The sequence below is a fragment of the Hyla sarda genome, chromosome 6 (genome assembly GCF_029499605.1).
Source record: "Hyla sarda isolate aHylSar1 chromosome 6, aHylSar1.hap1, whole genome shotgun sequence".
NCBI lineage: Eukaryota > Metazoa > Chordata > Amphibia > Anura > Hylidae > Hyla > Hyla sarda.
The window spans coordinates 20,486,615-20,630,793 of record NC_079194.1 but is presented as its reverse complement, the minus strand read 5'-3'; the positions used below and the strand labels follow the sequence as shown (position 1 = coordinate 20,630,793).

General features: G+C 45.0%; 2 protein-coding genes across 3 annotated transcripts in view; both read right to left on the bottom strand.

The window, feature by feature from the left end:
- Positions 1 to 56,588: 56,588 nt before the first annotated feature.
- On the bottom strand, positions 56,589 to 123,623 carry LOC130277412 (calcium-activated chloride channel regulator 1-like). The gene is made up of 15 exons (XM_056528083.1): positions 123,482 to 123,623; positions 109,335 to 109,531; positions 90,678 to 90,815; positions 85,891 to 86,041; positions 85,476 to 85,584; positions 82,431 to 82,599; positions 80,897 to 81,124; positions 70,147 to 70,371; positions 67,610 to 67,787; positions 66,849 to 66,955; positions 63,804 to 64,028; positions 63,446 to 63,716; positions 61,701 to 61,865; positions 60,695 to 60,931; positions 56,589 to 60,020 (listed from the first exon to the last, which is right to left on the bottom strand). The coding sequence occupies exons 1-15, from the start codon at positions 123,621 to 123,623 to the stop codon at positions 59,494 to 59,496; spliced, it is 3,069 nt and encodes a 1,022-aa protein (XP_056384058.1). The 3' UTR covers positions 56,589 to 59,493.
- Positions 123,624 to 135,529: 11,906 nt separating this feature from the next.
- KLHL20 (kelch like family member 20) overlaps positions 135,530 to 144,179 on the bottom strand; it is a 55,708-nt gene continuing 47,058 nt past the window's right edge. The window contains exons 9-11 of one of the 2 annotated variants that reach the window (XM_056523270.1): positions 141,598 to 141,806; positions 138,043 to 138,149; positions 135,530 to 136,939 (exon numbers count right to left, since the gene is read on the bottom strand). In XM_056523270.1, coding sequence (XP_056379245.1) covers positions 136,855 to 136,939; positions 138,043 to 138,149; positions 141,598 to 141,806 — 401 coding nt within the window. In that variant the 3' untranslated portion in view covers positions 135,530 to 136,854. The remainder of the gene's footprint in view (positions 136,940 to 138,042; positions 138,150 to 141,597; positions 141,807 to 144,179) is intronic. The other variant, XM_056523271.1, reaches the window with a different exon arrangement.

Genomic DNA, 144,179 nt, shown 5'->3' with positions numbered 1-144,179 from the left:
TCATAAGCTAGGGTTCATTAAGTCCCTGCCCCTTGTACACACCGCATGTCTCTACTAACAATTGGATGGTTTAGTGAGGTCCTCGGATCGGCCCCGGCGGGGTAGGAGAAGGCCCTGGCAGAGCGCCGAGAATTTAACAATCATTGTTGAAATTTGCATTAAGCATGTATTTAGCTACTGCTAAACTTCAAAAAATTATAGGCCCAAGGCCTGAGGCACCATGGAGGCAAGTAGTTCCTGAAAGACACAGAATGATTCTGGAGCAGTCATTCGCAGTACCCAAGAGGGTTTCATAACCCCTCACATTTAAAGATCAATGTTGACATTTGCATTAAGCATGTATTTAGCTACTGCTAAACTTCAAAAAAATTATAGGCCCAAGGCCTAAGGCACCAGGGAGGCAAGTAGTTCCTGAAAGACACAGAATGATTCTGGAGCAGGCATTCACAGTACCCAAGAGGGTTTCATAACCCCTTACATTTAAAGATCAATGTTGACATTTGCATTAAGCATGTATTTAGCTACTGCTAAACTTCAAAAAATTATAGGCCCAAGGCCAAAAGCATCAGTTTCCCCCAGATTAGGAGCATAGTTGTCCCCCAGATTAGGAGCATAGTTGTCCCCCAGATTAGGAGCATAGTTGTCCCCCAGATTAGGCAGCATAGATGTCCCCCAGATTAGGCAGCATAGATGTCCCCCAGATTAGGAGCATAGTTGTCCCCCAGATTAGGAGCATACTTGTCCCCCAGATTAGGCAGCATAGATGTCCCCCATATTAGGAGCATAGTTGTCCCCCAGATTAGGAGCATACTTGTCCCCCAGATTAGGCAGCATAGATGTCCCCCAGATTAGGCAGCATAGATGTCCCCCAGATTAGGAGCATACTTGTCCCCCAGATTAGGCAGCATGGATGTCCCCCAGATTAGGAGCATAGTTGTCCCCCATATTAGGAGAATAGTTGTCCCCCAGATTAGGAGCATAGTTGTCCCCCAGATTAGGCAGCATAGATGTCCCCCAGATTAGGCAGCATAGATGTCCCCCAGATTAGGAGCATACTTGTCCCCCAGATTAGGCAGCATGGATGTCCCCCAGATTAGGAGCATAGTTGTCCCCCATATTAGGAGAATAGTTGTCCCCCAGATTAGGAGCATAGTTGTCCCCCAGATTAGGCAGCATAGATGTACCCCAGATTAGGCAGCATAGATGTCCCCCAGATTAGGAGCATAGTTGTCCCCCAGATTAGGAGCATACTTGTCCCCCAGATTAGGCAGCATAGATGTCCCCCAGATTAGGAGCATAGTTGTCCCCCAGATTAGGAGCATACTTGTCCCCCAGATTAGGCAGCATAGATGTCCCCCAGATTAGGCAGCATAGATGTCCCCCAGATTAGGAGCATACTTGTCCCCCAGATTAGGCAGCATGGATGTCCCCCAGATTAGGAGCATAGTTGTCCCCCATATTAGGAGAATAGTTGTCCCCCAGATTAGGAGCATAGTTGTCCCCCAGATTAGGCAGCATAGATGTCCCCCAGATTAGGCAGCATAGATGTCCCCCAGATTAGGAGCATACTTGTCCCCCAGATTAGGCAGCATGGATGTCCCCCAGATTAGGAGCATAGTTGTCCCCCATATTAGGAGAATAGTTGTCCCCCAGATTAGGAGCATAGTTGTCCCCCAGATTAGGCAGCATAGATGTACCCCAGATTAGGCAGCATAGTTCAGAGCCAATCAAAGGGCCGTATATGGCAAGCGGGCCATACAATGCCCAGGTCTGCCCCAGAGGGTTTCATAACCAACCACAATTGAGAAATTTTTGTTGAAGGAGCATGGTCAATCTACTCCGAGCCATCTGGCATTGGTGGCTGGAAATCCTGGCTGATCCGTCCCTTATTCATCTTGACAAACGTCAGTCTCTCCATTTTTAGTGGACAGATGAGTTCGCCTTGGGGTGACTATGGCCCCGGCCGCACTAAACACCTGCTCTGATGGCACACTACTGGCCTGGCAGGACAGCTTTTCCAGGGCAAACTCTGCTAGTTGTGGCCATAAATCAAGTTTGGCTGCCCAGAGGTCCAGCGGATCTTCAATGGTTGTTGGCATCACCTGCTTGTTCAGGTACTGCTCCATGTCTACCTGCTGCTGATGAGTTGCTTCACTATGCGGGTGAAGAAAGCTACTCATCAGCGACTGTAGACTCAGGCTGCTGCTGATTGAGCTCATACTGCTACTCCCACCCCTACCCTCCCCAGCAGCCATGGCAGTGGAAGGTGAGCGCAGAGGGCCCCCCTAGTCAGACCTGCGAGTGGATGGACCATGTGGCCGATAGGCATCAGCCAACTGACTACATAGAATCTCTCTGTAGTAGGTCAGTTTGTCCTCCCTCTCAGTGGGTGTAAAAAAGGCCCCCATTTTGGGACGGTAGCAAGGTTCTAATAAGGTGGAGATCCATCCAGAAGTCATCCTGCTGACAAATTTTGACAATTCGGGGGTCACTACACAAGCAACTGAGCATGCATCATGCCATTTGTGACAGTGACTCGGAGGGACTACCTGCCTCCATCTCCACTGCATACTGCCACGGTGTGTCTGGGTCCTCTGTCTCAACTTCCTCATAACCCTCCAGCTCCTCTGGCTGCTCCTGCTCCTCATCTCCTGTCCGAAGACTAGAAACACCTGCCATCTCATCCAACCTAAACTGTGCTCCGCTCTGCCCCTCATCATCCTCCTCCCTCTAGTTCAGCCCCCACAGGGCTCATGTAGCCTTGAGATGTAGGTGCAACGTCTCCATTGCCGTTACCAGCCATGGTTTCAATCATTTGTTGTAGGAAATGTAGGAGTGGAATTACGTCGTTCATGGCGTAATCCAGGCGACTCACAAATAATGTGGCTTCCTCAAAGGGCCTCAGCAAATGGCAGGTGTCACGTATGAGCTGCCACTGGTTCACATTGAAGTTACACAGGGGAGTACTCCTATCTGTTTGGATCATCAAGAAATCGGTGATGGCTTTTCTTTGTTCGTATAGTCTGTCCAACATATGGAGGGTGGAATTCCAACGTGTGGCAACATCACAAATAAGACTATGTTGTGGGATACCATTCTGACGCTGCAGCTCAAGGAAGGTGTGCTTGGTGGTGTACGAGTGGCTGAAGTGCATGCACAGTTTCCTTGCCATTTTCAGGATGTTTTGCAAATGGGGTGAAGACTTGAGGAAGTGCTTGACAACCAGATTCAACACGTGTGCCATGCAGGGCGCATGTTTCACACTTACTTGTCGCAGCGCGGACACAATGTTCTTCCCGTTGTCGGTCACCATGGTTCCCATTTCCAGATTTCGTGGAGTAAGCCATACTCGGATTTCTTTACGAATGAACTTTAGCAGTTCCTCCCCTGTGTGACTCTGTTCGCCAAGGCAAAGCATGTGAAGAACAGCTTGACACCGCTGTGCCCTACACACATGGTACGATGAAGGGCCACCAAGATTTGGACGTGCAGTGGAGGCCGAGGACACAGTGGAGGATGAGGAGGTGGCGTCGCACACTGTAACAGGACCAACTGCCTGTGAGCGAGAGCGTGGAGGAGGAAGCGGCGTGACCTGTCCAAGTTGCTGTTGTGGCTGTGCAGGAACCACATTTACCCAGTGGGCCGTAAAACACAAGTATTGTCCCTGCCCGTAGTTACAGCTCCACACGTCGGCGCTGCCGTGCACTTTTGAACACACCGACAGGCTCAAGGACTGGCCCACCTTCTCTTGTACAAACTTATGCAGGGCTGATACTGCCTTCTTCGCAAAGAAATGACGGCTTGGGACTCTCCACCTCGGCTCGGCACAAGCCATCAATTCTCTGAAAGGTGCAGAGTACACCACTTGAAAAGGGAGGTACTGCAACACCAGCAACTTGGACAGGAGCACATTCAACTTCTGCGCCGTTGGATGAGTGGGCGCATACTGTTATCTCTTGGACATGGCTTCGCCGATGGAATGTTGGCGGAATGGCTGACTAAAAGCGGGAGAAGCAGGAGCGACAGAAGGAGGGTTTGACACACAGCTCCCTTCGGCTGAGGTGGTGGAGTCTTGGCTGGATGAAGGAGGGAGCGGATGGCCACTGGGTGATGCAGCAGGCTGGACCACTACATCGGAGCCATGGTTCTCCCAGGCCGCTTTATGGTGGCGAAGCATGTGTTGACGCAGGGCCGTGGTGCCGACATTGGGACCCTGGCCACGCTTAACCTTCTGCCGACAGATCTTGCATGTGGCTACGTGATCCTCCTCCGGATGCCTTATGAAAAACTTCCACACCGCCGAGTAGCTGATTTTCCCACCCACAGTCCGCACTAATTGACTGCTACTGGTGCCGTCTCCAGGAACCCCTGTTCCACTACCTCCTGGAAAGATAGGCTGCCGCGAAGCAGGTGGTCTCCCCCGGGCACGTTTGGCTCCTGAATTTCCACTCCTGCCACCACGCTGACTGCCAACCGTGCTACCGCCTTGCTGCCTCAAGGGCAACCTGCAACTCTCTTCTCCTAATGATGATGATGATGAAGCACCTTCTGCACCCGGCTCCCAATTGCGATCAGCTTCATCATCATCGACAGTTGTGTGCACGTCACTGATGTCCTCCTCAGGTTCCCCAACAGTGTCTGCTTCAGGACCCTGAACACTTGCAACTCCGTCTCCCACGTCACTCTCCGCATCACTACTTGGCCACCTAGCAGAGCAAGCGGCGCATGTCTCCTCCCCTTCTTGGCTGTCCAGTAGCTGCTGACTGTCCTCTATTAGATCGTCCTCAGTAAATAGTGGAGCTGAACCCACAGCATAATATAATTCTTTAGGAGAGGGAACAGCATAGGACAAAGGCAATGGGAGGACACGGACTGCTCCCGGGCCATGCCAACTGAGGGTTGTGTCTGAGGAACCCACCAACTGTTGACTGGGGGTGTCAGATGTCAAAAAACTCAATTGGGCTGAAAAATTAGGAGATAAGATGCTTCAGAAAGTTCAGGCAGCTTGGAGATCTGTATGAGGCAGCTGACAGCTATCTGCCCCTCTCTGCTGCAATGCTCAATAACGTGAATAGGAGGTTTAGCAATCAATGATCCTTCTCAGAGTAACAGCACAGCACTCTGCACTCCTTCCTTTCCCTAATGCTGATGTGACTAGCAGTTGCAGTGTAACGCTGTGGTATGAGCTATTCACACACGCAGTCCCGTCCTCTCCATCTGAGTGCATAGAAGAAATGAAGAGAGGCAAGATGGCCGCCGATTATATAGGGCCTGTGACATCACAGGGGTCAGTGAACACTGATAGGCTGCATTTCACATGTGGTTCAGGGTCAGCCCGCCTACCTTCATTCCCGCCGCTGTTTCCCGCCCTCCCATAATCCCCTGCCCCATGTACTCACATGTGGATCCGCCATCTTAGCTCTCCAATAGCCTGGAACGCTGTAAAATTTAGTTTAATGAAGCAATTTGCACGATCAAATCGCGGCGATATTTGCATTCGTTGCGAATCGAATTTTTCATGAAATTCGTAACGAATTTGGGTTCGTCAGCTTCAATTTGCTCATCTCTAGTAGAGTCCTCTAATTGTGCCAGGACATATGTTTGTGTTTCTTTCCTTCCTTTGCGTTTTCTCCCTCTTCCTCTTCTTGTTTTTTTCTTTCGGTTTTCTGTGGATGAGATGTTTTTCCTGAGTTTTTTGATGGTCGTGTTCTCACAGTTTGATCACTTCTTTCATACGAAGTGCTGGAATCGCCATCAGTAGTCCAGAAATCTGAGGTTTTCTTCTCTTTAGGTGCAGGGTGCTTCTTAGTAGTGTCCGCGAACTCATCCGGGAACCCGTACCTGAAGCATGCGAGATGCTATCTGCGTTTTGTGGATGACATCTTCATGCTCTGGGACAGGTCCCCAGACGAGTTTCAATCTTTTGTTTCGTTCTTAAATACGAATGATATGAACATGCGCTTTACATTAAAATGGAGTAAAGATGAAATAGAATTCCTTGATGTACAAGTAAAAATTTCAGAAGGTCAACTTAGCACATTAGGATACCGTAAACCCACAGCAACCAATACCATACTGCATTTCAACTGCTACCATCCCATTCATACAAGAACCGCAATACCATATGGCCAATTTCTGCACCTGAGGCAAATAAATAGTTCAGACATCACCTTTGATTCACAAGCTAATGCTTTAACACTACGCCTGCAAGATAGGGGTTATCCAATAGAAGGGCTGGAAAAAGCCCTAAATAAAGCCAGGGATACTGATCTTAAAAACACAAGAAGCCACTGAAAACATACTAGATATAAATCCAATGTAGAAACCGATGCTGGCCGCTTCTCCTTTTCATTTAAATTTAGTCCGTTAGCAGACGTTTTCAAAAAATCAATTCATTCACACTGGAGACTTTTAGAAAGAGATCCAACAATCGTCAACATTAGATTACAAAAACCTATGGTCACATTCAAATGTACCAAAAATCTGAAGGAGAGTGTTGGTGAGAAGTCGTTTCTCTGCAAACACCAACGAGCCTGAAAACTGGTTGAAAAAAATGCAAAGTAAAGGAAATCGCAAGTGTGGACACTGTAACTGGTGTGCACACTACCTAACAGGAAAATATGTGAACATAGGAGGTGTCACCAGAGAATTAAAAGAAACAATCTGCTGCAGGTCCAAATATGTAGTATGTGCGATTATTTGTGAGTGGAAAAGATTTTATATAGGGAGCACTATCAGGCCGATCAACATTAGGTTTCGTGAACATGTAAAATCAATCAGTACAGGTAAAGGATCCCCGCATTTGATAGATCACATTAAAAATTCACATAATGGCAATACTAAAAAACTAATGTTCATGGGTATCCAGAAGCTAGATCTAATAGAAGGATGTGACAACATTAAAAGACTACGTGAATTAGAAGCCAGATGAATTTTGCGCACGCAAGCGCAAGAAGAAGCAGGTCTTAATGATAGAATAGATGTGGGAGCCTTTCTATAACGTTGCGTAAAGAAGATTTTTTCAGGTGGAAGACAATAGTGTTTTTAAAATTGTATGTAATACACAATGGCCCTCATTTACTTAGAAAATCGGGTTGTAAGTCTATCTTGCTTTCTTACCCGACTGCTTTTTTCCCCTGGTATTTATTATTATGTCGCATCTTGTTTGTCGCACGTGCGTTTTGTTGGTTTTGGTTTCTAACTCCTCTGAGTTGTCGGGAAAAAATCCACAACAATTCAACAAATTTGGGTTGGAAACCTTTATAAATACGTGGGAAAGCTCAGAATTGTCGGGTTACGCCCCTTTTTCGGGTTTGGGAGAATCCACATCGGGTCCGTCGGGAAAAAATGTCGCATCGTGTCGCAGACTGGCGCACCATGTCTGCGACATGGCGCAGATAAAAGATGCGACAAAAAAAACCGACAAAAGAAGTCGGGTTTAGAATAGTAAATGAGGGCCATTGTGGTAATGTAATTGCATCTAAATGGCTGCACTGCACTTTATTACCGTTTCTACTTGTAAACTAATTTCCACTCATCTGTGTTTCCAGAAATGGTCCGTTGAAGTTCCTTTGGGAAGGAAACAGCTGTCACCAGCAATCTTACACACTGGCGTTCTGAACTCACTGTGGCATGATGCCGATGTCCTGTTTTTGCACGTGAGCGAAAGAAAGAAATAAAGAAGAATTTTTACAGCATAGGGTGAGTGCCTTTGATGTTTTCTACTATTGGATTGCATACACACCCTGCGGTTTCCTCAAATGAGCACCACCTAATTATTGCTGTCTCCGCCATTAGCCCCGTATAGACGACCATTTACACACAGCGAGTAGTGCCTGCACTGACTTCTTCTATTACAAAGATCTATATGTATGTGTGTATTATGTATGTGTACTGTATGTGTGTATTATGTATGTGTACTGTATGTGTGGAATATACCTGTATGTATGTGTGTATTATGTATGGGTACTGTATATGTGGAATATACCTATATGTATGTGTGTAATATGTATGTGTACTGTATGTGTGGAATATACCTGTATGTATGTGTGTATTATGTATCTGTACTGTATATGTGGAATATACCTATATGTATGTGTACTGTGTGTGTGTATTATGTAAGTGTACTGTATGTGTGGAATATACCTATATGTATGTGTGTATTATGTATGTGTACTGTATGTGTGGAATATACCTATATGTATGCGTGTATTATGTATGTGTACTGTATGTGTGAAATATACCTATATGTATGTGTAATGTATGGGGGGAATTTATCATTATGTGTCTATTGTAGACACAGTTCTACCCCTTTACACTTCTTGTCTACTGTACACTCTTGCTCAGAATTTACTAAGGCTGTACACTCCTTTGATTAATCTTGTGCAAATATAGAAACCCCCCCCCCCCTCGCTCTACCGTACACTCCTTCTCTACCTCATAGGAAAAGTGGACATAGGGATTTTGTTCTATTGCTTTGAGGTCGGATTCCATTGTGGTTTTTTGTCCATCAGCAAAAACGCCAGAAAAACTGTCACAGCTTTTTCCTGTGTTTTGTCAGTTTTTCTCAAGTTTTTTACTTGCGTTTTTGCTGGTGTGTGGAAACAAAAAAATGTACTAAACTTTCTGTTGTTTTTTTTCTTCAAAATTTACATACATGAATGCGGAGGACTATGTCAGATTTCGTGGATTGCGACAATGAACAGCGTTTTTTTTAAATGTCAATAAAAGGGTTAACAAGGGCTGAGGGGGAGTTTTTTTTTTAAATAAATTTTTTTTTTCAATGTGTTGTGTTTTTTATAGTGTTGAGCGGCATAGGCCATATTCGAATTTGCGATATTTTGCGAATATATGGACGAATATTCGTCATATATTTGCTAAATTTGCATATTCGTAATATTCACGTTTTATTTGCATATACAAAAATTAGCATAAACGAAAATTCACATATGCGAAAATTAGCGTATGTGAAAATTCGCACACCAGTCTCACACAGTAGTATTAGAGCCTTCTTTACAACACACAAGCTGGAAGCAGAGAGGGATGATCACTGTGATGTGTACTGTGAAAAAAAAAAAAAAAACATTCGTAATTACGAATATATAGTGCTATATTTGTGAATTCGTGAATATGCAATACCGCGAATAAAATTCGCATTGCGAATATTCGCGAGCAACACTAGTTTTTTATAATTGAATTTTCAGGCTTAGTAGTGGAAGGAGTCTTATAGACAGAATCCATTACTAAGCCAGGGCTTAGCGTTAGCCCCCAAAACAGCTAGGCCTAACCCCAATTATTACCCTGTACCCACCGCCACAGGGGTGCCAGGAAGAGCTGGTACCAACAGGCCCGGAGCATCAAAAATGTCACTCCTGGGCCTAGGCGGTAACAGGCTGGTGTTATTTAGGCTGGGCAGGGCCAGTAACAATGGTCCCGCCCACCCTGGTAATGTCAGGCTGTTGCTGCTTGGTTGGTATCTGGCTGATACTGAAAAAATGAAGGAACCACACACTTTTTATTTATTTATTTATTTATTTATAAAAAAAAAAAAACGCATAGGGTTCCCCCTATTTTCAGTATCATCCAGATACCAACCAAGCAGCAACAGCCTGATGTTACCTGGGTGGGCGAGGACCATTTTTACTGGCCCTCCCCAGCCTAAATAACGCCAGCCTGTTACCGCCTAGGCCCAGAAGCACCATTTTTGACGCTCCGGGCCTGTTGGTACCCGCTCTTCCCAGCACCCTTGTGGCGGTGGGTACTGGGGTAATAATTGGGGGTTAGCGCTAGCTGATTTTGGTGCTAATGCTAAGCCCTGGCCCAGTAATGGATTCCGTCTATAAGACTGGCTTCCACTACTAAGCCTGAAAATTCAATTATAAAAAAATACGACACATTAATAAAAAAAAAATTTATTTAAAAAAACACTCCCCCACAGCCCTCGTTAACCATTTTATTGAAATAAAAAAAACGCTGGTCATCATCGCAGTCCACCGAATCTGACGTAGTCCTCCGCATTCACGTATCTGAAATGAGAAGAAAAGATAAACAAGAAATATTGGTTAGTAAATTTTTTGTGCTCTCCCCTGGGAAGAGCGCACATAATGCAGTGTGTTCCTAAACAGGGAGCCTCCACTTGTTACTAAACTACAACTCCCATCATGGGGGGGGGCTGTAGTTAAGCAACAGCTGGAGTCTCCCTGTTTGGGAACACACTGCTCTGTTCCCATTATGCAAAACAGATAATGTGAACAGAGATCTGTCCCTCTGCCCTTGGACTACTACTCCTATCATGGGACAGGGTCTGTCCCATTATGGGAGTAGTTTTAGTACCGCAGTGCTGCTGAGGGATGGCACTTGCACATCCCCCGGCTGTGGGACTTTTAGGACTACTACTCCCATCATGGACAAACTCTGTCCATGATGGGAGTTGTAGTCAAGGGGCTGAGGTACAGATCGCACCGGGTCATTCTGCAGAGACCCGCTGTGATCCGCATGTAAGTTAACAAGTCGGGCGTCTACATCACGCTGCTCGCGGCTTCTATATACACTGACATAATTCATAATCACCGCCGTGAGAGGGGAGCTCTGATTGGTCAATAGGTATTCTCCAATCAGAGCTCCCATGTTCCAGCGGCGGGGATTATGAATTATGACAGTGTATATAGAAGCCGCGGGCAGCGCGATGTAGCTGCATATACCGCCTGGCTTGCGAACTTAAATGCGGATCACAGCAGATCATTCTTTGGAGATCCGCTGTGATCCGCATTTATTAATTATACAAAGTGGTGGTACATGTGTCTACATTGCGGCTTCTATATACAGCTGTCATAATTCATAATCGCCGCTGCCGGAACAAGGGAGCTCTGATTAGAGAACAACTATTGACCAATCAGAGTTCCCCTCTCCTGGCGGCGGGGATTATGAATTATGACAGCTGTATATAGAAGCCGCAATGTAGACACATGTACCGCCGCTTTGTATAGTTAATAAATGCGGATCGCAGCGGATCTCTAGAGAATGATCTGCTGCGATCCGCATTTATTAAGTGGTGCATGTGTCTACACTGCGGCTTCTATATACACTGTCATAATTCATAATCGCCGCCGCTGGAACACGGGAGCTCTGATTGGAGAATACCTATTGACCAATCAGAGCTTCCATCTCCCGGTGGCGGGGATTATGAATTATGACAGCTGTATATAGAAGCCGTGGGCAGCGCGATGTAGACGCATGTACCACCCGGCTTGTTAATTTACATGCGGATCGCAGCGGGTCTCTGCAGAATGACCCAGTGCGATCTGCACCTCAGCCCCTGGACTACAACTCCCATCATGGGCAGAGTCTGTCCCATGATCGGAGTAGCAGTCCTTACTGTCCCAAAATAGACACTTTGGTACGTGTCCTCCGAGGTGGTGTATTTTTGCGCAAGAAAAGTGCTTTTGCGCATTTTTTTTTGCGTAAAAAAAAAACCTGCAGTTAATAAATTAGATTCTACAGTAGAAAGTGCTCTATGGTAAACTCAACCGTAGACATGGCCATGAAAAAATCTATCAGATTTTGCGCAAAAAAAAATATGTGTACTGTATTTGTGTAATATGTATGTGTACTGTATGTATGGAATATACCTATATGTATGTGTGTACTATGTATGTGTACTGTATGTGTATAATATGTATGTGTACTGTATGTGTGTAATATACCTATATGTATGTGTGTAATATGTATGTGTACTGTATGTGTGTAATATACCTATATGTATGTGTACTGTATGTGTGTAATATACCTATATGTATGTGTGTAATATGAATGTGTGTAATATATATATGTGTGCTGTATGTATGGAATATACCTATATGTATGTGTGTATTATGTATGTGTACTGTATGTATGGAATATACCTATATGTATGTGCGCTGTATATATGGAATATACCTATATGTATGTGTGTATTATGTATGTGTACTGTATGTATGGAATATACCTATATGTGTGTGTGTAATATATATGTGTACTGTATGTATGGAATATACCTATATGTATGTGTACTGTATGTGTGTAATATGTATGTGTACTGTATGTGTGGAATATACCTATATGTATGTGCGCTGTATGTATGGAATATACCTATATGTTTGTGTGTATTATGTATGTGTACTGTATGTATGGAATATACCTATATGTATGTGTGTATTATGTATGTGTACTGTATGTATGGAATATACCTATATGTATGTGTACTGTATGTGTGTAATATACCTATATGTATGTGTGTATTATGTATGTGTACTGTATGTATGGAATATACCTATATATATGTGTGTATTATGTATGTGTACTGTATGTATGGAATATACCGTATATACTCGAGTATAAGCCGAGTTTTTCAGCACGATTTTTCGTGCTGAAAACACCCCCCTCGGCTTATACTCGAGTGAACTCCCCCACCCGCAGTGGTCTTCAACCTGCGGACTTCCAGAGGTTTCAAAACTACATCTCCCAGCAAGCCCGGGCAGCCATCGGCTGTCCGGGCTTGCTGGGAGTTGTAGTTTTGAAACCTCCGGAGGTCCGCAGGTTGAAGACCACTGCGGCCTTCAACATCATCCAGCCCCCTCTCACCCCCTTTAGTTCTGAGTACTCACCTCCGCTCGGCGCTGGTCCGGTCCTGCAGGGCTGTCCGGAGAGGAGGTGGTCATAGTGGTTCCGGGCTGCTATCTTCGTCAAGGCAACGCCTCTATTCCGGGCCGGAAGCGCGGAGAAGAGGCGCCCCCGGTGAAGATAGCAGCCCGGACCACCTCCTCACCGGACCACCTCCTCACCGGACCACCTCCTCTCCGGACAGCCCTGCAGGACCGGACCAGCGCCGAGCGGAGGTGAGTACTCAGAACTAAAGGGGGGGAGAGGGGGCTGGATGATGTTGAAGGCCGCAGTGGTCTTCAACCTGCGGACCTCCGGAGGTTTCAAAACTACAACTCCCAGCAAGCCCGGACAGCTGATGGCTGCCCGGGCTTGCTGGGAGTTGTAGTTTTGAAACCTCTGGAGGTCCGCAGGTTGAAGACCACTGAGGGCGAATGATGAGAAGAGGATGATGAAGGGGGGGGTGTGGGGATGATGAAGGGGGGTGGGGATGATGAAGGGGGGATGTGTGGGATGATAAGGGGATGATGAAGGGGGGATGTGTGGGATGATAAGGGGATGATGAAGGGGGGATGTGCGGGATGATAAGGGGATGATGAAGGGGATGATGAAGGGGGGATGATGACAAGGGGATGATGAAGGGGGGATGTGTGGGATGATAAGGGGATGATGAAGGGGGGATGTGTGGGATGATGACAAGGGGATGATGAAGGGGGGATGTGTGGGATGATGACAAGGGGATGATGATGAGGATGTTAATGACGGGTCTGGATGATGACAGGGGGGGATGAGGTATTTCCCACCCTAGGCTTATACTCGAGTCAATAACTTTTCCTGGGATTTTGGGTTGAAATTAGGGGTCTCGGCTTATACTCGGGTCGGCTTATACTCGAGTATATACGGTACCTATATGTATGTGTACTGTATGTATGGAATATACCTTTATGTATGTGTACTGTATGTGTGTAATATACCTATATGTATGTGTGTAATATGAATGTGTGTAATATATATATGTGTGCTGTATGTATGGAATATACCTATATGTATGTATATAATGTGTATATGTAGTGTACTATATGAGTGTGATGTACATCCTGTGTGTGTGCTATGTATGTGTATATGTGTGCATATGTATATGTAATGAGTAAAGTGAAGTTCTAATGACGTAGTCAATTTTCTTAAAAATTACTATAATGCAACACTTTTCAAATTGACTTGTATTTAAAAGAATCGGCACCTTAATCCCAGAATATGCCGCCTTTATTATGGGATGGAGCTTCCCACCTAGTCTCTATAGCAGCCATCTCACCCAAGAATCAGCGCCTTAGAATAGCATTACGCTGGGTATGGCACCGCAGACTACTGCAATGGGGACGTATCAGGAGGTTCAGTCTCATATAAATAGTGCTATGTGGCGCAGAGAACAGCGCCTTGGTGCACAGTTTAGGCAACGTATTTGAAATACACATCAACTTGAAAAACGACACAGTGCTGCGTGCACAGTGCTGCGTCATTTGTCACATTTTCATTAGAGGGATGGTTTAAAGGGTACCTAAAGTTTTAAGTTGAGGTCCCCACGATCACTAAAAGAAAGGGAGCACTCTGCCTATTCAGGCCTGTATGACCCTCATACAGGCCTGTATAAGGATAAATAAAAAAAGTTACTGGGGTCAGAATATGACAAAATCCCCCCCATCCCCCTCACACATGTGTATTCTGTGATGTTACGCACATATAGTTAATTATGCAAATTATCATGGCCGGTATTTTTTTTGCAAGAAAGGTGGCGACCCTAATTCCCTATAGATATAGACGCCCTCATTTACCAAAACGTGAAGTGTAGTTTTCTCTACAGGTTTTTGTTTTCGACAGGTATTTTTCCGTGGTATTTACTATTGTATCATGTATTTTAGTGATTTTCCCTACATTTTGCTCTCTTTACGCCTGCTCTGAGCTGTTGGGTTTTCCAGAGCTCAAATCCACCACATTTTATGTGGAAACATAAGTAAATTTGTAGGTTTCCGCAGGTTTTTTTAGGAAAGACACGCCCCTTTTCCCAGATGACCACACCCCTTTGTAGAGTTTTCTGAGTAAAGTGGAGAGTTAGTAGTTTTTTTTTAAATATTTTTGTTAAAAATTCTGGCGCAGGACACATGCGACACAACAAACCCTACAAAATCTACTCGAAAAAGCCTTAGTAAATGAGGCCCAGAACGTCCATACTGATTGTGAGTCCAAACACGGCTCACGCTGCTTTCCAACAGAGATCAGCGGTGATCAGCAGACATGAATGGGCTCAGCGGGGGAGAGTTATCAAAACCTGTCCAGGTGAAAAGTTGCTGAGTTGCCCATAGCAACCAATCAGATCACTGCTTTCATTTTTCACAGGCCTCTTTAAAAAATGAAAGAAGCCATCTTATTGGTTGCTATTGGCAACTCAACTTTTCCTCTGTATATGTTTTGATAAATCTCCCCATTTTACTTTCCAATTGAAATCAATAGGAAAAATCTGCAATAAATCCGCAGTGTGTCCAGCAGGAAGACTAACATGCTGTGGATTTAAAATTTACACAACAGGTGAATTTCCACATGATTTCATTTATTTTATTACCAGATGCAGTAGAGATGACGGAGGCACTCACCATTGGCGAGATTTATCAAAACCTGTCCAGGGGAAAAGTTGCTGAGTTGCCTATGGCAACCAATTAGATCCCTTCTTTAATTTTCTGAGACCTTTTCAAAAATGAAAGAAGCGATCTGATTGGTTGCTATGAACAACTCAATATATTTTCCTCTGGACAGGTTTTGATAAATCTCCCCCCATGTCAGTAAAATACTGTAATTTATTCCAAAAGGTAGCAAATATTCAGCAGGCGCAGACACGTGGGACGCCAACAGGAGGTGATAGCTATTTTGCGCTAGTATCGCTTCTTCAGACCCCTCCCCCCTCACCTGCGGGCAAGGATTAAATACTCCTACTTGCTTACATAGGTGAGGTGAGGCGTATACAATGTGAGTTAAAACAGTGCAACACAACACTTTACAACCAACACATAAAAAACAATAAACTATGTGTCCGAAATTGTAAGACTTGAGCTATAAAAATACACTAAGATCCAACCTATCATTTAATCCTAAATTGCCTTCTGCCCTTGTGCGGATTATCTATATAAATGACATCACCCGAGATTTTTCTCGTTGGAGAAGAGGAAGAGGATAACCTCGTTGTTTAACCCCTTAAGGACCAAGGGTTTTTCCACTTTCGTTTTTTTTCCTCCTCACCTTTTAAAAATCATAACCCTTTAAATTTTCACCTAAAAATCCATATGATGGCTTATTTTTTGCGCCTCCAATTCTACTTTGCATTCTCAATTTACGCAAAAGTCTACGGCGTAGCGGAAAAAAAATCATTGTGCGACGAAATTGAAGAAGAAACGCCATTTTGTAACTTTTGGGGGCTTCCGTTTCTACGCAGTACGGTAAAAATGACACCTTATCTTTATTCTGTAGGTCCATACCATTAAAATGATACCCTATTTATATAGGTTTGATTTTGTCGTACTTCTGTAAAAAATCATAACTACATGCAGAAAAATGTATATGTTTAAAATTGTCATCTTCTGACCTCTATAACTTTTTTATTCTTCTGTGTATGGGGCGGTATGAGGGCTCATTTTTGTGCCGTCATCTGAAGTTTTTAGCGGTACCATTTATGTATTGATCGGACTGTTTGATTGCTTTTTATTCATATTTTCATGATATAAAAAGTGACCAAAAAAACGCTATTTTGGACTTTGGAATTTTTTTGCGCGTACGCCATTGACCATGCGGTTTAAATAATGATATATTTTTATCGTTCGGACATTTACGCATGCGGCGATACCACATATGTTTGTTTTTTATGGGAAAGGGGGGGGTGATTTGGACTTTTAATAGGGAAAGGGTTAAATGACAATTATTAACTTTCTTATAACACTGCACACACTGATCTTATACACTGTTCACTGCAAAGCCATAGTTTTGCATTGATCAGTGTTATCGGCGGTTGATTGCTCAAGCCTGCATCTCAGGCTTGGTTCATTCAATCGCCGAAGGGACACGCCGGAGGAAGGTAAGAGGACCTCCGCTCGTGTCACAGCTGACCACTGTGGTGGTCCCGATCAGCCCCACTAAGCAGCCGGGCAGCTTTCACTTTCGTTTTAGACGCGGCGTTCAAGTTCAAGTTCAAAGTCTAAAGGGTTAATAGCACGCGGCACCGCGAACGCTGCCGCACGCTATTAGCCCCGAGTCCCGGCTTCAGATATATGTTGAGACCGACCCGATATGACGCGGGGTCACCGCGTGACCCAGCGTTATATCGCGGGAGCCGGCCAAGAACGTAAATATACTTCCTTGGTCGTTAAGGGGTTAAAGTTATGCATCATGTGGTCAAGGGTATGTGAAAGTTTGTCCTCCGCTTCTACGATGCGTCTCGCCCTGAGCATTTGAATCGGGTGATGTCACTTGACAGGTCCCAAGTACTTCACAAACAAAAAACTCGTGAATCCAATTTACGTATCCCCTTCGTACCAACCTTTTGCTCGGATTCCAGACGCATTGGTGGTGCTCTAAATAAACATTGGTACATTTTGAGTACATGTTATCTGGGTATTCAGGAGTTTAGGGAACGCCCTTTGTTATCATATCGCCGTCCTTCTAACTTAAAAGACAAGCTGGTTAAAGCAGACGTTTCTCTTAAAACACAGCCACAGGGGTACCTGTAGGTTAGGAGTAGAGGATCCTACCCCTGCCGACAGTGTATCAACTGTGACTATATGAAAAAGGGTCCGTCTTTTGTGCACCCTCAGTCCGGTAAGACCTACAAGATCAAACACTATTTAACATGCACATCAGATCATGTGATTTATGTCTTGATGTGCCCATGTGGTCTCCTCTATGTGGGGGAGACCACATGGGACTTCAAGACCCGGGTGAATCAGCACCGGTATAGCATCCGGAAATGCCGCGCTGATTTGCCAGTAGTAAAGCATTTTGTAGAAGCTCACCATCTAGAAAGAGATCTCAAATTTACCTTGTTGGACTCCATCCCCCCTCTGAAAAGAGGTGGAGCTCATGTAAATAAACTTAAAAGGAGGGAATTGAAATGGATACACGAACTTCAATCTTTGAAGCCCAACGGGCTCAATGTAGATTTTTCAGTTACGCACCAGATAAATAACGCTTAAAATGTGCTGGTATGTCTTGTTCTGTCATTTCCCCTTGTGTAGGATAGTACATTTAGATCCTTATGTTTGTATTAATATATATTTATTTTTGATTACACCCTTCTAGTGATTAAAATGTGGTGGTGACGGAGATGAGCAAACCCCTGACATCGGATGTTCTTGGAATAAATAGTGAATTTTTTCTATGTTTTTCATAGGGTCTATTTTGCTTATTATGTATTTTTTATACAGTATTTTCTTGTTTGTATACTGTGACAACTTGTGGTGAGCCAGCGAGCGCATGGACTATCTTTAGTATAGTGGATCATCTTTCTCCCCTTTTTTTCATTTTTTTTATTCTTCCATTTTTTAATTTTACTTTCCATTGTTTAGCACGTTCCATGGCCCTATTTGCTAATAAAATTGTTATAAACTCCTAGTACAGGATCTCTGTGTTATATATGCGATATGTGTGGGGCAGTCATCTTATTTATTTACACATATATTCCCATGGTCCCTCCTGATTTATCACGGTCACCAGCATCTTGCTGTTGGACCCTGACTCCGGTCGCCACCTGTGTCCTCCCTATCTGGCAGGATTCACGTTGGTTGGGTTACCCTGGACTAACCTAAATCTCCCCGGTATACTTATGTACAGTGGTCCCTCAACATACGATGGTAATTCGTTCCAAACGAGCCATCGTTTGTCGAATCCATCGTATGTTGAGGAATTCGTGCAATGTAAAGTATAGGAAGCTGTACTCACCTGTCCCTGCCGCTCGAGATGGTGACCCCGGGCCTCCGCTGGGCTCTCCGCTGTCTTCTCCGGTCCTCCGCTGTCTTCTCCGGTCCTCCGCTGTCTTCTCCGGTCCTCTGCTGTCTTCTCTGGTCCTCTGCTGTCTTCTCCGGTCCTCCGCTGTCTTCTCCGGTCCTCCGCTGTCTTCTCCGGTCCTCTGCTGTCTTCTCCGGTCCTCTGCTTTCTTCCGCAAGGCCTTACTGGGCCTGCGTAGCTACGTCATTACGCCGCTGCGTACGCCATTCCTATTAGATGACGTGCGCAGCAGCGTATTGACGTCATCGGAGTGGGCCGAGAAGACACCGGAAGACCAGCGCTGGACCCGTAGGGCACCCCAGAGCATTGTGGAGGGGTAAGTAATACTTACCGCACCACACGGGGAACATTAAGCTGCTATCCGGCAGCAGCTTAAGCATTTGGCGCTGCCAGATAGCACTTAATGCGATGGCCCCAACATAAAAAAGCATCGTCTGTCGATGCTGACATCGACATGCGATGGCCTCTGAGAGGCCATCGTATGTTGATTTCATCATATGTCGGGGCCATCGTAGGTCAGGGGGTCACTGTACTCTGTTTGATAGCAGAGATCCTAATACTCTTGATGTACCTGCATTCTGCCTGCTAGCAGAGGTCTTATATGTTCTGACCATTTTTAGATATATATGCTTGTATATATCCCCTACTTTGGCTATTTACTTTAGTAATTTTCCCTGACACCTAGCCATGTGCTCTAGCGTGGCCATGTGACCCCTTTGTTTGGCCATGTGACTATCTTTAGCCACTTATAACTTTGTTTCACTTTGCCCATCTCCAAGATGGCCGTGCAGCGCTCTCTCTCCTAATGCGCATGCGCTGGGATAAAGTTGCCGTGTGACCTTTGATGTAATACGCTCATCTATGTGTTCATTGGCTCCCGACTAGTAACACAGAAGCGCAGGTCTGGCGCGTACAGACCCGGCGCCCCATGCGGCGTTTGTTTGAACATGCCGGGGGTGAGTTCTATTTGCCGCCTCCCTATCTCTCACTTTGGACAAATACTATTGGTTATTTATAATTTCCTCCAATTGATATGGTTATGCCCCTATTTGGATCTTTTCATGTTTTTAATGTAATTGCACACTTAATATTATATGTATTTTTACATATGCACCTAGCACTTATTGGAGGCATATATTATGTCTCCCTTATGCACTTTACTGTTCATGATTATCTATGATATCTTTTGTTTATGTTTGTGTTCTATTTTACATATGCAAATTTGTATGTCACATGATCACTTGTATTTGAACCCCATTGGATCACTTGTACTTTGACTTGACAATGGTGGTGTGAGACCACAGAAATGTACCGTATTTTTCACCGTATAAGACGCACTTTTTCTTCCCCAAAACTGGGGGGGGAAAAATTTGGTGCGTCTTATACGGCGAATACACCCCTATCACGGCGGTCCCTGCGCCCATCAACGGCCGGGACCTGCGGTTAATACAGGACATCACCGATCGCGGTGATGCCCTGGATTAACCCTTCAGACACGGCGATCAAAGCTGACCGCCGCGTCTGAAGGTAAAGTGACACTAACCCGGCTGTTCAGTCGCGCTGTTCGGGACCGCCGCGATTTCACCGCGGCGGTCCCGAACAGCCCGACTGAATAGCCGGATTAGTGCTTACAGGACGCCGGGAGGGACCTTACCTGACTCCTCGGTGTCTTCTCCGTTCAGAGATCCCCTGTATGGCCGGCGCTCTCCTTCCTCATCATCACGTCATCGCGTACGTGCGTCGGCGTGCGTAACGACGTGATGACGGCGACGGAGAGCGAGGATAACCGGCCGGCAGCAGAGACGTTCCGGAGCGACGGGGACACTGCGACAGCGATGGAGCGACATCCAGGGCAGCGGTGACGGATCCGTAGCGGCGGGGACACGTGAGTACCACTATTGGGTTCAAAATCTTAAATTTTTTTGATTTTGCACCTAAAAATAGGGTGCGTCTTATACACCGGTGCGTCCTATAGGGCAAAAAATACGGTACTCCTTGTATCTATGGAATAAAGCTACAACATTTTTTACTGGATACCCTGGTGTGCTACAGTCAATTCCTTTTTTCGTCTATCTACCTTGTTGGACCCAGGACCGGGGCCCCTGTGACTGCTTGAACCCACTACTTCCTGTGCCACCTGGTGTGCTGCTCCCTCTTTATTTTCATACCTTTCTGTGTGTGTGTGTCAATATTTATTTTCATAATGTTAATAGATATTGATATAATTTCCTCATGCTCGTTTATGCTACTATTTATTGGTCTCAATTTTACCCTTTTAATCATGTCTGAGGAAGGGGTTACATCGACCCAGAAATGTGTTACATATATAAAATCAACACCTTCTTATTTATATCATTCAATACCTGGTCCATGCCAGCACTTGTATTTACCCTGTACCCCTATGCACCTCTGTGAAAAATAATTTGTTATATTTAAATTGCCTGCGTCTAAGTGAGCGCAGGGAGAGCAGCACTGTTTGAATACTACCACCATCATGATTTGGAGGTAAATGTGATATTCCAAAAACTCTATGGGGGAGATTCATCAAAACCAGTGTAGAGGAAGAGTTGTGCAGTTGCCCATAGCAACCAATCAGATTTCTTCTTTCATTTTTAGCAAGGCCTTTGAAAAATGAAAGAAGCGATCTGATTGGTTGCTATGGGCAACTGGGCAACTTTTACTCTGCACAGGTATTGATAAATATCACATTATGAGCGTTGTGCCTCTGGATCGCACAACACCCTCTGGTGAATTACATCCATGAAAAATCCTTTACTAGGCAGAATTTGGCCCAGGAGCTGATATCCAGGATACCAAGAAAAAAATTGCTGAAGTCTTGAAAAAGAAGGGTCAATACTGTAAATATTAGGTCTAGGATTGATTTGTCAATGAAATGTATAAAATGCTTAAAGGGGTACTCCGATGGAAAACTTCTTTTATTTTAAATGAACTGGTGCCAGGAAGTTAAACAGATTTGTAAATGACTTCTATTAAAAAAATCTTAATTCTTCCAGTACTTATTAGCGGCTGTATATTGTAAAGGAAGTGCTTTTCTTTTGGATTTCTCTTCTGTCACAACTACAGTGCTCTCTGCTGTCCATTTTAGGAACTGTCCAGCAGAAAAAATCCCCATAGCAAACATATGGTGCTCTGGACAGTTCCTAAAATGGACAGAGATGTCAGCAGAGAGCACTGTGGTCGTGACAGAAGAGAAATCCAAAAAGGAAAGCATTTCCTCTGTAGTATACAGCCCCTAAAATGTAGTGGGAGGATTAAGATTTTTTAATAGAAGCAATTCACAAATCTTTTTAACTCTCTGTCACCAGTTGATAAAAAAAAAAAAAAAGTTTTCTACAGGAGTACCTCTTTAACCCCTTAACGACGCAGGACTTAAATGTACGTCCTGGTGCAGTGTTACTTAACGCACAAGGACGTACATTTACGCCCTGTACATGACCGCGATTGCGTGAATATCTGCCATTAACCCCTCAGATGCCGTGATCAATACAGATCACGGCATCTGCAGAAGTGCGGTCAGAAAATGCATGATCGGATCGCCCGCAGCGATCGATCAATCCGATCATCTGTAATGGCGGACAGATGTCCCCTCACCTGCCTCCGTCCGTCTCCCGGCATCTCCTGCTCTGGTCTGAGATCGAGCAGACCAGAGCAGAAGATCACCGATAATACTGGTCAGTGCTATGCCCTATGCATAGCACTGAACAGTATTAGCAATCAAGTGATTGCTATAAATAATCCCCTATTGGGACTATTAACCTCTTAAGGACTGAGGGCGTATGGATATGCCCGTGGGAATTCCGGTCCCCGGCGCTCGCCGGGCGGGGACCGGACCGGGATGCCTGCTGATATCGTTCAGCAGGCATCCCGGCATATCACCCAGGGGGGTCCTGAGACCCCCCCCCTCATGTCTGTAATCGTGGCAAATCGCAGATCAATTCAGATCTGCGATTTGTCGCTATTCCGGGCTGATTGGGTCTCTGGTGACCCGATCGCCTGGAAAATGGGGATGATCGGAGCTGTCAGTGACAGCCCCGATCATCCTAAGGGATAGGAGCGAGGTTGCAGTGGTGACACCTCCTCCTATCCCCTGCCATTAGTCAGCAATGACTACTGACCAATGGCAGTTGAAGACGGGGGGTTACCAAGGAAACCCCCGTTCTGCCCACCACTGGATGTCGGGCAGAATGGGGGGGGGGAGAAGATGGTGGCCAGTACCTGGGGAGAAGATGCGGTGGGGACTGCCGATTATCGGTGGCATCAGCGGAGGAGGTAGGAAGGCGACGGCGCGGTGCATCAAGGAAGGTAGCAGTAAAGCGATCTTTACTGCTGCCTTCTAGTGTTTGCCAAACTGCAACTCCCAGCATGCCCAGACAGCCAAAGGCTGTCTGGGCATGCTGGGAGTTGTAGTTTTTCAACATCTGGAGGGTCACAGTTTGGAGACCACTGTATACAGTGGTGCCCAAACGGTAGCCCTCCAAATGTTGCAAAACTACAACTCCCAGCATGCCTAGACTCCCCAGGCATGCTGAGAGTTGTAGTTCTGTAACATCTGTCCCTTCAGATTTTGAAATTTTCATGAAAATTTAGAAAATTGCTGCTCTACTTTGAAGCCCTCTAATGTCTTCAAAAAGTAGAAATATGTCCATTTTATGATGCCAACATAAAGTAGACATATTGTATTTGTGAACCAATATAAAATGTATTTGGAATATCCATTTTCCTTACAAGCAGAGAGCTTCAAAGTTAGAAAAATTCAACATTTTCACAATTTTCATGACATTTTTGGATTTTTCACCAAGAAAGGATGCAAGCAAGGATGACAATTTATGACTAAAATAAAGTAGAATACGTCGCAAAAAAATAATCTCAGAATCAGAATAATCTGTAAAAGCATCTTAGAGTAATTAGTGCATAAAGTGACAGTGATCAGAATTGCAAATAAGGGCTCAGTCCTTTAGGTGAAAAAGGGCTCAGTCCTTAAAGGGTTAATGTGTAAAAATAAAAGTAAAAAAGTAAATTGCCCCTTTTCCCCATTTTACCCCCAAAAAGTGTAAATATCCAAACCAGTAAAATATAATGTTAATTATCCTGTATGGTAAACGTCGTGAACGTAAGAAAAAAGTCCAGAATTGCTGCTTTTTTTTATAACATTTTATAAAAAATAAAAAAAAATTGATAAAAGATTTATTAAGTTTTATATATGCCAATGTGATATAAAAAAAACTACAGATCACGGTGTGAAAAAATGATCCCTCATACTGCTGCTTATGTGAAAAATGAAAAAGTTATAGGTCAGCAAAATAGAAGGATTTTAAACACACTAATTTGGTTAAAAAGTTAGGGATTTTTTAAAGAGGTACAATGATAGAAAAGTGTCTAGCCATGGGTATCATTTTAATTGTATTGACCCACAGAATAAAGAAAACTTGTCCATTTTACCATAAGGTGTACAGCATCAAAACAAAACCTTCCAAAATTAGCAAAATTGTAGTTTTCTTATCAATTTCCCTACACAAATAGTATTTTTTTTTGGTTGTGCCATGCATTTTATGGTAAAATTAGTGATCTCATCACAAAGGACAACTGGTTGTACAAAAAACAAGAGTTATGATTTTTTTAGAAGGCGAGGAGGAAAAAAAAACAAAAACATAAAAATGAAATTGTCCTTAAGGGGTTAATATTGTATTTCAGTAACCACAGAAACATCTGACTACCAAATTAAAAGTTGTTAGTCTGAAAACCTTTGCCCACAACTATGTAAAGAGTAATAGGTTTCCACAAGAAATATTTCTTAATGTATTTGGCATGCTACGGAGCAAGCCATATTATTTGGGGCAGATTTTGGTGAATGCAGAGGTATATGGAGGAATAGTGACAGCCCTGTGAACGCTTGTGCTCTATTACAGCTTCATAGAAAACAGAACTATAACACATACATGTACACTGCAAAATAAAGAGGTGAGTGACTGTAATTATAGTCCAGGGCCCGGCTTTATGTCCGTGTTTAAAGTAAATCCATAAACGTTCTGGGCCCAGTAACCAGAGCCGGGTGCATTGTTTGAGTTCAGATAAAGTTACATAGAATAAGACGTTATGTCCCATATGTCACCATTATGGAGCTAAACTGCTGCTGGGACAAAAGACATCCAACAATAGTGAAAACATTTGCAAACGGACATGTCTATGAATATAAGACAACTCAGGAAAACAAAGTAACCTACATATATACATTTGGCGTTACACTAATATGTTTGCTCCAGTGGTCTTTTTTTTCTGTGAATTTTAATTGTAGAACTTTAATTCACTTAATAATATAATCCTGTTTTCTTTTTTGCTAAATTATAAGACCTTTTTGCAGTTTGTGTTTGAATGATACAGAAAATGTGCACACAAATAAAATAAAATAAAAACAATACAAACCCAGTGTATAAATGTGTGAAGAACAGTAATACAAAACAAACATACGGTAAGTGGACAGCCCAAGTCCTTGGGTCACATCCGGGCCGCATACCCTCTATGCATTACATGAATACCAACTCAGCACCATCATTATACATTATACAGTATATACAGTTTGTGTTACAAGTACTTACATGGCAAAGAGCATTGTCTGTATAAAACTCATGATCATTCTTGAGCAGGTGTAAAACATATAGAATTTGTCAATAACAGATGATGAAGAATGTTGATGTGAAGTAGAAATCCGGACTCTCTCACCATAGGGGTAAACCCTCAGTCAGGCCTAGGTCTGTCCCACCATCATACAGTACCTGCAGCATGCTGGGGAAGGAAACCTCAGTGCAGATAGAAGAGTCTCTTATATACACAACTTGGTGCATTAGATCCTATGGAAAGAAAAGCTTTGGGAATTCTTCTTCCACAGCTGTTTCTTGATATTCTGAGCAAAGTTTATTTTTTGTCCCCTTGTAATTATGTCGCAGGTGGAATCTTCATCAAAACATATATATTTATATAATAAGAAATAGCTACAACATTATTTTTTCTTTATTGCATCTTTGTGCCATATACTGCCCTCCCTAATATAGCACTAAAGCTGCAGAAAATACCTAAAAGGGGTACTCCGGTGGAAAACATAATTTTTTTAAATCAAAGGTGCCAGAAAGTTAAACAGATTTGTAAATTACTTCTAGTAAAAAATCTTTACCCTTCCAGTACTTTTTAGCAGCTGTATGCTACAGAGGAAATTCTTTTCCTTTTGAATATCTTTTCTGTCTTGTCTACAGTGCTCTCTGCTGACACCTGATGCCCGTATCAGGAACTAACCAGAGCAGGAGAAAATTCCCATAGCAAATCTATACTGCCCTGGACAGTTCATGACACAGACAGAGGTGTCAGCAGAAAGCACATCCTGTGAACACAGCAGTCCAGAGCACTTTCAGTGTGAGCAGCGTGCGGGTGTGTCCCTTGTTGAGCTCCACAAACTTTCAGCAGATCAGACCAGAGCAGGTGATCCATCAGCCTTCCCAGGAGTGTGTCAGGCTCCCTGCATGGAGCCCATGGAGCCCATTCCCCGTTCTTCCAGGCTGGCGGGGGATGGAGAGAAAACAGCAACAGCCATTTTTTCAGCGGGAGGAAGAAGATCTAGCAGAGTCTGCATCAATGCAGGCTCTGCTCCTCCGGCAATGGGTGCAAGCCAGAGATCCAGTGGAAGGAAGGCGAGGAGAAAGAGTCTGGAGATGTGGGCTGAAAGAGGAGCCAAGGAGTCCAGTGCGACATACTGCTCCCGCATGACCGCGTGGTTTGCAGAGTATGAGCAGTGTGGTAAAGAGCTCAGGCTGGCCAAAGATGGCCTGCGTGGGGCTCAGAATCTGGCAAACACGATGACCAAAAAGAACCGGCCTGAGCTGAAGAAAAGAATCACGGCGCTGAAAAGTAAGATCGTGAAGCTGGAGGAGCGGAGGGCAGAAATCCTGGAAGGGAGCGGTCTCTACCGGGAAAAGCTGATGAATAAGGACCGGTTTGCTGCCATGAAATCCCCAGGTAAGGTGGAGGTGGATGGTGGGGAGAGTAGTGGCGGTGAAGAAAGTGAGGATGGTGGTCATGAGGAAAAGGATGATTAGGTGGAGGAAGACGCTGTACCTGTGGCTGCTCCCTGTGACACCCAGGACAGCATTATTGAACTGGCCCAGGTGGCTCTTCCTTCAAGTGAGAGCGAGGAGGATGATGTGGAGAGTGAGGCTGGGGGATTGCTAAGGGCGATAGTCATGCAGGAGTCCCCAGCCCACCTCCAGCATTTCACCTTTGGTGATGATCTCTGTGATGATGTGGCAGTTAAGAGGAAAAAGCAAAAGACACAAGAATCAGTGAAGTATGTGTTTGTTCCTTTCCAGCAGTCTGGGCCAGCTGCAAAGCTGGTTCAGGCTGCTGGGCCCCCCAGACTGCCAGACTCCGTTTCTGTGGTGGAACGGAGCCAGCATGGGGGATACAGCATGGCGTCAGGAAAGGCTGTGGATGCAATAGATGTGAAGCCCACCCATCCTGCCATTAGGGAGGGGCAGGATGGGCTCATGGTGGGCAGTGGCGAGGCAAGCTATGCTGCCGTGTGCTCGGGGGGTGGTTCCCCGAGTGCCGTGGGAATTGCCGACGCTGCAGGGCACTCCCCTGTGAGGGGGGGAGTGTCCGGGCGCCAGTGGCAGAGAGCGGTGGGTCCATGTACTCGGTGGGCAGTCCCCTGAGTACTGTGTGTTCTGCGGGCGCTGCGGGGCACTCCTCTGTGAGGGGGGGAGTGTCCGGGCGCAAGGATCAGCGGCAGAGCCCATGCAGCCGGGCAAACTAAGTCCAGGCACTGTGGGAGGAGCTGGGGTGCGCTCGGAGGGGCAGCCCCAGACTTCGGAAGTCACATCACCCATGAAGAAGGAGCCATTAGCGTCGACCCCAGCAGCTAAGCCAGAACAGAAAATCTATTTAAAGCCAGCAACACTACAAGTCCCAGCCAGCCCAGAATTTGTTAGACAGGATGCTATGAGTGCAAGATGTGAGAAGGATGGGTGTAGTAGTGTTGTGGATGAGAGGAGTGTATGTGGGAGTGTCAGTGTAATGAATGTTGGTGGTAGTAGTAGAGGTATGAATGGGAAGTCTAGCATGAAAGGAAATAAAGATGATGAGAGTAGTGGTGTGAATGGTGGTATTAATGGTTCTGGGTCTGGTTCTGGGTCTAGGTGTGTGTCTGGTCCGGCTGCCCCCCCCGGTAGTGACTGCTCCTAGAAGCTATGCCAATGTCACTGCCGGGGGTTCAGGGGGGTCCCCGTCTCCATCCGGCTCTGGAGGCCACTTGCAACGGCGCCTCCTGGAGGCTCTACGCAGGGGTGACAGGTCAATCCAGGTAGAGGGAAGGGGTGAGGTCGATCTGTCTTTCTGGATAGAGAGGCACGGTTTGGGGGCTTTCCGAGAGCAGAATGGGGAGGTGGTCTGGTCCCTCCCGACACCCGGGCAGGACAATAACCGTAGGAATGTGGTCCGTCTGATTTGGAGGGGCGAGGATGCATGTCCACCTCGCGCTAAAGTGATTGAGCTCCTCCTTCAGATGGAATTCAGGGCGAGTGACATCTTTGCCCTGATTCATCCCTACGGTTCGTCTGAGTTTGACGTCAGTTTCGTTCGGCCAGAGGGTCTTGAACTCTTCTCGTCAAACTACGAAGTGGCGAAGAACGAGCCCGGCTGGCGGGATTTCTCCGTAAAGACGATTTCCCGTCAGAACTCTGTCAAGAAAGTGACCGTTTTGACCCGTAACGAGTCGCTTTCTTGTTATGACATCATGACCTGGCTCGGACGGTATAGGGATGTGACGGACATGCCCAAGAAAAACTTTGATGAGCACGGGATCTGGTCCGGGGCCTCAACGTTTTCCGTCAAACTCAAACGTTCAGGGAGTACGGTTGCCCACATTCCGTCAGCCGCCTTCCTTGGACGTGATAGGATTCAGGTCTTCTATCAGGGGCAGCCTAAGGTCTGTCACAGGTGTGGCAGCCCCACCCACTTTAGCGCAGTCTGTACTGTGCAGGTCTGCGCTTTGTGTGGTGGGGTGGGTCATCTGGCCGCATCCTGTCGGCAGATCCGGTGCCACCTGTGTGGTGTCCTCGGGCACCCTTTTAGCCGTTGTCCTAGCGCATTCGCCCGTGCAGCGGCCGCTCCGGCTGAGGAGAGCTGTGAAGTTGCCTCGGCTGGGGAGGGTACGGGCAGGGATGGGGGCGCAACAGGGCTAGTGAGGAGGAAAAAGGGCCCTGCCAAACTAAGGCGGGAGGAAAATCGTAGAAGGAGTAGGGAGCTGGAGAGTGCCCAGGTGGCGGGGGTAGCTTCAGCCCCTGCTCCTGAAGCTGGCCCTGTAACTGCTGAAGCCCTGGAGGAGAACGTGCTAGATGAGGAGATCGGGAGACTTCACAGAGAGGAAGGCAATATGGCCCACCCTTCCGATTCCTCCCACTATGAAAGTGTGGATGAGGATAGTGGGTAGAGGCCCAAAAAGAAAGACAAGGGCAAAAGGAAAGGGAGAAAGAAGAGGTCAGAGCCCTCTGTTCCTTGTACTGCGGGCCAGATCCAAAACGGAAGCCTGACTGCCCCCCCTCTGATTGACCTGTCAAACCGGTACCTCGTACTCGATACCATCTCCTCCCCCTCCTTGGAGGGGGAAGGTGAGGGCGGGGTGCCTCAGGAGAAAGAGCCTCTGGGGGGAACTGGGCCCTGTCCTGTCGAGGCACCTTCCTCGGAGGGCAGGGCTAGACCGGGGCCGGACGGAGACGGGGACCTTATGGACCAATCAGAGTTAAAAAAAAGATGTAAGAGTGGTCCTGCCTTCTCGTCGTCTTCGGGGGATGAGGGGGCTAAAAAGAAGGAGAAAGAGAAATAAAGGGTGAGGCCATCTAATTCAATCACCCTGTATGACGGCACTCACCCCATTGACGCTTGCATCTATTAACTGTACCAGCATTAAGTCGGATACGGCTAGATTTGCAGCCTTTGATTTTCTCGGCCGTGTTGAAGCTGACATTTTCTTTTTACAGGAGACCAGGTTGTCAGATCTAGCCTCTCTGGTAAAAGCCAGAAGAAAGTGGAGGCGCGGTCCCTCCCACTGGTCTCTTGCGGCTGAGCCATAAAGTGGGGTGGCGGTCCTTTCTACCGCTCCTGTTGAATGCCGACGGGTTATTGAATTAGAGATGGGGAGGTGCCTGATCTTAGATGTCTTCATGAAGGGACAAGAGCTCCGGCTCATTAACATCTATGCCCCGCAAACTAAGCGGGGCCGTAAAGATCTCTTTATGAGGATTAAGCCCTTTCTTTTTACGAGTCGGCAAGTGATCTTTGGAGGGGACTTCAATAATGTCACGAGGTCCCAAGATAGGAGAGGCTCCAATGGTCCACTTACTCGCGATAGTGTGGCACTGATTAGCATAGCTAGAGAAGCTCGCCTGGAGGATGCCCACATCCGGAGCCCCTCGGGGCAACGCGGGTTTCACCTATCATCAAGGTAGTTGCAGGTCTAGGATAGATAGGTTTTATTTAAAGGAGGAATCCGTCTCTTCCGCAGTGTCCGTGGTTGAGGTGGAGTTCTCCGATCACTGTATGATTTTGTTTTCCCTGAATGTTTCAGAGACCCTCCGGATGGGAAAAGGTTATTGGAAGCTGAATTCGTCCCTCCTGGAGGAAGCGGAGATAAGACAGTCCTTTGAGGATTTTCTTCAGAGTCAGGTACCTTTACTGGACCTATGTAGTAGTAAGTCAGAGTGGTGGGAGATATTCAAGAAGCGGGTTGCAGGGTTCTTCCGCCAGCTCTCGAGCCTCAGGTCCCTGAACAGGTACCGCTTGTATCAGGGTTTGAGGAGGAAACTCGAGCTTCTCGTCTCGACTGGAGGTAGCCGAGAGGATATCTCCAGAGTGAAGTCCTTGCTGATGGGGTGTCAGTACGATAGGCACGCATCTTTGGTTTTTGAGAGGGATTTCGGGAAGTACCGCTCGCCCGACCCTTACAGAAACTGTAAGATGTTAGTGAGTAGTAAAGTCATTTCAGGACTGATTGATAGTACGGGATCTCTGAATCAGTCCAGATCAGGGATCTTGGAGGTCGTCAGATCCTTCTACTCGCACCTCTTGGGAAGGAAGGATCTAGATCGAGACAGGATGTCGGCTTTCCTGGCTGAAACCATTCCTGAGCCAGGGGTAGACCCCTCTCTTGATGTTTTGGCAGAAGAAATCAGGGAAGAGGAAGTGAGACTGGCGATCGAGGGGCTCGCCCCTAAGAAGTCGTCAGGTCCGGATGGCTTAACATCTGAGTGGTACAGAACCTTTAAGGAGTCTTTAGCTCCCCTCTTGACTGAGGTATTCAATGAGTGTCTCTCCTCTGGCACTCTACCAAAGTCAATGAGGAGGTCAGCCCTGATTCTTCTCTCAAAGGGTAAAGATCCCAGCCGAATTGAGAATTGGAGGCCCATAGCTCTTCTAAATATGGACAGGAAGCTTCTGGCCAAGATACTGTTTAATCGGCTGGTGAAGTTTGCACCCCGTCTCCTTTCGGGGACTCAGCATTGCTCTATTCCAGGCCGAAGCACCTTAAGTGCTGTCCTTAGTGTCAGGGAGGCAGTGAGATATGGCTTACCGAGTACTTTTGTTAATTGGCTTAAGATCTTGTATGCAGGGGCAGAGAGTTTCCCGCTGGTGAACGGTTGGTCTGGCCGCTCTTTTGAGGTGGGGTCCGGAGTCCGTCAGGGTTGTCCTTTGAGCCCGCTTTTATACATTTTTGCAATCGATCCCTTCGTCTGGAGGGTAGATTGTGGGCCATTGGCGGGAGTCGGGATGAGTCTGGCGGAGCTGGATGTCACCCAGAGAGTGGTGGCATACGCTGACGATGTCACTATTTTGGTCGAGAGAGAGGAGGTCGATGTGGTGATGTCGGAGGTGGACTGCTACTCGGAGGCATCCGGGTCTAAGATCAACCGGGATAAGTGTGAGAGTCTCTGGCTGGGAGGGGGGGATCCCACGTTTGATCTCCCGGACACCCTTCCAGGGCCCCAAGAATCAGCAAAAGTCTTAGGCATCACATTCGGCCAGGATGATTATCCCACCAAAAACTGGGATGGTAAGCTCCAGGATGCCGCTCAGAAGGTGGACCAGTGGAAGGGTTGGTCTATGACCCTCAGCGAAAGGGTACACCTGATCAAATCGTACCTGCTCCCCTTGTTTATCTATCTGGGCAGCGTATGCATCTTGCCAGAGGCTTACTACACTAGGATCTACAGCCTGTTTTTCCAACTGTTATGGGGAAACAGGATGACACCTAGTCAAGAGGGAGGTTACGTACCACACGAGAAGACTAGGGGGTTTATCTATGGTAAACCCTGTGGTGTTCTTTACGAACACCTTCTTGAAAGCTAACATCGCAAACCTCTGGAAAGAGAGGGCTCCTCCGTGGTAATCTCCTGCAGGGAATGGTTTTGGCCTTTCTTCCAGGAATGGGAGAGAGGAGGGCAAGTGAAGGACCTCCGTACGCCCCATGGATATCTTCCGGCTTACGCTACCCCGACTCTGAAGGCGATACGTCGGTGGGGTCTTGTAGTGTGGGAGATCAGGACCCAGTCAAGGCAGTTCCTTGACAAACGGGTTCTGTTGACCCATTTCCAGAAGCCTCTGGCGCTCAGGGACTGCCCAGGTCAGGATCTGATGGTGGGGTTGTACCTTTTAAACATGAAAAGGATCCCCCAGAAGTTTTGGGACTTGGCCTGGCGCTGCTTTCAGGGGAAGCTATATGTAAGGGACAACCTGAAGTGCAGGAACTCTGATGACCGGGGAGAGTGCGGGGACACGCTGGAAAGCATGGACCACTTCCTGCTTCATTGTCCCTTTAATATAGGGGTTTACAACAGGGTGGGTGCTTCCATCGGCTGGAGTCAACTTGCCGGCCTAACCTATCTGGAGTGGGCTTATGGGGCATTCAGGAACCTGGGTGGCCGAGATCAGGGCACTTTATTCTTAGTTAGTTTAGTGGTTAGGTACTACACGTGGAATGCACGGTGTTTAGTGTTGACCCAACAGAAAATCCTCTCCGAGGTGGAGGTCTGTAGGAACATCACCGGTGACCTCGGGAAGATCAGGTCTTTGGAGTATGGCAGTCTTGGTACCAATAGGGCTTCTCTCCTGTGGAGAGGTTTTTCTTTTGATGTGCCCTAGGTACTAGACCTTTTTAAGTAGAGTACCTTTATTTTGGTTAGGGGCAGTGTTATAGGGATAGTGATAGGGTGAGAGCAGGGTCAGTTTTAATGGAGGGATAGAATTAGGGAAAATTGTAGGGGGGAGTTAGGGAAAGAGTTCAAAATTATTTTCATGTTTCAGGTCTGCCATCCTTCTTCCTGGTGGTGGGCTAATGCATGTGCACGCTAGCTTTTTGTTTTGTTTTAAGCTGATATGGTATGAAGGGCTTACAGGCGACCAAACTTGGGCCTAAGGTAGCTTTGGTTCAGTGTGTATATGTTAGTATGTATAAGTTTGTGTGTAAGTTGGTTGGGAGGAGTGCTAGGTGGGGAGGGTGTATTTGTGGGTGGTGGTGTTTTGCTTTTCTTTTGGGGACCTGACATGGGTCAGTTAGGGACAGGACTTTGTGTACGAACGGTATGGACTCTGACCCATGGCCAGGGGGGGGGGGGGGGTTTGGGAGAGGGTACAGTTTTAGTGTAGGGATTTTGGTAGGGTTTCCTATTGTTTTTGTAGGTTTTCTGTAGTGTATATATATTTATTTTTAATTAAATACCATATTATTATGTTCATGTGATTTTGTATGTATATTGTTTATATATATTTTTTTTATATTACAGCATTACAGTAGTTATGGCAGTCGGACCAGTTATTATGTTATGTGGTTTATTTGAGTTTACTATGTTGTTAAGTTGTTTATTTGAGTTTATTTGGTCTAGTGGTGTTTTTTTTTTTGTTTTTGTTTAGTTTTTTTTGTAGCCAGGTAGTGCTAAATTTTATGTTTATGTTTATATTTTGCTAAGCCAAGTTGTGCTTTTTTTTTTTTTTTTTTTCTCTTGTTGTGTTTCCCGAATATGGATGGTTTTGAGTTGTAGCCAGGTAGTGCTAAATTTTATTTTCATATTTTGATAAGCCAAGTGCTATTTTTATGTTCATTTTTGGTATGCGTGTGAGTGTGTTGTTTGGTTCAGTTAGGTGGGCTGGCATATTTTAGGTTTTTGTAAAGCTGGGCTGGCCAGTTAGGCAGGGTTTTGTTTTTGTTCTTTGGTACCAGTATATTTCTTATTTATGTTATAGCTGGTTAAGCTTGTTTTGTGTTTTTGTATAAGTTTTGTACTTTTATAATAAAAAAAGAGTGTCAGCAGAGAGCTCTGTGGACAAGACAAAAAAGAAATTCAAAAAGAAAAGAATTTCCTCTGTAGCATACAGCTGCTAAAAAGTATGTTTTGCTTATCTGTTCAACTTTCTGGCATCAGTTCATTAAAAAAAAAAAAGTTTTCCACTGGAGTATCCCTTTAAGCTGACCATTGTGTAAGATTAGCTCCATAGAATCAGTCTAATAGTGACAAAATAGCAGTCAGAGACTGAGATGTGGTAGTTGAATTTACTCAGGGCTCCTCCTGACTTTTTCCCCATTAACAAACAAATGCAGCCTTCACACTCAAGCATACACAGAAAATAAATCCTGCTTTTTCAGGGTTAACTATAAAGGCAATCACCACCCAACAAAACACTCAATAAATGTGTTACATCGGTAAATGTTCACTTTTGAGGCTGCAAACTTCAGGAATAAAACTCTCATCAGAGGGTCAGGTTTCTTTCAGCCTCTCAGTGCAGACTGACTCTCACCTAGTATCAAGGCCCAGCAATGAGTTGTCTCCAGCACCTGTGCTGATCTGAGCTAGTCTGAAAACCTGGAGGGGACCAAGAAGGAAATTAAAGGAACCACTACCATCCCATAAAAAATCTAGGCCGATAACAGGTCTTACCAAAAGTCCTAGCAAGCTAACTTTCTCCAGGGATTTTAACTATTTCCCGGATTCTCCATCTCTCACCCAATTTTTTTTGATGGGATATGCACTTTGGGTACCTTGGGGAATTGTAACAGTCCCTGATGACCATTCTTGGCTGATTTGCTGGCCGAAGGTTTCTTGTATCATGCAGCTCATTGTCTTGCAAAGCATACTATTTGGTACCTGAACAAAAAAGTTATTAAGTTTTGCTTTGTTCAGGAATCATTACTGTTTTGTGCTTTTAGTATTTTATCTCTGGTCATTCCACCTCATCTGGGACTTGGGACCTGGAAATTTTCTCCTGCAAAGGCCAAAGCTCATTGCGGGGGTTAAGGGTTATGAACTGATAAAGCGTTTTAAAGGACCTATATGGTGATGACCTATGGATAGTCCTTCAATATCTGATCAGTGGGGGTTCAACGCTTAAATTTTTTGTGCAGTAATGTATAGTTTTTATTGGTACCATTTTTGATTTGATGGGACTTCTTGATCACTTCTAGTAATTTTTTTCTGGTATATGAAGTGACCAAAAATCAGCAATGCTGGAGCGGGGAAGGGATTGGTCAGGATTGGACAGGTTTCCAGAAAAGACTTCATCAAGTTCATTCTAGATAAACCCTGATGTAGGGGGAGGGTAGGCAGTAAAGTGTAGAAAAAAATTTCAAAAACTGTTATAACTTCAGAAAAGTTCCGCTCGCTGGGTTTGCTTAACTTTTTCAAAATTGTCGGTAGGATTCCGCACGGTTCAATGTGAACCGGCAATTAAATAAACCCAAAACAAGTTTCTAACACTGCCCAACAGCTTTACAGGCCTGTATAACACTGCTTGGAATATATTCCAAGTGGTTTTAAGGTTCAGTTATGATGTAATGTGGTAACCCACGGTAACTTTTTTTTTACTCTTGCAAGGGTGCACTGTGTGCAGGGAGGAAAGTGCAGGGGGGGTAATGGGTGTTGTTTGAGGTGGGTGGTGGTGGGTGGAGAATGGGGGAGAAGGTAGGGATTGGGTAGTCTGCGGTGGTGGATGGATCTGCCACTATATACAGCTGCTGTATACAGGGGGCTACTTATTACTAAAAAGGGGGGTTACTGTATTTAGGGGGCTACTTACTACCAACAAGAGGATGGGGGGCTACTGTATACAGGGTGAGCTGCTGTATACAGAGGGGCCTACTATATACAGGGGAGGGCTACTTACTACCTACAGGGGGCAGGGAGAAGTGAGCCCGTAAGCTGTCCCTATAAACACTCTGCCTGCCTACTTACCCATCTGCACTAAATGACGGATCAACAACTTGGAGCTGGTTTCTTCCTTGAGCTAAAATGGGCGTATGAGTCAAACAAAACAAACGGAACTGTACAAAGTCAGGGAACAAGTCAGAAACCTAACGGGAATATAATAACCAACTGAAATATAAATACAAGCAAACCATGAAAAGCATACTAACATAAAACAGATCAGGAAATCAAGAGCCCTGTTCACAATGGACACAGAACAAGAAACACACTAGACACCCCACTCCAATTAACACTAAACACTCCAAAATATAAAAGGCCTTCTCATACTTTTATACCACACTGTGTAGTAATTAGGACCTATTAATGATCGGGTGACTTCAACCTAACATTGTATACAAAATATTAAGTCATCTACCACACAATATACTCAATAAAATGTAAATGCTTTATTCTTCAATTTATATTTAAAAAAAATTTATATAAAACCATCAGTATTGGTATTCATTGACAGAGAGCTTAAATGGGCAGATGGTGTCTCAAATACTAAAAAAGTTAATGCATAATAGCAATTAGTATTAAACAGTACATGGGAGTCGTGACTTATAAAAAATCACAAAGTAGAGTTACAAAGTAATCATATGGACATACAGATACACAGTGCCTTGTACGTACATTTGTCCTATGTGGAGATAGCAACTGCAACCTGTGTGTTCGTAATTGGAGCTTACTGAGTGATTTAGCCTGAGATTGTAAATGGATCCTCAATAACCCAAAAGGTCACACTTACCCATGGCTGTATAGAAGATACACCAGCTGCTAAGGCCCCAAACACACACTTCCGTGTCTTCCTCAGGGGGTGAACCCCACTCCAAGCATGGAGGGACATCAAAACCAAAGCCAAATAGGCTCCTAGCCAGCGGGCACTCTCCACCGAGTGCTCAGGATACTGGCCTAGGAGGACCCAAATCCTAAATACCAGCAAACATGGGTACAGGCACAAGACTCACTCATTCCTAGATAGACGGATTAGCACAAGGCTCAGAACAGGATTCTATCTTCGGAGTAGCAGGATAGAAAGGTCAAAACTGGAATAACAAAACGCACAGTGTGAATACAGACAGGAAACACAAAGCAAATGCAGAACGAACATACACAAATACTTAAACCGGACAAATGTACTAAAACACAGCAGGCTAAAATCTATATATCAAACAAGACAGATAACCATGGTTAAAACTCAGCATATGTGTTCAGACAAACATAGCTAAGGTGCATCATAAACAAGACAGAGTACAGATCTAATTACCAGCACAGAGTTCTGGCAGAGCTAGGGCCTAAATAATCCCATAGGCTGGAAGCAGTGACTCTTTCCAAACCAGGGAAAATTAACACAGAAACTGTTCAGGCTAAACAATGTCTGAACAGGACCCAAAGCAGAAAATACAAAATATAGATATACGGACATTCCAGGGCCTACTATATACAGGGGGCTACTGTATACAGGGGAGCTACTTACTACTTATGGGGGGCTACTGTAAACAGCAGGCCTAATAGAAACATGGGGGGCCACTTACTACCTATGGGAAGCTGCTACTGTATACAGGGGGCCAACTAGTTTCAGGGGGCTAGAGTATACAGGTGTGGACTACAGTTCTGAGCTTGCTCTGGTCTGAGAGTTTGCTGATTCAAAGAGAGCCTGTTCTAATAGAGTTTTAAATACAGGAGTTTGAGATCGCTGTGAGTGTTACGTTCCTTACACTGTAGGGACTTTAGACCCACAGGCCCACATTCATAATTATTGTCTTTAAACAGTTTTTGTGTCTAAAAAAGGGGCAAAAAAGGAGCAAGCAGGGTTTTTTTGCGCCTTTTCTGCCCCTTTTTGTTTACACATTTCTGCTGATTTTGAGTTGCAATCCACCGATTTTGGCAATAGACGTGATATGGAAGGGATTCATCATTGCGCCTTTTTGTAAAAAGGAGCAAAAAAAGGTGCAAAGCCACTGAAAAGTCTCTAAAACTACACCAGCCCAGATATGTTCCGACATTTATCATTGTCTTTAGACAGTTTTTGTGTCTACAAAAGCCACAAAAAGGCACAAGCAGGGTTTATTTGCACCTTTTTTTGCGCCTTTTTGTTTTCACATTTCTGCTGATTTTGAGTTGCAATCCACTGATTTTGGCAATACACACGATATGGAAGGGATTTATGAACTGCACCTTTTTGTAAAAAGGTGCAAAAAAGGAGCAAAGCCACTGAAAAGTCTCTAAAACTACCCCAGCCCAGACATGGTGTAGCTTTTTAGTCTATGTGAAGAGAGACATTTCAGAAAATATAACCTGCACAAAATGTATCAAATGCTCTGTGACTATTTAATAAATTTGGTGCTCCTACACATCACCAGCACACAAAAAAATGGTGTAAAAAAATGCTTCACTTACACCTACAATGATAAATGTGGGCCACAAGGTCTACAGAGAATTTAATTCTAATAGTTACTGTTTGTTTTTGGCTATTAATCTGTGAAATCTCCATAACTAGATGACCTGCCTGTTGGAAAATGCAGTCCGGTGTACATCCTGCTCCTTGAACAACAGTTCGAGAGTGTACACTGCTGTGCAAGATGTGTGTGAGTTGTTCATTTGGAAGCCCAGATCCTGGATCTAGAGGAGCAACTGGCAACACTGAGACACATTGACAACATGGAGAGGAGTCTCCTGCTCATTTAGCAAGCACTCTCTGGGGTAGAGGTGGGGGTGGATAGTGGGACAAAGGTGCAGGAAAGTCAGGAAGCAAGCTGGGTTACAGTTAGAAAATGGGGTAGAAGGAAAAGTTTCAGGGAGGCTAGTCCTTGACTGGTACACCCCAACCAGTTTGCCGGTTGGCAGATGGGGGGGATGCAGTACTGCAGCAGTAAGGAGGAAGGGAGGAGTGCAGGGCAGGCCAGACAGGTACTGGTAGTGAGTGACTCTATTATTAGGGGGACAGGCAGGGTGATCTGTCACAAAGACCGGGATAGCCGAACAGTGTGTTGTCTTCCTGGCACTCGAGTTAGGCACATCGCGGATTGGGTTGACAGGTTGCTGGGTAGGGCTGGAGACAGCAGTCATGGTACACATTGGCACCAATTACAAAGTAAGAGGTAGGTGGAGTGTCCTTAAAAATGATTTCAGGGACTTAGGCTGCAAGCTTAAGGGAAGGACCTCCAAGGTAATATTTTCTGAAATATTACCTGTACCATGAGCCACACCAGAGAGGAGGCGGGAGATCAGGGAGGTAAACAAGTAGCTCAGAAGCTGGTGTAGGAAGGAGGGGTTTGGGTTCATGGAGAACTGGGCCGACTTCACTGTTTGATACCGGCTCAGTGGGGAGGGTGTAGCTGTGCTTGGGGCGAAGATGGCTAGAAGGGTGAAGGAGTGTTTAATTAAACTAGGGACTGGGGGAGGGAACCTACAACATAGAGGGGGGATATAGTGTAGATAGAGAGGTGGGACTTATTAATGTACTTGGGGAGGAGCGGAGGGAGGGGTTATAATAGTTAACCCCTTAACCCCTTAAGGACCGGAGGTTTTTCCGTTTTTGCATTTTCGTTTTTTGCTCCTTGCCTTTAAAAAATCATAACTCTTTCAAATTTACACCTAAAAATCCATATGATGGCTTATTTTTTGCGCCACCAATTCTACTTTGTAATGACGTCAGTCATTTTGCCCAAAAATCTATGGTGAAGCAGGAAAAAAAATCATTGTGCGACAAAATTGAAAAAAAAACGCTGTTTTGTAACTTTTGGGGGCTTCCGTTTCTACGTAGTACATTTTTCGGTAAAAATGACACCTCATATGTATTCTGTAGGTCCATACGATTAAAATGATACCCTACTTATATAGGTTTGATTTTGTCGGACTTCTGGAAAAAATCATAACTACATGCAGGAAAATTAATACGTTTAAAATTGTCATCTTCTGACCCCTATAACTTTTTTATTTTTCCGTGTATGGGGCGGTATGAGGGCTCATTTTTTGCGCCGTGATCTGAAGTTTTTAACGGTACCATTTTTGCATTGATAGGACTTATTGATCACTTTTTATTCATTTTTAAATTATATAAAAAGTGACCAAAAATGCACTATTTTGGACTTTGGAATTTTTTTGCGCGCACGCCATTGACCGAGCGGTTTAATTAATGATATATTTTTATAATTCGGACATTTCCACACGCGGTGATTTCACATATGTTTATTTTTATTTTTATTTACACTGTGTTTTTTTTTTTATTGGAAAAGGGGGGGGATTCAAACTTTTAATAGGGGAGGAGTTAAATGATCTTTATTCACTTTTTTTTTCACTTTTTTTTTGCAGTGTTATAGGTCCTATAACACTGCACACACTGATCTTCTATGTTGATCACTGGTTTCTCATAAGAAACCAGTGATCAACGATTCTGCCGGATGACTGCTCATGCCTGGATCTCAGGCACTGAGCAGTCATTCGGCGATCGGACAGCGAGGAGGCAGGAAGGGGCCCTCCCGCTGTCCTGTCAGCTGTTCGGGATGCCGCGATTAGCCGCGGCTATCCCGAACAGCCCGACTGGGCTAGCCGGGAACTTTCACTTTCACTTTTAGCCGCGCGGCTCAGCTTTGAGCGCGCGGCTAAAGGGTTAATAGCGCGCGGCGCCGCGATCGGCGCTGCGCGCTATTAGAGGCGGGTCCCGGCTTCACTATGATGCCGGGCCCGCCATGATATGACGCGGGGTTACTGTGTAACCCCGCGTTATATCAGAAGAGCAGGACCAAGGATGTACCGGTACGTCCTTGGTCCTTAAGGGGTTAAGGACGCAGCCCATTTTCACCTCTAGGACGAAGCCCTTTTTTGAACATCTGACCACTGTCACTTTAAACATTAATAACTCTGGAATGCTTTTACTTATCATTCTGATTCTGAGACTGTTTTTTCGTGACATATTCTACTTTAACATAGTGGTAACATTTTGGGGTAACTTGCATCCTTTCTTGGTGAAAAATCCCAAAATTTCATGAAAAAATTGAAAATATAGCATTTTTCTAACTTTGAAGCTCTCTGCTTGTAAGGAAAATGGATATTCCAAATATTTTTTTGGGGGATTCAGATATACAATGGGGGAGATTTACTAATCTAGTCTATTCTGGGTATGGTTATAGACCAGCGTATGTGGTCGTCTCCTGTCTATTGTGCTCCTAATTTATCAAAGGTCTCACAGCCCTTGATAAATTCTGTGCTCAGACTTCAGGGTCTACAGCTTTAACTGCATTTAGACCTGCTCCAACATGGTCTGACATTTCATCGTATTTTGGGCAGATGCGATTTGTCGCACAAAAGTCGCACTTGATAAATTCAGCACCAATGCATTTTCCAATGCATTTCCGTCTAAAATAGACTTGCATGCATCATGTTCTAAAAATCCTCTAGAGCAAAAGTCGCAGAAAAGTCGCACATATTTAGACTGAGACTTTCTGTGCGACAAATTAAGACAGGAAAAACCTGTCTAAATCCTTTGATAAATCTCCCCCAATATGTCTACTTTATGATTGCATCATAAAATTGACAAGTTTTTACTTTTGGAAGACACCAGAGGGCTTCAAAGTTCAGCAGCAATTTTACAATTTTCCACAACATTTTCAAACTTGCTATTTTTCATGGACCAGTTCAGGTTTGAAGTCGATTTGAAGGGTCTTCATATAAGAAATACCCCATAAATGACCACATTATAAAAACTGCACCCCCCAAAGTATTCAAAATGACATTCAGTAAGTGTTTTAACCCTTTAGGTGTTTCACAGGAAAAGCAGCAAAGTGCAGGAGAAAATTCAAAATCTTAATTTTTTACACTTGCATGTTCTTGTAGACCCAATTTTTGAATTTTTAGAAGGGGTAAAAGGATAAAATTTATACTTGAATTTGTAGCCCAATTTCTCTCGAGTAAGCACATACCTCATATGTCTATGTAAATTGTTCGGCGGGCGCAGTAGAGGGCTCAGAAGCAAAGGAGCGACAAGGGGAGTTTGGAGAGTACGTTTTTCTGAAATGGTTTTTGGGGGGCATGTTGCATTTAGGAAGCCCCTATGGGGCCAGAACAGCAAAAAAAACACATGGCATACCATTTTTGGAAACTAGACCCCTTGAGGAACGTAACAAGGAATTGAGTGGGCCTTAATACCCCACAGGTGTTTCACGACTTTTGCATATATAAAAAAAAAAATTATTATTTTTCAATAAAATGTGTGTTTTCCCCCAATTTCACATTTTTGCAGGGGTTAATAGCAGAAAATACCCCCAAAATTTGTAACCTCATCTCTTCTGAGTATGGAGGTACCCCATAAGTTGACCTGAAGTGCACTATGGGCGAACTACAATGCTCAGAATTGAAGGAGTCATATTTGACTTTTTGAGAGCAAATTTTGCTCGGGGGGCATGTCGCATTTAGGAAGCCCCTATGGTGCCAGGACAGAAAAAAAAACGACATGGCACACCATTTTGGAAACTAGACCCCTTGAGGAACATAACAAGGGGTAAAGTGAATCTTAATACCCCACAGGGGTTTCACGACTTTTGCATAGGTAAAAAAAATTTTTTTTTTTTACCTAAAATGCTTGGTTTAGCAAAAATTTTACATTTTTAAAAAAGGTAATAGCAGAAAATACCCCCCCCCCCCCCCAAAATTTGAAGCCCAATTTCTCCCGTTTTAGAAAACACCCCATATGGAGATGAAAAGTGCTCTGCTGGCGCACTACAGGTCTCAGAAGAGAAGGAGTAACATTTGGCTTTTTGGAAGCAAATTTTGCTCTGGGGGCATGCCGCATTTAGGAAGCCCCTATGGTGCCAGGACAGCAAAAAAAAAACACATGGCATACAATTTTGGAAACTCGACCCCTTGGGGAACGTAACAAGTGGTAAAGTGAGCCTTAATACCCCACAGATGTTTCACAACTTTTGCATATGTAAAAAAAAAAAATTTTTTTTACACTAAAATGCTTGTTTTCCCCCAAATTTTACATTTTTACAAGGGATAGTAGCAGAAAATATGCCCCATGATTTGTAACCCCATCTCTTCTGAGTATGGAGATACCCCATAAGTGGACGTGAAGTGCACTGGGGGCGAACTACAATGCATAGAAGAGGAACATCATTGAGCTTTTGGAGAGAGAATTTGGCCATGTGCATTTACAAAGCCCCCCGTGGTGCCAGAACAGTGGACCCTCCCACATGTGACCCCATTTTTAAAACTACACCCCTCACGGAATGTAATAAGGGGTGCAGTGAGAATTTGCACCCGACTGGCATTTGATGGATCTTTGGAACAGTGGGCTGTGCAAATTAAAAATTTTATTTTTCATTTAATTAGACCCCTGTTTCAAAGATCTGTCAGACACCTGTGGGGTGTAAATGCTCACTATACCCCTTTTTACATTCCGTGAGGGGTGTAGTTTCCAAAATGGGGTCACATGTGGGTATTTGTTGTTTTGCGCTTATGTCAGAACCGCTGTAAAATCAGCCACCCCTGTGCAAATCACCAATTTAGACCTCAAATGTACATGTAGACCTCAAGCTCTCCCTTCTGAGCCTTGTTGTGCGCCCGCAGAGCACTTTGCGCCCACATATGGGGTATCTCCGTACTCAGGAGAAATTGCGTTACACATTTTGGGGGCTTTTTTCTTTTACCGCTTGTGAAATTTAAAAGTATGGGGCAACACCAGCATGTTAGTGTACAAAAATGTTTTTTTTACACTAACATGCTGGTGTAGACCCCAACTTCACCTTTTCATAAGGGGTGAAAGGAGAAAAAGCCCCACAAAATTTGTTAGGCAATTTCTTCCGAGTACGGCGATACCCCATATGTGTCCCTAAACTGTTGCCTTGAACTACGACAGGGCTCTGAAGTGAGAGAGCGCCATGCGCATTTGAGGCCTAAGTTAGGGATTTGCATAGGGGTGGACATAGGGGTATTCTAAGCCAGTGATTCCCAAACAGGGTGCCTCCAGCTGTTGCAAAACTCCCAGCATGCTTGGACAGTCAACAGCTGTCCGGAAATGCTGGGAGTTTTTGTTTTGCAACAACTGGAGGCTCCGTTTTGGAAACACTGCCGTAGGATACGTTTTTCATTTTTATTGGGGGAGAAGGGGGGGCAGTGTACATGTGTATATGTAGTGTTTTACTCTTTATTTTATGTTAGTGTAGTGTAGTGTTTTTAGGTTACATTCACACTGATGGCGGATTACACTGAGTCTCCCGCTAGGAGTTTGAGCTGCGGCGGAAAATTTGCTGCAGCTCAAAATTGAAGCGGGGACTCACTCTAATCCGCCGCCAGTGTGAACGTAAAATGTACATTCACATGGGAGGGGGGGCAAAACTACAACTGGGAGTTGTAGTTTTGCAACACCTGGAGGCACACTGGTTGGAAAATACTGAGTTAGGTAATAGAACCTATTACCTAACTCGGTATTTCCCAACCAGTGTGCCTCCAGCTGTTGCAGAACTACAACTCTCAGCATGTACTGATTGCCAAAGGGAATGCTGGGAGATGTAGTTATGCAACAGCTGGAGGCACGCAAGTACAACTCCCAGCATGCCGAGACAGCCTTTTGCTGTTCCTGAATGCTGGGAGTTGTAGTTTTGCAAGATTTAGAGGGGTTCAGGCTGGAGATCATTGACAGTGGTCTCTAAACTGTAGCCCTCCAGATGTTGCAAAACTACAAATCTCAGCATGCTAAGACAGCAAACTGATGTCTGGGCATGCTGGGAGTTGTAGTTTTGTCACATCTGGACGGATACAGTTTAGAGACCACTGTCAGTGATCTCTAGCCTGAACCCCATTTTGCAAAACTACAAATCCCAGCATGCCAACACAGCAAACAGCTGTCAAGGCATGGTGGGAGTTGTAGTTTTGCAACATCTGGAGGGCCACAGTTTAGAGACCGCCATACTCACCTCCACCGCCGCCATGATCACAGCCGCTGCCATCATCTGGATCTCCGCCGCCGGGTAAGTGACCGTCGCCGCTACTACACGGTTCCCCCCGGCTGTGCCCGGACACCGATGGGGGGGAACCAAACTTTAACCCCCCCACCCCCAGTCTGCTATTGGTCGGTCGTTCCGGCCGATCAATAGCAGGGATAGGAGGGGGTGGCACCGCTTCCACCTCACTCCTATCCCTTCAGGGGGATCGAGGGTGTCATATCAGCCCCACAGCATTGCGTGACTGTAGCAGTCACTGGCTGCAGGGAAGGGACAGGGAAGCCTGGCACTTGATTTGCCATGCCTCTATAAGAGAACTATGTTGTGGGTGCGCCCTGAAGTTAAAGGGGTGCAGCCTCAACATACAAGATAGTAATGTGGTATTAAAGGGGTACTCCGGCGCTTAGACAGCTGTCACGCCCCCTCCCATAGGCTTGCATTGAGGGGGGCGGAGCATGATGTCACATGGGGCGGAGCCTTGACGTCACAACACTCCGGCCCCGTGATCGACAGTAATCAGACCTGTAGCGAACACGCTCCGGGGACTGATTTTAACGGGGTGCGGCGTGCAAGATCACAGGGGTCCCCAGCGGCAGGACCTCCGTGATCAGGCATGTCTAAGCGCCGGAGTACCCCTTTAACTCTATGTAAAATCCACTTGGGAAAAACAGTAAAAAAAAATAAATAAATAAATAAAAGCAACCCTCTCTTTTTTTGCACTTGAGCTACCGCCAGAATCACGGAACTCAGTTCCCAGTGTCCAGCGCTACTAGGTCAGGTTATGTGATCTCACACAGCTGCTCATTCAATTACGGGCCGAAGCAATGTCCAGCCTCAGGCGCTGATTGGATGGCTGGCCATGTCATGTCACCTAACCGAAAGTGCCAGATACCAGAAACAGAATTCCCTCATTTCAGTGGCAGTGTGAAAGCAAGGAATTTTAGAAAGGGTTTTCGTTTTTTTACTGTTTCCCCTCCCGTAGTAGATATTACATAGGGTTAAAATACCGTGGGCAGCATAACACTGCTGCAGTCATTGCGATTCCGGGACACAAATTACACAGAGACATAGTTTGAAAATGCTACAAGAATACAGGTAAATAGTCACAGGGGCGGGTCCTGGCGGATGCTCCCTGCCCAGTCGGCTTGATTGACAGGTCTCTCTTGTCTCTAGCAGTGTATAGGGAGACACTGGAAGATACAGTGCTCAGCACTACAAAGTCCAACACTACATCTTTTCCCGACTTTGCAGGTTCCTGCATATAGACAGGGTACTCAATTCCAATAGTTTATAGTAGTGAGCACAACAGTCTCACAGTAGAACATTATTGGCAGCACTCACCAATCACCTTGGAATCATTTCCTTTGCACAGGCTTTGATAAATCTCCCCAGGTCTCCAAACTGTGGACTGTTAGCTGTTCCAACAACGCTCTGTGCATGCTGGGAGTTGACGTTTTACTGGGAGTTTTAGTTTAGCAACAACATGAGATCCACAGTTTGGAGACCACTGATACAGGGAAAGATGCGTCACCTGCCCCAAGGACTAATTACCGGGTCTGGTGGCATTTAGAAACTAAGATTACTTTGAATGACCGAATGTCTTAGTGTAATTCACAGTGTCCTGGGATCATGATGCCTGCTGTTTGGGCAACATAAAACTGATTACAGGTTCCCCTTAACTGTAGTTAAATATAAAAAATATAGTTATTTAAAAATAATGAATAAACCACTTAAATTGCAAAAAAATAAAAAATAAAAAAAAAAGAGCGAACCAAAGTGCCCATCCCTTACAAAGTAGTAAGGTCTCCTCTTCCCATTACCTACCCTCTGCCCCACATTACAGCCCCCCCCCCCCCCATCACAGGTCCCCCCGTCTCCAGCCCCCAACATCACAGGTCCCCCCCATCTCCAGCCCCCAACATCACAGGTCCCCCCGTCTCCAGCCCCCAACATCACAGGTCCCCCCCCCCCCGTCTCCAGCCCTCTACATCAAAGGCATCCCCTCTTCAGCCCCCAACATCACAGGTATCCCCTTTCCAGCTCCCCATATCACAGGTCCCACATAACTGGTCTCCCCTCTCCACCAGCACCCACCAACATTACAGCCCCCCCTGCAACCCCCCACATCACAGGTCCCCCCCTTTGCAGCCACTCACATCACAGTTCCCCCCTTTGCAGCCCCCCACATCACAGGTCCCCCCTTTTCAACCCCCCCACATCACAGGTCCTCCCTTTGCAGCCCCCCACACCACAGGTCCCCCCTTTGCAGACCCCCAACATCACAGCCCCCCGCCCTTGCAACCCTTCACATCACAGGTATCCCCCCTTTTGCAACCCCTCACATCACAGGTCCCCCCCTTGCAACCCTTCACATCACAGGTCCCCCTTTTGCAGCCCCCCGCACCACATGTCCCTCGTTTGCAGCCCCCCCACACCACAGGTCCCCCCCTTAGCAGCCCCCCACACCACAGGTCCCCCCTTTGCAGCCCCCCACATCACAAGTCCCCCCCTTTGCAGCCCCCCACATCACAGGTTCCCCCTTTGCAGCCCCTCACATCACAGGTCCCCCCTTTGCAGACCCCCAACATCACAACCCCCCCTTGCAACCCTTCACATCACAGGTCCCCCCTTTGCAGCCCCCCACACCACAGGTCCCCTGTTTGCAGCCCCCCCACACCACAGGTCCCCCCTTAACAGCCCCCCACACCACAGGTCCCCCCTTTGCAGCCCCCCACATCACAGTTCTCCCCCCCTTTACAGCCCCTATCATCACAGTTTCCCCCATTTGCAGCCCCCCACACCACAGGTCCCCTGTTTGCAGCCCCCCCCCCACACCACAGGTCCCCCCTTAACAGCCCCCCACACCACAGGTCCCCCCCCCTTTGCAGCCCCCCACATCACAGGTCCCCCCTTTGCAGGCCTCCAACATCACAGTTCCCCCCCCTTTACAGCCCCTATGATCACAGTTTCCCCCCTTTATAGCCCCCCCCCACACCACAGGTCCCCCCCTTAACAGCCCCCCACATCATAGGTCCCCCCTTTACAGCCCTTATCATCACAGGTCCCCCCTTTACAGCCCCTATCACAGGTCCCCCCCAACTTTGCAGCCCCCCACATCACAGGTCCTCCCTTTGCAGCCCTCCAACATCACAGTTCCCCCCTTTACAGCCCCTATCACAGGTCCCCCCCCCTTTGCAGCCCCTCACATCACAGGTCCCCCCTTTGCAGCCTCCCACATGACAGGCCCCCCCCTTTACAGCCCCTATCATCACAGGTCCCCCGTTTAACAGCCCCTATCACAGGTCCCCCCCTTTGCAGCCCCTCACATCACAGGTGCCCCCTTTACAGCCCCTATCACAGGTCCCCCCCTCCTTTGCAGCCCCTCACATCACAGGTCCCCCCTTTACAGCCCCTATCATCACAGGTCCCCCCCTTTACAGCTCCTATCACAGGTCCCCCCCCCTTTGCAGCCCCCCTACCTCACAGGTCCCCCTTTGCAGCCCCTATCATGACAGGTCCGCCCTTTGCAGCCCCCACATCACAGGTCCCCTTTTTCAGCCCCCAACATCACAGTTCCCCCCCTTTACAGCCCCTATCATCACAGGTCCCCCACCCCCATTTGCAGCCCCTCACATCACAGGTCCCCTTCTTCAGCGCCCCCCCCCCCCCACACATCAAAGGTCCCCCTCTTACCAGACCCCCCCCCCGCACACACCACAGAACAGGACTCCCACCCTTTCCCTTACACAGTAATAACATTAGGTTCCTTTTTCCTTTCACCAGTATAGTAGATCTTCCCCGAGCAGCTGCAGTCACTGTGCCGACAGGAGGAGGGGCCAGGAGCAGTGAGGAGGCAGAGAGTAGAGGGGAGTGGACTGTCTGTACAGCTCCCATTACAGACTCTGTACCCCTGACCTCCGGACCTCCGCTCACTGTATCAGCTGTCAGGAGGCTCAGACCTGTGTGTGATGCTGCAGCTGCGGAGCACACAGGTCCTGACACTGCTGACAGACTGACACAGTGACCTGTCGGGACTCAGCTAGCCTGCGCTCCAGCCACTGCCAGCCCACAGGGCAGCGGCCTACCGGGAATATTCCCACTATCCTGGTAAGCCAGTCCGGCCCTGTCCCCAGCTCCCGGGGTCCACGTCCCGCACCCGCTCACGTGCTCCGGAAGAGGGGCAGAGCGGGTTGCGGGAGTGACACCCGCAGCAGGTGCCCTGATTGGTCGGCCAGTAAACCAGTACCAATTCACTCCTGCTGTCTATGGCTGTTCGGGGCCATCAGAGACGGCCCCGAACAGCCTGTAATTCCGGGTCACCGGGTCACTGGAGACCCGATTGACCCAGAATCTGCCGCAGATCGCTGGACTGAATTGTCCAGCGATCTGCGGCCATTGCCGACATGGGAGGTCATCATGACCCCCCTGGGCGATATGCCGCAATGCCTGCTGAACGATTTCAGCAGGAATCGGGCACCGGCTCCCCTCCGGCTAGCGGCGGGGGGCCGGGATTTGACAGGACGTACTCAAACGGGGCCGTTTGAGTACGTCCTGCGTCCTTAAGGGGTTAAACCATAGACACGTGAGTTATTTGATATGCGATGAGTCTCAGTGTTCAGTAGTTGTTAGAGATGTATATTGAAGGCGGCATTTGCTGTTTACAGGTTCATTCATCCCCCCCACACACACGATGCATACCCTGAATGCGCTAGAGATATGTAAGTAACAGTCCACATACACATATGAGGATGACATATATACAGGTACTGTGAAGCAATCTCTGTATTTATTTTTAATTTCAGGATGAACGGCTCATGAGCGGCGCTTATCACAGTGTGACCTGGGGATGTTGTTCTTCCTTTTAAATAATTTTCATAACTCACATGGAATATTAATCTGATTTCAAGCATATATACACAGACAGTGGATGCCTGTTTGTCTTTGCTGAGATTTAGTATATACTCTATTCTGGATAATTCATGATCAGTAGGAGATATATCCAAGATGGGCATTTACCCCTTGTGATCATTTTGTAAAGCCTGTGAATATTTAATTCTATCTATATATGATTTATTTGGTACCAATCCCCTGAGGACGTCTCTGGTGAATAATCTAATAGCACTAAGGGATAGAAACGTACGTTGGGAACTGGTGAATATTGGTTATGCTATCTTGCCAAGGGGCAAAGCATTTTCTAGAGTATATAAAAGTGTATTGTATAAAGAGCATGTATAATATGCTGGCATGCCATATTCCTGTGTGCATTATATAGCATTTTGCTGCTGAATTTTTACGGAATATTTCTATAATCTTTATCTTTTGGGATTCACTTTCTGAGTTGGTGATATTTTAATGTATATTAATAAAATAGTTTTAGGCACTTCCCCCATTTTTGTTTATTACATTTTAACTCCAGCAGGCATCTGCCAACAATGGCTTATCCTGAGGAAACTGTAAAAAAACCTTTAACTTATTACTGGCCAGGTAAAGGTCTAAACTATGTTTTCCACTTCTTGAGATTGATTTACTAAGAGTGGAGTTTTCTGTGTGTTTTTTTTTTCCCAGACAGGTATTTTTCCATGGTATTTACAAATTTTTCTGTAACACTCACGTTTCTGAAGACAGGAACTCCGGTGTAAGTGGATCCGCTGGACCTGTGTGGCAGATGACTCAGACCGTGCTAGGGAACGGAGTCTAAGGTGCCGCTAGTCTTCACCAGAGCCCGCCGCAAAGCGGGTTGGGCTTGCAGCTGCAGGCGACACCCAGGTCGTAAGCCCCGGCAACGGCTCGACCACGCAGGCGGCTGAGGAGATGCGAAGCACAGAAGGGATGAGACAACTCGTAGTCAGGATAGCTGTAGGTCAGGGCAGGCAGCACAGTAGCGTAGTCGGGACGTAGCAGAAGTTCAGTAGGCAGGCGGCAGAGAAACAAGGTCAAGGTCACAAGAGCAGGAGATCTGGTACACAGCATGGCAATACAAAGGAACGCTTTCTCTAGGGCACAAGGCAACAAAGATTCGGCAGAGAACTGATGAGGGTGGAGAAATTTATCAAGAAGACACAGGTGGTTACACTAATGAGCGTACTAGCCCTTTAAATCTTAAAGCTCCAGCGTGCGCACGCCTTAAGGGATGGGGACACGTGTGCCGGAGCAGAGAGGTGGGAGCAGAGGCAGGGGAAACACCTGGAGAGTGACAGACTGGGGCTCGCATGTGGGTGCGACCCGCAGTGCGAGTCCCAGCCCCGTCGCCAGCAGAAGGTGGGGGACCATGCGCTCACGGCCAGCGTGAGAGGCCGGAGCGCATAGCGTAACAGTACCCTTTGGTCTCCACCTCCTTTTACGAGAGAGGAAACTCCTGAGAAGGTCACGGTCCAGGATATTCTCCTCAGGTTCCCAAGATCTCTCCTCAGGACCGTAACCCTCCCAGTCGACCCAAAAAATTTTTTACCTCTCACAGTTTTTGCAGAAAGGATCTACCAAACTTTGTAGACATCTGATGAGCCGGAGACAGGTGTTGGGGGAGGATTCTTCTGAGAAAATCGGTTTACATCCAGAGGCTTGAGGAGAGAAACGTGGAAGGAATTTGGAATACATAACGTAGCAGGTAGACGGAGTTTGTAGGAAACAGGATTGATCTTTTAGAATCTGGAAGGGACCAAGGTAGCGGGGACCGAGCTTGTAACAGGGGATCTTTAAGTGGATGTATTTGGATGAAAGCCACACCATGTCACCAGGAGAGAAGGACGGAGGAGATCTTCTACCTTTATCCGCTTGCGCCTTCATGCGTGAAGAAGCCTGGGACAATGACTGTCGGGTCAGTTGCCAGATGGTGGAGAAGTCACAGACCAGCTCATCAACAGCAGGCACACCGGAGGAGACTGGGAGAGGAAGAGGAGGACGGAGATGGAGTCCGTAGACAACAAAAAAGGGAGACGACCTCGTGGACTCGGAATCCTTAAGATTATATGAGAATTCAGCATAGGGGAGAAGGTCGACCCAATCATCTTGGCAAGCTGAAACAAAATGATGAAGATAAGTCTCAAGGATTTGATTGACCCTTTCCACCTGACCGTTGGACTGAGGGTGGTAGGCCGAGGAGAAGTCCAGATTGATGTCCAGACGGTTACAAAGGGCTCGCCAGAACTTAGAGACAAACTGCACACCTCGATCCGAAACGATATGTTGTGGAAGGCCATGTAAACGAAAGACATGCAACAAGAAGTACTTTGCCAGCTGTGGAGCAGAAGGAAGACCTGGTAGAGGAATGAAGTGAGCCATCTTGGAAAACCGATCTACCACGACCCAGATGGCAGTGTTAATATGAGAAGGTGGCAGATCGGTGATGAAATCCATGGCGATATGGGACCAGGGAGTCTCTGGAATGGGTAAAGGCTGTAAGAGTCCTGCAGGTCTTTGCCGAGGAGTTTTGTCACGGGCACAAGTTACACAGGACCGAACAAAATCAGAAACATTATGTTCAAGATGGGGCCACCAGTAGTGCCGGGAAATAAGAAGTAGGGTCTTGCGTATTCCAGGATGTCCTGCTGTCAAGGAAGAATGACCCCATTTCAAGACCTTGCGTCTCAATCTGGTGGGCACAAAGCATCTTCCCGGAGGAATTTGCTGAATCTCGGCAGGAGTGGCAGGAATCAAACGGTCAGGAGGAATAATGTGCCTAGGCGTGGAGTCCAAACCAATGACATCAGAGGACCTGGAGAGTGCATCAGCCCTGATGTTCTTGTCTGCAGGACGGAAGTGAATGAAGAAGTTGAAACGGGAAAAGAACAGTGCCTGGCGGGGGTTCAAACGCTGAGCAGATTGAAGGTATAGAAGATTCTTATGATCGGAGTAGATGCTGACCGGATGAGAAGAACCTTCCAGTAAATGTCGCCATTCCTCCAAAGCTAGCTTAATAGCGAGGAGTTCACGATCTCCAATGGAGTAATTCCTCTCAGCAGGAGAGAAAGTCTTGGAGAAAAACTCACAAGTGTCCCTTTTCCCTTAATGCGCATGTCTCAACACTTAGACGCTGTGGGATTTTCGGCAATTATTGCCGGGCGCATGCCCGGGTATTAACTTATCACAATCATTTCTGTGCGCCTGCGCGGCGTAGTCCGGGAGCAGGAAGCACATTAGATGACACGCGCAAGCGTATTTCCGACATCCATGGTCATGTGGCCCAGATCGGTCCTACTCACCAAGCTAAGTGTTATAAATATATTTCCCACAAAGGAAACTTGTTTCAAGTTTTTCCTCCTAAAATATAGAGCAAGATCATATATCCCTGCTAATTGTCTTAATGTCTTACCAAAGTCATGTATAGAATATTGTCCAGAATGGGGGGAAGTATATCATATTTCTTCCATATATATATCCTTAGATGATTTCCCCATTCATTTGATATTTGTAATAATTTTCATAATTTTGAATTTTTCATAATTAATAATTTTTATGACCATAATTAATAATTGAGTATTACCGCACGACAAATATCATTAACTGTAAGTGAGTATTTCAAGAATATTCATAACAGGCAGTCAAACTAGAAATCAACAGGAGAGAAACCAGCTCTCTGCCCCAGATGTAAAACACTTCTACAGCGCATGGATCCCATTTACAGGCACAATAAAGATCCAAGGAGAAGAATCTGATCCAGCGAGAAAGTAACAGATAAAATAAGTTGCTTTATTGAAGACTTTTTAAAATCAACAGCACTTTGTGGTAGAATGCTCACCAATCCCCTAATGAGTAATTGCTGTTTCCCTGCAATTACTTGTCCAGCGTCGGATTCATTCCTGTACCTTCAATCACTCCATTACTCACTCTCGCGCAAGTGGCTGTTCCTAAATTGCTCTCTCAGGCAGTCACAAAAAAAATCAGGCGCCGCCACCAACAGTTTTTCTCTCCTACCAATTGTTAACAAATTTAACAAAATAATAAGGAAAAACCAAACTTATGAATGTCATGGCATAAAAGAGCCACATTAATTTCATGAGGGAAAATGAAAACATCACCCCAAGGTTCTCAGAAGCTTTGCCTTTACTTCTAGAAGAAGCCCCATGTTTGTCATGATCACTGCTGGGTTCTGTGTTTGGAAAACTGCATATTGAATGGCTGGGAGGCAGTGGCGCAGGGTCATCATGCTGATGGAGTTGGGCAGCCATGTATTCTAGCTGCTGGTGGAGATCTTCCAGTGTTCTGGTGAGTGTATCAACATGGCCCTCAAGGTGGGTGGACGCAACGGAGACTAGAGCTTGGGCCCCATGGACACCCGGCTAAATACAGGAATGGATAGCAGAGACTAGAGCTTGGTCCCCCTGGACAACTGGCTAAATACAGGAATGAATAGCAGATACTAGAGCTTGGGCCCCATGGACAACTGACTAAATACAGGAATGGATAGAAGATACTAGAGCTTGGGCCCCATGGACAACTGGCTAAATACAGTAATGGATAGCAGAGACTAGAGCTTGGGCCCCATGGACAACCGGCTAAATACAGGAATGGACAGAAGAGACTAGAGCTTGGGCCCCATGGACAACCGGCTAAATACAGGAATGGACAGAAGAGACTAGAGCTTGGGCCCCATGGACAACCGGCTAAATACAGAAATGGACAGAAGAGACTAGAGCTTGGGCCCCATGGACAACCGGCTAAATACAGAAATGGACAGAAGAGACTAGAGCTTGGGCCCCATGGACAACCGGCTAAATACAGGAATGGATAGCACATGAATTTCAGTATTTTGTCCTTTTATAATCCAGTAAAATTGACAAAGACTAGACACAAACCTAGCAGACCCTATTAAAGTCAATGAAGTCTCATGGGATCCATCGGTGTCTGTTGTGTGATGAACAGTCCAGCTCCTGGTCCTGAACAGAATCTGCGAAGTAGGCCTCTGAACAGAGCCTCCGGTACAGATCTGAACATAGCCTTAGACTGCTTTTGTTTGAATTAAGACACAGGAAACGTTAAAACGTTTTTTTAAACTTGGTTCATTGCACAAGTAAAATAAATTGAACAATAAAAATGACAACACGTTTCAGGCCTTCTAATCTGCACACTTCCTCAGGTCATAGTCCATATGCATATTCATTTGTATACACATTCAAAAGAACTGCCACTATCATGAGTCAACTGTAAGTTGAAGCGCTGATGGCTCTTTGTATCTATCAAATACTGTATTTTCCGACATATAAGACGACTGGGCGTATAAGACGACCCCCAACTTTTATAGTTGAAATATAGAGTTTGGGATATACTCGCTGTATAAGGCTACCCCTATACTGCCATGCACGGTACCTTACCAGTGATTGGCTGGTTGTTGTATACATAGCCTTCTTGGATTGGTCAGCTTGCCCTGCCTGCCTAGCCCTCCCTGTCTCCAAGACTATCAGAGCGGTACATGTCTCTTTCACCCTTCTGGCCCGCCCTTTTATCCCATTACCGTACCTCCTTCTCTGCCTCTCAGATCTCGCACATGCGCAATTGTTCCCCCCACATTAGGCTGTCAGCATAGTTCCCCCACATTAGGTTGTCAGCATAGTTCCCCCACATTAGGTTGTCAGTATAGTTCCCCCACATTAGGTTGTCAGTATAGTTCCCCCACATTAGGTTGTCAGTATAGTTCCCCCACATTAGTTTGGCAGTATAGTTCCCCCACATTAGGTTGGCAGTACAGTTCCCCCACATTAGGTTGTCTGTATAGTTCCCCCACATTAGGTTGTCAGTATAGTTCCCCCACATTAGGTTGTGTGCATAGTTTCCCCACATTAGGTTGTCAGTATAGTTCCTCCACATTAGGTTGTCATTATAGTTCCCCCACATTAGGATGTCAGTATAGTTCCCCCACATTAGGTTGTCACTCAGTATAGTTCCCCCACATTAGGTTGGCAGTATAGTTCCCCCACATTAGGTTAGCAGTATAGTTCCCCCACATTAGGCTGGCAGTATAGTTCCCCCACATTAGGTTGGCAGTATATTTCCCCCACATTAGGTTGTCAGCATAGTTCCCCCCCCCCCCCACATTAGGTTGGCAGTATAGTTCCCCCACATTAGGTTGGCAGTATAGTTCCCCCACATTAGGTTGGCAGTATAGTTCCCCCACATTAGGCTGGCAGTATAGTTCCCCCACATTAGGTTGGCAGTATAGTTCCCCCACATTAGGTTGGCAGCATAGTTCCCCCCCCACATTAGGTTGACAGCATAGTTCCCCCCCACATTAGGTTGACAGCATAGTTCCCCCCCCCCCCCCCCCACATTAGGCTGGCAGTATAGTTCCCCCACATTAGGTTGGCAGTATATTTCCCCCACATTAGGTTGTCAGCATAGTTCCCCCCCCCCCCCACATTAGGTTGGCAGTATAGTTCCCCCACATTAGGTTGGCAGTATAGTTCCCCCACATTAGGTTGGCAGTATAGTTCCCCCACATTAGGCTGGCAGTATAGTTCCCCCACATTAGGTTGGCAGTATAGTTCCCCCACATTAGGTTGGCAGTATAGTTCCCCCACATTAGGCTGGCAGTATAGTTCCCCCACATTAGGTTGGCAGTATAGTTCCCCCACATTAGGTTGGCAGCATAGTTCCCCCCCCACATTAGGTTGACAGCATAGTTCCCCCCCACATTAGGTTGACAGCATAGTTCCCCCCCCCCCCCACATTAGGTTGGCAGTATAGTTAACCCCCACATTAGCAGTAGGTCTTGGGACCAGAAGAGCGGTGGTCGGTGCACCGAAGATGACGTGCCGCTGGTAACTTACCATGCGCGCATCCGCCTCCTCGCTGCCCCGCTTCACTCTGATCTGTTTCTATGGGCGCACGCAAGGGACGTCAGTGACGTCCCTGCGTGCACTACCTCCCGGCAACCCCTGCGTTTTTAAAGTTAACGCGGGGCCGCAGAAAGGTAACAGGGACATCCTTGTGTCCCGAAAAGATCTTTCGGGACACAGGGATGTCCCGAATGTGACAGGGTAAATTAATCTCGGCCAGGACGCCCGGGGTATGGATAATCCATACCCCAGGCATCCTGGTCGACTGCAGCAACCGTACAAGAGGACCCCCAACTTTTGAGAACATTTTCCTGGGTTTTATATGCCGGACAATACAGTATCTAAAATACAATTTAAAGTCACAAATGTATTTACATCAGTGCAAAAGTAAATATGTAACTTCTCAGCGTTATGTAGAATAATGTAACATAATTTTCAAGGACGATTGCCGGGCCGTGCACTATTTAACACTTTAGCAAAGTGTTAATCAAATGTTGGTCTCCCACCTGTTCTGCAAAGATTGGTGCGGAGAGACACGGCTCACACTGGGCTGTACAGTTGCCATGGTAACCGTATTATGCCCAGCAGGGACTCACCGGGCGTCATATGCCTCGGCAACTCTTCCACCCAGCGTGTGCTGGGTCTTTCCGAACACACCTTTGCAGGACAGTAGAGAGATCAATGCTGGACTTCCACTTTATTAATACTTTATTAAATAACATAAAGGAACGAGGGTCAACCTTTTCACTAAGCACAGAATTTAGCTTATAAGCGGGGAATACAAGGGTCAGTGTAATTTATTATTTTGGCCACTAGATGTCCTCATAATACAAGACTAGTTTTGCTAAGCAGAGGGTAATTGAGGATCTCTGGGGCGTAAGAATTACAGGATATTCTATTTCAGGGAAATGTAGTAAACATTCGTAGAAATATGAATTACACAGAAAGCGAGATAAGCACAATATACACATATTGGGCCTCATTTACTAAGCTGAAACCGACCAGTTTTTTATCAAGTTATTTTGGCGCAGAGTGTCTGCAACATGTCTGCGCCAGTGTGCGCCAAGAAAAAACGACAAACCCGACATTGCATTGTGAAAAGCTGAAAAGGGGGCGTGGTCTGTTGCAAGTTGTTATGGCCGGGCCAAAAAGGGGCGTTGTTTCACAACCGGACCTATTTACTATTGAATTCACAGAAAATCCTGTGGATAAATGGCTGGAAATTTCCACCTAGAAAAAGATGGTGAGAAAATTTTCCTGACTTTTCCCCATAGTAAATAGAGCGGAATCCTGCAAGTCTGGAGCAACATTTCCCACTAGTAAAAACTGGACACTCTTAGTAAATGAGGCCCATTATTTAAGAATGTTTATACAAATAATAAATGTGTTAGAATGGAAGAAATTTGAATCATTAATAAATATCTAAAGATTAAAGGATGTGTCTCAGGACACATTTATGTCGAGGGAAAAATGTACTGTATGTTGGTATATAACACTGAGATGGTGGCAAAGAAGAACATACAGGGGGGAGGAAAAATTTGCAGACATCACTTCATAAATTTGCGCAAACAGGAAGCCCCTGGATAGTGCAAATAAAGGGTGAAACGCTCACACACATTTCTACGCCAGACAGTCACTGGAGTTCATTTGCGGGCAAAAAAAAATGTATGCAAGTGATAAGTTCAGCACACCAACCAATGCACCTGCTAACCACACATCCTGGAAGTGCAGAAGAAAAAAATGACAAAGCCAGCGCAGACAACATAAAAAAGCGTAAAATAAGATAATAATTTCAGCGCAAATCAATGCGCAAAAAAAAAAAACACTGTGCGCGCAATTTTGCAGGTGTGCATCAGTTGATAAATAAATGATTCCCGCATAGTATGTAAGAATTGCCTGCAGAGACTTTCTCGAAAATCTATCTGGCTTATGAAAACATGGGATCTAACGTCTGCCGCCCCTCCCCGGTCACTTACCGTATTTTTCGCCATATAAGACGCACTTTTTCTTCCCCAAAACTGGGGGGGGGGGGGAAGTTGGTGCGTCATATACGGCGAATACACACCTATCGCAGCGGTCCCTGCGGCCATCAACGGCCGGGACCCGTGGCTAATACAGGACATCACCGATCGTGGTGATGCCCTGTATTAACCCTTCAGATGCGGCGATCAAAGCTGACCGCCGCGTCTGAAGTGAAAGTGACACTAACCTGGCTGCTCAGTCGGGCTGTTTCGGGACCGCCGCTGTGAAATCGCGGTGTCGCGGACAGCTTACAGGACACCGGGAGGGACCTTACCTGCCTCCTCGGTGTTTGCTCCGTGTAGGGATCCCCTGCATGGCCGGCGCTCTCCTTCGACGCCATCACGTCATCGCGCATGCCGTCCCGTCATCCAATAGGAGCGGCGTGCGTAGCGACGTGATGGCGGCGATGTGATGACGGCGATGGAGAGCGCGGATCCCGGGGAAGAAGACGTCCGGAGCGTCGGGGACACCACGGGGACGCAGCGACAGCGATGGAGGGCAACATCCAGGGCAGCGGTGATGGGTCCGGAGCGGCGGGGACACGCGAGTACCGATGCGGGGACACCCGAGTACCGCGAGGACCTCCAGATGTTGCAAAACTACAACTCCCAGCAAGCCCGGACAGCCCGGGCATGCTGGTAGTTGTAGTTTTGCAACATCTGGAGGTCCGCAGGCTGAAGATCACTGTTGGGTTCAGAATCTTTTTTTTTCTAGATTTTGTAACCTTTAAAATTGGGTGCGTCTTATATGCCGGTGCGTCCTATAGGGCGAAAAATACGGTATATCATACAACTTTATTTACAAATCTGCTCTTTCCTCTAGAATAATTATAGTATCGTCTGGAATATCATCTTTGGACCTCGCACCCAATGGCAGTTCTTCATCATGTCTCCCACTAGTGGTTTTGGTTTCCTGAATTGGTCTATACGAGTCCCGCACAAAGTGTTTCCTCCAGCAGTACAGGCCGGCGCCAAATATAAGACATAGAGAAAATACAGTCACACAGACAACAATGGCGGTCGTGGTATTAACGTTAGCGACAGACGATGCATAAGAGAAGTTGATGTCTTCTTCCTGGAGCGCGCGCCTCGTCACGTGAACCACGTTGGATATTTCCGATTGTCGCAAGGTTTTGTCAACCGAGCGGATTGCGATGTAAGTGATGATGCCGCTGCCGGTCGTCACGTTGTGAAGTCTGAATGTGAAGGTTTCCACGCTGCCGCCGTTCTTCGGTTGGAGAGATGAAGCATTGATGGACAAGGCCTTGGAAAATTCTCGTTGTAACTCCAATGGATTACTGCCGATCCTGATGTCATAGCTGGACGCTGATGGGGAACAGAAAATATTTTTACATCCATTAACGTCATTTAAAGGGGTACTCCGGCCCTGAGACATCTTATCCCCTATACAAAGGATAGGGGATAAGATGTCTCACCATGGGGGTCCCGCAATCTTGTATTCACCACGCACCTGTTTGAGCTGCATGCCGCGGTGCCAGCTCACAAATCTATGATCAGGTGACAACCACGGGGCCGGAGTATCATGACGTCACGACTCCGCCCCCGTGTGACGTCACCCCCAGCCCCCGCTATGCAAGTCTATGGAAGGCCAAAAACACCATTTTCACCCAATACACCCAGATCACAGCCCCACCTTACTCCACAAGCTCCACATTTCCAGGTGAATGTGATGGTCTGGCTTTCATACCCAATCTTTTTGTTCTTGGAGGGGGAGATAAGCTGCCGCCAGAGGTGCTTGGAAGCTTTCTCCCCTTTTCAAATTCAGAATAACCAAGGAAACTGTATGAGGTTCAGCAAATTCCTTACAAGAGCCCATTCCTGATGAATGGGACTCATGCACAGAACTTGCTGGGTGTCATACGGTTGCCTGGACAACTGTACTGCCCAGCATTAGCTGCATCTCTCTGCACCAATCTATGCAGATCAGGCAGGAGACCAACACTAGTTACCAGACAATTGTCATATCAAGGAAAACCTACCAGATCCTTGGTCATAATCATCCCCTGGTGCTGTCCAGGATAGCACCACGTGGTCATTCTCCAGTCTTGCCTCAAGGTCGAATATTTTACATGGAGGAAAAACGTCCTCCTCCTCTGTGTTCTCTGGGACATCAGTTACGGTAAAACTCCCAAGAAAGTGAATTCTGCTGAATGGTTCATTGAAGCTCAGTCCTTCACTACTGAACAATGGTTTAGGAGGATTCATATTGATGGTGCCTGCAATAAACACAGGTAACATAGTAAAATAGTTTGTAAGGTTGAAAAAAAAACAGAGTCCATCGAGTTCCACATAGAACCCTACTATGTTGATCCAGAGGAAGGCAAAAAAAAAAAAACATGAGGCTAATGCCAATTGCTCCAGAACAAAGGAAAAATTCCCTTCCGACTCCAATATGGCATCATGGCAATATGGCATAAATCTAGTATCCATAACCGGTCATATTATATTTAAAAAAAAAAAAACCTAGGCCCCCTTGAACTTATTTATTGAGTCCGACATCACAACATCATGTGACAGAGAGTTCCATAGTCTCACTGCTCTTACAGGAATCTCTGTCTGTGTTGATGGTGAAACCTTTTTTCCTCTAGATGTAGAGTGATTGGATCAGAAGTCCTCTGATGCAGCCATATAAGGCCATGTTTATTTGGTGGAAAATGTGCAGAGTGTGGAATCTTCCAAAAGAATAGACATGACTATCCTGTTTGCGGACGCCGGATCGGAATTTCCGCTGCAAAAACATCTGGTGTGGAAATTCTGGATTGTGAAAAGTGCAGCAGAATCCCATTGAAATCATTGAGACCCTGCTGCAGCAGAATATCCCTGCGAAATATTCCATGCGGACATTCTGCATAAATTCTGCCGTGTGAACATACCCTTAGGGTGTCAGATCCTTTTAAAAAGTAAGGCAGAAACATTGATCTTTGCACAGGTTTTGAAACATCGCTTCAAACCACTGGAAACCACATCACAGCATTCAACGCTTACCATTTTCTATGTATCCCGGAACATACATGGCTCGGTTGTTTAGTGCATGCCCCAGTAAAGTAGTATTTGTCCATGAAGCAACAATATTCACTGCATATCTGCCATTTGTAGGGAACCAAAATACATATCTGGAATATATGCCATCATCCTTGACAGTGTCAGCACCTAGAATGCATATAAGTATAAAAGGGTCATACTAAAAGCGCAATATCTTCTGCAATATGGTTATACACCAAAGGCTATGAACACCTAAGTAGATTATAAAATTGTATTGTATTAACTAAAACATATTAACAATTGCTTTAATTTAGAAATTTTGAACCTTCTGCAGCTGGTATGACTTACAGTACAATACAAGCTGCTGGGCGCCTTTCATGCCATAGACAAGCTCTCAGTCTGCAGCCCCTCTCTCTACTCTTCAAAATGCAAAACTAAGCTGACATCTTTGCCATCAAATAAAATAAACTTTGCATGTGAAAATGTCAGCTAAGATTGGTTCAGGACAGGAGAGAAAAGGGCTGTGTTGACTGATCCATCCAAGAGCCAAAAGGTAACATATTTTTTGACTAAAAGCTATTTTAAATCTATTTTATGAAGAAAATTAAAGAAGAAACGGCAAGAAAGAAAGAGAAGGAGACAAAAGAAGGAAGAAGAGGAGGAGGAGAAAAAAAAGAAGGAAGAAGAGGATAGGAGAAAGAAGAAAAAATTAGGAGGAGAAGAAAAAAGAGGAGTGTGGAGGGAAGTAAAAGACGAAAGAAGAGGAGGAGGAGGAGGAGGAAAAAGAAGGAACAAGAAGAGGAGGAGGATGAAAAGAATCAATTGGAGGAGGAGAAAAAAGAAGTAAGTAGAGAGGGATGGAAAAGAAGGAAGAGAGGAAGGAGAAAAGATAAATAAAGGAGATGAAGATCAAAAAGAAGGAAGAGAAGGAGGAAAAAATAAGGAGTAGGGAAAAGAAGAAAAAAGAGGAGGAGGAGGAGGAAATAGGAAGGAACAAGAAGAGGAGGAGAAAAATAATAAAATGGAGGAGGAGAAAAAAGAAGTAAAGGAAAGGCGGATCAAAAAGAAGGAAGGAGTGGAGGAGGATAAAAAATAATAAAGAAGAGGAAGAGGAGACGAAAGAAGGTAGGAGAGAAAGAGGAAAAAGAAGGGAGGAAGAGAAGAGGAAAAAGAAGAAAGGAAAGGAAGAAGAGAAGGAGGAAAAGGGTAGTAGGAAGATGAAGAAAGAATAAAAAGAAAAAAGAAGAAGCTTGTACTGTAATATAGAAGATTTATGTATATATTGTGAGCACATTCCACAGCACTTTACAACTCTTAGGGTACATGTAAGGACAGACATCAGACATTACAAAATTGCACAACAGTTATTCAAATAAGAGGAGTGAAGTCCCTGCCTGCAAGAGCTTATTATCTACAACGAGTTATATTACATATAATGAAACAAGGAAAATGTCTGCAATGGTGACCATAAACATCTAATAATATACTAGAATTAGTTATTTAAAACAAAGATATTTAAAAATAATAATAATAAAATAAAAATGTATTGATCTGATTTCTTTAGGTTTTGAAAGAGTAAGGAAACCATCGTGCACATTAGGAGGACATTTTAGTTAGCTTGGTTAACTTTCATCTAATATGTTTGGCCAGCTTAGATGAGCACAATGCCTACTCCCCTTGTATATCTAATCCCTCTGTCAGTAACAAATTCTTTAGGTGGTGATATGTTAGTAAATGTGATGCCTCACCTGCACCATTATCATTCAGTGTCACAATGATGGGATCTCTGGATTCTGGTTCAATGACCGCCGTCACGTACGCTCCCAGCACTGCTGCATGTCCTTGCTTAAGTTCCACAAAGACAGTCACCGGCTGTGGAAAAGTGATCGTTCCCTCAATGGCTTCACCGGTCATAGTCACAGGGGGCACAGTATATGAGGATGGTCTGGAGATCACCAGAATGCCAAGAACCTGGCTGATGTTTAAGAAGTTTTCTATGATATATGTCCAAGAGCCAACCTGCAAATACAAGAAATACATGGACAGATAAACACCATGATCAGGAAAAATGTTTTTGACTCTTTGCTTCATTTTCTGTCATTTTACCTGTGAGGTTCCTGGAACCTTTAGATAAGATAGTTGAGATTTGAAGTCGTGGTCAAGATTTTCATTGGTATAAGTGTATCCTGAGGGGTCCTGGATGGTGACATTAGGTGGCTCGGCGGCCTGCCAGGTAATACTGAACACTGTATGATTCCCCACAGTCTTGTCCATAATGACTGAACCAAAGAGACGACCCTCTGCCTGGATAAGTCTCTGGACACTTGTTATCTACAACAGAGAAAACAGAGCAATATAATAAAAGGATGGCAATGGATTCAGTTCACCTGGGCAGAGTAGGACTACACCACTTAATAATGCCATAAACCACGTCCAGCACGGTAATCATGCAGTTAAAACTTTGAATGCTTGATTCCATTATTAAAGGAGTTCTCCAACATAAGGTAACTTTACTAATTACCTGTCAGACAGTAATGGACATGCTTATCAAGGATCTGTGCTTTTGTTGGTGGTAAATGGCCAGGTCCTGTGTCCCCCATCGTACTGCTAATTTGTTTGTGTGAACTGGCTACTTCCTGTTTCTATGCCCTCCCTCCAACTACAATCCCCAGGATCCCTTGTTTCTGGGTGGGAGGTGACTTATCTCCCTCCCACACATTAACCACTCCACCTATTGCAGCACAGCTAGGCTCGCTTTCATGCTGTGCTGTGCTTGAAACCTCACTTCCCTGCATCCCTGTGGAGAATGATCTCCGTCCCACCAAGTGGTTGGTCCACCCATTTATGCACAGACAGGCTCCATTCCAACACTGGACTAGCGATGCATTGTAGCGATGCACTAGCGATGCATTGACTAGCGATGCATTGAGAAAACTAATTTTGTGTCCTGCGAAAAATGAACACTCAGGGCAAGGATCACATAAGAATTACGAGACCAGTCATCAAACAAAAGTACAGACTCTGACATATTGTGAACTACACTAACTTTATAGCCAATGTAGCATAATCAAATAAAATAAAAATCCTGGGATACCCCATTAAAAGTGGCAGATACACAGAATGGCAAAACACACAGCACCGTAACTCATATGAGTACGAGCACCTGAAACGCGTCACATTTGTTTTCCTATCCTGTGTATAGAATAAAACATGATATAATAAAACATCTAAAGGTTTAACTAACTACTCAATTACAGCTTTGGACTTGGTTCATTGCTTTATAATTAAAAAGATGGCTATTCGTACCAAGGGACAAAATCAAATATTATCTACAATAGTACAAGGGGAGGTGCCAAATCACCAAATCAGTTCTGTGTATAAGCCCACGACCAATTAAATCAACCAGTAAAGACTTGACTATACTAAGTCTAAATATTCATAGGTGAGTAACACAGATATTAAGCACTAGATGTAGGTAAGGTAGATAAATATATAGTCCTACATGCTACTAAACAATGCTTCTCACAACGCGTTTCTACAACAGTTTGTGGTGTCATCTAGGGAGGGCACAGGAGACCTATAGCCCAACTTGTGCTGAATGCCTTATATAAGTGGCATCAATGAAAGTAGGACAACACCATCCTATAATAACACTATAAGAAGCGACAACACTATGAGATGAAACAACACAGAGTAAAATTAAAAGATGGATCATGGTCAATGTGACCTATAAACCATAACTGGGTGGGCAAATAGATTTCTCTCCAACTTCACCTATATTCACTAGACACACCCTCCGTGGATCCATGACCCATCTTCTAATTTCACTCTGTTTGAGACAAACATCACATAGTGCAGACTTATCCTTGATGAAGGAAGGCATTTCTCCTTCCGAAAGGGGTTGGCCAATTCAGGCACCCCAAGTGACATCACTCATGCATACGATCTTTGTATTTTTGGACACGCTGGTTGAGGATGCCACCGGCCGGGGCAGTTACTCCCAGCGGAAGAAATATAGCAGCCGGAAAACCGTGAACCACGGAAGGAGCATTATTTTATTTCTGGAACAGAGAATACAGACATGGGGAAAAAGGTATTTCTGAGTTATATGTTAACCCTAACTGCGTTATTTGAACACCGTTATTCTCGTAATTGGATTATCTATCTTATGGGTTGTTTTTGCCTGTTCGTGCTTTGCTGCATATAGCAAGTAATATTGCACGGCTTATTTTATTGCATCATTAAGGTATAGGAGGACTAAAAGGAGGACTATAAGTCCCAACAAGCACTTAGGTTCACTATTGTTTTTCTCGAAACATCACATAGTGTTGTGCTATAGGGTTGGTATGTTCTACTTTCATTTACACCACCTATGAGCTATGATTAAGAGCTCAATATCAGTTCGAAATGTGTCGGCGTGGTTGTTTTTACCTACATATTGTCCCTGTTTTTAATGGAACTATTAAAGCTTGAATTTTAACAGTCAACTTGTTGTGAAGCTGGACACCTGAATGTTTCCCTGTTGAACTATATGCGCAGGCGGCCCGTTTCCTCCGAGCTCCAGCGCTTCAGAATTTGGGCTATCTCCTACATCTAATTCACCTGGTCTGTGTGGTGAGTGAGCTGAGCTGCATCCTTTTCTTGATTATTCTATGATATACAGGGCATTTGATGTTGTGTTATAGGCATCTTGTGCTCTCCTCTGATTACACCACAAACTGTTGTAGAAACGCGTCAGAAGAAGCATTGTTTGGTAGCACATAGGACTGTACAGTTATTTACCTTACTTATATCCGGCTCTTCATCTTTGTTACTTACTGATAAATAATTAGACTTAGTATAGTCAAGTCCGGTAAAACCAGTCTTCACCGGTTGATTACATTTCTATTGGTTGTGGGCTTACATACACATTTGAGTTGGTGTTTTTGAGATGTTTAATAAAAATTAAGTATTATGCACCACCACTTGTACAATTATAGAGGATATTGTATTTTGTCCCTCGGTATGATTAGTCATATTTAGTGCTGGGGGTCCTCTCACCTTGTGATGCCCACTGCAGGACCAAAGATCCTATTTATGAAGACCATATTCAATCTAATTAAAAGATGACACCAATGATAGAACGAATCCGACTGTTCTGCGGAATCTCACCTTTATAAGTGTTTCCGATGTGTCTTGGTTTTTAGGAAACAGTTCGGTAAAAGCTCCAATCAGATGGTCCGAATAATTTCTGTCTGAGGCGAAGAACATTTTTCCTCCTTAAATTTATCAAAAACAGAACAAAAAATAAGTCTGGCAGAGTTTATTCAGTCTCCAGCTGTTGCAAAACTACAACTCCCAGCATTCTTGGCTAAAGGCTAGAGTATTTCCAATGCCATCATTATGTTGGTACTAGTGATGAGCAGCATTGGCCATATTCAAATTTGCGATATTTCACGAATATATAGATGAATATTTGTCCTATATTCGCGAATTTCACAAATTTGTTATATTCACATATTTGCATATTCGCGTATTCGAGGAAGAAAACAGTGAGGTGGAGGGCAACTTTACTATTGGTTGCTGGGGATGTTGTTGATAACCTCTGACAAGTGTATTTGCATCATTCTAATTGACCCACAAGTGAAAAGAAGGAATACGCGAATATTTGCATATGCAGAAAAAAGACAATATTCGTAATTTTAAATATATAGCGAATATATTCGCAATATTTGCAAATTTGCGATATTCGCAATAAAAATTTGAAATTTGAATATTCCCACCCAACACTAGTTGGCACTTGGTTCCGCCTGTGACTGACGCCTTTCCATCTACTCTAACCCGTATTCATGGGTAAGGACTAGAGTAGTTTCTATGCCATCATTATGTTAAGCGGACTATGTCTAAATATTTGTCTGTATTTATAAACACACCGGTGCTCTTCGCTAAGGATTCCAGCTCGAGATCAGAATTGGCTCCAACAGCAATGGTGTGAATAACCGCTCCGCTTGCTGAAACCGCTGATAAACACGTATGCAGCTCTGTGTCCCTTCCACTTACGGCCAGGATAATTTCAGAACCTTCTGTATTTCCATCAAGACCTTTAATCACCTGTAAAAAAAAATAAGATATTGGTACAGGCCTCAATAAATGCAATAAAGAAAAAATGTAATTTATACTTCTTCCTCAGTAAAGTTGTGATGGATACATAGGGTGGCCAAGTAGCTCAGTGGTTAGTTGCCTTGTAGATCCGGGTCCTTGAGTCATAGAGTTTCCATGTCTGTTTGGGTTTCCTCCAGATGGTCCAAGGACAAGATCAAGGTTGGTGGAGCCCCTGGGCAAGAAATGTTTTGGGGTCCCACATTCCATTACTGGAGCCCTTATCACTATATATATATATATATATATATATATATATATATCTATATATCAAGGCTTGAACTGTGAGCCGCTCACCGTTAGCACGCCCACCTCTCCACCTGTGCCACGGGCCGACCGGTACCGCCTCCGGCTAGATGCTTGTACGAAAAGAACAATAAGGTCCGGCACTAGAGTGGTTGCAGGTAAAAACTGTTTGTTGCTTTATTGAAGATATCGCAGTACAAAGCTGGAAGTACTGCAACCACTCTAGTGCCGGACCTTATTGCACTATAATATATATATATATATATATATATATATATATATATATATAGTAGAGGTCGGCACAGACAAGTACGGCCATCATATATATATATATATATGATGGCCGTACTTGTCTGTGCCGACCTCTACTGGCATCAGCTAAACAAATGCATCTCCACCTCACATTGGTTTTATAGGATTGCCGAACAACCGTTGAGGGTTCACTATTTTCCTGAAAGGTCCTAAAAACTGAAAACTGAAATAGTGACTGCCAGGGGCATAAGGAGCATAGACAGAAATGTTACCCTCTAAAAAATCCTAAAATTTTTCAACATTTTGTAGCAGTAGCAGCAGCTCCTACAACTATATACAAGGGATACCTTAGTGAGCGGTCCAATTTTTGGTTTTTACCTACTTTATACATTCAAGAAAACAAGTCATCAGCTCATTGTTCTGCCAGAAGGGTCAAGACAGCCCGGATAACCACAAGTGCTGAAGTACAATCCAATAAAGAAAAAGTAGTCCGTTGGCCTCAAAGTTCGGATAAAACATACAATTTTATTTAGTACATTAAAAGGGTATGCCAAGTCACAGACAAATGGAACAAAACGGCTTGACACGTTTTGTGGTTGCCCACTTACAGTAATCATAAGCTTTAAAGGGGTACTCCAGTGCTCCAGCATTCTAAACATTTTGATGTCACGGCCACACCATCTCCATTCATGTAGGGGTGTAGCTGTGACGTCACAACCACTGTCGCAGGAACCCGGCGTTTTAAACAAACTGTGCTGTGGGAGATCGCGGGGGACCCCGGTACCCCTTTAAGGCTTTTGATTAAGTGGGCAACCACAAAATCTGGAAGGCTCCAGTTTGGAGGCCACTGCTATAAGTCATCCTAAGAACCCAAGCTCCAAAAACATACTGATGTCCTATGAAATTGGCTCTAGTGTGATAGCAACTTCAGAATTGGCAACATGGACCTATGTGAACGCTTACAATTCCTGCATGGCATTATGGAATATCCTGGTGCCATAGAGTAAAATTGTAGGTAATAAATATATGTATTGATGCAGTCCTATCTTTCAAGGACATTGCTGGCATGAATCAAATATAGCATCTCCATTGAATGCATACACTCAGTCAAGTAGTCTTGCAATACTAGTATTGTATCTTTGTTTATTCCAATGGGAATCATCAGTTCCAAAAGATATTCCAACTTATTTCTTCCATTCCCTTGTGAAGCTGTGACCAAACTGAACATGCCCCATATATGTGATACCCAAATGAACTTGTACCATATATGTAATACCCAACTGAACATCCACCATATATGTGATACCCAACTGAACATGCACCAATATGTGATACCCAACTGAACATCCACCATATATGTGATACCCAACTGAACACGTACCATATATGAGATACCCAACTGAACATCCACCATATATGAGATACCCAACTGAACATGTATGTGATAACCAGAAAAAAAATCACTCCCTTATTTGTTTAGAGATTTCCTTAGATATATCTCTTGGCCATCTTCTTTTACAGGACCACCCCTTTAGAAGACTATTTGCAATGCAATTCTGGGTGGTTGACTAAAAATAGTGGTTGTGGAAAAGTACTGATTCCAATGGAGAATTGGACAGGAATAAAGAGTATTTATTAGCAACATTTACACTTGGAGGATGGATTACATCAAGAATAATAATAATAATAATAATAATAATAATAATAATAAATGCAATATGATCTGCTAAAAAAGAAAGTATGGTGGCATGGCAAAGCTTTCAGAGTTTTTGTTAGATAAGCAGATGCACTTAATTTTTATAGACATATTTACCTGCAAACCAGCTGAGATGCCTTCACAGATAGACAAACCCCCGCCAAGTGTCTTCGGAAGACTTGACGTGAGATTCCACCGTACATCATCGTTGACCATCTGGCGTAAGGGACTTCTCACTTCTGCTGTTTCGCTGAATGTGACGATGCCTACATAAGAGCCCGGCTCAACCAACTGTTGGATGAAGATGGCCGCTGCTTGACGTAGCTGGTGGAATCGCTGACCCTACTTATGGGAGGGTGAGGAGTTTTTGCAAGAATTAGTTACAATACAAATTATAGTCTAAGTACATGTCACTTTGTTCACTTATGGCTGTCAGGTAGGACAACAATGATTGGATCCTTCTAGACCACGTATAAACACAAAGAAAGTGTTCAATAAGTGCAGCGCCCCCTCATGTCAAGGAAGACCATCATAACTATAATTTAAGAGGAAATGTCTATGAAAATTAATAAGACCAGAAGACGCCAAAATCTCACCGAAAAAAAGACAAAATAAACATGGTGGCTGAACCCACCAATTTTGGTAAGACCATCCAACCATCTAATGTGCAGGGGAAGGGGGCATCAGATATGTTGGGGGTGGGTTTGGGAGGCTGGACTTTGACATGCCTTTTTTTGCAGGGCAGGGTAGGGTAGCCTGTGAATGATGAACAGACATGTTGAATTTCAACTACCCGATTTTCTTGTTCTCGGTGATATACACCACCATGAGAGAAGCCTGGAGGGGATAGAGGAGTCCAGCAGCTTCTCCCATAAATTCTTATAGATCATCCAAGGATGAGCCAAAAATACCCATTCTTCCCATATACCCTAAAGACATAGGTTAAAAGTGCAATCTTTATTGTATTGTACGCACGCAATTTATATTAAAATATTAGGAGCCACTGTAGTCCACTTCCCTAATAATTGTGGAATAACCAACTGGTTAAATATTGAATATTGATTACACCAGATAGCGGTGCCTGCAGAACAACACTAAACTGGATACTTGGACAGATGGCTACCTATATTAAAATCTTTCACACTGCCCCCCTCGACATGTTTCGCTGGATCACCAGCTTTATCAAGAGGTAAGCGGGCACTGGTTAAAAAACGCCGATTCTAGGGGTTTTAAAACCTCCCCTGTGACATCACAGGAAGGGGATTGTATACACCAAGGGTTAATGAGCCAATCCGCCGGCCGGATTGATGATGGATTTAACCAGGACCAATCGATGTGAGATACATCATTCGCAATACTATCCAATTATATCTGTCCACCATCACTTGCCAATCAGGACAGCCTAGCCATGATTGACAGAATCGCTCACCTATTGGAGGCAGCGATCCCCTTCTGACGCGCTGCGCGAGAAGGATCTGCGCGCACTGTTAGACACAGATTCCGTCTCGACAAGCTACTGCGCCTGCGTGGTTGCTAAGTGCTTGTTTGTAAACATTCACTCACCCGTTCTTCATGGTCTCCGCCTCCGGTGACATACTACCTAGCTCTAATTCGCACGGCCCGTGCGTTATATTCGATCTAACTGTATAGCCCATGTTTGTCACTGGCTGCACAAAAAACATATGCGGGCTGATGAAAATAATAAGTAAAAACGAATAATTAGAACAGGTACCTGGGTGAGTGTAGGTTTCTGTAATGGTAGATATAAAGGATAAGAAGGAATTTTTAATATATGTATATATATATATATATTTTATATTTATATTTTATTTTGAAAGTAGATATTTGGTAATCTCACAATATCTAGATTCCTCTAGGGTATCTGATATACTGTCCTGTAATTGATAACCAGGTGTAATTGTTCTATAAACCCCTCTTTTACTATGTTGATTCGGCATGGTGCTTTAGTCCATAATATTCAGTCATTGATACGCAAATATTAAATGGCAGTACATTATTTTTCAAATAAATGCACTAAAGGTAAAGCCTTCATTTAAACCTCTTGGAGACATTGATCCCAATCTGTGGATCCATTTCGCCTCCTCACGCAAAAGCTTCTTGTCCAAGTCTCCACGTCTGGGTCCTAGCCGAGGTTTGGCAATGCCAATAAACCGTAGGCTAGACCAATCACCCCTATGAAGGGTGGCAAAATGTCTAGCTAAAGGGGTATCTGCCCCTGTACGTATAGTACTGACGTGTTTAGACACACGTCTTCTCAACTGTTGCACAGTTTTGCCCACATAGATCATAGGGCAACTACACTGTGCAATATAGATAACCCCCGTTGTTAAACAATTAATAAATTCTCTCAATACGTAAACACGTCCATCAATCGGATTACTGAATTCCTTACATTTCGGCATCATATGGCAAAAAGAGCAATTGCCACACGGGAAAGATCCAACCACAGGCGACCTTATCCAGGTATCTGTTGTCCCTTCAGAGAAGTAGCTCTTGACCAAACTTTCTCTAATGTTAGTCCCACGTCTATATGTGATAGCTGGATACGGGGTTAAAACCTCCTTCAAATCATTATCAGCAAGTAGGATTGGCCAGAATCTTTTCAATATACTTGTTACTTGACAGTTGTTATTGTCAAAAGTGCCAATGCACCTAACCCTTTTATTCTTGGATTCAATCTTGGATCTATCTGATTTTAGAAGATCACTTCTAGGAGTATCCCTGGCTCGAGCGAAGGCCCTATGGAGCACCTTCTTTGGATAGCCCCTTGCTAGAAATCTCTGGTACAGTAACTTACTCTCTCTTAAAAAGGCCTCCTGTGTAGAGCAGTTTCTTTTCGCTCTCAAGTACTGTCCAATAGGGATTCCCCTTTTTAGGGGGACAGGGTGGTGGCTATTCCACTGCAGGAAACTATTCGTTGACGTTGGTTTTCGATATATCTCCGTTTGAATGCTGCCACTCGGATCCAAGGAAATTTGAAGATCTAGAAAAGTGAGAGTGCTCTGGTGTATTTCGTGCGTGAAGTGCATGCCTATTTGATTAGAATTCAGTGTTGAAACAAATTGATGAAATTGTGCTCTAGTGCCATCCCAAAAAAGAGCGACATCATCGATAAATCGACCCCAAAATAAAATGTGATTCGTGTATTCATGGTTTGTGTCAGAAAAAACTATAGTGTCTTCCCACCACCCTAAAAATAAATTTGCAAAATTAGGTGCACATGCTGTGCCCATAGCGGTGCCCTTACACTCTAAATAAAAGTGACCATCAAAAACAAAATAATTGTGAGTGAGAAGAAATTGAAGTACCGTATATACTCGAGTATAAGCCGACCCGAGTATAAGCCGAGACCCCTAATTTCAACCCAAAATCCCAGGAAAAGTTATTGACTCGAGTATAAGCCTAGGGTGGGAAATACCTCATCCCCCCCTGTCATCATCCAGACCCGTCATTAACATCCTCATCATCATCCCCTTGTCATCATCCCACACATCCCCCCTTCATCATCCCCTTATCATCCCGCACATCCCCCCTTCATCATCCCCTTATCATCCCACACATCCCCCCTTCATCATCCCCTTGTCATCATCCCACACATCCCCCCTTCATCATCCCCTTATCATCCCACACCCCCCCCCTTCATCATCCCCACCCCCCTTCATCATCCCCACACCCCCCCTTCATCATCCTCTTCTCATCATTTGCCCTCAGTGGTCTTCAACCTGCGGACCTCCAGAGGTTTCAAAACTACAACTCCCAGCAAGCCCGGGCAGCCATCGGCTGTCCGGGCTTGCTGGGAGTTGTAGTTTTGAAACCTCCGCTCCGGAGGTCCGCAGGTTGAAGACCACTGCGGCCTTCAACATCATCCAGCCCCCCTCTCACCCCCTTTAGTTCTGTACAGTACTCACTCAGTACTCGGCGCTGGTCCGGTCCTGCAGGGCTGTCCGGTGAGGAGGTGGTCCGGGCTGCTATCTTCACCGGGGGCGCCTCTTCTCCGCGCTTCCGGCCCGGAATAGAGGCGTTGCCTTGACAATGACGCAGAATTACGTTGGCAATGAACGCACCTCTGCGTCGTTGTCACGGCAACGTGACTATTCTGAGGCCGGGCCCGAAGCGCTTAGAAGAGGCCTCCCCGGTGAAGATAGCAGCCCGGAACACTATCCCACCGGACCACCTCCTCACCGGACAGTCCTGCAGGACCGGACCAGCGCCGAGCGGAGGTGAGTACTCAGAACTAAAGGGGGTGAGAGGGGGCTGGATGATGTTGAAGGCCGCAGTGGTCTTCAACCTGCGGACCTCCGGAGGTTTCAAAACTACAACTCCCAGCAAGCCCGGACAGCCGATGGCTGCCCGGGCTTGCTGGGAGTTGTAGTTTTGAAACCTCTGGAGGTCCGCAGGTTGAAGACCACTGCGGGTGGGGGAGTTCACTCGAGTATAAGCCGAGGGGGGTGTTTTCAGCACGAAAAATCGTGCTGAAAAACTCGGCCTATACTCGAGTATATACGGTAATGATAAAACAAACTCATTGTGTCTGGTGTGCTGTGTTCCCCGAGTGCTCAGAAAGTACCGTACTGCCTCCAGACCTAATTCATGTTGGATGTTTGTGTATAGCGCCTCCACATCCAGGCTTGCTATGAAAGTCTGGGGCGGGAAGGAAATTTCCTGTAAACGAGTGACAGCATCCCCTGTGTCCCTAATGAATGAAGGCAAGGATGCCACGAAAGGGGCTAAGATCTGATCCACATATTTACTTATGCCTTCCGTCAAATTTTCATTACCCGAGACTATCGGACGTCCGGGAATAGGAGTTCTCTGTTTATGGATCTTGGGCAATGCATATAAAGTTGCCAAGACCGGTTTGGGGTTAAACATAACCCGGAACTCATCATCCGTAATGAGAGAACCTTCTTTTGCTTCCAATAGGATCGACTTCAATTCAGTCACATATCTACCCGTTGGGTTAGAGTCCAATTTTTTATATGTATCCGTATCTTGTACTAATCTCAATACCATTTCCTTATAATCCTTCTTGTTCATCACTACAACATTCCCTCCTTTATCGGAGGGTTTTACCACTATTTCCTTGTTGTTTTCTAATTCCTTTAGAGCTTTTTGCTCCTCTATTGTCATGTTCCCCTGGGTCTTACGATTACGGAGTTTACTCAATTCGAGAGTAACCATCTCCACAAAGGTTTGTATATTGTTATATTGACTAAATGGTGGGGTTAACTTGGATCTAGGTTTGGATCCAAGTTAACCCCACCATTTAGTCAATATAACAATATACAAACCTTTGTGGAGATGGTTACTCTCGAATTGAGTAAACTCCGTAATCGTAAGACCCAGGGGAACATGACAATAGAGGAGCAAAAAGCTCTAAAGGAATTAGAAAACAACAAGGAAATAGTGGTAAAACCCTCCGATAAAGGAGGGAATGTTGTAGTGATGAACAAGAAGGATTATAAGGAAATGGTATTGAGATTAGTACAAGATACGGATACATATAAAAAATTGGACTCTAACCCAACGGGTAGATATGTGACTGAATTGAAGTCGATCCTATTGGAAGCAAAAGAAGGTTCTCTCATTACGGATGATGAGTTCCGGGTTATGTTTAACCCCAAACCGGTCTTGGCAACTTTATATGCATTGCCCAAGATCCATAAACAGAGAACTCCTATTCCCGGACGTCCGATAGTCTCGGGTAATGAAAATTTGACGGAAGGCATAAGTAAATATGTGGATCAGATCTTAGCCCCTTTCGTGGCATCCTTGCCTTCATTCATTAGGGACACAGGGGATGCTGTCACTCGTTTACAGGAAATTTCCTTTCCGCCCCAGACTTTCATAGCAAGCCTGGATGTGGAGGCGCTATACACAAACATCCAACATGAATTAGGTCTGGAGGCAGTACGGTACTTTCTGAGCACTCGGGGAACACAGCACACCAGACACAATGAGTTTGTTTTATCATTACCGTATATACTCGAGTATAGGCCGAGTTTTTCAGCACGATTTTTCGTGCTGAAAACACCCCCCTCGGCTTATACTCGAGTGAACTCCCCCACCCGCAGTGGTCTTCAACCTGCGGACCTCCAGAGGTTTCAAAACTACAACTCCCAGCAAGCCCGGGCAGCCATCGGCTGTCCGGGCTTGCTGGGAGTTGTAGTTTTGAAACCTCCGGAGGTCCGCAGGTTGAAGACCACTGCGGCCTTCAACATCATCCAGCCCCCTCTCACCCCCTTTAGTTCTGAGTACTCACCTCCGCTCGGCGCTGGTCCGGTCCTGCAGGACTGTCCGGTGAGGAGGTGGTCCGGTGGGATAGTGTTCCGGGCTGCTATCTTCACCGGGGAGGCCTCTTCTAAGCGCTTCGGGCCCGGCCTCAGAATAGTCACGTTGCCGTGACAACGACGCAGAGGTGCGTTCATTGCCAACGTAATTCTGCGTCATTGTCAAGGCAACGCCTCTATTCCGGGCCGGAAGCGCGGAGAAGAGGCGCCCCCGGTGAAGATAGCAGCCCGGACCACCTCCTCACCGGACCACCTCCTCACCGGACAGCCCTGCAGGACCGGACCAGCGCCGAGTACTGAGTGAGTACTGTACAGAACTAAAGGGGGTGAGAGGGGGGCTGGATGATGTTGAAGGCCGCAGTGGTCTTCAACCTGCGGACCTCCGGAGCGGAGGTTTCAAAACTACAACTCCCAGCAAGCCCGGACAGCCGATGGCTGCCCAGGCTTGCTGGGAGTTGTAGTTTTGAAACCTCTGGAGGTCCGCAGGTTGAAGACCACTGAGGGCAAATGATGAGAAGAGGATGATGAAGGGGGGGTGTGGGGATGATGAAGGGGGGTGGGGATGATGAAGGGGGGGTGTGGGATGATAAGGGGATGATGAAGGGGGGATGTGTGGGATGATGACAAGGGGATGATGAAGGGGGGATGTGTGGGATGATAAGGGGATGATGAAGGGGGGATGTGCGGGATGATAAGGGGATGATGAAGGGGGGATGTGTGGGATGATGACAAGGGGATGATGATGAGGAAGTTAATGACAGGTCTGGATGATGAAAGGGGGGGATGAGGTATTTCCCACCCTAGGCTTATACTCGAGTCAATAACTTTTCCTGGGATTTTGGGTTGAAATTAGGGGTCTCGGCTTATACTCGGGTCGGCTTATACTCGAGTATATACGGTACTTCAATTTCTTCTCACTCACAATTATTTTGTTTTTGATGGTCACTTTTATTTACAGTGTAAGGGCACCGCTATGGGCACGGCATGTGCACCTAATTTTGCAAATTTATTTTTAGGGTGGTGGGAAGACACTATAGTTTTTTCTGACACAAACCATGAATACACGAATCACATTTTATTTTGGGGTCGATTTATCGATGATGTCGTTCTTTTTTGGGATGGCACTAGAGCACAATTTCATCAATTTGTTTCAACACTGAATTCTAATCAAATAGGCATGCACTTCACGCACGAAATACACCAGAGCACTCTCACTTTTCTAGATCTTCAAATTTCCTTGGATCCGAGTGGCAGCATTCAAACGGAGATATATCGAAAACCAACGTCAACGAATAGTTTCCTGCAGTGGAATAGCCACCACCCTGTCCCCCTAAAAAGGGGAATCCCTATTGGACAGTACTTGAGAGCGAAAAGAAACTGCTCTACACAGGAGGCCTTTTTAAGAGAGAGTAAGTTACTGTACCAGAGATTTCTAGCAAGGGGCTATCCAAAGAAGGTGCTCCATAGGGCCTTCGCTCGAGCCAGGGATACTCCTAGAAGTGATCTTCTAAAATCAGATAGATCCAAGATTGAATCCAAGAATAAAAGGGTTAGGTGCATTGGCACTTTTGACAATAACAACTGTCAAGTAACAAGTATATTGAAAAGATTCTGGCCAATCCTACTTGCTGATAATGATTTGAAGGAGGTTTTAACCCCGTATCCAGCTATCACATATAGACGTGGGACTAACATTAGAGAAAGTTTGGTCAAGAGCTACTTCTCTGAAGGGACAACAGATACCTGGCTAAGGTCGCCTGTGGTTGGATCTTTCCCGTGTGGCAATTGCTCTTTTTGCCATATGATGCCGAAATGTAAGGAATTCAGTAATCCGATTGATGGACGTGTTTACGTATTGAGAGAATTTATTAATTGTTTAACAACGGGGGTTATCTATATTGCACAGTGTAGTTGCCCTATGATCTATGTGGGCAAAACTGTGCAACAGTTGAGAAGACGTGTGTCTAAACACGTCAGTACTATACGTACAGGGGCAGATACCCCTTTAGCTAGACATTTTGCCACCCTTCATAGGGGTGATTGGTCTAGCCTACGGTTTATTGGCATTGCCAAACCTCGGCTAGGACCCAGACGTGGAGACTTGGACAAGAAGCTTTTGCGTGAGGAGGCGAAATGGATCCACAGATTGGGATCAATGTCTCCAAGAGGTTTAAATGAAGGCTTTACCTTTAGTGCATTTATTTGAAAAATAATGTACTGCCATTTAATATTTGCGTATCAATGACTGAATATTATGGACTAAAGCACCATGCCGAATCAACATAGTAAAAGAGGGGTTTATAGAACAATTACACCTGGTTATCAATTACAGGACAGTATATCAGATACCCTAGAGGAATCTAGATATTGTGAGATTACCAAATATCTACTTTCAAAATAAAATATAAATATAAAATATATATATATATATACATATATTAAAAATTCCTTCTTATCCTTTATATCTACCATTACAGAAACCTACACTCACCCAGGTACCTGTTCTAATTATTCGTTTTTACTTATTATTTTCATCAGCCCGCATATGTTTTTTGTGCAGCCAGTGACAAACATGGGCTATACAGTTAGATCGAATATAACGCACGGGCCGTGCGAATTAGAGCTAGGTAGTATGTCACCGGAGGCGGAGACCATGAAGAACGGGTGAGTGAATGTTTACAAACAAGCACTTAGCAACCACGCAGGCGCAGTAGCTTGTCGAGACGGAATCTGTGTCTAACAGTGCGCGCAGATCCTTCTCGCGCAGCGCGTCAGAAGGGGATCGCTGCCTCCAATAGGTGAGCGATTCTGTCAATCATGGCTAGGCTGTCCTGATTGGCAAGTGATGGTGGACAGATATAATTGGATAGTATTGCGAATGATGTATCTCACATCGATTGGTCCTGGTTAAATCCATCATCAATCCGGCCGGCAGATTGGCTCATTAACCCTTGGTGTATACAATCCCCTTCCTGTGATGTCACAGGGGAGGTTTTAAAACCCCTAGAATCGGCGTTTTTTAACCAGTGCCCGCTTACCTCTTGATAAAGCTGGTGATCCAGCGAAACATGTCGAGGGGGGCAGTGTGAAAGATTTTAATATAGGTAGCCATCTGTCCAAGTATCCAGTTTAGTGTTGTTCTGCAGGCACCGCTATCTGGTGTAATCAATATTCAATATTTAACCAGTTGGTTATTCCACAATTATTAGGGAAGTGGACTACAGTGGCTCCTAATATTTTAATATAAATTGCGTGCGTACAATACAATAAAGATTGCACTTTTAACCTATGTCTTTAGGGTATATGGGAAGAATGGGTATTTTTGGCTCATCCTTGGATGATCTATAAGAATTTATTGGATATTTTGACCCTCCATATACCGGTCTCTCTCTCTCCTTTTTTGGCAGCAGCTTCTCCCGACCCCTTTCAATTCCCAAAACATGAATACTCATCCAAGCTGAGTGTTCCCCTGGATCATGCGCCAGCACAGAAAACTGGCTGGAATACGAATCTAGAAGTGAACATCCACACAAAATCTCAGTATGATCAGAGGTCCAGATATTAATACAGCTTTATCTGCATTAATTCGGCTCTTCCCTCTCTCGTGAAAGGAAGTTGTGTAGCCTTCTCATTGTAAGAGTGGTGTTATCTCAGTAGCTCCCCAACTCCTCCCTCTCCACTGACAGGACATTGGGGGAGATTTATCAAAATCTGTCCAGAAAAAAGTTGCTTAGTTGCCCATAGCAACCAATCAGATCGCTTCTTTCACTTTTGAAAAGGCCTCTTTAAAATAAAAGAAACAATCTGAGTGGTTGCTATGGGCAACTCAGCAACTTTTCCTCTGGACAGGTTTTTGATAAATCTCCCCCATTGTGTAGTCCTCTCATTGTCCATGTGGTGTTGTCTAAGCAGCTCCCCAGCTCCTCCCTCTCTCCTAAAAATAAGTTGTGTAGTCCTCTCATTGTCCATGTGGTGTTGTCTCAGCAGCTATCTAGCTCTTCCCTTTTCCTGGAGACAAGGCATCATGCCCTGCTGTCTCAGGTGGCATGGCTTGATTGTGTCTGTGATAGATATATAGATCTTTTGGGACATTTATGAAAGAATGAGGTGTGTTAACAGCATGCTGCCTTGTGCTGAGCTGAACAATGCCACAGGCAGAGGAGCAGAAAGGTGATGAATACAGCAGGTGATGCAGAGTTGCTGTGTGGGGAGAGAGTCTGCTGCGTAAAGCAATGTTTTGCAGCAGTTCTGATCAGCGAACTAGCAGATGTGCTGTTCATGGAGAGTGAACAGGTTGGGAGGACTGTGATGAAAAGCTGAAGGAATGCATTCTGGGAATAGTTTTACTGAGCAATTGCTCAAACAGGAAGTCCAGTGATTATATGACATAGGAAGAGACCCCCGCCCCCCACCCCCCACCCCACACACACACACACACACAGGTAAGCAATGCTATATGCTTCTACAGCATTTTTAAGGTTTTTTACGTGACAATGGAGTACCCCTTTTTGAGTAACCTATTTTTACATGGGACATAAGTAACTGATGGTTATTACCGTGGCCATATTGTCAGAGACATCCAGAACCAGACAAATCACTCTCGCCCTGGACTGTAGCAGTAAAAACGAAGGAGGAGGTGGGAGATTGGTGCCTGGCATTGGTCCTGTGGATTTATAGTCATCCGAACCTTTAATAACATCCCAGGTGCTGCGGTAGCTGCACATTCTGTTCTGCATATTTGGTGCTTCCTTATCGTGGTCATGTTCAGAACAAAACTCCACAATCTACAAAAAAAGAAGAAGAAGAGTAAGATTTGTAAACCATTGTAATAAAAAGCATATCAATAGTCATCCCTTAAAGGGAGAAAAATCTTTTCAAATTAACTGGTGCCAGAAAGTTATCCAGACTTGCAAAGGACTTCCATATAAAAATCTTAATCTTTCCAGTACTTATCAGCTGCTGTATGCTTCACAGTAAGTTGTGTAGTTCTTTCCAGTCTGACCACAGTGATCTCTGCTGACACCTCTGTCCGTATCAGGAACTGTCCAGAGCAGGATAGGTTTGCTACGGGGCTTTGCTCCTACTCTGGACAGTTCCTGACACGGACAGAGGTGTCAGCAGAGAGCACTGTGGTCAGACTTAAAAAAACTTCACAACTTCCTGTAGAGCATACAACAGGTGATAAGTACTGGAAGGATAAAGATTTTTAAATAGAAATTATTTACAAATCTGTATAACTTTCTGGTACCAGTTGATTTAAAAAAAAATCATCCGGGGTGCCCCTTTAAGGAACAACCCCTTTTTAACCTTAAAGGGGTACTCTACTGGAAAACATTTTTTTCTTAACTGGTGCCAGAAACAGATTTGTAAACTACTTCTATAAAAAAAAAAATCATATTCCTTCCAGTACTTATCAGCTGCTGTGTGATAAAACCAGATGACAAAAAAAAAATGTTTTCCAGCAGAGTACCCCTTTAAGGACCAAGGAGATTGTGGAGGATTGATCATATAGAGCAGAGGTTTCCAAACTGTGGAATTCCAGATGTTGCAAAACTACAACTCCCAGCAAACAGTCTTAAAGGGGTAATCCACTGGCCAGTTCCAAACCCTGTGTGTGCACTGCAGGGGTCAGACACGACACCTCATGCTGTCAGGACATGCCCCTTCAATGCAAGTCTATGGGAGGCGGCATGGCGGCCGTCCGAACGCTGGCCAATGTTCTGAACGCTGGCCAGTGGAGTACCCCTTTAAGTTCCACAGTTTGGAGACCACTCATGAAATAACTCATGAAAGAATAAAGTTACGTTAAAACCAAGCACATCATTGTTTTTCTTGTTAAATTCCCAATAAGTTTCATGTGTCACATGACCCTCTTCCTATTGAAAAAACAAAATGACTTGGATTCAAAATGACTTCAAAATGGCCGCCATGGTCACCGCTTATCTTGAAAAGTTTCCCCCCTCACATATACTAATGGACCACAAACAGGAAGTTAATATCCCCAACCATTCCCATTTTATTAAGGTGTTTCCATATAAATGGCCCACCCTGTATTTTAAAGCCAAAGCGTCATACATGGTCTTGACTTACGGACGGTAAGGACTGCATGTACATGATCGATGCCGACACGTTTTGCGTGCTGTTTACTAAGAACATACAACCTTCCTCGAAATTCCCAGTCTGGGGGCCAATGATGCATTCTCCATCAGAACAGGAGCGTTCCTTACAAATATACATACCCACCGTCTCGGAGGAACACCTAGAACAAAATCCAACAACGTAAAGACCATGTTAAATAATCATATATATCCTTTAATTGTTTTATTATTATTATTTTTAAGACAGCTGTCACGCCCCCTCCCATAGGCTTACATTGAGGGGGGCAGAGCATGACATCATGAAGGGGCGGGGCTATGATGTCACGAGCTCTCGGCGCCGGCTCCAGTGTTCGGAACAGTTTGTTCCAAACGCTGAGCAGCGGAGTACCCCTTTAAGGACATCAGGATTTTTCATTTTTCCTACTCGCCTTCCAATCGCTGTAATTAGAGATGAGCGAACTTACAGTAAATTCGATTCGTCACGAACTTCTCGGCTCGGCGGTTGCTGACTTTTCCTGCATAAATTAGTTCAGCTTTCCGGTGCTCCGGTGGGCTGGAAAAGGTGGATACAGTCCTAGGAAAGAGTCTCCTAGGACTGTATCCACCTTTTCCAGCCCACCGGAGCACCGGAAAGCTGAACTAATTTATGCAGGATAAGTCATCAACTGCCGAGCCGAGAAGTTTGTGACGAATCGAATTTACTGTAAATTCGCTCATCTCTAGCTGTAATGCTTAAAATTTTTCCCCTGTACTTGTAATGACACCTGGTTTTATCACCAAGTCTGAGGTGAAACAAATAAAAATGTATTATTTGTATAATTACTTTAGGCTGCTTCCATTTCTAAGCAGCTCACTTTTGGTAAAATGGCACCTTATCTTTATCTTATCTTTATTCTGTAGGTCAATACGGTTACAAGGATACCAAACTTATATACCGTATTTTTCGTCGTATAAGACGCACTTTTTCTTCTCCAAAACTGGGGGGGAAAAGTCGGTGCGTCCTATACGGCGAATACACCCCTATCGCGGCGGTCCCTGCGGCCATCAACGGCCGGGACCCGCGGCTAATACAGGACATCACCGATCGCGGTGATGCCCTATATTAACCCTTCAGACGCGGCGATCAATGCTGACCGCCGCGTCTGAAGGGAAAGTGACACTAACCCGGCTGTTCGGGACCGCCGCGATTTCACTGCCAACAGCCTGACTGAATAGTCGGGTTAGTGCTTACAGGACACCGGGAGGGACCTTACCTGCCTCCTCGGTGTCTTCTCCGATCAGGGATCCCCTGTATGGCCGGCGCTCTCCTTCCTCGTCATCATGTCGTCGCATACGTGCGTCGGCGTGCATAACGACGTGATGACGGCGACGGAGAGCGAGGATACCCGACCGGCAGCAGAGACGTTCCGGAGTGACGGGGACACGGCGACAGCGATGGAGCGACATCCAGGGCAGCGGTGACGGGTCCGGAGCGGCGGGGACACGTGAGTATTACATCCTATGCAGTGGTCTTCAATCTGCGGACCTCCAGATGTTGAAAAACTACAACTCCCAGCATGCCCGGACAGCCAACGGCTGTCCGGGCATGCTGGGAGTTGTAGTTTTGCAACATCTGGAGGTCCGCAGGTTGAAGACCACTATTGGGTTCAAAATCTTTATTTTTTTAGATTTTGCACCTATAAATTGGGTGCGTCTTATACGCCGGTGCGTCCTATAGGACGAAAAATACGGTAGGTTTTATTTTACTACTTTCAAAAACGTAAAACTTTTGATAAGAAAATTTGTATTTTGCAATCAACTGGTGGCAGAAAGTTAAACAGATTTGGAAATTATTTCTATTTAAAAATCTTAATCCTTCCAGTACTGAATACTACAGAGGAAGTTATTTTCTTTTTTAATTTCCTTTCTGTCTGACCACAGTGCTCTATGCTGACATATCTGTCCATGTCAGGAACTGTCCAGAGCAGGAGAGGTTTGCTATGGGGATTTGCTCCTACTCTGGACAGTTCCTGGCATGAACAGAGGTGTCAGCAGAGAGCACTGTGGTCAGACTGAAAAAAAACTAAACAACTTCCTCTGGAGCATACAGCAGCTGATAAGTACTGGAAGGATTGTGATTTTTTTTTTAAAGAAATAATTTACAAATCTGTTTAACTTTCTGCCACCAGTTGATTAAATATTTTTTTTCCACAGGAGTACCCCTTTAAATCCGTCCTCAATAGAGACTCATGGAGGGGACGTGTCGGCGGCGGCTTCCTGTGGACTGCAGGGGCGCAGTGCAGGAGATCGCGGGGGGTTGGGGGGGGGGCCAGCATTCGGACCCCCTGCAATCTATAACTTATCCTCAATCCTTTGGATAGGGGATGAATTGTATTTCACTAGAGTACTCCTTTAAAGGGGTTATCCAGGAAAAAAAAACTTTTTTTTATATATATATATCAAATTGCTCCAGAAAGTTAAACAGATTTGTAAATTACTTCTATAAAAAAAAATCTTAATCCTTTCAGTACTTATGAGCTTCTGAAGTTAAAGTTGTTCTTTTCTGTCCAAGTGCTCTCTGATGACACGTGTCTCGGGAACCGCCCAGTTTAGAAGCAAATCCCCATAGCAAACCTCTTCTAAACTGGGCGGTTCCCGAGACACGTGTCATCAGAGAGCACTTAGACAGAAAAGAACAACCTTAACTTCAGAAGCTCATAAGTACTGAAAGGATTACGATTTTTTAATAGAAGTAATTTACAAATCTGTTTAAGTTTCTGGAGCCAGTTGATATATATAAAAAAAAGATTTTTCCTGGATAACCCCTTTAATAATGATTCACGATGAACAAAACAAACACTATAGATCAGTGGTCTCAAACTGTGGCCCTCCGGATGTTGCAAAACTTCAACTCCCGGCATGCCCGGACAGCCGTCGGCTGTCCGGGCATGCTGGGAGTTGAAGTTTCGCAACTTCTGGAGGGCCACAATTTGAGACCACCACTATAGAGGATCTTTATTTATGGACATAATAGTAAAAGAGAACTCTGCCAACTCACCGCGTTGCTTTAATTTTATTGTCGACCGAAACGAAGAAGGGCTCCTCATCGCTGTACTCATCGAAGACGCCCCACCGAAAATGGGCCCACTCATGGAGGAACGCCTTCCCTGAAGAAAGCGAAAGAGGGAAATTATACGAGTGTAAATGTCTAGGGGGGAAATTTATCAAAATCTGTGCAGGGGGAAAGCTGACCAGTTTCCCATAGCATCCAATCAGATCGCTGCTTTCATTTTTGAAAATGAAAGTAGCGATCTGATTGGTTGCTATGGACAACTCAGCAACTTTTTCTCTGGACGGGTTATGATAAATCTCCCCCCACTGAATTTATGAAAAATGTGCATTATAGATATAAAAACATATACACAAAAGACTCTCGGGGGTCATGTTCATAGCGAATTCACATAACTTCTCACCTCTCGGCCCATAGACTGGAATTAGGCTGTCATCTGTCAGAAATTCAGGTGTAAAATGAATGTATTTGCCTTTGTTTCCGCATCCTTTATAATGTACGGTGTGCGGATCGTTCCCGTAATCCAGGTTGGGGCTGCTGATGATCACACTCGCCTTATAATAGTAATGGAATATAAAATTATTAGTACCTCATAAAAAATAAAAATAAAAAATAAAAAAAATATATATATATAGAAAGAAAAATAAAAAAATAAAAGGAAAAAAAACATGAATATATATATATATATATATATATATATATATATATATATATAATTCCGCACTGAACTGGGAATGGGCTGTACCCCAAAAATACCCAAATACCCTCTGCGGGGTAAACTTTTATGCAGACCACATGTACTACAGCCTCTGGATACGTTCAAGCACTCATAACCTGCAACGGGAAATGCATTGTGAGTTTCGCTACCATTCACGTTAATGGGTCCGCAGAAAAATCAGCAATTTTGGCAGATTTATGGATTTCCTGCCGACCCATTGGAGTGAATTAAAAAGTATTAATAATAATAAAATATAATAATAAATAGGCATATGTCTTGACATCCTTAACCCCTTAAAGGGGTTCTCCCTTGTTTATACAGTTTTTTGTTATTATGTTTGTGTGTTATGTGTGTATAAGTATGTGTTTTTTTATGTGTGTTGTGATTATGTATATATGTATTTTCTTACCTTTTGTGAAGATCCGGAAGCTGGCCCCTTTTTCTTCCAGTGGGTTGCTGTGTAACCTCGGCCTCCGCCATGTTGTGTTCGGTAAGTGGGATGTCGGGGGGTGTGTTCTTGCTTCTGTCCTTCCTATCTTCTGACGTCCGAGGCGGATCTTTTCTTCCTGTTTCTTCCGTGGCTCAGCGACGAATCTGCGGACTCTTCTGGCGCATGCGCAGGTATTTTTTTTTATTTAATTTTTTTACCAATAAAGTTTTTTTTGTCTAATTGACAAACTGTCTGCGCTTGCGCGAAGCTATGCTATTAGTGTAGACCTAACGTACGCTACGCTGTTAGCGTAGCACTTGCGTACTCGCGCATGCGCAGACAGTTTGTCAATTAGACAAAAAAAACTTTATTGGTAAAAAAAAAAAAAAACTACCTGCGCATGCGCCGGAAGAGGCCGCAGTTTCGTCGCTGAGCCACGGAAGAAACAGGAAGAAAAGATTCGCCTCGGACATCAGAAGATAGGAAGGACAGAAGCAAGAACACACCCCCGACATCCCACTTACCGAACACAACATGGCGGAGGGCGAGGTTACACAGCAAGCCGCTGGAAGAAAAAGGGGCCAGCTTCCGGATCTTCACAAAAGGTAAGAAAATACATATATACATAATCACAACACACATAAAAAAGCACATACTTATACACACATAACACACAAACATAATAACAAAAAACAGTATAAACAAGGGAGAACCCCTTTAAGGACTCAGCCCATTTGGGCCTTAAGGACTCAATTTTATTTTTACGCTTTCGTTTTTTCCTCCTCGCCTTCAAAAAATCATAACTCTTTTATATTTTCATCCACAGACTGGTATGAGGGCTTGCTTTTTGCGCGACCAGTTGTCCGTTGTAATGCCATCACTCACTTTACCATAAAATGTATGGCGCTACCAAAAAAATACTATTTGTGTGGGGAAACTAAAAAGAAAAGACAATTTTGCTAATTTTGGAAGGATTCGTTTTCACGCCGTACAATTTACGGTAAAAATTACGTGTGTTCTTTATTCTTTGGGTCAATACGATTAAAATGATACCCATGATAACATACTTTTCTATTACTGTTGCGCTTAAAAAAATCGCAAACTTTTTAACCAAATTAGTACGTTTAAAATCCCCCTATTTTGAAGACCTATAACTTATTAATTTTTCCGTATAACTGGCGGTATAAGGGTCATGTTTTGTGCCGAGATCTGTACTTTTTATTGATACCATATTTGCTTATATAAAACTTTTAATCCATTTTTTATATTAAAAAAAATTTGGAATAAAATGTTATAAAAATGCAGCTATTTTGGACTTTTTTTTTTTTACGTTCACGCCGTTCACCGTACGGTATCATTAACATTTTATTTTAATAGTTCAGATATTTACACACGCGGCGATACCAAATATGTATATAAAATATTTTTTAACACTTTTTGGGGGTGAAATAGGGAAAATGGGACAATTTACATTTTTATTGGGTGAGGGGATTTTTCCAGTTTTTTTTACTTATTTTTTTACTTTTTTTACTTTTATGTTTTACACTTTAATAGTCCCCATAGGGGACTATTTATAGCAATCATTCGATTGCTAATGCTGTTCAGTGCTATGTATAGGACATAGAACAGATCAGGGTTATCGGTCATCTTCTGCTCTGGTCTGCGGGAAGGCAGATCAGAGCAGAAGACTCCCGGAAGACAGCAGAGGCAGGGGAGGGGACCTCCATCTGCTGTGCTGGATGATCGGATCGCCGCGGAAGCGCTGCGGGTGATCCGATCATCCATTTTAGTGACCGCGATGCTGTAGACGCCGTGATCTGTATTGATCACGGCATCTGAGGGGTTAGTGGCGGACATCCGCGGGATCGCGGATGTCCGCCATTATGGGCGGGTCCCTGGCTGCAATCAGCAGCTGGGACCTGCTGCGCATGATCCGGGCATCGCTCCGATGCTCGCGGTTATGCTTAGGACGTAAATGTACGTCCTGAAGCGTTAAGTACCGGTTCACCAGGACGTACATTTACGTCCTGCGTCCTTAAGCGGTTAAAGGGGTACTCCGGTGGAAAACTTTTTTTTTTTATCAACTGGTGCCAGAAAGTTAAACAGATGTGTAAATGACTTCTATTAAAAAATCTTAATCCTTCTAGCACTTGTTAGCTTCTGAATACTACAGTGGAAATTCTTTTCTTTTTGGAACACAGAGCTCTCTGCTGATATCATGACCACAGTGCTCTCTGCTGACACCTCTGTCCAGAGTAGGAACTGTCCAGAGTAGGAGAAAATCCCCATAGAAACATATGCTGCTCTGGACAGTTCCTTAAATGGACAGAGATGTCAGCAGAGAGCACTGTGGTCATGATATCAGCAGAGAGCTCTGTGTTCCAAAAAGAAAAGAATTTCCACTGTAGTATTCAGAAGCTCATAAGTACTGGAAGGATTAAGATTTTTTAATAGAAGTCATTTACAAATCTGTTTAACTTTCTGGCAACAGTTGATTAAAAAAAAAAAAAAAAGTTTCCCACCGAAGTACCCCTTTAAGAATTGTATATGTAATGAAAAAAATGTTTGGGGAACCCCGCGATCTCCTATTTAGAGCCCTGGTTTTCCTATACAGCAGCACACCACGACCCCCGCAGGAAGCGGAAGCCGCCACGACCCTTCTACATAGTTCTATGGGAGAGCTGAAGATTGCCAAACGACTCTCCCATAGAGCTGCATGGAGAGTGCATGGTGGCCTCCGCTTTGGTTGGGGGTCGTGACGCACAGCTGTGAAGGAGAGCCCGGGCACCAAACAGGAGATCGCAGGGGCCCCCAGCGCTCGGACCCCCCGTGATATAAAACTTATTCCCTATCCTTCAGATAGGGGATACGTTTTTTACATGATACTTGTCCTTTAATCATTAAATAAACCAAAACAACATTCCGTTCTGAACACTGTAAATATATTACAGGAATGAATAAATAAATGAATATAAATCAGGATTCGGTTTCTATAAAATAATGCGCATTCAAAAATGTAACTTTTAAACTTTTAAAAATAAGTAATGTTAGAACGCGTGCTTGTAACGCACTGTTGATTATTTATATATCTTCAGCTCAAATAAGAAATTTGCGTCCACTGCATCTGCGAAAATGAAATTGTCCTCTACAGAACAGATTCCTAAAACAGGCTGTGCCAAAAAGCCACACACAAACATATATAGCTCAAAAATTTGTGACATTTTACCACCAAAATACCAGTATAAAGACAATGATAGATCCCCCATGTGTCTCCTTGCCCTAACAGTCATATAACAGTGTCAGTGGTTTGGAACATGAATTGTTGCTGATTTGTTATTTAAGGGGTACTCCTGTGGAAAACTGTTTTTTTTTTTTTTTTTTTATCTACTGGTGCCAGAAAGTTATTCAGATTTGTAAATGACCTCTATATAAAAATCTTAAACCTTCCAGTACTTATCAGCTGCTGAATACTACAGAGGAAGTTGTATTTCTTTCTGGAATTATTTTCTGTCTGACCACAGTGCTCTCTGCTGACACCTCTGTCTGTATGAGAAACTATCCAGAGTAGGAGAAAAAATACCCATAGCAAACCTATCCTGCTCTGGACAGTTCCTCATACAGACAGAGGTGTCAGCAGAGAGCACTGTGGTCAGACAGAAAAGAATTACACAACTTCCTGTGGAGCATACAGCAGCTGATAAGTACTTGAAGGATTAAGATGAAAAAATACAAGTAATTTACAATTCTTTTTAACTTTGTGGCACCAGTTTATTAATTAAAAAAATTTTCCCATGGGAGTACCCCTTTAATGTAATATATTTTCTATCCACAGTATAGCGGATAAGTTTCAGATCATAGGGGGTTCAACTGCTGGGTCCCCTTTAAAATTTCCAGAATAAGACCCCAACTCCTTTCTTTTCAATGGAGCGTTTGGACCCCCAGAATCTGACACTTACCCCTTATCCTGTGAAAAAGTTATTTGAACTCAGAGTACCCCTTTAATACAAGCAAAGAGAAAGAGATAAACATAAGGGTAACATACCTCTTGATGGGCTTCATATCGAGGTCTTGGGAATCGGAAGGATTTCCATGTACTTGGTAGAAGAATCTTCACCTCTCTGTAATAGAATCTCCTCTTAGTGGAGTTGAAGAGATAAAATGAGGCTTCAGAAACCATATCCTGAAAACAGAGACAAAGCATGAAGAACTCCGCACCTACAGCACTGAACACTACTATGGTCTTGGGTTCAAAATTCTGATTAACACTTTAATGAGGAGGACAAACAGTTCCAGAGGAGGACCTTGGGTTCTGGAGGAAACAGAGAAGTCCGGAGAAAAAAAGAGAAGTGTGGAGGGAACAGAGGAGTTTCTGGAGGACAGAAGAGTCTAGAGGAGGAGAGAGAGGAACCTGGAGGGGACAGAGGGTTTAGGAAGAGGACAGAGGAGTCTGGAGAAGGACAGAGGAGTATGGAGGGGACAGTTGGTTTCAGAGCAGGACAGAGTTTTTTAAAAGGAGGGCAGAGGTGTCTGCAGGACGCAGAGGAGTCTGGAGGAGGCAGAGGAGTCTGGAGAAGCATAAAGGAGTCTGGAGGGACCAGTGTGGTGTCCCAGCACCAGAGGCTAAAATGGCGGCCGCCACTTTACTTAAACCCGATACTGACATTGCCGAGCTGGAGCAACTGCTTGCGGAGCGACTGGCACTCCTGTCCCCGGAAGCCGAACTTTCAGCTGACAAGTCAGCGGCAGAGCCCAGTAAGCGACCCAAGTCAGCCCCGCTGCCATGATGGGTGTTTGGTGACAAACCTGCGGTCATCCGGGCCCTGCATAAGTCCCTGATTTCCCTGCTTATCATCATGTCAAGGGAGAAACAACATTCCCCGACCACTGCACCACGGCCCCTTTGCCTGAAGGTATAGCTGGAAGGGTGGGTACCAACAGGCTCTACCGCAGCCCCTGCAGCGGATGCTACCTCCAAACAGGTGGTGGTCACCACGAGCCCCCACATTTCTGGGTTACAGTTATCAAGGGTTTCATGGATTCAGTGTATCGTTACTCCATCTGAGGCTCCTCGCCCCCCACGTCACCTGATGAAAAGAGAAGAGAGAGGTTGTCCGCCTAAGCGGGAACCCCAACCTCCACCCTATTAAGAAAATTCTGCTATGGCAAAGGAAGGTGAGACTCATTAACGCTCACCCCTTCAAGTGCCTCATTTGTTTTTGTGTTTATTTTTTTTTCTACTCATTTTGGCTTAAGAGCCTAAGTTCTTCAGTTTTTTCTGTTTGCTATATACCTGTCTGTGTAGGACATTTGGCATTTATGCCCCAGGACTGACCCTGTGTTCCCTACATCAGCCTGAGCAGGATATTCGGAATTAATGCCCCAGAACTGCTTTATGTTCCAGTTAAACGTTCTGCAATGTTTAAGAACTGTGCTTGGTCTTGGGCAAAAAAGTAACCAAAATGCTTACATGTGCCCGACTATGTCGAGACTTTATTACATATCCTCATGCCTTCCTGCTTGGTTGCCGCTAATGCTAAAGTGCCATTTAATTTGTCTTTTGGAAAAGTGTTATAACCTAGATAGTCTTAAACTATACTTATTATAATGTTTACTTTCATTGTTCTTTCTTTAGATAGTAAAATGCCTTTTTCATAACTAGTTAGGATGTATATCCTTCTCTCTATATTTCATGTTGTCCGTCTTAAAGGGGTACTACGCCCCTAGACATCTTATCCCCTATCCAAAGGATAGGGGATAAGATGTCAGATCGCCATGGTCCCGCTGCTGGGGACCCCTGGGATCGCTGCTGCAGCACCCCGCCATCATTACAGCGCAGAGCGAGTTCACTCTGCACGTAATAACTGGCAATACAGGGGCCGGAGCATCGTTATGTCACGGCTCCGCCCCTCGTGACATCACGGCCTGTCCCTTTCAATACAAGTCTATGGGAGGGGGCGTGGCAGTCGTCACGCCCCCTGCCATAGACTTGCATTAAGGGGGCTGTGATGTCACGAGGGGGGGAGGCATGATGTCACGCTGCTCCGTCCCCTATATCGCCCGTCATTACGCACAGAGCGAACTCGCTCTGTGCTGTAATGATAGCGGGGTGCCGCAGTGGGGATCCCGGGGGTCCCCAGCAGCGGTACCTTGGCGATTTTGGATAGGGGGTAAGATGTCTAGGGGCGTAGTACCCCTTTAAGTGTCTTCTGAAGCACATGAGGGCCCACGAAATTAAAGGTGGCACCTTGATACTAAAGTTGTTGTGGAAAGAGGTGTCTGTTTGTCATCTTTGTTTGTCCCAGGGTGTGGCCATGGAGGAGGACTCGAAACTCGTCGCGGGGAGAAGTGCAAGAAGCCAATGGGCCACGTGGCACCAGATCGGTTGCAAAATGATAGCTACGGCAGCGCCGGCCTGCCTTCAGAATTGTCCCGCTGCAGCCTGTGATGTACAGCAGAGCCATGTTTTATGTATGTTATGTCTTGTGTGTTTATTCCTTGGAGCGCAATTACGAGGTCACTAAACCATACCACAGTTATCTAGTTGGCAATACTCTAAAAAATAAAAATCAATGACTAGCATTTGGTGTCATCACTGGCACCAACTTTAACATCCTCAGGGACTGCCCTTTGTCACTCCTCAGTTGCCGGGACTGGGCACTGAGGATGGCTGTGTTTTAGAGCGGGAGTTTGTGGTGTCCCAGTACCAGAAGCTGTCCTGGGCCTTTAGACTGTCTCAGGCAGCAAGTCAGCACAAGGTGTTGGGTAAACACAAGTTTCAATAATGTTTATGCTGTATTTATTGATTGAGTAAGATCTTTTAATTCATTTTGTTATTTATCTGTATATAGGTTGTAATAAGTGTACTGTGCCTTTAACCCTTTAAGGACCCTGTGTTTTTCAGTTTTTGCATTTTCGTTTTTTCCTCACCACCTTCTAAAAATCATAACCCTTTCAATTTTGCACCTAAAAATCCATGTGATGGCTTATTTTTTGCGCCACCAATTCTAATTTGTAATGACATCAGTCATTTTACCCCAAAATCTATGGCAAAATGGGAAAAAAATCATTGTGCGACAAACTGGAAGAAAAAACGCCATTTTGTAATTTTGGGGGTTTCTGTTTCTACGCAGGTAATTTTTTGGTAAAAATTACACTTTCTCTTTATTCTCTAGGTCCATGCGGTTAAAATGATCCCCTACTTATATAGGTTTAATTTTGTCGTACTTCTGGAAAAAGTCATAACTACATGCAGGAAAATGTATACGTTTAAAATTATCATATTCTGACCCCTATAACTTTTTAATTTTTCCATGTATGGGGCGGTATGAGAGCTCATTTTTTGTGCCGTGATCTGAAGTTTTTATCGGTACCATTTTTGTTTTGATCAGACATTTTGATTGCTTTTTATTCATTTTTTAATGGTATAAAAAGTAACGAAAAATACGCTATTTTGGACTTTGGAATTTTTTTGCGTGTACGCCATTGACCGAGCGGTTAAATTAATTATATATTTTGCACCTTCCTCAGGAGAAACATGAGGCAAACCTCCTCCAAAATCAATTATTCTGTTTCAGGGCCAGACATTCCCCAAATGGTTAACTCACCAATCATCAAGCGCTATATAGATGTACTGTGAGATATCATCAATTGCCGACCACTTATTTTCAGAGGTGCGCCGTCGCACACACCCCATTACTGGTGCACAAGCGCGTGGACACAGATACAGATTTTCGGATCGCTATGACCATTGAGCATGCGCTAGTATTCAGTTTTGCGCAGCCGCACTATTATCCACATTCTTCTCATCCTCTGATTCACAGCGCACGTGCCGGATCCCTTGTGGTAAGGGGCAGTGGCTCATATAAGCTTAGGATGTAATACTTAGTGATGTGGGTCACTCAGATCCATGACCTGCAGTACTGGAATAATAGTAAGAAAAACATTTTTAACATACAATAGCCACTCAAATATTGCAATAAAAAAATTATTATAACTAAAGATAACAATGATGATAAAACTCTCCATTGTCCCATTGTCATCTTTAGTTATAATAACAATTCTTTAATTGCAGTATTTGAGTGCGCGCCAGTGATGGGGTGTCTGTGACGGCGCACCTCTGATGATGAGTGCTCGGCAATTGATGATATCATCTCACGGTAGATCTAAATAGCGCTTGATGATTGGTGAGTTAACCATTTGGGGGATGTCTAGCCCTGATACAGAATAATTGATTGGCTAACATTGAGCCCCTGAGGGCAAATTATTGGCTAATGTATGACGCATATGATAGGTCAAGAACTGCAGGCGCAGACTGATGATGGTAGTGCCATAGGTTATAAATACCATCGATCGCCATTTTGGAGGATGTATGCCTCATGTTCCTCCTGATGACGGTGCTGGTGCACCGAAACATGTAGAGGGGGGCAAAATCTTGGTTTTTAAGATTGCTGCCACTGTGCTAAAAGAGTAATCAGACTCAATTGTGACAGATTGCTTACTTTGATATGGGAATATTCCAATCATGGAAAGTGAAACACAACAAAGCGCAGTGACAACATTATTCTTTTAACATCTTCATTGGTCACCATTCATTATTTTAATATAGATAGGTAATAAAAGTTACGATTCATAGGGAAGGTTTAAGAAGGGGATGTAGTGCCCAGGGCTTTTGTGAATTTATTTCAAAGGGAATCCCTGCCTCCCCTTTATGTGAAGTTTTTGTGATCAAAGAGCCTGAAGGTGGCAGCAGCATGGTGATACGATAGGGCGGCATAATGACAGAGCCTGGAGGTGGCGGCAGCCTATGTAAGCCGCAGAGCGACACAATGACAGAGCCTGGAGGTGGTGGCAGCCTATTTAGGCCGCAGAGCGGCACAATGACAGAGTCTGGAAGAGGTGGCAGCCTATGTAGGCCGCAGAGTGACACAATGACAGAGCCTGGAGGTGGTGGCAGCCTATTTAGGCCGCAGAGCGGCACAATGACAGAGTCTGGAGGTGGCGGCAGCCAATGTAGCCCGCAGAGCGGCACAATGAGAGAGCCTGGAGGAGGTGGCAGCCTATTTAGGCCACAGAGCGGCACAATGACAGAGTCTGGAGGAGGTGGCAACCTATGTAGGCCGCAGAGCGACACAATGACAGAGCCTGAAGGTGGTGGCAGCCTATTTAGGCTGAAGAGCTTCACAATGACAGAGTCTGGAGGTGGCCGCAGCCAATGTAGGCTGCAGAGCGGCCCAATGACAGAGTCTGGAGGAGGTGGCAGCCTATGTAGGCCGCAGAGTGACACAATGACAGAGTCTGGAGTTGGTGGCAGCCTATTTAGGCCGCAGAGCGGCACAATGACAGAGTCTGGAGGTGGCGGCAGCCAATGTAGGCCGCAGAGCAGTACAATGACAAAGCCTGGAGGTGGCAGCAGCCTATGTAGGCCCCAGAGAGGAACAATGACAGAGGCTGGAGGTAGCAGCAGCATGACTAAACCATATGGCGGCACAATGACAGAGCCTGGAGGTGGCAGCAGCAGCATGAGGAGATCATATGGTGGCACAATGACAGAGCCTGGAGGTGGCAGCAGAAGCAGCATTAGGAGTCCTGAAAGTGACCCGGTGACAGAGTGGGGCAGTGGGTGGCAATACCAGTACCCACTGACAAAGTGGGTGAAAGAAGGAGCACTTGGCATCAGATGTGTGGCATCAGGTGGATGGCAGGATCAGAATAGTATTTGAGGCAGTAAGGCAGAAGAAACCGGTCTCTTTTGTCAAAGTGTTGGTTTGACAACATGGATAATCTAGTCTGATGCATCAGGCATTGGTGAGTGGAAATCCTGGCGGATCCATGCCTGATTCATCTTCACAAAGGTCAGTATCTCTTTTTGAGGCGAGTTCTTGGGTTGACTATGGCCCCGCCGCACTAAACATCCGCTCTGATGGCACACTACTGGCTGGGCAGGACAGCTTTTCCAGGGAAAACTCTGCTAGTTGCGGCCACAAATCCAATTTGGCTGCCCAGAAGTCCAGCAGATCTTCAAGGTGTGTTGGCATGGTCATGTCAAGGTATGCTACAACCTGCTGGTTCAGGTCCTGCTCCATGTCTACCTGCTGCTGATGAGTTGCTTCACTATGTGGGTGAAGAAAGCTACTCATCAGCGACTGTAGACTCAGGCTGCTGCTGATGGAGCTGCTACTGCTCCTGCCACCCCACCCCTCCCCAGCAGCAATGGCAGTGGAAGGTGAGCACAGAGGGCCTCCCGAGTCAGACCTGCGAGAGGATGGACGATGGCGCAGATAGTTATCAGACCAACTGACTACATAGGATGTCTCTGTAGTATGTCAGTTTGTCCTTTCTCTCAGTGGGTATAAAAAAACACCCCCATTTTGTGCTGGTAGCAAGGGTCCAACAAGGTGGAGAGCCAGAAGTCATCCTGCTGCCAAATGGTGACAATTCGGCAGTCACTACACAAGCAAGTGAGCATGCATCGTGCCATTTGTGCAAGTGATTCGGAGGGACTCCGTGCCTTCATCTCCACTGCATACTGCCACGGTGTGTCTGGGTCCTCTGTCTCGTCTTCCTCATCACACTCTAGCTTCTCTGGCACTCCTTCTATTCCACTCCTTTCATATGACATTTCACAAAACCTAAACTGTGTTAAACTGTACCCCTCCCCCTCCTTCTCCTCTTCCAGTTTAGCCCCCACAGGGCTCATGTGGCCATGAGATGTAGGTGCCACATCTCCAGTGCCCTGACCAGCCATCATTTCCAACACGTGTTGTAGTAAATGAAGCAGTGGAATGACGTTGTTCATCCCGTAATCCTGGCGACTTACTAATAATGTGGCTTCCTCAAAGGGCCTGAGCAAACGGCAGGTGTCATGTATGAGCTGCCACTGGTTGACATTGAAGTTACACAGAGGAGTGCCCTTATCCACTTGGATCATCAATAAATCGGTGATGGCTTTTTTCTGTTCATACAGTTGGTCCAACATATGGATGGTGGAATTCCAACAGGTGTAAACGTCGCAAATCAGACTATGTTGGGGGATACCGTTCTGACGCTGCAGCTCAAGGAGGGTGTGCTTTGCGCTGTACAAGTGGCTGAAGTGCATGCAAAGTTTCCTTCCCATTGTTAGGATGTATTGCAGATGGGTTGAACATTTCAGGAACCGCTTGACAACCAGATTGAACATGTGGGTAATGCAGGGCGCATGGCTCAGGCTACCTTGACGCAGCGCAGACAAGATGTTCTTCCCGTTGGTTGAAGAAAATGGTTCCTATTTTCAGTTTTCATGGATAAGCCATGATTTAATTTCTTGACGAATCCCTTTGAGCAGTTCCTCCTGTGTGACTCCGTTCGCCAAGGCAAACCATGTGAAGAACAGCGTGACACCGCCGTGCCCTGCACACATGGTATGCTGGAGGGGCACTGTGACTTGTCCGTGCAGTGGACACGGTGGAGGATGAGGAGGCAGAGTAGACATTGTTACAGGACCAAGGGGCTGAGAGCGTGGAGGAGGAAGCGGCGTGACCTGGCCAAGTTGGTGTTGTGGCTGTGCAGGAACCACATTCACCCAGTGAGCCGTAGAGGACATGTATTGTCCCTGACCGTAGTTACAGCTCCACATGTCGGTGCTGCCGTGCACTTTGGTACACAACGACAGGCTCAAGGACTGGCCCACCTTCTGTTCTACATATTTATAGAGGGCTGGTACTGCCATTTTCGAAAAGAAATGACGGCTTGGTACTCTCCACCTCGGCATAAGCCATCAGTTATCTGAAAGGTGCAGAGTCCACCACTTGAAAGGGAAGGACTGCAGCACCAGCAACTTGGCAGGAGCACATTCAGCTTCTGCACCGTTGGATGAGTGGGTGCATACTGTTGTCTCTTGGACATGACTTCGCAGATGGATTGCTGCCAGAATGACTGACGAGAAGTAGGAGGAGCAGGAGCATCTGGAGCAACAGAAGATGGGTATGACACACAGCTCCCTTTGGCTGAGGTTGTGGAGCCTTGGCTGTCTGAAACAGGGAGCGGCGTGCCACTGGGTGATGCAGCAGGCTGAACCACCACATCGGAGCCACGGTTCTCCCAGGCTGCTTTATGGTGACACTGCATATGTTGACGCAGGGCCCTGGCCACACTTCACCTTCTGCTGACATATCTTACATGTGGCCAGGTTAACCTCCCCCAGATGCTTGACAAAAAACTGCCACATCGCAGAGTAGCTGATTTTCCCACCAACAGTCCGCACTGACTGACTGCTACTGCCGTGGACTCCAGGAACCCCTGCTCCACTACTCCCGGGCAGGTAGGCTGCCATGAAGCAGTGGTCTACTCCGGCCACATTTGGCTCCAGAATTCCCACTTCTGCCACCATGCTGACTGCCAACCATGCTACCACCTTGCTGGCTCAGCTGCTGCCTCACGGGCAACCTGCAACCATATTCTCCTGATGATGATGATGAAGCCCCTTCTGCACCCGGCTTCCAAGTGCGATCGGCTTCATCATTATCGAGTTGTGTCTGCACGTCACTGATCTCCTCCTCAGGTTCCTCAACAGTGTCTGCTTCAAGACCTTGAACCCTGGCAATACCGCCTCCCATGTCACTCTCCTAATCACTACTTGCCCACCTAGCAGAGGAAGCGGCGCATGTCTCCTCCCCTTCTTTGCTGTCCAGTAGCTGCTGACTGTCCTCTATTAGATCGTCCTCAGTGAATACTGGAGCTGAACCCACAGCATAAGATACTTCTGTAGGGGAGGGAACAGCATAGGACAAAGGCAATGGGAGGACAGGGACTGCTCCTGGGCCATGCCAACTGAGGGTTGTGTCTGAGGAACTCACCGACTGTTGACTGGGGGTATCAGATGTCACTTGTGATGAAGTGGATGACCATGTTAACCAATCGATGATGACAGATGGGTTGCTGGTCGAGACAAGACCGCTGGCTGATAACGGGAGCTCAGGCCTCTCGCTACGAATCCTGCTGCCACTCGCCCCTAGTCTGCTGCGACCTCTGCTTGCGCCTGATGAATTTAGGCCTCTGCCACTCCTCTGTATACGTCCTGGCACTTCTCTGCCTGACATACTTTTAGAACATTTGTGTGCATATATATTTTACTTTTTATAGAGCAATACGCCCCTATATGGCTGTAATAGAAACTTGCGGAACACTCAATGGGGGGAATTTATCATTTTATATAGAGCAGAAACTTGTGTTCCCCTTTGTATTTTGGAAACATAATATATTAACTATTTTGGGACAGTTAGGACTACTACTCCCATCATGGTCAGACTCTGCCCATGATGGGAGTTATAGTCCAGGGGCTGAGGTGCAGATCACAGCAGATCATTTTACTTAACAAGTTAACAAGCCGGCGGCACATGCGGCTACATGCGGCTACACTACGCTGGAGCCGGCGGGCAGCGCAGTGTAGCCGCATGTCCCGCTGGCTTGTTAACTTAAATGGGGATCGCAGGGGGTCTCTGGAGAATGACCTGCTGCGATCTACACCTCAGCCCCTGGACTATAACTTCCATTATGGACGGAGTTTGGCCATGATGGGAGTAGTAGTCCTAAAAGTCCTGCAGCCGGGGGATGTGCAAGTGCCATCCCTCAGCACTGCGGTATTACAACTACTACCATCATGGGCCAGACTCTGTCCCATGATGGGAGTAGTAGTCCAAGGGCAGAGGAACAGATTGAGCTACACTGTCCAGGCCTGACTCTGTTCTCATTATGCGTTTTGCATAATGGGAACAGAGCCTTTCTGGCAGTGTGTTCCCAAACATGGAGACTCCAGCTGATTCTTAACTACAGCCCCATGATGGGAGTTGCAGTGTAGCAACAATTGGAGGCTCCCTCTGTTATGAACAGGCTACATTATGTGTGCTCTAACCAGGAGAGCGCAAAAAATGTACTAACCCATATTTTTTCTTTTCTTCTCATTTCAGATACCATAATGCAGAGGACTACGTCGGATTCGGTGGACTTCGACAATGACCAGCATTTTTTTTATTTCAATAAAATGGTTAACAAGGGCTGTGGGGGGTGTTTTTTTTTTTTTTAAATAAATTTTTTTTTTCAATGTGTTGTGTTTTTTTACAGTTGAATTTTCAGGCTTACTAGTGGAAGCTGTCTAATAGATGGAATCCATTACTAAGCCAGGGCTTAGCATTAGCCCCAAAATCAGCTAACGCTAACCTCTAATTATTACCCCGGTACCCACCGCCACAGGGGTGCCAGGAAGAGCTGGTACCAACAGGCCCGGAGCATCAAAAATGGCGCTCCTGGGACTAGGCGGTAACAATGGTCCTCGCCCACCCTGGTAACATCAGGCTGTTGATGCTTTGTTGGTATCTGGCTGAGAATGAAAATAGGGGGAACCCTATGCATTTTTATTATTATTATTTTTACCCCTTAAGGGCCAAGCTAATTAAGCCTGTATGCCCCTCAAAGACCAGGCCTGTTTTTTCAAATCTGGGATGTATGTCTTTATTTGAGAATAATAATGTTTTGCCAATGAAAACAATTCTGACATTGTTTTTTTGTCACAAGTTGTACTACATGAAAATAGTAAAAGTTAATCGATATCATTTGTATTTTTTTATTTACAATACAAGAAACCGTGAATTTTTTTTTTAAAAAAGACAATTTTTTGTTATCTTGACGTTAATAGGTTGCATATATTTATACATAATGTTTATTTTTTTATCAAAAATTATAATTTCATATGTCTACTTTATTTTCTCAACTTTTTTTAAAATTATTATTCACATTTTAGATGTATTAGAGGCCTAACAAATTTACTTGACATTTTATGTGCTAAGCAAGGATTGCAGCAACTGAGAAGTAGTAGAACATGGGAACAACCCCCACCCCCCCCCCCCCCCCCCGAATGACACCATTTTAAAAATAGACCCCTCAAGGTATTCGCTAGGGGGTACAGTGAGTATTTTAATACCATAGTTTTTGGCATTATTACAAAGTCAGTGTTAAAAAATCGAAACTAGCTTTTTTTCACAAATGCATCATTTGGGGGACATATTTTTTGCACATCACTTCTGATATTGAAAGAAATGCACCTTATATTTTATTTAGCTGCTTGTCCCATGTTCGGAAATACCCCCGCTTAGGCCATATATGGTTCCTTGACCGCGTGGTAGGACTCAGAAGGAGAGGAGCGCCATTTGGCTTTCAGAGCAGAACAGTACCCCCACCCCCACAAGTGACCCCATTAATATACCGCACCCCTACAAGTTATTGGCTGGACCTCTCTGATTGGCCCTTGGTTGGCTGGCAGTATAACGCGTCTGTCTGTGACAGTTAAGCCTCCTGATGGATATATCCGCCATGTTGTGGGAATAAGCACCCGCTCATGGCGAATATATCCATCACTGCTGCGGCTGGGTAGCTCAGTGTGTTCACTCATGACTGCCGGCGGGAAATCCGCCGCTATGAGTGGACACACAAAGCTACAGAGCCGCAGCAGGGAGCTCATTACCGTGACTGCTGCATAACGTGTAGGATCACATGGTGGACATCCGCAGCATATTACATGCTGCGGATGTCCGCCAATGCAATCCTACACAGGATTGTAGGATTCATTTAATATTGTATTTTTATTTTTTTTTTTACACTTTTTTTTTTACACTTTTATTACATTTTTATTTATTTTTACACTTTTATTTTAATTATTTATTTATTGTTACACTTTTAATGCTTTTGAATACTTAGTATTCCAAAGCATTGCAGTTATATGCTGCCTGCCAGTTTTCACTAGCAGGCAGCATATCAGGACGTGCCTCTGGCACGTCCTACAGGCAATACCCAGGGCAGACCTGGGGGTCTTTGTAGCACCCCCGGCTGCCCAGGTATGCAGCAGCACCCCGCGATGCTCTGGGGTGCTGCAGGAGAGACAGAGGGAGCCCCCTCCCTCTGTCAGAACTCCTTACAGCGCGCGGTCACTTCTGACCGCGGCTGTAAGGGTTAAACTGTTGGGGGTGAAGTGAACTTCACTCCCGGCAGTGCGGCAGGCCTCGGCCAGCGGCGTATTACACACAGCACCCCACGATCGCGATGTGGGGTGCTGCAGAGGAGACAGAGGGAGCCCCCTCCCTCTGTCATAACACTTACAGCCCGCGGTCACTTCCGACTGCGGCTGTAAGGGTTAAAACTGCCGGGACTGAAGTTTACTTCGGTCCCAGCTGTGTGATACAGCCGAGTCCCTGCTGCGATCTCATGGGTGCTGCCCAGTGCGGGAACGGACGCCAAACTGGACGTCTATACTCATCCATGGTTGTTATCAGGTTAAATAACTAAATTTTAAAAAGTGTGTGGTTCCCCCATCTTTTCAGTATCAATCAGATACCAACCAAGCAGCAACAGCCTGACGTTACCAGGGTGGGCGAGGACCATTGTTACTGACCCTTCACAGTCTAAATAACGCCAGACTGTTACGGCTTAGTCCCAGGAGCACCATTTTTGACGCACCAGGCCTGTTGGTACCGGCTCTTCCTGGCACCCCTGTGGCGGTGGGTGATTTTGGTGCTAACGCTAAGCCCTGGCTTAGTAATGGATTCCGTCTATAAAACAGCTTCCACTACTCAGTATCTAAAATGAGAAGAAAACAAAAACAATAAAACTACAACCATCATAAAGCTGGTGTGAAATTTTTGATGTAAACTGGACTCTCATCCCTTTGAAAATATCATATAAAGCAGACAATATATGTGGACATGCCCACTTTTACAAAATTGACATGAACAGTGTAAACCGCGGCACAAAGCTCTTTGAAAATGTGTTTGATTTTTTTTTTGGGCGCAAAATTCTTTGAGAATCTCCTCCTCTGTGTACTTTATAAAAATGTATGATTGTACTATTGTGCAGAGTTTTGTTCGGCGCACACTGCTGCTCCGGCACTTCTAGCTAAGTGGGCAATGTACAGCGGGAGGTAGAGAAGGAGTGCACGGTAGAACAAGGGGGGGTGTTTCTATATTTGCACAAAATTTATCAAAGGACATGCACAACTTTAGTAAATCTTGGCTAAGAGTGTAAATTAGACAGCAGTGTAAAGGGGTAGATTTGTATCTACAATAGACACCTAATGATAAATCCCTCACTATGTGTATATAGATCTCTGCTTTTACAGTAATACGCCCCAGTACGGTTGCACCAGAAATAAGCATAACAATCTAGTGCGTAAGTATTTTAGTGCTTTTACATTTACTGTGCCCTATTACCTTTAACCAGAAAAAATGTAGAACTGCGAAATGCGTATATATTTCACTTTTTTTAGAGTAATACGCCCCAGTATGGTTGCAACAGAAAAAAGTGTAGTCTCTCTCTCTCAACTGTCCCTGCCTGCACTATGGTTGCTTGGAGTCTTTGAATGGGGACTGCTTCCTGTGATGATCTCAATTGGCAGACTATGAAACGACTTCTAAACTCTCCCTGCCTGCAGTGATGCAGGCTTGAGGTCAATGGATTTCCCCTGTGCTGATCTGTATTGTCAGTAACACTGATTAGTGACCACACATTATCTGCTCTCTGTCTAGCCAGAAAGAATGCAGGCTTGAGGTCAATGGATTTCCCCTGTGCTGATCTGTATTGTTAGTAACACTGATTAGTGACCACACAGTGTCTGCTCTCTGTCTAGCCAGAAAGAATGCAGGCTTGAGGTGAATGGATTTGCAGCTGTAAAGATTTGTATTGTCAGTAACGGTGATTAGTGCGCACACACAGTCTCTGCTCTCTCAGCAAAATGCACGTCTTCGGTAATGGCTGCTGAATATATAGGGCTGTGACATCATAGGCCTGGCTGGCTGCTGATAGGCTGCATGCCACCATGTGATTCAGGGCGTTCCCGCCTACCCGCCTTCTCAGAGTTCCTTGCCCCATGTCCTCACACGTGTAGCAGTCATTTTAGCCCCCCAGCCCGCACTAAATGCAGTGAATTTTTTATTACATTTTTATGAAGCTTCGATTCGCCCATTTCTACTCCTAACCATCCCAGATCCAGAACTAGAACAGTCCCAGACGATCTGCCACATATCCTGCTATGGAGCCTTTGGGCAAGGGGTGGGGGTTAAGGATTTACAACCCTGCACTCGTTCCTGTCCTACCTCATCCCCCTTACAACTCTGTCCTCAAGACAAAGGGCCATTGCCTTTATGTCCATCACTTATTTTTGTGAGCCACAGGTGAATTTAAAGGGGTTATCCAGCATTTTGATAAAATGTATATGCTGCTGTGGGTAAGGACCCCCCTCCCCCCACCCAAAAAAAAAAAAAACTATGCTTACCAAGCTTTGGTCCATTGCAGCTTATCCTGTTCAGTTCAGTCCAGTCCTCCATTCTTATTTCTTCTTCTTGTTTTCGAGACGAATGCTTAACCCCTTCCCGTTATAGGACATATGCATACATCACAGCATCCGACACGTTTGCGCGCTGGGACGTATGCATACGTGTGGACAGTGCAGCAGAGTCACATTGACAGCAATGGGATTCTGCTGCACAAGAATTTCAGAGTGTAATTCCAGTCAGAAATTACATAATATGAAACCTGCCTAACTTTTCCCATGGAACATCTCCAGTCTATCGTCACCTATGTCCATGGGGCCGTGCTGTAAAGCATATCACTAAATGCTGTTAAAAAAACAGCTCAGGAAAGATGGCTGCTCTCATATTAATGCAAAATGAAAAAAAATAAGCAGTTAAACAAAATAATAAAAAAATAAGCTTGTAAAAAAATAAGAAAAAATTATAATAAAAAAAATGTAAGAAAATAGAAACAGATTAGGAAAAAAAAACATATTTCAGTATCTGCTCCTTATCAGTAAAAAAAAGTACAAAAAAAAAAGTACAAAAAAAATATATATATAATTACATTCTCTTAAAGGGGGTTGTCCAGAATTAGAAAAACACTGCTTCTTTCTTGCAAAAAACAACACCGCTCCTGTTTGTGTCTGGCATTGCAGATTGGCTCCATTAACCTGTTGGGGATGAAGGGCGTATGCATACGCCCTTGCGTCCTGGTACTTAAGGACGAAGGGCGTATCCATACGCCCATGGGAATTTCGGTCCCCGCCGCGCGCCGGGCCGGGGTGACTATCAGCAGTCACCCCGTGCAAATGCCCATGTCGGCGATCGGCGCAAATCGCAAGTGAATTCACACTTGCGATTTGCGCCGATTCCGGGTCATTATGGGTCTATGGTGACCCGGTGACCCGGAATAGAAGGGGGATCACGGATGTCTAAGACACCCACGATCCCCCCCCCACGGGTGCCACCCCTCCTATCTCTGCTATTGGTGGTCTAGACGCGACCACCAATAGCAGATCAGGGGCGGAGGGGTTTACTTTCGTTTTCCCCGTCCTGCCCACCCACAATAGGCGGGGCAGAACGGGGAAAACGAAGAGGAGCGGCGCCGGAGTCCACTTACCCCTCCGGAGGCTGCGGAGTGACGGAGATCTGCGGCGGCGTGCGGCAGAAGAGGACGGCTCCCGGATGCGACGGAAGCCGGAGAGTAGTTGCCTAGCAACATCTAGAGGGCTACAGTCTGTGGTCTCTAGACTGTAGCCCTCCAGATGTTGCAAAACTACAACTCCCAGCATGCCCAGACAGCTGTTTGCTGTGTGGGCATGCTGGAATTTGTAGTTTTGCAACAGCTGGAGGTCTACAGTTTAGAGACCACTGCACAGTGATCTCTATACTGCCCTCTAGATCTTGCAAAACTACAACTCCTAGCATGCCCACACAGCTGTTTGCTGTCTGGGCATGCTGGGAGTTGTAGTTTTGCAACATCTGGAGGTCCACAGTTTGGAGCTCAGTGGTCTCTAAATTGTAGCACTGCAGATGTTGCAAAGCTACAAATTCCAGCATGCCCACACAGAAAACAGCTGTCTCGGCATGCTGGGAGTTGTAGTTGCGTACCTCCAGCTGTTGCATAACTACATCTCCCAGCATGCCCTTCGGTGATAAGTACATGCTGGGAGTTGTAGTTTTGCAACAGCTGGAGGCTCACTGGTTGGAAAATACTGAGTTAGGTAACAGAACCTTACTGAAGGTTTTCCAACCAGTGTGCCTCCAGCTATTGCAAAACTACAACTCCCAGCATGTACTGACAGACCGTGCATGCTGGGAGTTGTAGTTTTGAAACAGCTGGAGGTTTGCCCCCCCCCCCCCCCATGAGAACGTACAGGGTACATTCACACGGGAGGGTTTACAGCAAGTTTCCTGCTTCAAGTATGAGCTGCGGCAAATTTTTCGCCGCAGCGCAAATTCCTAGCGGGAAACTCACCGTAATCCGCCTGTGTGAATGTACCCTAAAAACACTACACTACACTAACACCTAATAAAGGGTAAAACACTACATAAACACCCCCTTACACTGTCTCCCCCCCCCCTCCCCCCCAATAAAAATGAAAAACGTATTGTACGGCAGTGTTTCCAAAACGGAGCCTCCAGCTGTTGCAAAACAACAACTCCCAGCATTTCCGGACAGCCACTGACTGTCCAGGCATGCTGGGAGTTTAGCAACAGCTGGAGGCACCCTGTTTGGGAATCACTGGCGTAGAATACCCCTATGTCCACCCCTATGCAATCCCTAATTTAGTCCTCAAATGCGCATGGCGCTCTCTCACTTCGGAGCCCTGTCGTATTTCAAGGAAACAGTTTAGGGACACATATGGGGTATCTCCGTACTCGGTAGAAATTACACTACAAATTTTGGGGGGCTTTTTCTCCTTTTACCCCTTATGAAAAGGAAAAGTTGGGGTCTACACCAGCCTGTTAGTGTAAAAAAAAATTTTTACACTAACATGCTGGTGTTGCCCTTTACTTTTTATTTTTACAAGAGGTAAAAGGAAAAAAAGACCCCCAAAATGTGTAACACAATTTCTCCTGAGTACGGAGATACCCCATATGTGGGCGTAAAATGCTCTGCGGGCGCACAACAAGGCTCAGGAGTGAGAGCGCACTATGTATATTTGAGGCCTAAATTGGTGATTTGCACAGGGGTGGCTGATTTTACAGCGGTTCTGACATAAACCCGAAAAAATAAATACCCACATGTGATCCCATTTTGGAAACTACACCCCTCATGTAATGTAATAAGGGGCGCAGTGAGCATTTACGCCCCACAAGTGTCTGACAGATTTTTGGAACAGTGGTCCGTGAAAATGAAAAATGTAATTTTTTTGTTTGCACAGCCCACTGTTCCAAAGATCTTTCAAATGCCATTAGTGTGTAAATCCTCACTGTACCCCTTATTACATTCCGTGAGGGATGTAGTTTCCAAAATGGGGTCACATGTGGGGGGGTCCACTGTTCTGGCACCAGGGGGGGCTTTGTAAATGCACATGGCCCCCGACTTCCATTCCAAACAAATTATCTCTCTAAAAGCTCAATGGCGCTCCTTCTCTTCTGAGCATTGTAGTTCGCTCGCAGTGCACTCGACGTCTAAACATGGGGTATTTCCATGCTCAGAAGAAATGGGGTTACAAATTTTGGGGGGCATTTTCTCCTATTACCCTTTGTAAAAAAGTAAAATTTAGGGAAAAACCAGCATTTTAGTGGAAAAATATATTTTTTCATTTACACATCCGACTTTAACAAAAAGTTGTCAAACACCTGTGGGGTGTTAAGGCTCACCGTACCCCTTGTTACGTTCCTTGAGGGGTGTCGTTTCCATAATAGTGTGCGATGTGGGTTTTTTTGCTGTCCTGGCACCATAGGGGCTTCCTAAATGGGACATGCCCCCCAAAAACCATTTCAGAAAAACTCACTCTCCTAAATCCCATTGTTGCTCCTTCGCTTCAGAGCCCTCTAGTGCACCCGCCGAACACTTGACATACACATATGAGGTATTTTCTTATGCGAGAGAAATTGGGTTACACATTTTGAGAGGATTTTTTTTCCTTTTATCCCTTGTAAAAATTCAAAAACTGGATCTACAAGAACATGCCAGTGTACAAAATGAAGATTTTTAATTTTCTCCTTCACTTTGCTGCTATTCCTGTGAAACACCTAAAGGGTTAACACACTTACTGAATGTCATTTTGAATACTTTGAGGGGTGCAGTTTTTATAATGGGGTCATTTATGGGGTATTTCTAACCAGAAGACCCTTCAAATCCATTTCAAACCTGAACTGGTCCCTGAAAAATTCCGATTTTGAAAATTTTGCGAAAAATTGGAAAATTGTTGCTGAATTTTGAAGCCCTCTGATGTTTTCCAAAAGTAAAAACTCATCAATTTTATGATGCAAACATAAAGTAGACATATTGTATATGTGAATCAATATATAATTTATTTGGAATATCCATATTCCTTATAAGCAGAGAGCTTCAAAGTTAGAAAAATGCAAAATTTTCAAATTTTTCATGAAATTTTTGAATTTTTCACCAAGAAAGGATACAAGTATCGCCGAAAATTTACCACTAACATAAAGTAGAATATGTCACGAAAAAACAATCTCGGAATCAAATTTATAAGTAAAAGCATCCCAGAGTTATTAATGCTTAAAGTGACAGTGGTCACTCCCGTCCTTAGGGTCATAATGGGCTCCATCCTCAAGGGGTTAAAGTGAATGGGACTGAGCTGCAGTACTACACACAACCTGTGGACAGGAGGGGCACTGTTTTTGCAAAAAAAGAAGCAGTGTTTTTCTGATCCTGGACAACCCCTTTAAGGAAGTGAAGTGATGCGATTTACCTTAATCGCTGATAGGATTTGGGGATTTTCCGGCACCTTGGGGTGAACTGCGACGATCACATTTTCGTAGCCGTGGTCTCTCAGCCTCGTGGTGCAGGATCCGGTCTGTAGCATCCAATGCAGGAGAAGCAGAGAGGTCGCTGCCTGCATGATCCTTGCAGATTCATACTGTTCTGCTTTGAAGGTATAATCCAGTCCTAGGATTGTGTAAATCAGGGTGTGCCAGACTACAAGACTGGTTTGGAATTGTTGCTTTTCTTTTTTTGGAGAGGTACCTTCCTTTTTTTTTTTCTTCCTTTTATCACGTGTATGACGGCTGAGCTGGAAATGTCAATTTATTGCTGACTTATGCAATGTATATAATTAGGAGAGATGATTCATTTCTAGAGCTGAGGGAGTAAGAGCTTGTAGAGCAGTGTTTCCCAAACAGGGTGCCTCCAGCTGTTGCAAAACTACAACTCCCAGCATGCCCGGACAGTGTTTGGGAAACACTAGTTTAGAGGCTAACTATAAAAACATAACCTAGAAGCCAAGCCCTGTTTTCAAATCTCAATCTTGCCCTGTGTATATAAATTGAGCACAGGTGTAAGATTTAGAAACAGGGCTTGGTTTCCAACTGAACAGAGTTTGGAGGGAGAGCTGGGAGTTGTAGTTTTGTAACAGCTGGAGGCACCCTGGCTGGGAAACAATAGCTTAGAAGCTACCTATAAAATGGTAAGCTGGAAACCAAACCCTGTTTCCAAATCTTCATCTTGTGCTGTGTATACAAATTGTGTGCAGGTGTCAATCAAGCAGGGGCAGGGATGGTAGGGGGAGCTGAGAGTTGTAGTTATGCAACAGCTGGAGGCACGCTGGTTGGGAAACACTGGTTTAGAGGCTACCTATAAAAAGTTAAGCTAGTAGCCAAGCCCTGTTTTCAAATCTCAATCTGGCTCTGTGTATATAAATTGAGCGCAAGTGTAAGATTTAGAAACAGGACTCGGCTTCCAGCTGAGCAGGGATTGGAGTTTTGTAACAATTGAGGCACCCTGGTTGGGAAACACTTGTTTGGAAGCTACCTATCTAATAGTAAGCTGGAAGCCGACCCTGTTTCTAAATCTTGCGTGCAGGTGTGATATTTAGAAAAAGGACTCAGGTTCTAGCTGACTGTCGATCAAGCAGGGGCAGGAATGGGAGTGGGAACTTAAAGTTGTAGTTTTGTAATAGCTGGAGGCACCCTGGTTGGGAAACACTGGTTTAGAAGCTACCTATAAAAAGTTAAGTAGGAAGCCGAGCCCTGTTTCAAAATCTCAGTCTTGCTCTGTGTATACAAATTGTGCGCAGGTGTGAGATTTGAAAAAAACGACTTTCAGCTGACTGTAAATCATACAGGGATGGAAGGGGGAGCTGGGAGTTGTAGTTTTGGAACAGATGGAGGCACCCTAGTTGTAAAACACTGTCGGAGACGAACGATCTGCATCAGTCTTAGGTAAATCTCATAGACTGGAGAAAAGACGTCATACTAAACTAATACACCAGCCTCAGAGGTGCATAGTGGGAATGTGCTGACTATACTTTTAAGAAATTAGAAAAAGTGGATTATTCGCCTCGCTTTATTACAGGCCCCCTCATGTCAGGAGTCATATGTAATTACACAGTTCATTCTTAGAACAATACCTGGCTTTCTTCTAAACATGCCGCTTCCTCGTCTGAACCAGGAAAGTGTCTTACATGTTGTCTTCTCAGGCTTGACTGAAAAGGCCTGAGTGTAGGGATGTATTGGGCAGGTGATGGGCAGTGCCTAGTTTCCCCCAGACATGATGCTGCCCCCACCATGATCACTGTAGGGATGGTATTGGGAAGGTGATGGGCAGTGCCTGGTTTCCCCCAGACATGATGCTGCCCCCACCATGATCACTGTAGAGATAGTATTGGGCAGGTGATGGACAGTGCCTGGTTTCCCCCAGACATTATGCTGCCCTCACCATGATCACTGTAGGGATGGTATTGGGCAGGTGATGGGTAGTGCCTGGTTTCCTCCAGACATTATGCTGCCCCCACCATGATCACTGTAGGGATGGTATTGGGCAGGTGATGGGCAGTGTTTGGTTTCCCCCAGACATAATGCTGCCCCCACCATGATCACTGTAGGGATGGTATTGGGCAGGTGATGGGCAGTGCCTGGTTTCCTCCTGATATGATGCTGCCCCCACCATGATCACTGTAGGGATGGTATAGGTCAGGTGATGGGCAGTACCTGGTTTCCTCCAGACATGATGCTGCCCCCACCATGATCACTGTATGGATGGTATTGGGCAGGTGATGGACAGTGCCTGGTTTCCTCCAGACATGATGCTGCCCCCACCATACTTCACTGTAGGGATGGTTTGGGCAGTGCCTGGTTTCCTCCTGACATAATGCTGCCCCCACCATGATCACTTTAGGGATGGTATTGGGCAGGTGATGGGCAGTGCCTGGTTTCCTCCAGACATGATGCTGCCCCCACCATGATCACTGTAGGGATGGTATTGGGCAGGTGATGGGCAGTGCCTGGTTTCCTCCAGACATTATGCTGCCCCCACCATGATCACTGTAGGGATGGCATTGCGCAGGTGATGGGCAGTGTTTGGTTTCCCCCAGACATAATGCTGCCCCCACCATGATCACTGTAGGGATGGTATTGGGCAGGTGATGGGCAGTGCCTGGTTTCCTCCAGATATGATGCTGCCCCCACCATGATCACTGTAGGGATGGTATTGGGCAGGTGATGGGCAGGTGATGGGCAGGTGATGGGCAGTGCCTGGTTTCCCCCAGACATAATGCTGCCCCCACCATGATCACTGTAGGGATGGTATTGGGCAGGTGATGGGCAGTGCCTGGTTTCCTCCAGACATGATGCTGCCCCCACCATGATCACTGTAGGGATGGTATTGGGCAGGTGATGGGCAGTGCCTGGTTTCCCCCAGACATGATGCTGCCCCCACCATGATCACTGTAGGGATGGTATTGGGCAGGTGATGGGCAGTGCCTGGTTTCCCCCAGACATGATGCTGCCCCCACCATGATCACTGTAGGGATGGTATTGGGCAGGTGATGGGCAGTGACTGGATTCCCCCAGACATGATGCTGCCCCCACCATGATCACTGTAGGGATGGTATTGGGCAGGTAATGGGCAGTGCCTGGTTTCCTCCAGACATGATGCTTAGAATTGAGGCCAAAAACCTCCTTCTTAGTTTCATCAGACCAGAGAATCTTTTGTTTTTCACAGTCTATTCTTTTAGATACTTGTTTGCAAACTCAAGGCGGCTTTCGTGTTTATTTGACAGAGGCTTCTTTCTGGCCCCTCAACCACAAAGCTCAGACTGTGGGGGCTTCGGTGATGGTTCTGGACATTCTGAAAGTTTCTCCCATCTGAACACAGGATCTTTGGACCTTAGCCAGAGTGACCATTACTGCGGGCCCTTCTCCACCGATTTAGTTTGGTGGTGCGGCAGCTTTAAGGAGAGTCCTGGTCATTCTAGAACTTATTGTCATCTCAAGTCTTTTCTGCAGGGGTCAAGTCCCGGGAAAAAATGTGTGACAACTCACCCAAGATTTCACCTCAAGGACTGGTCCTGCTAATGGGAACAGTGTTCATTCTGTAAAAAAAAAAAAATAATAATAAAAGTGCAGGAACTTCATTCTCATGCATTCCTGCAGGACTTGAGCCCTGCTTTTCTGGCTTTTGCTGTGCGGCCCCAAACAACGCATCATATATCACAGGGGTTTTGGCTGCTTCTCGTCTTGCCCGACAAGCCAGCTCCCTGATGATGGGTGAAGCCCATCGGTTCGCCCCGCCGTGGTAGCATTTAATGCGTCCCCGTAATCTACAGACTGTGCCGAGGTCACGTGATAGCGGGGACGAACTCATCGCTAGCACTGCAGGACGTACAAAGATGTTGAACATGTTATCTGGCTGCTGGCTTGTCAGGCAAGAAGAGAAGCAGCCAAGCCCCATGTGATCAGACTTATGACGCGTTGTCTCGAGCCGCACGGTAAGACAGAAAAAGGTCCGAGACAATGCTAATCCCTACTGCTGAGAAACGCAAAACAGAGTTACATAATTTGGCATCAGGGCTCATTACTCAACAATTGTAAAACCCAGAATACCCCTTTAACCTAAAAAAACCAAAGCCAATAGATCATTTTCTGATGACGCATTTGATGTTTTAACTGACTTAAAGGGGTACTCCGGGGAACTAAACCAATAGCGCATCCTTTCCCTCTCACCAACCTATGTATTTGTCTAAATATAATTCATTAGTTATATATACAGCAGTTTCCCTCTTTCAGCTGTCACTTACAGGCAGGAAATAAGAGAAACATGCAATTCTCAAATCCCCCTTGTCTTGGTTTAAACCCCTCATGGAGACTAGCCCCCACCCTTCAGGACAGCACCACTTGATTTCTGTTTGGTCTAGAGCTCTGGCTGTACAACCACACCTCCCCTCCTTGTGTGAGAGCTTGTGAGCTGTGAGAGAAAATAAGTGAAGATTCACAGTCACTAGAGATGAGCGAAGTTACAGTAATTCGATTCATCACAAACTTCTCGGCTCGGCGGTTGCTGACTCTATCCTGCATAAATTAGTTCAGCTTTCAGGTGCTCTGGAAAAGGTGGATACAGTCCTATGAGAGATTCTCCAGCCCACCGGAGCACCTGAAAGCTGAACTAATTTATGCAGGATAAAGTCAGCAACCACCGTGCTGCAAGGTTCCTGATGAATCGAATTGCTGTAACTTTGCTCATCTCTAATAGTCACAACTGAGCACATAGCTACTGTTTTCTGCTGAAAAATCTTATAACTGACTTCAGCTATTCAGAGCACAGCATGATTTATTGCTGGTGGAAGGATAGTCTGAAAGAAAAGACATGTACAGTGTGTGAGCTGCAGTGTAAGCCTGCACACAGATAGTGAAAGCAGTTGGCTGGCAGCCATTACACAGAGCTGCACTGATTTCTGGAAGTTGTAGTCTGTGCTGCAAACAAGGAAAAAGTATTTAGGAGACATCAGGGGCCAAAGGAGCTGCCAAAACCACATGCATAACTACAGGGGACACAGAACAGGTAATTTGGTGGCTTTGGGGCATTTTTATTTTTATTAACTTCCCTGGAGTACCCCTTTAAACAACAACATGTGGTCCATGTGGGAACCAACGACAGAATACATGGTAGGTGGAGGTCCTTGAAGAATAATTACAAGGAACTAGGTGCCAAGCTGAAGGGAAGGACCTCTAAGGTTGTGTTCTCTGGAATACTTCCTGTGCCATGCGCATCGCAGGAAAGACAGCGGGAGCTTAGGGAGTTAAATGCATGGCTTAAGTCGTGGTGTGAGGGGGAAGGGTTTGGGTTTTTAGAGCACTGGGCTGACTTTTCATTGGGGTACAAACTCTATTCTACGGATAATTTGCACCTGAATGGAAGGGGGTCTGCTGTGCTGGGGGAGAGAATCCTGGAAGGGGTGGCTGAGTATTTAAACTAGGTGAGTGGGGGGAGAATAATAAAGCAAAGAAAACAGACAGTGCGATGGATAGGTTAGAGAGGGGTCAGGACATAATGGTGGGTGGAGAGGAGTCCTGTGGGGGGAGGTTAAGAGCAGTGGATAAGGAGATTCATGCGTTACAAACCAGCCGTAAAAATAAATGTAGCCCGAAAATTGTAATTCCAATAATTCAAAAAATTCCATTAGCCCCAATAACTCAATAACTACAATAAGCCCCATTAACTCAAAAAATACTGTTAGCCCCAATAACTTAAATAACAACGTTAGACGCAATAACGCAAAAAATCCCATTAGCCCCAATAACTTAAATAATAACGTTAGACCCAATAACTCAAAAAATCCCATTAGCCCCAATAACTTAAATAGTACAATTAGCCCTTATAACTCAAATAATAACATTAACCCCAATAACTCTGAAAATCCCATTAGTGAGACTATGGCCCTCATTTACTATTCTAAACCCGACCTCTTTTGTCGGGTTTTTTTGTCGCATCTTTGTCTGCGCCATGTCGCAGACATCCTGCGCCAGTCTGTGACACGATGCGACATTTTTTCCCGACGGACCCGATGTGGATTCTCCCAAACCCGAAAAAGGGGCGTAACCCGACATTCCTGAGCTTTCCCACGTATTTATTAAGGTTTCCAACCCGAATTTGTTGAATTGTTGTGAATTTTTTCCCGACAGCTCAGAGGAGTTGGAAACCAAAACCAACAAAACCCACGTGCGACAAACAGGATGCGACATAATAATAAATACCAGGGGAAAAAAGCAACATAGACTTACAACCCGATTTTCTTAGTAAATGAGGGCCTATATGTGTAAAACTTAATGGAAATGTAAAGTGTATGTTCACAAATGCCAGAAGCCTAGCAAATAAAATGGGGGAGCTTGAGGCCTTGATACTGGAGGAACATATTGATATAGTTGGGGTCACTGAGACATGGCTGGTGATATAGTTGGGGTCACTGAGACATGGCTGGTGATATAGTTGGGGTCACTGAGACATGGCTGGACTCCTCGCATGACTGGGCTGTCAATCTGCAGGGATTTACATTGTTTCGCAAAGATAGAATGAACAGAAAAGGTGGTGGAGTCTGTCTGTATGTAAGAAGTGGTATGAAAGTCAGTGTGAACGATGCCATAGTGTGTGATGATTCTGAGGATGTGGAATCACTGTGGGTAGAATTACAAGGAGGGAAATACTGAAAAAATAATATTTGGTGTAATCTACAGACCCCCTAATATCACTGAAGAGATAGAAGGTCGGCTGTATAAACAAATAGAGAGGGCCGCAGGGCAGGTACAGTGGTAATAATGGGAGATTTTACTATCCAGATATAGATTGGGGCCGGGGGCTGGCTAAAACTACAAAGGGGAGAAAATTCCTAAATTTATTGCAGGATAATTTTATGGGCCAGTTTGTGGAGGACCCAACAAGAAGTGATGCCTTGTTGGATCTGATCATTTCCAACAACGCAGAGCTGGTTGGTAATGTAACTGTGCGGGAAAACCTTGGGAATAGCGACCACAATATAGTTACTTTTGACTTAAAATGTAGAAAACAAAGACAGACGGGGAAGGCAAAAACATATAACTTTAAAAAGGCAAATTTCCCTGGACTGAGAGCTGCACTACAGGACATAGACTGGGGGGAGGGGTTCTCGAATACTGATACAGAAGGTAAATGGGACATCTTTAAATCAACTCTAAATAACTATACAGCTAAATATATACCAAAGGGGAACAAATATAAACGATTAAAACTAAATCCTACATGGCTGACAAATGAGGTTAAAAGAGCAATAAACAACAAAAGAATAGCCTTCAAAAAATACAAATCTGATGGGTCAGCGATAACATTTAAACAGTACAAAGAGCTTAATAAAATCTGTAAAAATGTAATAAAAACAGCAAAAATTCAAAATGAGAGACAGGTGGCCAAAGAAAGCAAAACTAATCCTAAATATTTTTTTAGATTTATGAATACAAAAAAACCAAGGACAGAGCATGTAGGACCCCTTAATAATGATAATGGGGAGGTTGTCACAGGCGATCAAGAGAAGACGGAGCTACTGAATGGGTTCTTTAGTTCTGTATACACTATGGAAAAAGGAGCTGACATTGGACTGGCTTAATGTAGAGATGGTACAAGGTAAGTTAAGTGATATAAATGTAAGCAAATCTCCAGGGCCGGATGGACTACACCCAAGAGTTCTTAGAGAGGTAAGTTCAGTAATATCTGTACCCCTGTTCATGATATTTAGAGATTCTCTGGTGTCTGGTATTGTGCCAAGGGACTGGCGCAAGGCGAATGTGGTACCAATCTTCAAGAAGGGCTCTAGGTCTTCGCCAGGCAATTATAGACCGGTAAGTCTAACGTGCATTGTGGGTAAATTGTTTGAAGGACTTATAAGGGATTACATACAGGAATACATAGGGGATAATAGTATTATAAGTGATAACCAGCATGGGTTTACTAAGGATAGAAGTTGTCACCAATCTAATTTGCTTTTATGAAGAGGTGAGTAGAAGCCTTGACAGAGGAATGGCTGTGGATATAGGGGGAGATGTATCAATGTTGTTATTGGTAGACGTTTTTTGTACATTTTGGTTGGTCTAAATTTGGAGCAATTTCTCCAAATTTATCAAACTTGTGCAAGGCCCATGATAAATTTCGTGCAATGGTCTAAATCTCCACAAAGTTCTATTTGTAGACCTGTTCTACACCTCACAGGAAAAGTGGTGTATCCTGGACGCTGGACTTTTGTTCTATTGTTTTTCAGGATTCCACTGAGGTTTTTTTTGTCCACCAGCAAAAACGCCTGAAAAACGGTCCCAGCTTTTCCTGCATTTTGGTAATTTTTCTTGGGGGAGATTTATCAAAAACTGTACAGAGAAAGAGTAGTGCAGTTGCCCATGGCAACCAATCAGATTGCTTCTTTTCAAAAATGAAAGGAGCAATCTGATAGGTTGCTATGGGCAACTGCACCGCTCTTCCTCTACATAGGTTTTGATTAATCTCCCCCCTTGTGTTTTTTCTTGCATTTTTGCTGGTGTGCGGAAACAAACATTTTTGTACCCTGTGTGCATTTATTTCACTGCAGGTACTACTCCATGGGTCGGATGCAGAGCGCCCGCCCCACGGAGTGTAAGGAGGTAAGGAGTGATGTATAGCATATACATATACAGGGTGCAGAGCATCACTACTTACCTCCGCCCGCTGTATAGTATACAGGGGGCATAGTGTATCCATGTATACTATACAGGAGCCCAGCAAGGAAAGAGTTAACCCACACTGCAGCTCTGAGTTAAATCTTTGTGTGCTCTCCTGTATATACAGCCATCTATAGATGACTGTATATACAGGATACAGTAGGCAGACAAGAACAGTTGGAGGCTCCCTGTTACACACTGCAGTATGGGAGCACTCCCCAGGTGAGATCGCAAATGATGTCCTAAACTTTTTTTTTTTCTCATTTCAGATACGTGAATGGGGAGGATTACGTCAGATTCAGTGTATTGCGATGATGACCAGCTTTTTTTTTATGTCAATAAAAGGGCTGTGTGGGAGTGTTTTTTTTTTTTTTTTTAAATACGTTTTTTTTTTCAATGCCGGGCTTAGCATTAGCCACAAAAACAGCTAGCGCTAACCCCCAATTATTACCCCGTTACCCACCGCCACAGGGTTGCCGGGAAGAGCCAGTACCAACAGGCCTGGAGTGTCAAAAATAGCGTTCCTGGCTGGGGTTATTTAGGTTGGGGAGAGCCAGTAACAATGGTCCTCGCCCACCCTGGTAACGTCAGGCTGTTGCTGATTAGTTTGTTTCTGACTGACGCTGAAAATATGGGGAACCACACACTTTTTTTTATTACAAAAAAAAAACAACACATAGGCTTCCCCATATTTTCAGTGTCAATCAGACACCAAGCAAACAGCAACAGCCTGACATTACCAGGATGGGCGAGGACCATTGTTACTGGCCCTCCCCAGCCTAAATAACCCCAGCCTGTTACTGCCTAGGCCAAGGAGCGCTATAATACCGGGGTAATAATTGGGGGTTAGCGCTAGCTGTTTTTCGGGGCTAACGCTAAGCCCAGCTTAGTAATAAATTCCGTCTACAAGACAGCTTCCACTACTAACCCTGAAATTTCAATTATAAAAAACACAACACATGAAATAAAAAATGTATTTAAAAAAACACTCCCCCACAGCCCTCGTTAACCCTTTTATTGACATAAAAAAATGCTAGTCATCATCACACTACACCGAATCTCAGGTAGTCCTCTGCATTCACTTATCTGAAATGACAAGAAAATAAAAACACGAAAAATGGGTCAGAACATTTTTGGCGCTCTCCCCTGGGGAGAGCGCACATAATGCAGTGTGTTCCTAAAGAGGGAGCCTCCAATTGTTGCTAAACTACAACTCCCATCATGGGGGCTGTAGGTAAACAACAGCTGGGGTCTCCCTGTTTGGAAACACACTGCCAAAAAGGCTCTGTTCCCATTATGCAAAACGCATAATGAGAACAGAGCCATACTTACCACAGTGGCTTCAGGCCTGGACTGTGAAGCTCCGCCCCCTAATGATGTCATCACTAGGAGGCAGGGGCGGAGAAGTTGCAAGGGGTCTCAAGAGTGAGACCCCTGAGATCCGTCAGTCTGCCCTTGGACTACTACTCCCATCATGGGAAATTTTGTGTCCCATGATGGGAGTAGTTGTAGTACTGCAGTGCTGAGGGATGGCTCTTACACATCCCCCAGCTGTGAAACTGTATTGTGACTGTTAGGACTACTACTCCCATCATGGACAGACTCTGTCCATGATGGGAGTTGTAGTCCTCGGGCTGAAGGACAGATCGCAGCAGGTCATTCTCCAGAGACCCGCTGCGATCTGCATTTATTAACTGCACTCCCCACCGCCTCCTGTATACAGATGTCACGATTCATAAACCCCGCCGCTGGGAGACCGGAGCTCTGATTGGTGGAAAGCTATTCACCACTATACACCAATCAGAGCTCCTGTCTTCTGGCGGGGATTATGAATTGTGACAGGTCTATACAGGGGAGCGAGTGGAGCCGCTTCTACAGTACTGTATATAATTGTTATGTGTACTGTACCCCCCCCCCCAGACTAATACTGACCCCTTCTATAGTGAGTGCTGGGACCGCTGTGTGATTGACAGGTCCCCAGCGCAAGTGTCCGGCCCCACTGACCTTTACATGTTATAAATCTTTATGATACACACTGCCCGTCCTCCTCTTCATTCTTCTGATGCCGGAGACGAGCGGCTTCTGTATCATAGTCTATAGTCAGAGCGCCCCCCTCCCTGCCTTCACACTGCACAGGGCTGGGGCCAGACAACGGCAGGGGGCGCTCTGTCTATAGTGAAAGCAGAAGCTGCGCGTCTCCGGTATCAGAAGAATGAAGAGGAGGACGGGCAGTGTGTATCATAAAGATTTACAACATGTAAAGGTCAGTGGGGCCGCACACTTGCGCTGGGGACCTGTCAATCACACAGCGGTCCGAGCGCTCACTATAGAAGGGGTCAGTATTAGTCTGGGGGGGGGGGGGGGGTACAGTACACATAACAATTATATACTGTAGAAGGGGTCAGTATTAGTCTGGGGGGGGGGGTACAGTACACATAACAATTATATACAGTACTGTAGAAGCGGCTCCACTCGCTCCCCTGTATAGACCTGTCACAATTCATAATCCCCGCCAGAAGACAGGAGCTCTGATTGGTGTATAGTGGTGAATAGCTTTCCACCAATCAGAGCTCCGGTCTCCCGGAGGCGGGGATCATGAATCGTGACATCTGCATACGGGAGCCGGCGGCAGCGCAGTGGAGCCGCATGTACAGCCGGCTTTTTAAGTTAATAAATGCAGATCGCAGCGGGTCTCTGGAGAATGACCTGCTGCGATCTGTCCTCCAACCCCAGGACTACAACTCCCATCTTGGACAGAGTCTGTCCATGATTGGAGTAGTAGTCCTAACAGTCACAATAGAGTCCCGCAGACGGGGGATGTGCGTCTCTCAGCGCTGTGGTACTACAACTACTCCCATTATGGGACAGATTCTGTCCCATGATGGGAGTAGTTGTAGTACTGCAGTGCTGAGAGACAGCTCCTGCATCCCCCACCTGCATCTTCCACCGTCTGCCATTTGCTACGAGTCCTTGCTAGCACTCTTAGGTTTAGACTACTTTTCTTGCAAAAAAAAAGCGCAATTGCGCAAAAAAAAACATCTACTTTTTTTTGCGCAATTGATAAATACCAGTCCACTGGATTAGGTGGTGTACGGTAGACCAAACTGGTGACAACTTTAGAAAACTGTCCACCAAAAAAAACGCAGCTCTATGCAAAAAAAGCGCAATTGCGCAAAATTTGTAGACGTGAAAAATGGTCTAAATGCAATGATACATGTCCCCCATAGTGTTTCTGGATTTTGCCAAAGCGTTTGATACTGTCCCTCACAGACGTCTGACAGGTAAGTTAAGGTCTTTGGGTTTGGAAATTTTAGTTTGTAACTGGATTGAACACTGGCTCATGGATCGTACCCAGAGAGTGGTGGTCAATGATTCGTACTCTAATTGGTCCCCGGTTATTAGTGGTGTACCCCAAGGTTCAGTACTGGGCCCGCTGTTGTTTAATTTATTTATCAATGATATAGAGAATGGTATTAACAGCTCTGTTTCTATCTTTGCAGATGACACCAAGCTTTGTAGCGCAGTGCAGTCTATAGAGGATGTGTATATAGAGGGGGGCTGTGTATATATAGAGGGGGGGGGCTGTGTATATATAGAGGATGGTATTAACAGCTCTGTTTCTATCTTTGCAGATGACACCAAGCTTTGTAGCACGGTACAGTCTATAGAGGATGTGCATAAGTTACAAGATGACTTGGATAGACTAAGTGTCTGGGCATCCACTTGGCAAATGAGGTTCAATGTGGATAAATGTAAAGTTATGCATCTGGGTACTAATAACCTGCAGCGTCGTATGTCTTAGGGGGGATTAAACTGGCAGAGTCACTGGTAGAGAAGGATCTGGGTGACTTGTAGATCACAGACTACAGAATAGCACAATGTCAGGCTGCTGCTTCCAAAGCCGGCAGGATATTGTCATGTATCAAAAGAGGCATGGACTCAAGGGACAGGGACATAATACTCCCCCTTTATAAAGCATTGGTACGGCCTCACCTGGAATATGCTGTTCAGTTTTGGTCGCCTGTTCATAAAAGGGACACTGTGGAGCTGGAAAGGGTGCAGAGACGCGCGACTAAACTAATATGGGGCATGGAACATCTTAGCTATGAGGAGCGATTAAAGGAGTTACAATTGTTTAGTCTTGAGAAGAGACGTTTAAGGGGGGATATGATAAACGTATATAAGTATATAAATGGCCCATACAAAAAATATGGAGAAAAACTGTTCCAGGTTAAACCCCCCCAAAGGACGAGGGGGCACTCCCTCCGTCTGGAGAAGAAAAGGTTTAGTCTAAAGGGGCGACACGCCTTCTTTACCGTGAGGACTGTGAATTTATGGAACGGTCTACCTCAGGAACTGGTCACAGCAGGAACAATTAACAGCTTTAAAACAGGGTTAGATACATTCCTGGAACAAAATAACATTAATGCTTATGCAGAATTATAAAACTACATCCCTTTCCCTTATCCCCTTACACCCTTCCCTTCAATTCCCTGGTTGGACTTGATGGACGTCTTTTTTTGGACATCTTGATGTCTTTTTTCAACCATACGAACTATGTAACTATGTAAGATAAAAGAAAGTTATGGAAAAAAAAAAGCAATTAATTATTATTAACACTTCAGAAAAAGGTGAAAAATCTCTGTAGTTTTCACTTTTTCAGTATCAGCTCTTCAGATTCTGCCGTTTCACCATGTACGTTGGTTCAGGGGTCTGAGATGGTTATGTTTTCTGGGTAAGAATTGTGGATTATCCAGGAAGCCTCAGGGTCTATTCACACGGCAGAAATTCCATCTCAGGCTGGGTCCACACTACGTTTTGTCCCATACGGGAGCGCATACGGCAGGAGGGAGCTAAAACCTCGCGCTCCCGTATGTGACCGTATGCGCTCCCGTATGCCATTCACTTCAATAAGCCGACCGGAGTGAAACGTTCGGTCCGGTCGGCTCATTTTTGTGCCGTATGCGCTTTTACAACCGGACCTAAAACCGTGGTTGACCACGGTTTTAGGTCCGGTTGTAAAAGCGCATACGGCGCAAAAATGAGCCGACCGGACCGAACGTTTCACTCCGGTCGGCTCATTGAAGTGAATGGCATACGGGAGCGCATACGGTCACATACGGGAGCGCGAGGTTTTAGCTCCCTCCTGCCGTATGCGCTCCCGTATGGAACAAAACGTAGTGTGGACCCAGCCTGAAATTAAAGCCCATAGACTTCTGAAGTGTGGATGGGAGTTTGGAATCCCATAGAAGTGTGAATGGGAATACGGAATCCCATAAAAGTCTATGGGCTTTAATTTGAGGTGGAATTCCGCAATCGGAAATTCTGCTGCGTGAATAGACCCTCAGGCTTTTTGTAAGGTGGTAACAAGTAACATACAGTTCAAAGATCGAGGATCGTAAACATCTTTCACGGATTACGTGGCACGGTTTCGGATTCTTGCAGATGAGCATGAGCCACACCTGGTGAACCGCATCTCTACACATATACGAGGCCATATAACTGAATCCTGAGTCCGGCTTCTCGAAGGTTTTTCGTGCTGCACTCTCCGCCATGACGTTGCATTGGTAGCGGTTATCCAGAGCATTGTGACAGCCGTGCCAAGAGCTAGCAGCACATAGTGATGACACATACGACAATATAAATGCACTTGACATGTAGGCTAGACTTGATAAACCTTCTCAGGCAATGTTCTCATTGCCGTTGTTCTGCGTCCCGTTCTGGGTTTCTTATGGGCTTAATCTACCCATATGTTCATATATTATATATCAAAGACACTAGGTAGTATTCCTTCCCCCCCCCCCCCCTCTATCTCCAGTCTCTGCAGACCCAGTCCTCCTCTCTCTGGTCCCCTAGTTTTCTCTATTTTTTTTCTGAAACTAGCACTTGTTGCAGGACCTGTCAGACCGGCCAATCACTGGTGGCAACGGTGTCCCGTGTCTGCCTTTAACCTGCTGAGCCAGCAAGTTCTGCAACAAGCAGAAGCTTTAGGAGAGCGGAGGAGCGGGTGGGGGAGAACAGGAACTGCAGGGGCCTGGGGTTGATTAAGTATAGGGCTTTTCCTATTTTCTCTCTTCCTCAGGACATTATATATATATATATATATATATATATATATATATATATATTATACACACACACACACGTCTTTACATAGTTTAATGTGCTGACTAGTGTTGGGCGCGAATATTCACATTTCAAATTTTTATAGCGAATTCGCGAATATTGCAAATATATTCACTATATATACAAAATTACGAATATTCACTTTTTTCCGCATATTCGCATATTTCTTCTTTTCATTTGAGCCAATTAGAATGATGCAAATACACTTGTCAGAGGTTATCAACTACATCCCTAGCAACCAATAGTAAAGTTGCCCACCCCCTCAAAGTTTTCTTCCTCGAATACGCGAATATGCAAATATTCACATATGAGAATATAACGAATACACAAAATTCGCGAATATAGACGAATATTCCTCTATATATTCGCAAAATATCGTGAAATCGAATATGGGCAATGCCGCTCATCACTAGTGCTGACAACAAAATCACACAAAAATGATCAATGGAAATCAAATGTATCAACCCATGGAGGTCTGGATATGGAGTCACACTCAAAATCACAGTGGAAAACCCCACTACAGGCAGATCCAACTTTATGTAATGTCCTCACAACAAGTCCCAATGAGGCTCAGTAGTGTGTATGGCCTCCACGTGCCCGTATGACCTCCCTACAACGCCTGGGCATGCTCCTGATGGTCTCCTGACGGATGTCCTCCCAGACCTGGACTAAAGCATCCGCCAACTCCTGGACAGTCTGTGGTGGATGGAGCGAGACGTCCCAGATGTGCTCAATCTGATTCAGGGGAACGGGCGGCCAGTCCATAGCATCAATGCCTTCCTCTTATAGGAACTGCTGACACACTCCAGCCACATGAGGTCTAGCATTGTCTTGCATTAGGAGGAACCCAGGGCCAACCACACCAGCATATGGTCTCACAAGGGGTCTGAGGATCTCATCTCGGTCCCTAATGGCAGTCAGGCTATCTCTGGCAAGCACATGGAGGGCTGTGCGCCCGCCCCCCCCCCAAGAAATGTCACCCCACACCATTACTGACCCACCACCAAACCAGTCATGCTGGAGGATGTTGCAGGCAGCAGAATGTTCTCCACAGCGTCTCCAGACTCTGTCACGTCTGTCACATGTGCTCAGTGTGAACCTGCTTTCATCTGTGAAGAGCACAGGGCGCCATTGGCAAATTTGCCAATCTTGGTGTTCACTGGAATATTCCAAACGTCCTGCACGGTGTTGGGCTGTAAGCACATTCCCCACCTGTGTACGTCGGGCCCTCATACCACCCTCAATGGAGTCGGTTTCTGACTGTTTGAGTGGACACATGCACATTTGTGGCCCGCTGGAGGTCATTTTGCAGGGCTCTGGCAGTGCTCCTCCTTGCACAAAGGCGGAGGTAGCGTTCCTGCTGCTGGGTAGTTGTCCTCCTACACGTCTCCTGATGTACTGGCCTGTCTCCTGTTAGCGCCTCCATGCTCTGGACACTACACTGACAGACACAGCAAACCTTCTTGTCATAGCTCTCATTGATGTGCCATCCTGGATGAACTGCACTACCTGAGCCACTTGTGTGGGTTATAGACTCCATCTCATGCTACCACTAGAGTGAAAGCACCGCCAGCATTCAAAAGTGACCAAAACATCAGCCAGGAAGCATAAGAACTGAGAAGTGGTCTGTGATCAACACCTGCAGAACCATTCCTTTATTGGGGGTGTCTTGCTAATTGCCTATAGTTTCCACCTGTTGTCTGTTCCATGTGAAATTGATTGTCAATCAGTGTTCTTCCTGAGTGGACAGTGGGATTTCACACAAGTGTCAGTGACTTGGAGTTACATTGTGTTGTATAAGTCTTCCCTTTATTTTTTTCAGATAGATATATAGATATAGAGAGATATAGAGAGATGAGAGATATAGAGAGATATAGAGAGATGAGAGATATAGAGAGATATAGAGAGATGAGAGATATAGAGAGATGAGAGATATAGAGAGATATAGAGAGATGAGAGATATAGAGAGATATAGAGAGATGAGAGATATAGAGAGATATAGAGAGATGAGATATATAGAGAGATATAGAGAGATGAGATATATAGAGAGATATAGAGAGATGAGATATATAGAGAGATTATAGAGAGATGAGATATATAGAGAGATATAGAGATGAGATATATAGAGAGATATAGAGAGATGAGAGATATAGAGAGATGAGATATATAGAGATATAGAGAGAGATATATAGAGAGAGATATATAGAGAGAGATATATAGAGAGATATATAGAGAGATATATAGAGAGATATAGAGAGAGATATAGAGAGAGATATAGAGAGAGATATAGAGAGAGATATAGAGAGAGATATAGAGAGATGAGATATAGAGAGATGAGATATAGAGAGATGAGATATAGAGAGATGAGATATAGAGAGATGAGATATAGAGAGATGAGATATAGAGAGATGAGATATAGAGAGATGAGATATAGAGAGATGAGATATAGAGAGATGAGATATAGAGAGATGAGATATAGAGAGATGAGATATAGAGAGATGAGATATAGAGAGATGAGATATATAGAGAGATGAGATATATAGAGAGATGAGATATATAGAGAGATATGATATATAGAGAGATATATAGAGAGATATATAGAGAGATATAGAGAGATGAGATATATAGAGAGATGAGAGAGATGAGAGAGATGAGAGAGAGAGAGAGAGAGAGAGAGATAGAGAGATAGAGAGAGAGAGAGAGAGAGAGAGAGAGAGAGAGAGAGAGAGAGAGAGAGAGAGAGAGAGATAGAGAGAGAGAGAGAGAGATAGAGAGAGATAGAGAGAGATAGAGAGAGATAGAGAGATATAGAGAGATATAGAGAGATATAGAGAGATATAGAGAGATATAGAGAGATATATAGAGATATAGAGAGATATAGAGAGATATAGAGAGATATAGAGAGATATAGAGAGATATATAGAGATATATAGAGATATATAGATATATATAGATATATATAGATATATATATATATATATTTTAACAAAAAAAATCTCTATTCACTGCTACAACTTCACCTATCACAAGAATAAAGGCGAAGATGCTCCTCCCAATATGCATAGCCACCACTCCGTAGTCTATGGGACTTCAGACCATAGAGTTCAAAAATCCCATAGCAGTGTTTCCAAAAGGGTACCTCCAGCTGTTGCAGTTGGGAAGCACTACCATAGAGAATGAATGAAGCTGTGGTTAAGCACGTGTATTGCTGCTTCATTCCCTAGGGAGGCAACTGACCTGCGTTCTTGTAAATGGTGCGGGTCCCACCATTAGTTAGGTATTGCCTATTGTGTAGGTATGGGATAACTTTTAACCTCAGGGTAACCCCTTTAAATGTAAACTTTTATAATTCCATTTTATCATTTCCTGCACCAGTGTAGAGTAGCAAAATTGCACAAAATTTTTGTGCAAAAAAATAAAAATTATAAATAAATATTGTCCAAACTCCAAATTTGCACAAAAAAGACTGAGCTTACAACTCTTCGCTGGCGCCGGAAATGTTAATGTCTGCGCCTTACCGAGAGTTTGGCTCAGACTGATCAGCATGGCGGATCAGAGGCAAGAATTTAAGGCCGCTTTCACACTCTAAAGTTCTTCTGTTTGAAAGAACCGTTATAATGTTCAGTAATGAAAACCTTTAAAAAATCCCATAGACATTATCCGTATAAACCCATCATAGCCCGTTATTAATAACGGATGTTATTGGTGACTGGAGAATAAATGGTACATGTACAAAATGATGTCCGTTATTAATAACGGGTTAAAACGAATAATGTAAAAATCCTATAGACTTTAATGGGATTTTGTAACAGCCGTTTTTAAGGGTTTTCATAACGGAACATTATAACAGCTCTTTAAAAACAGAAGAACTTTATAGTGTAAAAGCCGCCTAATGTGGACATGGCCTTAGTGTTTAAAAAAAAAAAATAAAATAAAATCTAAATGTTACTAGTCATTCCCTTCCTGTTGTACTGTTTGCAGATGTTTGTGTACAGTAAGCATGTCAAACTCAAAGGCTAACATGGGCCAAAACAAAACAAGGTTTACGTTTGTGGGCCGCATAAAAAATATATATATATATGCCCCCCTGCACAAGACCTCATATCCCTTTTGTACAACACTCCATGCCTCCTTTGCACAAGACCCTGCCCCCCTGCACAAGACTGTGCAGTACAGTTCCCCCACATTAGGAGCAGTATAGTTCCCCCACATTAGGTGCAGTACAGTTCCCCCCACATTAGGTGCAGTACAGTTCCCCCCACATTAGGTTGGCAGTACAGTTCCCTCCACATTAGGTTGGCAGTACAGTTCCTCCACAGACATACAGCCTTCAGCCATATACACAGTGTATGGCTGGAGGCTGTATGCCTGTTCACTGCCCCACTTCAGTGTTCTGACCACCGCTCCTCCGGTCAGGGGTCACGATATACTGCTATGGCCTATGGGCCATAGCAGTAGTTCCTAGGACCGGTGGTCAGAACACTGAAGATGACGTGCTGCTGAGTGGTGACTTACCATACCCGTGCGTCCTACTCACTGCTCCGCTCTTCTCCTATGGGCGCACGCACGGGACATCAGTAACGTCCCTGCATGCGCTAGGAACCCAGCGGCCCCTGTGTTTTGAAAGTTAACGCGGGGCCGCAGAGAGGTAACCGGGGCATCCTTGTGTCCTGAAAACATATTTCGGAACACAGGGATGCCCCGAATGTGACGGGGGGGCCCCCTGCGGGTTTGGGGCCCAGAGCAGGTGCTCCAGGAGCACCAATAATGATCCGGCCCTGACCAGAGCAATGAGCATCTTTGCCGGTCCATGGTGTATAGTATAGTATAGAGTATATAAATTACTTGAATGGTAATGAGCTGCAATACCAAACACAGTCTATGGCCAGAAATGGCGCTGCTCCTAAAACAGGAAAAAAAAAGTGAATTCTCCTTTCCAATTCTGGACAACCCCTTTAGGCCATGTTAGTATGGACAACCGCACATTTCGATGTCCCGGCTGGCGCAGTCTCATGGACATGAATACATTTCCGAGCTGAAGCCACAGAAAGAATAGACAGACGTGTCTATTCTGCGGACGTCGGGATCGGGAAATTCCCCCGTGTGCACAGTGCAGCAGAACCCAAGTGAGAGACAGGACTGAAAGAAGCTTTATATCCTGATGAGGAGAACAAACTCACTGCACGCATAGGGCTGCCACCGGAAAGCCCTGTGTGTATAGCGAGCGAGGAATACGTAGCGCATTTGCCACTACTGCCGCAAATTTTGCGCAGCGTATACGCCAGATGGGAACACACCCTAAAGGAGTACTCCGCTGCTCAGCATTTGGAACAAAATGTTTTGAACGCTTACATGCGGCGCCGGGTACTTGTGACGCCACGCCCCAGCAATGCAAGTCTATGGGAGGGGGCGTGGTGGCCGCCACGCCCCCTCCCGTAGACTTGCATTGAGGCGGCAGGATGTTAAGTCATTGGGGCATGGCCGTGAGGTCACGAGGCCCCGGCTCTAAGCATTCGGGACATTCCGAACGCTGAGCAGCAGAGTACCCATCTGGCGTATACGCAGCGTATTTCCCGCAGTGCAAAATTTGCGGCAGCAGCAGGAAATACGCTGCGCATTCCTCGCTCAGGGTGCATTCACACCACGTTTTTGCAATACAGTTCCCATATCACGTTTATGATGAAAAACTGATTCCTCAAAACGGGACTAAAACTGTAACAAAACGTGTTAACCCGTATACGATTAAAAACCAAATACGGTTTAAAATATGTCCAGTTGCATCAGTTTTTTAAGAAAAAAAATGTATACGTTTTTAACTTTTCACTCCATTATGAATAAAGTTTCACTTGTTTGATTGAAATTCCAAGAAAAATTCCAAGAAATCCCATGAAAAATTCCCCCCCAAAAAAACAAAACCTATGGAACCGTACGCACATACAGTTCTGTACGGTTCCCATTGACTCCCATGTTAAAAAAAAAACATATAGTTTAATACAGTTTTTCACCAGGACCAAAAACCGTGGTAGGCTACAATTTTGGGTACAGGAAAAAATTACACAACTGTACAGGATGCAAAACGGACACAACCGGTGCATCTTTTGGCATACGGTTTTCTATACGGTTCCGTACGGTTTTCACATAGAAAACATATACGGGAACTGTATTGCACACAGGGCTTTCCGGCAGCAGCCCTATGCGTGTAGTGAGCTTTGGAGGCGGAGCCATGTGCAGGCGTGACTTTGACGTGCAGCTCCGCCTCCAAAACTCACTACATGCATAGCCGGAAAGCCCTGTGTGTATAGGGAGTAAGGAATACACAGCGTATTTCCCGCTGCTGCCGCAAATTTTGCGTATTTTGCATATACGCGGGGTACCAACTAAAAGTGTCCAAAGAAGGACAACTGGTGACGACCAAACAAAGCATGCAGCCCAAGGTTCACTGATATGTGTGGGGGAGAAGATGGGTCTGCCTGGTCCGATCCCACAGAAGAGCTGCTGTAGAGCAAACTGCTGAAAAATGTCCTAGTGACTATGATAGAAAGGCGTCTGATCACACAGGACATCAGTTTGCTTTGTATAGGGACCCATACTGATTTCTGTCCACAATGGGAACAAGAGCATCAAAACTGGAGCATGGAAAAAGGTGATCACATCATGTGGACGGGCGGGTGAGTCACTTACCTGGGGAAGAAATGGCACCAGGATGCACTATGGGAAGAAAACAAGGTGGCGGAGACAGTGTGATGGGCAATGTCCTGAAGACCTTGTGTCCTGTTATCATGTGGAGGTTACTGGGACACTTACCACCTACCTTAACATTGTACAAACCAAGCCCCCTCCCTCACAGCAGTGGGACCCCACTACTAGCAATGGCCTCATACATTAGGATAAGAGGGTTAAAGGGGTACTCCCCTGGAAAACATTGTTTGAAATCACCTGGAGTCAGAACGTTAAAGTGTACCCGTCAGATCCAACAAAAAAAACATTTTTTTAAATATATCACTCAGTACCTAATCCTGACCATGTACATCTAGTTTTTATGTTTCTAGCACCTTTATTTTTTTATTACTTTTAATTTAGCTCACTAGTCTGAATTCCTCTCAAAGGGAGGGGGCGTGGCCTCATTGTGCAGGTCTCCGCCCCCTCCCTCAGTATGCTGTCTGCTCACATCTCCCCTAGCATTAGCAAAACTACAACTCCCAGCATGCCCTCACTGACAGTAGTGGGACACAAGCCGACAGTGGGAGGATTTTTCCTCCAGCTCTGAGCCCTGCGCTCACAGCTGTCAATCAAGGAAGTGTGTCCATGACATAGGTGATGACTCATGGACACAGCAAGACTAGTATGTGTCCAAGCAGGTAGGGGGGGGGCAGTTGTTTGACTGGATTTTTCACTATGAAATACTGAAAATGTTCTAATTAAAGCAATTGCCAAACCTATTGGTCATACATGCTTTACAACATATCAAAAGTTTTTGAATCTGACAGAGCCCATTTAAACAGATTTGCAAATTACTTCTATTTAAAAATCTTAATTCTTCCAGTACTTATCAGCTGCTCCACATTAAGTTCTTTTCTTTTTGAATTTCCTTTCTGTCTGACCACAGTGCTCTCTGCTGACACCTCTGTCTATGTCAGGAACTGTCCGGAACAGGATAGGTTCGCTATGGGGATTTGCTCCTACTCTGGACAGTTCCTAAAATGGACAGAGGTGTCAGCAGAGAGCACTGTGGTAAGACAAAGGAAATTCAAAAAGAAAAGAACTTCCTATATCCCTTGCTACAAGAACTTCCTGTGGAGCATACAGCAGCTGATAAGTACTGGAAGGGTTAAGATTTTTAAATAGAAGTAACTTACAAATCTGTTTAACTTTCTGGCACCAGGTGATTTGAAACAAAATGTTTTCAAGTGGAGTACCCCTTTAAGGTGTGCTGGAGAAACAAGCCCCATCCATGGGGGCCGCACCTCACAAAATTTACAGGAGTTTCGTCTGACATTTTGGTGCAGATACCACAGGCCACCTTCGGAGGTCTATGGAGTCCGGGCTTTGACAGGTCACAGTGTCGGGGGTATAATGTTATGGCTGATCGGTGTAGAACAGCAGCTCATCTACAGAGACAATACCAATGATCTGTATAACAACTAACGTAAAGATACTCCAAAGTGAACCCACGACCATCAGTGGGCACTAGATACACCCATAATGTTAGGTAAGTAGCTTAAAAAAAAATAATTATATATCTGTACCGCAAAAGTATCACAATATTCAATGTGCACATGAGATAGAGCGAGATCTACTACACCCATATAGATGACAACTGCCATAGTCAAAGGTGTTTCCAGGATTGGCGCCACTTTTGTGTATCTGGTACTGCAGCTCATACCCGTTCAATACCTTTACTGCCATATACATTGGAGCAGTGTTCCCAAACAGAAGGCTCTCCAGCTGTTGCAAAACTACAACATCCAGAATGCCCGGACAGACTGAGTGCTTTATAGATGGGAAATTATGGCAAAAGTAACAACATAATCAACAATGAAGTATCCCCCGCTACAAGACGGGTAGTCCTATATCCCCCGCCACAAGACGGGTAGTCCTATATCCCCCGCTACAAGACGGATAGTCCTATATCCCCCGCTACAAGACGGGTAGTCCTATATCCCCCGCTACAAGACGGGTAGTCCTATATCCCCCGCTACAAGACGGGTAGTCCTATATCCCCCGCTATAAGACGGGTAGTCCTATATGCCCCGCTACAAGACGGGTATTCCTATATCCCCCGCTACAAGACTGGTAGTCCTATATCCCTGCTATAAGACGGGTAGTCCTATATCCCTGCTATAAGATGGGTAGTCCTATATCCCCACTACAAGACGGGTAGTCATATATCCCCGCTATAAGACGGGTAGTCCTATATCCCCGCTACAAGACGGGTAGTCATATATCCCTGCTATAAGACGGGTAGTCCTATATCCCCGCTACAAGACGGGTAGTCATATATCCCTGCTATAAGACGGGTAGTCCTATATCCCCGCTATAAGATGGGTAGTCCTATATCCCCGCTACAAGACGGGTAGTCATATATCCCCGCTATAAGATGGGTAGTCCTATATCCCCGCTATAAGACGGGTAGTCATATATCCCCGCTATAAGACGAGTAGTCCTATATCCCTGCTATAAGATGGGTAGTCCTATATCCCTGCTATAAGACGGGTAGTCATATATCCCCGCTATAAGATGGGTAGTCCTATATCCCTGCTATAAGACGGGTAGTCATATATCCCTGCTATAAGACGGGTAGTCCTATATCCCCGCTATAAGACGGGTAGTCATATATCCCTGCTATAAGACGGGTAGTCATATATCCCTGCTATAAGACGGGTAGTCCTATATCCCTGCTATAAGACGGGTAGACATATACCCCCGCTATAAGATGGGTAGTCATATATCCCAACTATAAGACGGAGAGTCCTATATCCCCGCTATAAGATGGGTAGTCCTATATCCCCACTTTAAGATGGGTAGTTGTATAATACAGACTGAAATAAAGGTGCGGACGCTGATTCTCATTGTACAGGTGATAAGTTATATTTACAAAAAAAAGGCATAACAAACGAAAAACATTAATACAAATGTACAGAACTTGACGTTAGTCACCTTACATCTGTGTGGGTCAGTGGTTCCCAACAAGGGTGCCTCCAGCTGTTGCAAAACTACAACACAGCCGCTGGCTGTACGGGCATGATGGGTGTTGAAGTTTTGCAACAGCTAAAGGAACCCTGGTTGGGAACCACTGGTGTAGGCACATAAGACGGGCTCTGGTTAGGTTTGATGACCCATAACATGTGGATATACACATAAGCACCCATAAGCCTATGTTCACACGTAGCGGAAATGTTGCAGATTTTGTTCCTGGATTTGCACTTTGGAAAATCCCGATGACCCAGGCGTGCGGCAAATCTTATGTAAACCTTTCTGACACTTTCTGCAGCAAATTACACTAAATGTGAACTCGGCCTAAAGAAACCTGTAGGATAAGACTTTGTCTTATATGTCTGTAAATGGGGCCCATAAGGAAAGCCTGTAAGCCAAGAAACCGTAATTAAAGGAGCACTCCAGGAATATTTTTTTTTTGCCCATATCATGCACATTCACCATCACTGGTCCTACAGCACCATCTGTTTAATTCCAGCACAGCTGTCCAAGAGGTTCATTACTGTAACTGGGTCACGTGATCGCCAGTCTGATCCACTGACCCAGCTGCTGCTATCTCTATGGAATTAGGATAAATAGTACCCCTCCCCTCCAGCTTTATCTGTATACTGCTGCTGCTGTCTCTATGGAATTAGGATACATAGAGCTGAAGGGGAGGGGTATAACTACTACGTATCCTGATTCCATAGAGACAGTAGCAGTATACAGATAGAGCTGGAGGGGAAGTATATAACTACTATCTAGATACTAATGCTGCTATCACTATGGGAACAGAATGATTAGATTAGTCTTTTTAGGTGAACTGCAACGATGAGACTCTACCACCCTCTCTCTGCAAAGCCAAAGGATTCATAGGTAATGTAGGCAGCATTAGGAAATCATTTCTGTTCTAAAATAGAATCAAAATGGCTGGAAACTTGATGCCTGTTACATCAGCCAAAACAGGCAAGCACAAGGCATACACAAGAACCTTTACCTAATTCTCTTATAATAGGCAATTATGCACTATATAGGATAAGAAAAAAAAAAATCCTGAGTGCTTCTTTAACTATAGGGCATATTAAAAAAAAAAGTGTGTTAAAGGGGTATTCCAGGGAAAAACTATTTTTTTTATATCAACTGGCTCCAGAAAGTTAAACAGATTTGTAAATTACTTATATTAAAAAAACTTAATCCTTCCAATAATTATCAGCTGCTGAAGTTGAGTTGTTCTTTTCTGTCTGGCAACAGTGCTCTCTGCTGACACCTCTGCTTGTCTCGGGAACTGCACAGAGTAGAAGAGGTTTGCTATGGGGATTTGCTTCTACTCCGGACAGTTCCCGAGACACGTGTCATCAGAGAGCACTTAGACAGAAAAGAACAACTCAACTTCTAGTACAGCTCATAAGTACTGAAAGGATTAAGATTTTGTAATAGAAGTAAGTGACAAATCTGTTTAACTTTCTGAAGCCAGTAGAGATAAATAAATAAAATAATATAATATTCATATATATATATATATATATATATATATATATATATATATATATATATATATATATATGTGTGTGTAAAGTAAGTGAGGAAAATACTCGTCCCTTTTATTTATATATACACACACACATACATATATATATACACACACACAATTTTTTTTTCCTGGATAACCCCTTTAAAGCCAAGCAACATTACCTAAAGGGGTTGTCCCACCATCAACACTGAAGCACCATGTCATCCAGGGTGCCTCCAGCTGTTGCAAAACTACAACTCCCAGCATGCCCGGACAGCCGAAGGCTGTCCGGGCATGCTGGGGGTTATAGTTTTGCAACAGATCGAGGGGAGTCCAAGTGGTCAGACAACCCAGTCATAAGTGTGGATCAAGGGGATAAAAAAAAAGGTCCACATCTTGAGAAGTGCATCAAAGCGCAACTTTTTTTTTTTACGTTGACAAGAAATAACGCAGAAAAGTAAAAAAAAAAAATTCCGGCAAAGCCTTTGACTTCCGGCAAAACCTTAGCAGAAAGATCGGCTCCGGTTGAGAGCACCTTAAAAAGCGTTACATCCCCTACCCTACGTGGCACAGAAACTCCGTGGGAACGTATATGGTTGGCCGCGTCAGGCTAAGTATGAAGAATGGAATACTCTCTTTTTTATGTCTGGACTTTACTGCTTTTTGACTCACAATATTTTCAATTTTATACACAAACTGTACAGTTTTTTTTTTGCTACATCTTCACAAGGCGACGCTACCGGAGAGAGGCCTCTAGACATCGCTGGGACCAGTATAGAACATGGTAGCATTCAGTGCAGCAGGTTCGTTTTTTAGAGGCACAAGGAAACCGGGAGAGACACTAGTGCACGTGGCTGTACGGAGCGTGTACTGCAGCATCTTATTATGGTAGGAAAAGGCTCATATCTTACGGAAGGGTATATCCAATGGGGCGGAGGGGATCTTTACTTCGCCAAGCAGTCATTAGTGAGTCTTGCTCGTCTCGCCATCTTTTAATGGAAGGAACGCAGAGCTGTATACTCCTATTTGGCCCATTACTGCCAATACTGATACGATACTTCCTGATATCAGCGGATGAGATCTATCCAGGTAACATGCAGGTAACCGTTTCCTCAACTTCAACGTGTTTGATCGCCACCATAGTCGTGCCAAAAGGGTACAGGAGTCAATGTCACCTACTGGAACCGAAGAAACTGGTGTCGGGAGGAAGGGGGGGGGGAGGTCAGTAGAGAAGTGAAGTCTTCCATACAGGTTCATCCATCAGGCACGTGAATAGAAAAAACCTTGTTTATTACTGCGGGATGATGTTTCGGGATAACGTGTTCTCCTTGGGTGTCTTACTGGTGGAAATAACCAAGCACAAGGGGCTCATGTATATCTCCATATCTGGAGGGAAGTCTCTCTGTGGCCATGGACAGAGGCTTTTGTACAGTTCAACGGCAAAAAAAAAAAAAACGCTACCAGATGTGGGATTCGCAGTGTGTCATTTTGATCACGCCAACACCTCCGCCCAGTCGCCGGTAGTTCATGCCGCCGTACAGTCTGTAAAGGGAAAGAGGACGAGAGTTAATATCAATGACGTTAAACTGACAAACGATATTTGAGCTATCACAAGGAAGAGGAAGCCAAACATTTGTGTTAAAGGGGAACTCTGCTATCCAAAGGAAAGGGGATAAGAGATCACGGGGGTCCAGCAGCCGAGCCCCCTCCATTCATGTCTATGGGAGAAGGGTGACTGCTAGTATGTAGCCGTCACGCCACCTCCCATAGACATGAATGGAGGTGGGGTGGCGGCTTTGGTCGCCAGTCATCCGACATGGAGCGGAGTTTGCTCCTGGCACCGGATTACTGATGCGCTGCAGCGGAGATCGTTGCGGGATCCCCGCGATTAGACCCCTGGATAGGATAAGATGTTTTCTGGTGGAGTACCCCTTTAAAGGAAATATCTTTAAAAAAAATGTCCACATTTCCTAGGGGCATGTTGTAAGTAGTTGCCCTAACAATTACACGGCTGGACATTTTTATTTAAAGGGGCTGTTCCAGGAAAATATGTATTCATGCCCTATTCTCAGGTAGGCCATTTATATCAGATCAGTGCGGTCTCACACCAGGAATCCTGCTGATCAGCTGTTTTGGAAGAGCAGGAAGCAGACAGCGCCATACAATGTGTAGTGGCCATGCTGGGTTACTGCAGATCAGCTCCCACTTTAATGTACAGAGCTGAGCTGCAGTAACCCAGCACAACCACCGCACAATGTATGGCGCTGTCTGCTTCTTGTTCTCTATATATGGAGGCACTGATCAGCAGGGTGCCTAGAGTGAGACCCCCTTTCATCTGATATCAATGGCCTATCCTGAGCACAGGTCATCAACAAATGTCACCTGGAAAATCCTATAACACTCTTATGGTTTTAGATATGTCCAACTTTTATGTCAGTACTTGGGTTATCCTTATTAGTTTCCTGCTTAAATGTCTTTAATTGTTGGTTCTCCTCATTATGGCTTCAGTAACCATCATTAGTCGTAAACGTCTCAGACTGGTCATCCGATTACTTTTGTATCCTGGAGGGTCACTGTTTAATATACAGAGGAGAACCCCCCCCCCCACATGAACCAGATATTAGAATAAATATAGTGACACTTACCTCCAGGTATTAGCGTCTGGGTCAAACACTTCTATTGTTTTCAAGTACGTTGTTCCGTCGAACCCTCCTACAGCCATCAGTTGTCCGTTCACCACAGCGAGACCGACCTACGGCAACGACACAAGTGCAGTATGAGTGTGGGGTCTGATGAGTGATGGGTTTGATTGTCATATACAGAAACTGTGCCGCTCCTGTTCACAGGTTACGGCTGGTACTGCAGCTCATCCTCATTCATAAATAAAAGGCTTCACTATGCAGCCAGTATCACCTGTAATAACTTGTCATACAGGCTTGTAGTGCGGGTGATACTGATCAAAATGATACTTACCGTTTCCTGATCCGTGACACGGTTCCGCCATAATGCCTCTCTTTCAGTATATGCAAATGAGGTCCTTGGGGAATGGGGGGGGGGAAGCTACGAACCGACTCCGGGCGCTCTAACGCTCCGCCTGGCTCATCCATATTCATAATCCTCTTAACTGCTCGTGCGGCCCTGTTACTGTACTGCTCATGTGCCGCTTCTTGGGTGCACCCGGCTGAGTTCACACCACGTTTTTGCAATACAGTTCTCGTAGTAGGTTTTTGATTAAAAAGACAGATTCCACGAAACCGGACTAAAAACTGTATCAAAAACACGTACAAATTTTAATCCGTATACTGTTTGACAAATGATGTCCGGTTGCATCAGTTTTTTAAGAAAAAAAAAACGTATAATAAAGTTTCACATGTTTGATTGAAATTTCAAGAAAAAAAACTGTGCAAAGTCAAAAACCGTATGGTGAAAACCGTATGGAACCGTACGCACATCCGATTCTGTTCGGTTCCCATTGACTCCCATGTTAAAAAAATGTATATGTTTCAATACGGTTTTTCACCCGGACCAAGAAACGTGTTAGTCTACGGTTTTGGGTACGGGGGGAAAAAAAAATGGACAAAACCGTATGGGATGCAAAACGGACACAACCAGATGATGGGTTTGACATACGGTTTACAATCTTAAGTCAATGTATACTGCTTTTTTTTTTTTTATACGGTTCCGTACGGTTTTTAACTTGAAAAAAAAAATGGACAAAGCCGTACAAGACGCAAAACGGACACAACCTGATGCATCGTTTGGTATATGGTTTTCAATACTTTTCCGTACGGTTTTCAAACAGAAAACGTACATGGGAAATGTATTGCAAAAACGTGGTGTGAACCCGGCCTGAGATCGGCTCCAGGCAAAGATGGCGTCGGAGTGGCCGGAGCTTGGTTCGTAGCTGTGACCATGCCCCAAGGAACTAATATGCATTTACCAAAAAAAAAGAGGAATTATGGCAGAACGGCGTGAGGGTTCGGGACGCCATTAGTATCATTTTGATCAGTTTCCCCCGCACTACAAGCCTGTATGACCGGTTAGTGTGGGAGATACTGATCACAGATTTCCTTTAAATGGGCACTGTCACTTCTTTACGTTTTGTAGGGATGCGTCAAAAGTTTTGATCCGTCGGGGTCTGACTGCTCATTGAGGAAGTGGGCCACTAAACACATTCTCTACCGGCTCTGTGCCAAGTGACCGAGTACATTGTAAGGTCTATGGCAGTGATTCCCAACCGGTCTGCCTCCAGCTGTTGCAAAACTACAATTCCCAGCATGCCCGGACAGCCTTTGGCTGTCCGGGCATGCTGGGAGTTGTAGTTTTGCAACAGCTGAGGGCACCCTGGTTGGGGGAACACTGGTCTATGGGATTGTCTTGGTCATGAGGGTCACGCTTGGTCTAGGTGTGATCACTCAGACCGCATCCGATCAATACTATTGACATGCAACTATGATACGTAAGGTACCATTTAAAAGGGGTACTCCGGTGGGAAACATATTTTTTTTTAAATCAACTGGTGCCAGAAAGTTAAGCAGATTTGTAAATTCTTTCTATTAAAAAAATCTTTACCCTTCCAGTACTTTTTAGCAGCTGTATGCTACAGAGGAAATTGTTTTCTTTTTGAATTTCTTTTTTGTCTTGTCCACAGTGCTCTCTGCTGACACCTCTGTCTGTGTCAGGAACTGTCCAGAGCAGCATAGGTTTGCTATGGGGATTTTCTCCTGCTCTGGATAGTTCCTGATACGGGCATCAGATGTCAGCAGAGAGAACTGTGGACAAGGCAAAAAAGAAATTCAAAAAAGAAAAGGAATTTCCTCTGTAGCATACAGCTGCTAAAAAGTACTGGAAGGGTAAAGACTTTTTAATAGAAGTAATTTACAAATCTGTTAAACTTTCTGGCACCAGTTGATTTAAAAAAAAAAAAAAAAAAAGTTTTTCACCAGAGTAGCCCTTTAAGATCAGTCATTTTAGTGATCATACAAATATGTCTTGGGATCCGTAGTCATCCTCTTTTACAAAGGATAGGGGATACGTGTCTGATCGCAGGGGGTCTGATCCCCCGCCCGGTGACCCGGCTCTCTGTGTGAATGGAGAGTGTCGACCACCGCACAAGGTTGTGGCCGACACCCCCCCCCCCTCCATGCATCTCTATGGGAGAGCTGAAGATACCCCCCTAAGGGTGCGTTCACACAGGCGTCTTACCTGCAGAATTTCCACAACATATTTACTACGGAAAATCTGCAGCGGATTTTGCTACCATTGACTTCGATGGGTCAGCATAATATCCAAAATAGAGGCAGATTTTCCTTCGGACCCAATGAAGTCAATGGCAGCAAAATATGGTGCAGATGTTCCGCAGCAAATATGCTGCAGAAATTCTGCAGGTAATCTGCCTGTGCGAACGTATCCTTACGCTGTATCGCTGTCTCTCTCATAGAGAAGCATGGAGGGGGTGTGCCGGCCACCGTTTCGTGAAGGGGTAAGCACAGCTTTATTCATGGGGAGAGGCAGGGCGTCATTCAGGAGGTCGGACCCTCACGATCAGACACTTATCCCCTATCCTTAAAATAGGGGATACATTTTACTAAGCCGGAGACTTACATTAAAGGGGTACTCTGGTGGAAAAAAAATTGTATTTTTTTTTTTTTTTTTTTTACAATCAACTGGTGCCAGAAAGTTAAACAGATTTGTAAATTACTTCTATTAAAAAATCTTTATCCATCCAGTATGTTTTAGCAGCTGTATGCTACAGAGGAAATTATTTTCTTTTTTAATTTCTTTTTTGTCTTGTCCACGGTGCTCTCTGCTGACACCTGATGCCCATATCAGGAACTGTCCACAGCAGGAGAAAATCCCCATAGCAAACCTATGCTGCTCTGGACAGTTCCTGACACGGACAGAGATGTCAGCAGAGAGCACTGTGGACAAGACAAAATAAATTCTTAAAGTAAAGAATTTCCTCTGTAGCATACAGCTGCTAAAAAGTACTGGAAGGATAAAGATTGTTTTAATAGAAGTCATTTACAGATCTGTTTAACTTTCTGGCACCAGTTGATTTAAAAAAAAAAAAAAATAATAATAATAATAATAATAATAATAATAAGTTTTCCACCTGAGTACCCCTTTAATGAGAACCATTTTCCTCCAGAACAATATAAAACCCTTGAAATAGATCTAAAGCAGGCGTGCTCCCTTACCCCGCTCCGGCGTGACGTCATGGCGACAACTGGCGACCACTGATTGGTCCTGGGGTTGTACCGTTCGGCGCTGCTCAGCTCCGTGGTGTCATCTCTTCCACCTACTGCATAGATCATGTCCTGGTACACAGCACAGCCCAGATGTTTCCGTCGGGTACCCATGGGTGCTATCGTGTGCCAGCGGTTTTCCTGAGGATTGTACCGCTCAACTGAAAAGAGAGAATAAATAATATTTATGTATGCAAATCTGTGAAAAGAAAAATAATTAAAAAAAATAAAATAAAAAATGAGACAAACTGTTGCATCATCCTTCCAGGACTTATCAGCTGCTGTATGCTCCACAGGAAGTTGTGTAGTTCTTTCCAGTCTGACCACAGTGCTCTCTGCTGACACCTCTGTCCGTGTCAGGAACTGTCCAGAGCAGGAGAGGTTTGCTATGGGGATTTCAGTTCCTGGCACAGACAGAGGTGTCAGTAAAGAGCACTGTGGTCAGACTGAACAGAACTACACAACTTCCTCTGTAGTATACAGAAGCTGATAAGTACTGGAAGGATGATTTTTTTTTTTTATAGAAGTAATTTACTAAATCTGTTTAACTTTCTGGCACCGGTTGATTTGAAAACAATTTCTTTCCATCGGAGTACCCCTTTAACCTCCCTAGCGGTACGATTCCGTCTGGAAATTTGTACCAAAAGCGGTACAATTTTTTGCATTGAAATTCCACATCCCCCCCCCCCGTCACATTCCCCCTCCCTTGTCACATTTCCCCCCCCATATCACATTCCCCCCCTGTCACATTCCCCCCCTTGTTGCATTCTCCCCCCCCCCCTGTCACATTCATCCCCCCTGTCACATTCTCCCCCCTTGTTACACTCTCCCCCCCGTCACATTCATCCCCCCTGTCACATTCTCCCCCCCCCCCCTTGTTACCTTCTCCCCCCTCCATGTTACATTCCACTCCCCCCCTGTCACATCCCCCCTTTGTCACATTCCTCCCCCCTGTCACATCCCCCCCCCTTGTCACATTCTCCCCTCTGTCACATTCCCCCCTATGTCACATTCCCCCCTATGTCACATTCCCCCCCTGTCACATTCCCCCCTATGTCACATTCCCCCCCCCCTTGTCACATTCCCCCCCCCCTTGTTACATTCCCCCCTCTGTCACATTCCCCCCTATGTCACATTCCCCCCCCCCCCCCTCTTGTTACATTCCCCCCCCCTTGTCACATTCCCCCCTGTCACATTCCCCCCCCCCCCCCTCTGTCACATTCCCCCCTCTGTCACCTTCTTGTCCTGCAGCAGGATACACTAGGTTTGCCGGCAGATTTCAAACCTAGTGTATTTGCTGCAGAACAAGTCCTTTCCCCTTCAGCCAATCACAGGCTTTACACCACTGCGGCCTGTGATTGGCTGAAAAGGGAAAGGTCCTGTAAGATGAATAGAGCAGTGAACAGAGCGCACGGAGGGGAACGACATCTTCAGGGACCGGGACTAGGTGAGCAAAAGGTTTTTTTATTTTCTTCCTTCTTACTTTTACACTTAGTTCAGGGTTTTCTACCAGGGGGCCTCCAGCTGTTGTGAAACTACTGCTCCCAGCATGCCCGGACAGCCTTTGGCTGTCCGGGCATGCTGAGAGTTGTAGTTTTGCAACATCTGGAGGCCCCCTGGTTGAGAAACACTGACTTTTAGTATATGTCTTTACCTGCTCTGGCCGGCCCCCGCAACGGGAGCCGACCCGAGCAGATAATCACATATTTTCCCGGGGGCTGCATCACTACATCGCAAAAAGCAAAAATCGCGATTTGATTGCTTTTGCGATATACTGTGCAGCCCGCACAGCAACTCTGCAATTCTACCCCGAGCGTGACTCGGGGTTACCGATTCTAGCAGCGAAAATTAACCCCGAGTCACACTCGGGAATACCGCTAGGCTGGTTAATTACCCATAGTGGGCGGATGCACAAGCATCACAGTGCTTATGTGTGTAATGGCTGTAGAGAGATAATTCTCTTCCCTTGGAATCAATATTCAGTGTTGGAGATCCAGCTTTCCAGCAGGTTATACGAGATCTATTACGTTTTATATCATACGATTGGAACACTTTGGTTCAGGGTTTCCCAACTGGTGTGCCTCCAGCTGTTGAAAAACTACAACTCCCAGCATGCTGGGAGTTGTAGTTTTGCCACAGCTGGAGGCACACTGGTCGGAAACCACTAAACTATATATAGATGGACTATGCTGTGTATGTAGATCTTGTCTCTTGACATGTTTATGATGCAAAGGCAGCCAAAAAACAATTAACTATACAGTTTCATAAACGTTTTATTTTAATAGTTTGGACACGTCCGCACACGGCAATACCACATAGGTTTATGTTATTTTTCTTTACATTATTTTATCTGAAAAATGGCAAGAGTTGGGCGATTTAAACTTTTATAAGGGGAGGGGCTTATTCACATTTATTAATTATTTTTCCCTCCGCTATTTTTTAGTCCCCATAGGGAACTATTACGTATCAATTTTTATTGAAGTCTAAAAGGTCACCGTGATCGGTGATGTCCGGCATTAGACATGGTCACCGTG

Coding starts and splice junctions, on each gene's coding strand:
- LOC130277412 (XM_056528083.1), bottom strand. CDS start 123,623: ATGGCGGAGAGTGCAGCACGAAAAACCTTCGAGAAGCCGGACTCAGGA. Junction 90,816..109,334: donor AAATCCTATCAGCGATTAAG/GTAAATCGCATC, acceptor CTCTGTTTTCAG/GATATGGTTTCTGAAGCCTC. Junction 82,600..85,475: donor AATAAAATTAAAGCAACGCG/GTGAGTTGGCAG, acceptor ATTTTGTTCTAG/GTGTTCCTCCGAGACGGTGG.